At 33.0% G+C, this 144,179-nt stretch overlaps 12 protein-coding genes and 2 long non-coding RNA genes across 27 annotated transcripts in view; 9 read left to right on the top strand and 5 right to left on the bottom strand.

The window, feature by feature from the left end:
• Positions 1–35,690: 35,690 nt before the first annotated feature.
• Positions 35,691–37,990, top strand: LOC123670706. The gene is made up of 2 exons (XR_006745969.1): positions 35,691–36,130; positions 37,399–37,990. It is a non-coding gene; the product is annotated as an uncharacterized LOC123670706 (long non-coding RNA).
• Positions 37,652–43,714, bottom strand: LOC123670702 (dihydrolipoyllysine-residue succinyltransferase component of 2-oxoglutarate dehydrogenase complex, mitochondrial). The gene is made up of 8 exons (XM_045604234.1): positions 43,409–43,714; positions 43,210–43,289; positions 42,991–43,107; positions 42,678–42,937; positions 40,650–40,956; positions 40,220–40,512; positions 38,476–38,633; positions 37,652–38,384 (listed from the first exon to the last, which is right to left on the bottom strand). The coding sequence occupies exons 1-8, from the start codon at positions 43,490–43,492 to the stop codon at positions 38,250–38,252; spliced, it is 1,434 nt and encodes a 477-aa protein (XP_045460190.1). The 5' UTR covers positions 43,493–43,714; the 3' UTR covers positions 37,652–38,249.
• Positions 43,715–43,862: 148 nt separating this feature from the next.
• On the top strand, positions 43,863–44,241 carry LOC123670705. Its single transcript, XR_006745968.1, has 2 exons — positions 43,863–44,054; positions 44,101–44,241. It is a non-coding gene; the product is annotated as an uncharacterized LOC123670705 (long non-coding RNA).
• A 15-nt stretch (positions 44,242–44,256) lies between these two features.
• On the top strand, positions 44,257–55,690 carry LOC123670703 (probable methyltransferase-like protein 15 homolog). Of its 2 annotated transcripts, none has more exons than XM_045604235.1 (2): positions 44,257–45,470; positions 55,495–55,690. In XM_045604235.1, the coding sequence occupies exon 1, from the start codon at positions 44,394–44,396 to the stop codon at positions 45,462–45,464; it is 1,071 nt and encodes a 356-aa protein (XP_045460191.1). In that variant the 5' UTR covers positions 44,257–44,393; the 3' UTR covers positions 45,465–45,470; positions 55,495–55,690. The 2 variants fall into 2 exon arrangements, with proteins under 2 accessions (XP_045460191.1, XP_045460192.1); XM_045604236.1 differs by lacking the exon at positions 55,495–55,690 and adding an exon at positions 46,666–47,073.
• Positions 48,969–57,375, bottom strand: LOC123670701 (C-1-tetrahydrofolate synthase, cytoplasmic). 4 transcript variants are annotated; one of them, XM_045604229.1, is made up of 14 exons: positions 57,279–57,375; positions 55,949–56,009; positions 55,675–55,873; positions 55,476–55,612; positions 54,784–55,018; positions 53,892–54,003; positions 53,498–53,723; positions 51,389–51,562; positions 50,865–51,334; positions 50,372–50,800; positions 50,065–50,317; positions 49,383–49,668; positions 49,174–49,326; positions 48,969–49,120 (listed from the first exon to the last, which is right to left on the bottom strand). In XM_045604229.1, exons 1-14 carry the CDS (start codon positions 57,340–57,342, stop codon positions 49,031–49,033), a joined length of 2,889 nt encoding a protein of 962 aa, XP_045460185.1. In that variant the 5' UTR covers positions 57,343–57,375; the 3' UTR covers positions 48,969–49,030. The 4 variants fall into 4 exon arrangements, with proteins under 4 accessions (XP_045460185.1, XP_045460184.1, XP_045460188.1 ...); XM_045604228.1 differs by lacking the exon at positions 57,279–57,375 and adding an exon at positions 56,760–56,941; XM_045604232.1 differs by lacking the exon at positions 57,279–57,375 and adding an exon at positions 56,135–56,195.
• Positions 57,376–58,740: 1,365 nt separating this feature from the next.
• On the top strand, positions 58,741–59,470 carry LOC123670704. The gene is made up of 3 exons (XM_045604237.1): positions 58,741–58,882; positions 59,096–59,269; positions 59,329–59,470. The coding sequence occupies exons 2-3, from the start codon at positions 59,104–59,106 to the stop codon at positions 59,394–59,396; spliced, it is 234 nt and encodes a 77-aa protein (XP_045460193.1). The 5' UTR covers positions 58,741–58,882; positions 59,096–59,103; the 3' UTR covers positions 59,397–59,470.
• A 2,045-nt stretch (positions 59,471–61,515) lies between these two features.
• LOC123671189 lies at positions 61,516–96,409 on the top strand. The gene is made up of 6 exons (XM_045604907.1): positions 61,516–61,835; positions 76,036–76,179; positions 89,965–90,060; positions 90,115–90,374; positions 93,310–93,452; positions 94,827–96,409. The coding sequence occupies exons 1-6, from the start codon at positions 61,764–61,766 to the stop codon at positions 95,255–95,257; spliced, it is 1,146 nt and encodes a 381-aa protein (XP_045460863.1). The 5' UTR covers positions 61,516–61,763; the 3' UTR covers positions 95,258–96,409.
• Positions 96,410–97,829: 1,420 nt separating this feature from the next.
• On the bottom strand, positions 97,830–104,383 carry LOC123671188 (protein bunched, class 2/F/G isoform-like). Of its 3 annotated transcripts, XM_045604903.1 has the most exons (3): positions 104,231–104,383; positions 103,867–103,990; positions 97,830–102,802 (listed from the first exon to the last, which is right to left on the bottom strand). In XM_045604903.1, exons 2-3 carry the CDS (start codon positions 103,982–103,984, stop codon positions 101,115–101,117), a joined length of 1,806 nt encoding a protein of 601 aa, XP_045460859.1. In that variant the 5' UTR covers positions 103,985–103,990; positions 104,231–104,383; the 3' UTR covers positions 97,830–101,114. The 3 variants fall into 3 exon arrangements, with proteins under 3 accessions (XP_045460859.1, XP_045460862.1, XP_045460860.1); XM_045604906.1 differs by lacking the exon at positions 103,867–103,990 and having other exon boundaries at positions 104,231–104,359; XM_045604904.1 differs by lacking the exons at positions 103,867–103,990; positions 104,231–104,383 and adding an exon at positions 102,856–103,010.
• Positions 104,384–106,967: 2,584 nt separating this feature from the next.
• LOC123688748 lies at positions 106,968–108,857 on the top strand. Of its 2 annotated transcripts, XM_045627398.1 has the most exons (5): positions 107,059–107,372; positions 107,425–107,484; positions 107,538–107,843; positions 107,907–108,209; positions 108,432–108,857. In XM_045627398.1, the coding sequence occupies exons 1-5, from the start codon at positions 107,304–107,306 to the stop codon at positions 108,444–108,446; spliced, it is 753 nt and encodes a 250-aa protein (XP_045483354.1). In that variant the 5' UTR covers positions 107,059–107,303; the 3' UTR covers positions 108,447–108,857. The 2 variants fall into 2 exon arrangements, with proteins under 2 accessions (XP_045483353.1, XP_045483354.1); XM_045627397.1 differs by having other exon boundaries at positions 106,968–107,372; positions 107,907–108,857.
• Positions 108,858–114,894: 6,037 nt separating this feature from the next.
• On the top strand, positions 114,895–117,119 carry LOC123682434. The gene is made up of 3 exons (XM_045621072.1): positions 114,895–115,036; positions 116,746–116,913; positions 116,971–117,119. Exons 1-3 carry the CDS (start codon positions 115,009–115,011, stop codon positions 117,117–117,119), a joined length of 345 nt encoding a protein of 114 aa, XP_045477028.1. The 5' UTR covers positions 114,895–115,008.
• A 378-nt stretch (positions 117,120–117,497) lies between these two features.
• Positions 117,498–120,731, bottom strand: LOC123671015. Its single transcript, XM_045604649.1, has 2 exons — positions 120,617–120,731; positions 117,498–120,290 (listed from the first exon to the last, which is right to left on the bottom strand). The coding sequence occupies exon 2, from the start codon at positions 120,288–120,290 to the stop codon at positions 118,083–118,085; it is 2,208 nt and encodes a 735-aa protein (XP_045460605.1). The 5' UTR covers positions 120,617–120,731; the 3' UTR covers positions 117,498–118,082.
• On the top strand, positions 120,157–122,887 carry LOC123671018 (zinc finger protein 845-like). Of its 5 annotated transcripts, none has more exons than XM_045604659.1 (2): positions 120,157–121,709; positions 121,884–122,887. In XM_045604659.1, exons 1-2 carry the CDS (start codon positions 120,917–120,919, stop codon positions 122,573–122,575), a joined length of 1,485 nt encoding a protein of 494 aa, XP_045460615.1. In that variant the 5' UTR covers positions 120,157–120,916; the 3' UTR covers positions 122,576–122,887. The 5 variants fall into 5 exon arrangements, with proteins under 5 accessions (XP_045460615.1, XP_045460616.1, XP_045460614.1 ...); XM_045604660.1 differs by having other exon boundaries at positions 120,157–121,714; positions 121,889–122,887; XM_045604658.1 differs by having other exon boundaries at positions 120,157–121,730; positions 121,905–122,887.
• Positions 122,888–134,855: 11,968 nt separating this feature from the next.
• LOC123671016 (zinc finger Y-chromosomal protein 1-like) lies at positions 134,856–139,127 on the top strand. 3 transcript variants are annotated; one of them, XM_045604653.1, is made up of 4 exons: positions 134,856–135,019; positions 136,643–136,810; positions 136,868–137,827; positions 137,915–139,127. In XM_045604653.1, exons 1-4 carry the CDS (start codon positions 134,992–134,994, stop codon positions 138,592–138,594), a joined length of 1,836 nt encoding a protein of 611 aa, XP_045460609.1. In that variant the 5' UTR covers positions 134,856–134,991; the 3' UTR covers positions 138,595–139,127. The 3 variants fall into 3 exon arrangements, with proteins under 3 accessions (XP_045460609.1, XP_045460608.1, XP_045460610.1); XM_045604654.1 differs by having other exon boundaries at positions 134,869–135,019; positions 136,868–137,050; positions 137,594–139,127; XM_045604652.1 differs by having other exon boundaries at positions 134,857–135,019; positions 136,868–139,127.
• Positions 139,128–140,878: 1,751 nt separating this feature from the next.
• The window catches only part of LOC123682365, a 3,999-nt gene continuing 698 nt past the window's right edge, over positions 140,879–144,179 (bottom strand). The window contains exons 1-3 of the mRNA XM_045620986.1: positions 144,010–144,179; positions 143,542–143,845; positions 140,879–143,442 (exon numbers count right to left, since the gene is read on the bottom strand). The exon at positions 144,010–144,179 is cut by the window's right edge and continues 698 nt beyond it. Coding sequence (XP_045476942.1) covers positions 140,976–143,442; positions 143,542–143,845; positions 144,010–144,179 — 2,941 coding nt within the window. The 3' untranslated portion in view covers positions 140,879–140,975. The remainder of the gene's footprint in view (positions 143,443–143,541; positions 143,846–144,009) is intronic.

Here is a 144,179-nt window from a genome sequence, read left to right as displayed (position 1 = left end):
CCAATGCTCCACAATCGATGCAAGACCTAAAAATGGAATTCGTAAAGTTATCGATGACATCTAGAAGCAAATGTGCGAATTGGTCATGGAAAATTTCATGAAAAGAATATGATGCTGAAACGTAGCCGTGGCGGACATTTAGTAAATTTCGTTTCCCATCATTAATGGTATACATTCCTCTTTCCAATGAAATAAACATCTATTGATTTTTTTCAAATATACTCGCCTTTTTAATATCAAAGATCTCTTAGAGGAAACCCTTCAGTTACAATTTGACCAGAGCTGGAGGAATCACAACAAATTTATGCAGAAGATTATCGACATCGATTTTCATGATTCGGAGAATGAGAAAAATAGCTGGAACAGAAGTCGCAAAACTTGCGTATTATTCTTCCTTCCACAGTGCGGCCATATATGGTATCATCTCGTTGGGGCAAAATGCGGATGCTGAGCAAGTCTTACTGCAACAAAAGAAGGCAGTACGATCCATTTTCCACATGAAATCTACTGAGAGTTACAGAGAAGTCTTCAAGAGAGAGAAAATCTTGACCATCACGGCAGTTTTCGTACTCACCTGTCTCAACTTTCTCCATCAGCACAGGTTAAAATTTCAAAAAAAAAACTCAGATTTCCATGATTACAACATGCGTCGGAAAAATAGAATAGGGAGAAGCCAACAGGGCCCAAACCACACATGTATCAAACTGTATAATGAACTTCCAGAATCCTTCAAGAAATTGAGTCCCACCGTTTTTCACAAAAGAGTGAAAAAGTCACTTTTGGAGAAAACGATATAAAGGTTGAGTGATTTCAAATTAAATTAAATTTTGAACTGTGAGTTTGTTCGATTATGAGCTTTTTTCTGTGTATATTCTGATACATTTAAATGTTTTTTATATTTATTTTTTATATATTTGACTAGCTTAGCCTTTCTTTCTATATTTGATAAACCATGTAAATTTTTGATGGTGATTATTTATACAATGATATATATTATTATAAAAATATTATTTTATTAAATTATTACTTTTGACGTTTCAGGTGTAAAAGTTCTGTAGAATTTAATGTTCGACTCAAGCGTGAAAAATAGGCATTTTTAGCATGCACCGTCAGTCTCAGAAATAGACAGCTAGTGTGAACGTGGTTTATAATTTCGTACGGACAACTATGGCCGGCAACAACATCCTGCATGAACCAACAACACGTAATCCCACTGATATTATATCAATCACATTTCCACATTGAAATTTCTTCCAGGATTATTTATTAAATTACATCCGCAGATAATGACAGAGATTGTCAAGTGAACACGTACGTTGCGTGACGGATAGATAGGGGCTTTGATATAGGAGACTTCCCTTTCAAAACTATTTGGCATCAATTCATGTCATTAAAGCTCTTTCGAGTATAATAACACGGGTAACACGGAGCTCCAAAGGCTGAGGTATAATTTAAATTCCCCATTGAATATTCGGGGATACGTGCATCCTCTTTACATCAGCTATTTTGATGCCTTGAATGCTGCGTGATTGTGTGCGCAATCTGACTCGAAGTTCCGTGGAAAAGTTGAGGGGATTTCGGGCTGGGAAGCCGACGACGCTCTGACGATCATGATTGGAATTATTCATTAATAAGTTAGACGAGGGCAAAACTCAATTAATTTATTGGAAATGAATTCATTGCTGTCAAGAAAGGTGCTTTCGAATGCTGGAAATTCTATAAAATATTACAAGTTTGCTTCCGTCGTTTTGCAATAGATGGCTGTAGTGGAGAGTGGTAGTCGAAATAAATAGATCGTAGCTGTCATACAATAAACTATAGATATTTGTAAACATAACGTCATCGAAATAAAAGTCGATTTGTGTCTGCAACATAAAGTTATTCTAGATTGACCATGCCAGCTTACGAGCCAAATTCTCGTCATTTGCGGGAGGTTTTAATTGTCTGCTTTAATATAAAGAAATGTGCGGCTGGGGCTCATCGATTGCTCTCATGGTGGTTGCCTATAGTGAGGCCGCTATCAGTTTAAGAACGTGTAGCTAAAAAAATACCCGAAGGTTCTTAAATTGAAGATACAAACGAAAATGACAGATTCCTCGGATCATTTTGAGGAAACAAATGTTATAAACATGGACCTGTTAACGTTTTGCTCTCGAGAGATAGGCAAGGCTATAGAAATGGAGGGGGAATGAGGGGAATTCACCACCCCCCCTCAAGATTTCTCGCAAAAACTGAGAACGTAAATTTTTCCATGAAACGAACCGATAATCTTTCAACTTTTCTTTGAAATCGACATGGCAGTAAAAATATCTTTTACGGTTTATGAGTTTACTAGCTGACCCGGCAAACTTCGTACCGCCCAATAATGAAGAAATATCTGTTACCTTTTTATCTGAATTAAGTTAATTTCTATATTAAGTATGGCTGTTGGAATATTAATAAATAAAAATTATTCGAAAAACAAAGTGTTTATTACTCTTATGCTTTATGATGCACAATATTCTTTGTTTTATTTTCTGGCGCGTATATGAATAGTGTTGTTGGTATTCCGACACGGGAACCGGCGACATATAACTGGCCATGTGAAAAACATGAATTTTCAAGATTTCATTATGGAACTTAAATGCCTTGCAATATTGAAAAACAACGTTTATTGGTCCAATAGCAACGATATGCAGTGTACTGTAGTCAATTTCTTTGTTATCATGAAATGCAGCTCTATAGGGGTTGAACGCAACACTTCTATTTTGTTGGTTCCGGTTCCATCGATACATACAATGTTGCCAAACATTGCTACGTTAAAATGCATTTCAATAATACCCCAATGGACCACAATAGTCTATGGGAATCATTATAAAGTAATTAAGAGGTGATAGATGCAGCCAATGAGTGTAACCCAAAACACCCCCAAGTGGAACGGGGAATGTTCAGCCAATAAGAAGAATCAAATCGGCACATTCTTGTTTCCAAGACGATTTGCTAAATACAGGGGTTTATTTGAGAGTATTGTCAGCAATATTTTCATAAATTCCAAAGGAATTTCTTGAACAACCCTTGTATAATTGAAATATTCTGGCTTCCTCCAAGTGACTTTGGGTATACTTTACTTATCTACCCAATTTATAATGAAGATTAATAAAGATTCAATAAACTGCAATAATCATCACAAAAGAGTAGGAGTACGAGAAACACCCTGTATTTCTAAAACAAACATTTACGGGTCCAAGTTTCTAGGACTTCTTTTCATGAAATTATCCATGAATCTCATTTTTCTTTATACCTCCAATTAGGGAACAACCTGTAGAATAGAAAAGTATAGGTAGGATTAATAAGTTTGTCAGTGCCGTGGTGTAAGTGTTTTTATGGAAGAATAAAACTGGAATTAGTTTTCTTCGACAAATTTCGTCAGGAAAAATAACTAAATCCTTTCATAAAGTTTCCCAGTGCTGGTAATGATCTTTCCAACTGAAAATTACTCTTGGGAATTTCTCGGTTGAAATCCCTCACGTAGATGATAGTCCTTTTTTGCCATCACGCAACACCAACAACGTGCTCTGAACCATCCTAGTTATATCACCGGATTGTTGTCGAGGCTTTATTGATAATGCCGTCCTTCTAGAGCAGGCCCAGCGTATACAGGTTCTTCTGCGCAGTTTCGACTTCAAAAAAAGCTTGACATTTTGTTTAGTTCTCTTTAATATTATCGAGTAAAATAATCGGATTATGCGGATGAACTATTATTTCAAATTCGAATACTTCCACGCCCAATGCTAGTTAATTTGATATATAAGATAAAAAACATATTATGTATAATATGTATTTTACATTACATTATGTATAATATAATGTAATGTGGTATCTATGAAATAATAAAACTTATTATATTTCTTATGAAGAGTAAGCTGGAAATGGTGAAATGAAATCGTATATTTTGCATTCCATTCTGAGGAATCAACATTCTGATCGGAGAATTGAATAGAAAAATAATACAAAAGTCGCCTCAACTGGCAATAGAATTTGGCAAAGTTTAGCAAAGCGAACGCCGACAAGCCTGATTAGTACATGTGTTTTTTTAGCGTCAATAACTCGTTAACAGCATTATGAGGGGATTACACGACATCTGGAAATTTATCAGTATAATGCGACACCTTTAATGGTTTTTGATGTTAATTAAATTTGTCGGTATTCCTTCTTATTTTTGCTGACCGAATTAAATCTCATTCTGTACTTTGAATTTCTACACATGTGATTTTTGTTGATCAAGCTTGAAATGCGATCTCTTCGAGTCTTATCTGATTGGTCGTTCGCAAATTGTTAAATTGGGTACTAAAATATCTAAAGCTAAAAGTGTATCAAGTGTAGTCCCTCAGGGTTCGGTTCTTGGACCCCTGCTCTTCATTTTGTATACCAGTCAATTTGTGAAGTTCATTCATCACTGCAGGGTGCATATGTATGCCGACGACTTTCAGCTCTTCATTGATTTCTTCATTGATGAGCTAAATAATGCAACCATCCGAATCAATGAGGATTTACATTGGTTATGGGACATTGCTAGGAAACATGGCCTGTCTTTAAATGCAAAAAAATAATTTGTTCTTGCATTCGGCTCCAAAAACAATAGACAACTCGTTAAGGATACAAAATCGTGGTTGCGAATGATGTTGTTACTTTCGTTAATAGTGCACGTAATTTGGGGTTGATTATGGATGAGTCGCTGAGGAATACGGTTGGTAGAGCTTATGGAGCGTTAAGAATCTTATATCCGCATAGATCGTATTTACCTATCTATACTAAAAAACTTCTGTATTAGAGTCTGGTATTATCGAAGTTCAATTACTGCTCCCCTTCCAAGCTTCTGCTTGGACCAGGACTCTCTTGGTCGAATTCAACGGGTACAGAACAACTGTATAAGATTTATCTTCGGTATTAGAAAATTTGAACATGTATCTCATAAGCTGGTAGAGTTGGGTTGGCTTCCTATTAGACTTCGTTTCAACTATCATGCTCTCTGTACTTTTCATGAAATAGTTGTGAAGAGAAGACCACCTTATCTCTGCAATAAGTTGCAATACAGAGCTGATGTTCACAATGTTAATATCAGACATAGAAATTTGCTTACATGTCCTCATCATAGAACGTCAACTTTTCAAAGAAGTTTTAGATACAACAGATTGTACAATGTTATACCTTATGAATTGAAACAACTAAATGATCACAGATTCAGGAACAAAATCAGAGAATACCTGCTCAGTTCCTCCTAGCTCACCTTCTATCTCCGAGAGGGTAAAAAAGAAATTTTTTTTTTCAATTCTTTATGCTCTATTATTGTTTTTTTTTATCAATGTTATTGGATGGATTGAACACAATGTATGTATGTATTTTTTTTCTTTTATGTAGCAACGAGGGTTAAGTGGTAGAACACCTATGGGTGAACTTCCCCTTGAGATTTCTATAAAGAAATAAAGGCCTTATTAAATTAAATTAAATTAAAATGCCGCCTACCCTGCTTCCCCCCTAGCGACGGCCCTGTAGTCGTGATTGAGCGATGAGCCCTCAAAAAGAAGTAAGCCACACTAATTTCGGATTAGTTCCCAACGCGAAAATCGATAAGGCAACATCCAAAATCGCATTAGCGATCAGAAGCAGGAATCTGAACAAATACCACTGCTTCTGGTTCCTAGAAAGTTAAACAATATAGCAAACAATAGGGCGATGATTAATATTCCCTATACGCTCTCATGCCACTGCATAATACAATATTCCATCTCCTCGCTTCCCACCGAGAAACCAAACGAACTTCACAAAGTTGCGGTTATGAATAGACATGAAACACAAAGGTCATCTCTGTTCCAAAGATGCAACTTTCCTCTGGTGTGTAGGTACGCGTCGTTACTTTTCAAAGAACGAAACCCGAGACGACCTGCTGTTATTTTAATGAATCCGTTCTGAAAATATAAAAGGGTCAACTCTTACGCGTTTCAGGAATGTCTAATCCTTCCATAGTCTCCGCTCGGAAGTAATTCCATGGTACATAAACATGCGGGTTGCTTTCTACAATGTGCGTAATGATATGTCAACGGTTCACTTTGGCGAGGATCTGCAGAAATTAATTTCACGCTAGAGGAGAATTATCGGACACTTCTAAGGCTGAATTGAGCTGTAGAATAGGGTAAATGCACTGGTTAGTCGACCGGTCCTGGTTCTCGACCATTCCGTGATTTGAGATAAAATAATAACAAAAATATATCATGTAGTGCAAAATATTTTCGCGGTACGTGATCTCGACCATTCTACCCTTCCAAGATAGTTTGCATAGTAGTGGTATAGGTCAAAGTTTTCGCGCTAAAAATTAGTTTATAATCGTCTATCATAAAAAAGGGTTCTTTCTCGTCCTCTCTCAGAAAAGTGCTTTGTGATATATGACCAGAAAATAGTAATTATTTCTTATTTTGAATGAATTATGTGTGTATATTTTGTTCCATATCAACGATAAGATATATTTTTGAGTGTATTTCAATCAAGAAGCAAATAAATGTATATTTTTTTGTTCAATATTCGGCGGTCGCGAACTGGTATTGGAAAATTTGTATCTTTTATTTCTCGACCAAAGTGGCCGAGAACCAATATGTTACTTCAATAATTATTTATTTCAACCGATATATTTCTCTTGGATCAATTTCGTTTCTTTTCGATACCTTGATTCATTTATATATCTACTTTCTGAATATTAGTTTGCGACCACCGAATTAACGTTGAAACACTTATTTCTACCCTTTATTTATTCGCGGTCGAGAACCAATTTGATTGTACTTAATTCTCGACCACTGGTGGTCGGTGTTTTATATTTTATTTACTCATTAGTTTTTGAATAGATATTAAGAGCAAAATAACCAAATAAAGTTGTTCGAGTTGCTATTTTGAAATATTTGTAGAAAGTGGAAACTTATGCAAATAATTTTTTTTACGTTCCGAGTGTTTCTTACTTGATTACATCATCTGAAACCCATCAGAGTGATAGGTAGTGATGTCGATGGTACGGTACGAAAGTAAGTACTAATCACTCATCTCGCTCTAAAGTTTTTTATAAAATTTTTAAGTGGAGCGGCCACTATTATTAGTGGTCGAAAACTAACACAAAATGGTCGAGAACTCTGCGGCGTCGTCGAAAACCGAAGGTTATTGAGATTTTCTATATGTTTTCACATTTCAAAAGTTAAATGCGGAAAGAACGCTTCAAATTATATGACAAATCATTTAAAACTCGCCAAAGAATCGATGAACATCAAAACCATTAAAATTTGATGAGTTTATGTGAGAAAAAATCGTGCTCGAAATCGATGTTTCTGTTAACTGGTAGTAATAGAACGTTTTCTGAGATCTAATATAAAAAGCAAACTTTTCCACACCACCGTTGAGGTAGATTGCAAGGCGCGTTTTGTTTTACATGGTATCCCCATTAGGCCTAATCCATGGTTTTATCCATTTGTATCTTTTAGGATACATGGCTTATTTAAGTTTTTCGAATACTGGTGTTGACCAGTTCGAATGTTATCGTACGGTTAATACCAATGCAGACTATGCGGCTTGTGCATCAACATGTTAAGGTTCTGTAAGTCTCTACCACAGGTAGAGACTTTGCAGAATAGTTTTTTCAACCCAGTGGGAGTGCGATAGGTTCGAACCTACTCCTACAGGCACGAGTTGAGTTGAAAGAATGAATGTACCTCTCTAGGCCATCCTCGTGCCCATGAGGGTCGTGAATTTCTTTGATCTTGTATTCGTTCCTTTGTAAGTAAATATTTCAGAACGTGAAATAGAATTTGAAAATTAGAGCAGCAAGGTTTCTTGATCTCGATGAACATTTGAACATGGTTTGTTGATAAGGCTTGATAATGAGGATTATCGAAAATTTTTGCGATACACATGACATCAAAGATTTATACTAGAAGAAAGCCTTGAAGTACTTCATTTTCATGAAATACTCTGGAATAAAAACAAGAATACTGGCATTTTATTAATTTCCAATCGATAATTCTAGAGGCCGTGATTACATATTTAAAAAACTTGTAATATGTTCTGAGAAATTTGAAAAATTTCTATTGGCAACGATAACAAGAAGAGTTTTGTAAAAGCGATATGCGATGCATTCTCTCGTATTTAATTAAAATAACGAATTTTCACGTATGTATTTCGGAATCAATTTTTATATTAATGAACTTCACAATTGAAGTATTTCACTCTGAAAGGTACATATTTTATTTTCTGTACATCAACTTTTCTTTCTTGATGTTATGCTTTCTTGTCAATATCGAGTTATTGATATATTCCACCTCAGCAGAAATTATGAATTTTCAATTCATTTCCGATTGTAGAAGGAAGATACTTTTTAAATCTCAGATGTTTATCATATTTCAACCATATTTTATTCAATGGTGAGAAATTTCTGAGAAAATTATTGCTCAGAAACTATTAAAAATGGAATTCGAAATGTGAAATGATGATAATTATTCGAGAGATAATATCATATATCAGGTAGTAATAAAACTTTTTCTGAAATCTAATATAAAAAGCAATCTTTTCCACACCACCGTTGAGGTAGATTGCAAGGCGCGTTTTGTTTTACATGGTATCCCCATAAGGCCTAATCCATGGTTTTATTCATTTGTATCTTTTATGATAGATGACTTTTCGTAGTTTTGTGTTGAGCAGTTCAGTTAATGGCAATTAGCTTCCCCGCCTTAGTTAGAAGTAGTCGTAGTTAGGTAGAAACGATTATTAAACCACTATGGTCTATGGTAGTTACTTGAAGAAATTTTTTCAACCCAGTAGGAGTGCGATAGGTTCGAACCTACTCCTACAGGCACGAGTTGAGTTGAAAGAATGAATGTACATCTCTAGGCCATTCTCGTGCCCAGAAGAGTTGTGAATTTCTTTGATCTTGTATTCGTTCCTTTGTAAGTAAATATTTCAGAACGTGAAAGAGAATTTGAAAATTATAGCAGCAAGGTTTCTAGATCTCGATAGGCTTTGAACATGGTTTGTTTTATAAGGCTTGATAATGAAGGTTAATGGAAATCTTACTCGAAAATTTTTGCGATACACAATACATTAAAGATTTATACTAGAAAAAAGCATTAAAGTACTTCATTTTCATGAAATACTATCGAATAAAAATAAGAATACTGGTATTTTATTAATTTCCAATCGATAATTCTAGAGACCGTGATTACATATTTAAAACTCGAGAGTATGTTTTGAGAAATTTGAAAAATTTCATTGGCAACGATAACAAGAAGAGTTTTGTAATAGTGATATGCTATGCATTCTCTCGTATTTAATTAAATAAACGAATTTTTACGTATGTATTTCGGAATCAATTTTTATATTAATGAACTTCACAATTGAAGTATTTCACTCTGAAAGGTACATATTTTATTTTCTGTACATCAACTTTTCTTTCTTGATGTTATGTTTTCTTGTCAATATCGAGTTATTGATATATTGCACCTCAGCAGAAATTATGAATTTTCAATTCATTTCCGATTGTAGAAGGAAGATACTTTTTAAATCTCAGATGTTTATCATATTTCAACCATATTTTATTCAATGGTGAGAAATTACTTGAAAAGGTCTCAAAAACCTTTTCCATATAACTTTTGTTTTATTGAATCATTATTCTCTCTAAGCACATAAACAAATTTAATGCCAAAGTTTTTACATTTTCCGATAAAACCTTGCTGAATTTTTCTCTCGATTTATATTCATACATTTATAACTTTTTTTCATGTTTCATTATTGACAGGAGAAAAAATAAAAATTTGCGATTAACTGAGAAAATTATTGCTCAGAAACTATTAAAAATGGAATTCGAAATGTGAAATGATGATAATTATTCGAGAGATAATATCATATATCAGGTAGTAATAAAACTTTTTCTGAAATCTAATATAAAAAGCAATCTTTTCCACACCACCGTTGAGGTAGATTGCAAGGCGCGTTTTGTTTTACATGGTATCCCCATAAGGCCTAATCCATGGTTTTATTCATTTGTATCTTTTATGATAGATAACTTTTCGTAGTTTTGTGTTGAGCAGTTCAGTTAATGGCAATTAGCTTCCCCGCCTTAGTTAGAAGTAGTCGTAGTTAGGTAGAAACGATTATCAGAGCACTATGGTCGTTACTTGAAGAAATTTTTTCAACCCAGTAGGAGTGCGATAGGTTCGAACCTACTCCTACAGGCACGAGTTGAGTTGAAAGAATGAATGTACATCTCTAGGCCATTCTCGTGCCCAGAAGAGTTGTGAATTTCTTTGATCTTGTATTCGTTCCTTTGTAAGTAAATATTTCAGAACGTGAAAGAGAATTTGAAAATTATAGCAGCAAGGTTTCTAGATCTCGATAGGCTTTGAACATGGTTTGTTTTATAAGGCTTGATAATGAAGGTTAATGGAAATCTTGCTCGAAAATTTTTGCGATACACAATACATTAAAGATTTATACTAGAAAAAAGCATTAAAGTACCTCATTTTCATGAAATACTATCGAATAAAAATAAGGATACTGGCATTTCATTAATTTCCAATCGATAATTCTAGAGACCGTGATTACATATTTAAAACTCGAGAATATGTTTTGAGAAATTTGAAAAATTTCTATTGGCAACGATAACATGAAGATTTTTGTAATAGTGATATGCTATGCATTCTCTCGTATTTAATTAAATTAACGAATTTTCACGTATGTATTTCGGAATCAATTTTTATATTAATGAACTTCACAATTGAAGTATTTCACTCTGAAAGGTACATATTTTATTTTCTGTACATCAACTTTTCTCTCTTGATGTTATGCTTTCTTGTCAATATCGAGTTATTGATATATTGCACCTCGGCAGAAATTATGAATTTTCAATTCATTTCCGATTGTACAAGGAAGATACTTTTTAAATCTCAGATGTTTATCATATTTCAACCATATTTTATTCAATGGTGAGAAATTACTTGAAAAGGTCACAAAAACCTTTTCCATATAACTTTTGTTTTATTGAATCATTATTCTCTCCAAGCACATAAACAAATTTAATGCCAAAGTTTTTACATTTTCCGATAAAACCTTGCTGAATTTTTCTCTCGATTTATATAATCGTCAAGATGTCAGAGAGTGCGGACGTAGTTTACAGTGAAATGAATAAATTGCGTAAAAATGAACTTATAGACTTGTTAATAAATGGTTCATTGCCAGGCAATGTCACTAGTGAGGTGTTGATTTCTTTCGTCAACAAAATGAAGAATGAAACCACTTCAGATGAAAGTCCAGAAGTTGATAAGTCAGCTGGTATAAAGCGAGAAGAGAAGTCAAATAATATTTTGAAAATTGAAATCAAGTATATGAGTGAACTACTCATTCAAAAAGATCAAGTAATTGCCAATCAGGCCATAGCTATTGAAGCCTTACAAAATCAGATGAAATTAATGAATCATTCTCCTAAGAGTGACGATATCAATACTCCCAAGGATATAAACAGTCGACAGAAAGTAAAAAGTCAACAAAGAAATGGGAATTCCCATGTGAAGAATACCGATCACAGTCAGATTGATAAGATCGAAATCAATGAAGAGAGGAATTCCGTATCTGGAGTCACATATGCATCTAAGATAACAGATAAGAAGAATATAAATATAAATACAAATTCCCAGCTGATATCTGTGTCGAATGAATCAGGTCACTCGGCTAAAAAATCAGAAATTCTTGAGAAAAATGAATGGAAAAAAGTCACCTATAAAAAACCAAAAAGGCACTCAAATCGTACATTGGTCGTTGGTGAATTTTCAAGTGCTAATGTACAGGGTATAGAAAAGATGAAAACTCTGCATGTGACAAATCTTAGACCTGATGTTAAAACGGAGGATTTTCAATCTTTCTTGATACAAAAATTCTCTGCAAATGTCAAATGTGAACCATTGAATTCTCGTTTCCCCGAAGCTTATTCATCGTTCAAGGTCACAATTCCTATAAGTGATTATGACAAGGCCCTCATTCCATCTAACTGGCCAAATCACGCCAGTGTCCGAAATTTTTTTTTCGGTCAAAAAAAGCTGTGACCCGCCAGAGTTCGATAACTGTAACAGAACAGTAGATAAATTCAAAATATTACAGCTGAATATACAATGTATATCAAATAAAGTCAGTAATCTTATTGTTCTCTTAGAGGATGAAAAACCAGATATTCTTAGTGTTGTCGAACATTGGTGTGTGGAGGATAGTATAAAGTGTATGGCGCTCCCAGAATTCGTACTTGCTGCATATTTCTGCCGTGCAAAACACAAAAATGGAGGTACGGCGATATACGTACACGAAAAGTGGATTTCATCAGATCTTCATCTCTCACACCTTTCAGAGGAATTGGATTGTGAAGTGTGTGGTGTGAAAGTCATCATCAACAACATTAGGATAGGCATATTAAGTGTTTATAGGTCACCTGTAGGTAACTTTACTGCATTTCTTGAAAATCTTACATATATAACACAAAAATGTATAGAAAAAACGGATCTCACTTTCATATGTGGTGATCTAAATATTGATGTAAACAAAACTAATTCTAGGCTTAAAACCGACTTCAATGGTTATCTCGATTGTTTCAACTTAAACATAACATCTCTTGAACCAACCCGGATATTCACAGATCTTTTTGGCAATAACTCAATTTCTTTGCTGGACTATATTTTGACAGATGCTGATATTCAATCATGTAAAATTCGAACATTTGATGCAAATCTTGCTGATCATAGAATAGTCTCTCTAGAATATTTCTATAAATCCACGGTTTCAGGATCTAACCAAATTGAAAATAAAATGAGATACATAAGAAAAGCCTCTCAAGAAAACTTAAACACTATGAAAATTTTGATTCAAGAGAATACCTTCTCTGATATATATAGCTCTAATGACGTTAATTTTTGTTTTGAAACTTTCATCAACATAGTCAAGCATAATTTTGAGTTGAGCTGTCCCTTAAAATGTGTCAGAAATCCTGGAAATATCCAGAAGGGGTGGTTAACACCTGAAATAAGGCAAGCCAGTGAATACCTCAAAAATCTTCACTGGATTCACTCCAACATAAAGAGTGATACATCACTAAAAAATTACAAGACCGCGAAAAGGAACTATAATATCCTATTGGAAGATACTGAAAAATCTTATTTTGCTAAGCTAATAGACTGTTCAGCTCAAAAGAAAAAGACAACTTGGCACCTTGTTAATTTAGAGACTGGTAGAGTAAGTAAAGGTCATAATCGGATATCACTGGTCCTTGATGGAAATCTGGTTTGTGATCCAACTAGTATTGCCAACACTTTTCGTGACTATTTCTCCACAGCTACCTCCAGAATGCTGACAAAGTATTTTGGTGGATCAATGTCAGGGTTGTGCACTGCTTCACACATGCACGACACTACGTTTTTCTTCCATGCGGTGGAAAATGATGAGGTATATGCTACTATAAGGGCGCTGAGCAACAGGGGTAGCATTGGTAGAGACTGTATATCAGCGAGGATGCTCAAAATTATTAATGAAACCATAGCTGGTCACTTCGCTTACCTAATTAATATGTCGGTATGCTCTAGTACATTTCCAGATATTTTAAAAAGGGGCACAGTCATTCCTATTCTAAAAAAAGGTGATCCGTGTGATATTTTGAATTATCGCCCTATTTCAATGTTGAGCTGTTTCTCAAAAGTATTCGAAAAAATTGTTTTTAATAGAATGCTGCATTATTTGAGTAAATACAATCTCATAACAAGCTCCCAACATGGTTTTAGACCCGGACATTCCACAGAAACAGCAGCTTTCACCTTTATTCAGGGTGTTTATGAAAACTTGGATAAAGGAAAGTGCGTAGCTGCGTTGTTTTTCGATCTGTCAAAAGCGTTTGACACTTTAAATTTTTCTTTCATGCTTTGTAAATACTACAACCTAGGTTTCAGGGGTATATTTCTTGACTGGCTGAAAAGCTATATATCAAATCGTAATATGTCAGTCAAGATTGATAACACCTTCTCGGATGATTATGAAGCTGATCACGGTGTTCCACAAGGATCAGTACTCGGACCGCTTCTTTTTCTTCTGTTCATTAACGATCTACCGTTGCATGTCATAGCAGATATAATTGTTCTGTTTGCTGACGATTCGTCATTTTTAATTGTCGCACAAAATCTTAATGAATTAGAACGGACGACCACAGCAATTGTTGATATGTTTAACCGCTGGTGTGACATGAATGGGCTTATTGTCAATATTGAGAAAACAATCTCCATTCATTTCAGCCTGAAAAATGGATCAAAGGATGTTCTAGTTACTTCTTACAAGGGTGTTTCTATCGCTTCAAAAGCATCCACAAAGTTTTTGGGAGTATATATTGACGATGGTTTGCAGTGGAGAGATCATGTAGATGCGGTATGTAAACGGCTGAATTGCTTCTTTTTTGCCATCAATAAAATTAAGAACTTATTACCCCTAAAATCAATTATAGAAACCTACTACTGTTCATGCTATCCGCATATAGCATATAACATACTCATATGGGGCGGTACGTCTGAACTGAATAGAGTTCTCGTTTGTCAGAAGAAAATTATAAGACTGATATTTAATATCCATCCACGCACATCTTGTAGACCTTATTTTTGTTACAATGAAATATTAACAGTAGCGGGTATCTACTTGTTTAAATGTTTACTTCATACTAAAAAGAATGAAAAAAATCTCACTAAGTTATCAAGTTACCATTCTTACCCAACAAGGAGCGGTGATATCCTAGTAATTCCTGGGCACAGAACATCAAAATACGAACAATCTCCCAACTATCAGGGGATTGTTCTGTTCAATCATTTACCAGTCTCTATAAGAAGTAGAAATATGTACTACTTCAAAAAATTAGTTAAGAATCTGTTACTGAATAAATGTTACTACTCAGTAAGAGAATATTTAGAGGATAATGACTTAAAACTATACGAGTAACAGTCAATTGCAAATATTGTTTAGTTTAATCTTTTTGAATTTTCTTTCTTTTTCTCTATTATGACCTGTCCTATACTTGTTTGTCTTAAAGGATCAATAAATGTTATTATTATTATTATTATTATTATTATTATTATTCATACATTTATAACTTTTTTTCATGTTTCATTATTGACAGGAGAAAAAATAAAAATTTGCGATTAACTGAGAAAATTATTGCTCAGAAACTATTAAAAATGGAATTCGAAATGTGAAATGATGATAATTATTCGAGAGATAATATCATATATCAGGTAGTAATAAAACTTTTTCTGAAATCTAATATAAAAAGCAATCTTTTCCACACCACCGTTGAGGTAGATTGCAAGGCGCGTTTTGTTTTACATGGTATCCCCATAAGGCCTAATCCATGGTTTTATTCATTTGTATCTTTTATGATAGATGACTTTTCGTAGTTTTGTGTTGAGCAGGTTCAGTTAATGGCAATCAGCTTCCCCGCCTTAGTTAGAAGTAGTCGTAGTTAGGTAGAAACGATTATTAGACCACTATGGTCGTTACTTGAAGAAATTTTTTCAACCCAGTAGGAGTGCGATAGGTTCGAACCTACTCCTACAGGCACGAGTTGAGTTGAAAGAATGAATGTACATCTCTAGGCCATTCTCGTGCCCAGAAGAGTTGTGAATTTCTTTGATCTTGTATTCGTTCCTTTGTAAGTAAATATTTCAGAACGTGAAAGAGAATTTGAAAATTATAGCAGCAAGGTTTCTAGATCTCGATAGGCTTTGAACATGGTTTGTTTTATAAGGCTTGATAATGAAGGTTAATGGAAATCTTACTCGAAAATTTTTGCGATACACAATACATTAAAGATTTATACTAGAAAAAAGCATTAAAGTACTTCATTTTCATGAAATACTATCGAATAAAAATAAGAATACTGGTATTTTATTAATTTCCAATCGATAATTCTAGAGACCGTGATTACATATTTAAAACTCGAGAATATGTTTTGAGAAATTTGAAAAATTTCTATTGGCAACGATAACAAGAAGAGTTTTGTAATAGTGATATGCTATGCATTCTCTCGTATTTAATTAAATTAACGAATTTTCACGTATGTATTTCGGAATCAATTTTTATATTTATGAACTTCACAATTGAAGTATTTCACTCTGAAAGGTACATATTTTATTTTCTGTACATCAACTTTTCTCTCTTGATGTTATGCTTTCTTGTCAATATCGAGTTATTGATATATTGCACCTCAGCAGAAATTATGAATTTTCAATTCATTTCCGATTGTAGAAGGAAGATACTTTTTAAATCTCAGATGTTTATCATATTTCAACCATATTTTATTCAATGGTGAGAAATTACTTGAAAAGGTCTCAAAAACCTTTTCCATATAACTTTTGTTTTATTGAATCATTATTCTCTCCAAGCACATAAACAAATTTAATGCCAAAGTTTTTACATTTTCCGATAAAACCTTGCTGAATTTTTCTCTCGATTTATATTCATACATTTATAACTTTTTTTCATGTTTCATTATTGACAGGAGAAAAAATAAAAATTTGCGATTAACTGAGAAAATTATTGCACAGAAACTATTAAAAATGGAATTCGAAATGTGAAATGATGATAATTATTCGAGAGATAATATCATATATCAGGTAGTAATAAAACTTTTTCTGAAATCTAATATAAAAAGCAATCTTTTCCACACCACCGTTGAGGTAGATTGCAAGGCGCGTTTTGTTTTACATGGTATCCCCATAAGGCCTAATCCATGGTTTTATTCATTTGTATCTTTTATGATAGATGACTTTTCGTAGTTTTGTGTTGAGCAGTTCAGTTAATGGCAATTAGCTTCCCCGCCTTAGTTAGAAGTAGTCGTAGTTAGGTAGAAACGATTATTAGACCACTATGGTCGTTACTTGAAGAAATTTTTTCAACCCAGTAGGAGTGCGATAGATTCGAACCTACTCCTACAGGCACGAGTTGAGTTGAAAGAATGAATGTACATCTCTAGGCCATTCTCGTGCCCAGAAGAGTTGTGAATTTCTTTGATCTTGTATTCGTTCCTTTGTAAGTAAATATTTCAGAACGTGAAAGAGAATTTGAAAATTATAGCAGCAAGGTTTCTAGATCTCGATAGGCTTTGAACATGGTTTGTTTTATAAGGCTTGATAATGAAGGTTAATGGAAATCTTACTCGAAAATTTTTGCGATACACAATACATTAAAGATTTATACTAGAAAAAAGCATTAAAGTACTTCATTTTCATGAAATACTATCGAATAAAAATAAGAATACTGGTATTTTATTAATTTCCAATCGATAATTCTAGAGACCGTGATTACATATTTAAAACTCGAGAATATGTTTTGAGAAATTTGAAAAATTTCTATTGGCAACGATAACAAGAAGAGTTTTGTAATAGTGATATGCTATGCATTCTCTCGTATTTAATTAAATTAACGAATTTTCACGTATGTATTTCGGAATCAATTTTTATATTAATGAACTTCACAATTGAAGTATTTCACTCTGAAAGGTACATATTTTATTTTCTGTACATCAACTTTTCTCTCTTGATGTTATGCTTTCTTGTCAATATCGAGTTATTGATATATTGCACCTCAGCAGAAATTATGAATTTTCAATTCATTTCCGATTGTAGAAGGAAGATACTTTTCAAATCTCAGATGTTTATCACATTTCAACCATATTTTATTCAATGGTGAGAAATTACTTGAAAAGGTCTCAAAAACCTTTTCCATATAACTTTTGTTTTATTGAATCATTATTCTCTCCAAGCACATAAACAAATTTAATGCCAAAGTTTTTACATTTTCCGATAAAACCTTGCTAAATTTTTCTCTCGATTTATATTCATACATTTATAACTTTTTTTCATGTTTCATTATTGACAGGAGAAAAAATGAAAATTTGCGATTAACTGAGAAAATTGTTGCTCAGAAACTATTAAAAATGGAATTCGAAATGTGAAATGATGATAATTATTCGAGAGATAATATCATATATCAGGTAGTAATAAAACTTTTTCTGAAATCTAATATAAAAAGCAATCTTTTCCACACCACCGTTGAGGTAGATTGCAAGGCGCGTTTTGTTTTACATGGTATCCCCATAAGGCCTAATCCATGGTTTTATTCATTTGTATCTTTTATGATAGATGACTTTTCGTAGTTTTGTGTTGAGCAGTTCAGTTAATGGCAATTAGCTTCCCCGCCTTAGTTAGAAGTAGTCGTAGTTAGGTAGAAACGATTATTAGACCACTATGGTCGTTACTTGAAGAAATTTTTTCAACCCAGTAGGAGTGCGATAGGTTCGAACCTACTCCTACAGGCACGAGTTGAGTTGAAAGAATGAATGTACATCTCTAGGCCATTCTCGTGCCCAGAAGAGTTGTGAATTTCTTTGATCTTGTATTCGTTCCTTTGTAAGTAAATATTTCAGAACGTGAAAGAGAATTTGAAAATTATAGCAGCAAGGTTTCTAGATCTCGATGGGCTTTGAACATGGTTTGTTTTATAAGGCTTGATAATGAAGGTTAATGGAAATCTTACTCGAAAATTTTTGCGATACACAATACATTAAAGATTTATACTAGAAAAAAGCATTAAAGTACTTCATTTTCATGAAATACTATCGAATAAAAATAAGAATACTGGCATTTCATTAATTTCCAATCGATAATTCTAGAGACCGTGATTACATATTTAAAACTCGAGAATATGTTTTGAGAAATTTGAAAAATTTCTATTGGCAACGATAACATGAAGAGTTTTGTAATAGTGATATGCTATGCATTCTCTCGTATTTAATTAAATTAACGAATTTTCACGTATGTATTTCGGAATCAATTTTTATATTAATGAACTTCACAATTGAAGTATGTATTTCACTCTGAAGGGTACATATTTTATTTTCTGTACATCGACTTTTCTTTCTTGATGTTATGCTTTCTTGTCAATATCGAGTTATTGATATATTGCACCTCAGCAGAAATTATGAATTTTCAATTCATTTCCGATTGTAGAAGGAAGATACTTTTTAAATCTCAGATGTTTATCATATTTCAACCATATTTTATTCAATGGTGAGAAATTACTTGAAAAGGTCTCAAAAACCTTTTCCATATAACTTTTGTTTTATTGAATCATTATTCTCTCCAAGCACATAAACAAATTTAATGCCAAAGTTTTTACATTTTCCGATAAAACCTTGCTGAATTTTTCTCTCGATTTATATTCATACATTTATAACTTTTTTTCATGTTTCATTATTGACAGGAGAAAAAATAAAAATTTGCGATTAACTGAGAAAATTATTGCTCAGAAACTATTAAAAATGGAATTCGAAATGTGAAATGATGATAATTATTCGAGAGATAATATCATATATCAGGTAGTAATAAAACTTTTTCTGAAATCTAATATAAAAAGCAATCTTTTCCACACCACCGTTGAGGTAGATTGCAAGGCGCGTTTTGTTTTACATGGTATCCCCATAAGGCCTAATCCATGGTTTTATTCATTTGTATCTTTTATGATAGATGACTTTTCGTAGTTTTGTGTTGAGCAGTTCAGTTAATGGCAATTAGCTTCCCCGCCTTAGTTAGAAGTAGTCGTAGTTAGGTAGAAACGATTATTAGACCACTATGGTCGTTACTTGAAGAAATTTTTTCAACCCAGTAGGAGTGCGATAGATTCGAACCTACTCCTACAGGCACGAGTTGAGTTGAAAGAATGAATGTACATCTCTAGGCCATTCTCGTGCCCAGAAGAGTTGTGAATTTCTTTGATCTTGTATTCGTTCCTTTGTAAGTAAATATTTCAGAACGTGAAAGAGAATTTGAAAATTATAGCAGCAAGGTTTCTAGATCTCGATAGGCTTTGAACATGGTTTGTTTTATAAGGCTTGATAATGAAGGTTAATGGAAATCTTACTCGAAAATTTTTGCGATACACAATACATTAAAGATTTATACTAGAAAAAAGCATTGAAGTACTTCATTTTCATGAAATACTATCGAATAAAAATAAGGATACTGGCATTTCATTAATTTCCAATCGATAATTCTAGAGACCGTGATTACATATTTAAAACTCGAGAATATGTTTTGAGAAATTTGAAAAATTTCTATTGGCAACGATAACATGAAGAGTTTTGTAATAGTGATATGCTATGCATTCTCTCGTATTTAATTAAATTAACGAATTTTCACGTATGTATTTCGGAATCAATTTTTATATTAATGAACTTCACAATTGAAGTATGTATTTCACTCTGAAGGGTACATATTTTATTTTCTGTACATCGACTTTTCTTTCTTGATGTTATGCTTTCTTGTCAATATCGAGTTATTGATATATTGCACCCCAGCAGAAATTATGAATTTTCAATTCATTTCCGATTGTAGAAGGAAGATACTTTTTAAATCTCAGATGTTTATCATATTTCAACCATATTTTATTCAATGGTGAGAAATTACTTGAAAAGGTCTCAAAAACCTTTTCCATATAACTTTTGTTTTATTGAATCATTATTCTCTCCAAGCACATAAACAAATTTAATGCCAAAGTTTTTACATTTTCCGATAAAACCTTGATGAATTTTTCTCTCGATTTATATTCATACATTTATAACTTTTTTTCATGTTTCATTATTGACAGCCTGACAGGAGAAAAAATGAAAATTTGCGATTAACTGAGAAAATTATTGCTCAGAAACTCTTAAAAATGGAATTCGAAATGTGAAATGATGATAATTATTCGAGAGATAATATCATATATCAGGTAGTAATAAAATTTTTTCTGAAATCTAATATAAAAAGCAATCTTTTCCACACCACCGTTGAGGTAGATTGCAAGGCGCGTTTTGTTTTACTTGGTATCCCCATAAGGCCTAATCCATGGTTTTATTCATTTGTATCTTTTATGATAGATGACTTTTCGTAGTTTTGTGTTGAGCAGTTCAATTAATGGCAATTAGCTTCCCCGCCTTAGTTAGAAGTAGTCGTAGTTAGGTAGAAACGATTATTAGACCACTATGGTCGTTACTTGAAGAAATTTTTTCAACCCAGTAGGAGTGCGATAGGTTCGAACCTACTCCTACAGGCACGAGTTGAGTTGAAAGAATGAATGTACATCTCTAGGCCATTCTCGTGCCCAGAAGAGTGGTGAATTTCTTTGATCTTGTATTCGTTCCTTTGTAAGTAAATATTTCAGAACGTGAAAGAGAATTTGAAAATTATAGCAGCAAGGTTTCTAGATCTCGATAGGCTTTGAACATGGTTTGTTTTATAAGGCTTGATAATGAAGGTTAATGGAAATCTTACTCGAAAATTTTTGCGATACACAATACATTAAAGATTTATACTAGAAAAAAGCATTAAAGTACTTCATTTTCATGAAATACTATCGAATAAAAATAAGAATACTGGCATTTTATTAATTTCCAATCGATAATTCTAGAGACCGTGATTACATATTTAAAACTCGAGAATATGTTTTGAGAAATTTGAAAAATTTCTATTGGCAACGATAACAAGAAGAGTTTTGTAATAGTGATATGCTAAGCATTCTCTGGTATTTAATTAAATTAACGAATTTTCACGTATGTATTTCGGAATCAATTTTTATATTAATGAACTTCACAATTGAAGTATTTCACTCTGAATGGTACATATTTTATTTTCTGTACATCAACTTTTCTTTCCTGATGTTATGCTTTCTTGTCAATATCGAGTTATTGATATATTGCACCTCAGCAGAAATTATGAATTTTCAATTCATTTCCGATTGTAGAAGGAAGATACTTTTTAAATCTCAAATGTTTATCATATTTCAACCATATTTTATTCAATGGTGAGAAATTACTTGAAAAGGTCTCAAAAACCTTTTCCATATAACTTTTGTTTTATTTAATCATTATTCTCTACAAGCACATAAACAAATTTAATGCCAAAGTTTTTACATTTTCCGATAAAACCTTGCTGAATTTTTCTCTCGATTTATATTCATACATTTATAACTTTTTTTCATGTTTCATTATTGACAGGAGAAAAAATAAAAATTTGCGATTAACTGAGAAAATTATTGCTCAGAAACTATTAAAAATGGAATTCGAAATGTGAAATGATGATAATTATTCGAGAGATAATATCATATATCAGGTAGTAATAAAACTTTTTCTGAAATCTAATATTAAAAGCAATCTTTTCCACACCACCGTTGAGGTAGATTGCAAGGCGCGTTTTGTTTTACATGGTATCCCCATAAGGCCTAATCCATGGTTTTATTCATTTGTATCTTTTATGATAGATGACTTTTCGTAGTTTTGTGTTGAGCAGTTCAGTTAATGGCAATTAGCTTCCCCGCCTTAGTTAGAAGTAGTCGTAGTTAGGTAGAAACGATTATTAGACCACTATGGTCGTTACTTGAAGAAATTTTTTCAACCCTGTAGGAGTGCGATAGGTTCGAACCTACTCCTACAGGCACGAGTTGAGTTGAAAGAATGAATGTACATCTCTAGGCCATTCTCGTGCCCAGAAGAGTTGTGAATTTCTTTGATCTTGTATTCGTTCCTTTGTAAGTAAATATTTCAGAACGTGAAAGAGGATTTGAAAATTATAGCAGCAAGGTTTCTAGATCTCGATAGGCTTTGAACATGGTTTGTTTTATAAGGCTTGATAATGAAGGTTAATGGAAATCTTACTCGAAAATTTTTGCGATACACAATACATCCATATTTAAGATTTATACTAGAAAAAAGCATTAAAGTACTTCATTTTCATGAAATACTATCGAATAAAAATAAGAATACTGGCATTTTATTAATTTCCAATCGATAATTCTAGAGACCGTGATTACATATTTAAAACTCGAAAATATGTTTTGAGAAATTTGAAAACTTTCTATTGGCAACGATAACAAGAAGAGTTTTGTAATAGTGATATGCTAAGCATTCTCTCGTATTTAATTAAATTAACGAATTTTCACGTATGTATTTCGGAATCAATTTTTATATTAATGAACTTCACAATTGAAGTATTTCACTCTGAATGGTACATATTTTATTTTCTGTACATCAACTTTTCTTTCCTGATGTTATGCTTTCTTGTCAATATCGAGTTATTGATATATTGCACCCCAGCAGAAATTATGAATTTTCAATTCATTTCCGATTGTAGAAGGAAGATACTTTTCAAATCTCAGATGTTTATCACATTTCAACCATATTTTATTCAATGGTGAGAAATTACTTGAAAAGGTCTCAAAAACCTTTTCCATATAACTTTTGTTTTATTGAATCATTATTCTCTCCAAGCACATAAACAAATTTAATGCCAAAGTTTTTACATTTTCCGATAAAACCTTGCTAAATTTTTCTCTCGATTTATATTCATACATTTATAACTTTTTTTCATGTTTCATTATTGACAGGAGAAAAAATAAAAATTTGCGATTAACTGAGAAAATTGTTGCTCAGAAACTATTAAAAATGGAATTCGAAATGTGAAATGATGATAATTATTCGAGAGATAATATCATATATCAGGTAGTAATAAAACTTTTTCTGAAATCTAATATAAAAAGCAATCTTTTCCACACCACCGTTGAGGTAGATTGCAAGGCGCGTTTTGTTTTACATGGTATCCCCATAAGGCCTAATCCATGGTTTTATTCATTTGTATCTTTTATGATAGATGACTTTTCGTAGTTTTGTGTTGAGCAGTTCAGTTAATGGCAATTAGCTTCCCCGCCTTAGTTAGAAGTAGTCGTAGTTAGGTAGAAACGATTATTAGACCACTATGGTCGTTACTTGAAGAAATTTTTTCAACCCAGTAGGAGTGCGATAGATTCGAACCTACTCCTACAGGCACGAGTTGAGTTGAAAGAATGAATGTACATCTCTAGGCCATTCTCGTGCCCAGAAGAGTTGTGAATTTCTTTGATCTTGTATTCGTTCCTTTGTAAGTAAATATTTCAGAACGTGAAAGAGAATTTGAAAATTATAGCAGCAAGGTTTCTAGATCTCGATAGGCTTTGAACATGGTTTGTTTTATAAGGCTTGATAATGAAGGTTAATGGAAATCTTACTCGAAAATTTTTGCGATACACAATACATTAAAGATTTATACTAGAAAAAAGCATTGAAGTACTTCATTTTCATGAAATACTATCGAATAAAAATAAGAATACTGGCATTTTATTAATTTCCAATCGATAATTCTAGAGACCGTGATTACATATTTAAAACTCGAAAATATGTTTTGAGAAATTTGAAAACTTTCTATTGGCAACGATAACAAGAAGAGTTTTGTAATAGTGATATGCTAAGCATTCTCTCGTATTTAATTAAATTAACGAATTTTCACGTATGTATTTCGGAATCAATTTTTATATTAATGAACTTCACAATTGAAGTATTTCACTCTGAATGGTACATATTTTATTTTCTGTACATCAACTTTTCTTTCCTGATGTTATGCTTTCTTGTCAATATCGAGTTATTGATATATTGCACCCCAGCAGAAATTATGAATTTTCAATTCATTTCCGATTGTAGAAGGAAGATACTTTTCAAATCTCAGATGTTTATCACATTTCAACCATATTTTATTCAATGGTGAGAAATTACTTGAAAAGGTCTCAAAAACATTTTCATATAACTTTTGTTTTATTGAATCATTATTCTCTCCAAGCACATAAACAAATTCAATGCCAAAGTTTTTACATTTTCCGATAAAACCTTGCTGAATTTTTCTCTCGATTTATATTCATACATTTATAACTTTTTTTCATGTTTCATTATTGACAGGAGAAAAAATAAAAATTTGCGATTAACTGAGAAAATTATTGCTCAGAAACTCTTAAAAATGGAATTCGAAATGTGAAATGATGATAATTATTCGAGAGATAATATCATATATCAGGTAGTAATAAAATTTTTTCTGAAATCTAATATAAAAAGCAATCTTTTCCACACCACCGTTGAGGTAGATTGCAAGGCGCGTTTTGTTTTACATGGTATCCCCATAAGGCCTAATCCATGGTTTTATTCATTTGTATCTTTTATGATAGATGACTTTTCGTAGTTTTGTGTTGAGCAGTTCAGTTAATGGCAATTAGCTTCCCCGCCTTAGTTAGAAGTAGTCGTAGTTAGGTAGAAACGATTATTAGACCACTATGGTCGTTACTTGAAGAAATTTTTTCAACCCAGTAGGAGTGCGATAGGTTCGAACCTACTCCTACAGGCACGAGTTGAGTTGAAAGAATGAATGTACATCTCTAGGACATTCTCGTGCCCAGAAGAGTTGTGAATTTCTTTGATCTTGTATTCGTTCCTTTGTAAGTAAATATTTCAGAACGTGAAAGAGAATTTGAAAATTATAGCAGCAAGGTTTCTAGATCTCGATAGGCTTTGAACATGGTTTGTTTTATAAGGCTTGATAAAGAAGGTTAATGGAAATCTTACTCGAAAATTTTTGCGATACACAATACATCCATATTTAAGATTTATACTAGAAAAAAGCATTAAAGTACTTCATTTTCATGAAATACTATCGAATAAAAATAAGAATACTGGCATTTTATTAATTTCCAATCGATAATTCTAGAGACCGTGATAACATATTTAAAACTCGAGAATATGTTTTGAGAAATTTGAAAAATTTCTATTGGCAACGATAACAAGAAGAGTTTTGTAATAGTGATATGCTATGCATTCTCTCGTATTTAATTAAATTAACGAATTTTCACGTATGTATTTCGGGATCAATTTTTATATTAATGAACTTCACAATTGAAGTATTTCACTGTGAAGGGTACATATTTTATTTTCTGTACATCAACTTTTCTTTCTTGATGTTATGCTTTCTTGTCAATATCGAGTTATTGATATATTGCACCCCAGCAGAAATTATGAATTTTCAATTCATTTCCGATTGTAGAAGGAAGATACTTTTTAAATCTCAGATGTTTATCATATTTCAACCATATTTTATTCAATGGTGAGAAATTACTTGAAAAGGTCTCAAAAACCTTTTCCATATAACTTTTGTTTTATTGAATCATTATTCTCTCCAAGCACATAAACAAATTTAATGCCAAAGTTTTTACATTTTCCGATAAAACCTTGCTGAATTTTTCTCTCGATTTATATTCATACATTTATAACTTTTTTTCATGTTTCATTATTGACAGGAGAAAAAATAAAAATTTGCGATTAACTGAGAAAATTATTGCTCAGAAACTATTAAAAATGGAATTCGAAATGTGAAATGATGATAATTATTCGAGAGATAATATCATATATCAGGTAGTAATAAAACTTATTCTGAAATCTAATATAAAAAGCAATCTTTTCCACACCACCGTTGAGGTAGATTGCAAGGCGCGTTTTGTTTTACATGGTATCCCCATAAGGCCTAATCCATGGTTTTATTCATTTGTATCTTTTATGATAGATGACTTTTCGTAGTTTTGTTCGGTTAATGGCAATTAGCATCCCCGCTTTAGTTAGAAGTAGTCGTAGTTAGGTAGAAACGATTATTAAACCACTATGGTCTATGGTGGTTACTTGAAGAAATTTTTTCAACCCAGTAGGAGTGCGATAGGTTCGAACCTACTCCTACAGGCACGAGTTGAGTTGAAAGATTGAATGTACATCTCTAATCTCTAGGCCATTCTCGTGCCCAGAAGAGTTGTGAATTTTTTTGATCTTGTATTCGTTCCTCTGTAAGTAAATATTTCAGAACGTGAAAGAGAATTTGAAAATTATAGCAGCAAGGTTTCTAGATCTCGATAGGCTTTGAACATGGTTTGTTGATAAGGCTTGATAATGAAGATTAATGGAAATCTCACTCGACAATTTTTGCGATACTCATAACATTAAAGATTTATACTAGAAAAAAGCCTTGAAGTACTTCATTTTCGTGAAATACTCTCGAATAAAAACAAGAATTCTGGCATTTTATTAATTTTCAATCGATTATTCTAGAGACCGTGATTACATATTCAAAAAACTTGAGAATATGTTTTGGGAAATTTGAAAATTTTCTATTGGCAACGACAACAAGAAGAGTTTTGTAATAGTGATATGCTATGCATTCTCTCGTATTTAATTAAATTAACGAATTTTTGCGTATGTATTCCGGAATCATTTTCAAATTGATGAACTTTACAATTGAAGTATTTCACTATGAAGTGGATACCTATTTTATTTGCTGTACCTGGCGTGAGCATATCTTTAGTCATGAAATCAAAAAGCCGTTTGGATTCTCTAAGTCTATGGCAGTTGTCGTTATCAAAATATTTACGATTATTACTCTTGTTATCGGTTATAGGGTACAGTCATCAAAGTTCAGTTTATACAGTTCGAGTCCTATTTTTCAACATGTAGAGAGCAAAACGGCTCTGTTATCTAAGTTATTAATGACACCAGACTACATGTTGGCGTTTTTCGAATAATGAACCTTGCTTCTGCACGACACATTAATTATAAATAATGCACTTGATATCCAAAATTCCACATATCTTGGAATTGACTCGAAGAAATCTTTCAAATAAGTGGTAAAACAGAGATTGCTAGGGAATTGAATGAAACTCCATCATTGTTTTATATGGAAACGGTATTCATCCATATACAGGGTGTTCTGATTTGTTTCCGACAAACTGAAATGGGTGATAGATCACATCATTTTAAGCAAAAAGGTTCCTATGAACATGGGTCCGGAAATGCTTCGTTTCCGAGATACAGGGTGTTACAGTTGAAAAAATAATTCGCGTTTTCTTTAATATGTTTTGACTGCTTCGAAATCCTTTCATGAAATTGTTCCTATTCAAATATTAAATTTAAATTCATTTTGAAAATTTCCAAAGCGAAATGCATGCGGATTTTAAGTAGAAGTGGTATGCTATGTAATTGTTGTTTTTAAGTGTTCTGAATATTCTGTTTCCTGAAATATTGCGTTGTTGGGATGCTTTACGAATACTGACTTTTTATTTTCTTCGAAGGTCTGTAAAATCCTATTTCTCTGTAGATGATTTCTTCTTTGTATGCTTCGTTCGGGCCTTTGGTAACCAATACCATTTTCCTGTATTTGTTGATAAGCTATTAACTTAGTTAACTATAATTATAATTAATGACATCTGAACCTAACACACTTTAAATCTGTCATTGTGTATAGCCATTTTAAATCTATTACCGCAACAATTGTTGAATGTAAAACAATCAATCATTCGAAGATGTCATTTGTGCATTCAACAGAACGGTGGACATTTCGAACACCTTCTTTAAAAATTATTATGTTATTTTGTTTTGTTCTAAATTGTTACTTCTAAAAAATATTTAATTTAAAATTATTACAAATTTGTTTCTACATGTTTTAGAGATTACAAAAATATGGATTTGGCTTTAAATGCGTTTTTCTCTGAAACGGTTGCCCCTAGCAACTTGAATGAGTTATACCTTTTTTAACTAGAAAAGTCAGGGAAATCGATTTTTTTAGTCCAGAATGACGTACAGGGTAGCACAGAAAAGTTGCTACGGTTTAAAGGGGACGAAATGATTGCCAGTGGCGCCCTCTAGAAAATACAACCAAATCGACCACAAATTTGAATTTCTCACCTCAAAAAACCCTATGTACCAACTTTCATGCAATTATTTGGGATCAGTCGAAAGATATTTAAGAAAACGCGAATTATTTCTTCAACGTTAACACCCTGTATCTCGGAAACGAAGCATTTCCGGACCCATGTTCATAGGAACTTTTTTGCTTAAAATGATGTGATCTATCACCCGTTTCAGTTTGTCGGAAACAAATCAGAACACCCTGTATGTTTATATACGTTACTTATCTACAATGAAATGTTAACAAACTGTATAGTGAAATTTTTAACACTTCGTACTAGAAATAGTAGAATCCACGTGAGTCATCTGATTCAAAGTAAAAGAAAACCACTGAGGGAGCTTTTGGGCTCTCCATAATTTGCGCCAATAACGTTCACCTAATCTCATTTCTATTGGTTCGGTTGTCTCTAAAATATTGGAAACCCTCTTGTCGGATTTTGCATGTTGAAGAACTCAATTCAAGATCCGATCCCATCCTGAAAATTATTATTATATTAGTTCGTAACTTTTTCATCCGGTAGATATCGTGTTTACGACTGGACGGACATACTACAAATTGGGGAATTGATGTAAGGGGGTACCGTACCCAGAATCAAAATTGGGAGGGGGGGATCAAACTAAGGTCGTTCAGGTTGTAAAATTTGATGAAATAACGATAAATTACCCTAATTTCATAATTTTCAATAGTGTGAGTTTTTTTTTAATATTTAACGGATTAATCATCAATGAGTCGAAACTTATACAGGGTGTTTCATTGGGAAACGGAAATACTTCACGGGTGCATAGGTGGCACCAAGGCGGTTCTGGAGATACCTTATTTATTGGGTCTTACTGTCTTCGTAGCCGAGATACAGGGTGTTTTATGAATTTTGCCCGTTTCTTTCTTAGGCCATATCAAACGAACCACCTTGTATATTTTCTTCATATCTGGCAAATATGTTCCTAATTGAGAGCCCAATCGTATCATGCAATAACCGCCTTGAAAATCCAGGTCCGGGTTAACAAAAATTATGCATCGTTTGAATCCTTGAAACAACACCCTGTACATCGGAATTTTAAAAATCTGTTTTAATATTCGGAAACACCACTAAAAACTAAACTGAGACGTGTACTTCAAATTTTCGCGCAGACAGTTTTACTGCACAAATTTTCCATGTAAAAGTGAAGTTTTTAAGAACTTGGATACCTGAAAGTGGTTTGAAGTGACTTTTAACAATGAATTATCAAAAATAATGAATCCATAATTATTTCAACATTACTTTGTAATTCATTTTTATATTGGTTTTCCTTTTTATAGCTGTATACTGTATGATACATGGCTTGTCGTAGTTTTGTGTTGACCAGTTCGAATGATTAATTAATTAATTAATGGCAATAGAGACAGTGCTGCTTTATGTCGCAGTAATTAGCTTCCACGTCTTAGTTAGAAAGTAGTCATAGTTAGCTAGGTGGAAACGATTATTAGACCACTATGAATGGTAGTTACTTGGCAGATTTTTTTTTCAACCCAGTAGGCGTGCGATAGGTTCGAACTTACTACAGGCACGAGTTGAGTTGAAAGAATGAATCTACGTCCCTAGACTATTCTCGTGCCCATGAGTTTTTGTGAATTTCTTGGATCTTGTATCCGCTCCTTTGTCGGTAAATATTTCATAAAGTGAACACATGGCATTAAAGATTTATAGTATAATAAAGCCTTAAGAAGGCCCTACACTATCAAGCGGCTTGATCAAATGCTTGAGCAAATTGATTGTATCAAGCGTGATTGACAGTGTAGAAGCACATTTGACGCTTGAAGCAAGCGTTGACGGTGATTGATAGAAAATTTGAATGACTCAAGCGGTTGATCAAGCGGGTTGATAGTATAGGGCAATTTTCGTCAAGCATTGAGTCAGTCACTCTTTGGAAACCATGGCGTCAACATCCTGTAGTCCTCTGGTTCCGAATCACACAGGAAATTTGGGAGATGTTCATGAGTGAAGCGGTTTCTCATTTTGTACCACTCCTTAGACCAACTTCTTTTCCTTCTTTTTCTCCTTCACTGCAACCAATGTTGTGATTAGGAAGGCCAAATCTGAATTCGACACCATTGTAACGCAGAAAAGCGAAAGCACGATGGCAAAACTCACTGTTCCACTTCTCTGCTACGACTGACAAGAGAGTTTTGATCAAAATATTGAAGTGTTGATTGAAGCACGCTTGAAGTTCCCATCAATCGGAGGTTCAAGCATTTGATCAAGCCGCTTGATAGTGTAGGGCCTCCTTTAGAGTACTTCATTTTCATGAATTGAAACGGGTATTTTATTAATTTCCAATCGATAATTCTAGAGATCGTGATTACATATTCAGAAAACTTGAGAATATGATGTTTTAGAAAATTTGAGAATTATTATTGGCAACGATGCCAAGAAAAGTTTTATAATGGTGATATGCTAAGCACTCTCTCGTATTTAATTGAATTAACGTATTAACCTTATTTGTTAAAAATGAATCAGTCTATCCAAAATCAATTTTTTTCTTGTATAAAATATGAATATGCAAGAAGCTTCTAGAGAAACAAGTTTTAGGGGTTGGTTTTGCTATCCTTTATATTCATAGCGACACATCACCAAAAAATTTTTTTATGCTATCTCGTCTGCATAAAATGTCTGCTTAATTTTTTTCTCATCAGTTTTTTGATTTTTAAGAAAAAAATAAAAACTGCTTTCCAGACGCAATCTTCAGGAGACTCTTAGTCTTCTAAAGTCTCAGTTGGTGGTCAAAAAAAAGTTTTTATGAAAGACCCACCCTATTTTTTGAGGAGAAATCACCCCCTAAATTTTTTCGCAACTATTCATATACAACTTGAATCATAGAGATATTAAGAAATGAATCAATACATCAACATCTTTGTGATTCACAAATGCGTTATTATTGAAAATAATAAACCAATAATGAGCTCGCTCATCGCTTCAGAGCTCATACAACTTTTTTGACAAATTGATAGGTATTAAAAAACTTCTTCGTGAGTGAATGAAAGAAGGATAATAATCCTCCTCCGAATTTCTGCGGGTTCTCCGTCCATTTCCCCTGTTTTTCAACCTGGAAAAAGGTCGTCTTGAAACAAGGGAAACAAACTGACTCTATCATTCGTAACATAATAAACGAAGCTCGAAAACTGAAAACCCAGCGCTCATAACTTATTCAATTCCGTTTGCACAGAACCGAGTCTGAGGCAAACAATATAAACTGGAAAATGGGGAGCAGTAAATAAGCTACATTGTCAGTAAATTTCAAAAGAATCGGAAAGAAAACTTTATCCGTCCCACATTTTATTGGAAATGCCCGTTCGAGCCAGTCGACACGGGTACCATTATCGTGCGAGTATTGAACTTTTAGAATATTATTTACCATTCATTGTGCCTTATCATGAAAACCCAGGGAATAAATAATGACTATAGATAGTCCGATCGTGGGAAGTCCGTAACAGATGGAGCAATAAAATAAAAATGGATCTAGCCTTTATTCTAATCATCCGGCTGGATTGTTTCATTACCGCTTCATCAGGGGCGGATCCAGAGGGGAGAGGGTGCATAGGATAAAAATCTTCTTCTTCTTCTTCAGCCCTCTTTCATCCAGTGTCGGACATAGGCTTCTTCCAGATTTTTCCATGTGTTTTTTGGTTGAATCGATCAACTGTAATTCTATTAAATTGGGATAATGAAACACCGGATTTCTTAACTAATATATGATTCCAAAGGATGGAATCAAGAACTTAGTGCTGACCACCTGAATAATTACTTCTCTACTGTTCATGAGAAAATTACCAAAGATACCGCCAAAAACAAGGATGAGGCCATCAGAATACTGAAACAGACCAGCCCAGGAAATAGCAAGTTGACTGAGTTTCAACATATCAGTGAGTTTGAAATGATAACCACAATCAAAGGCTTCAAGAGCAAAGACACTACAGATATAAATGGAATGAACTCCAAATTTATCAAAGCGTTATGCAATGAAATAGCTCAACCACTCACAATGATTTTCAATAAATGTCTGGCTAAAGGTGTCTTTCCGTATGAACTAAAAAAAGCAAAAATCATACCAATACATAAGAGAGGAGAAGAATGTGACCCATCAAACTATCGACCTATATCCATTTTACCTGTCATATCAAAAATTTTCGAAGAGATTATAAAAACGAGACTTCTTAAACACTTTGAAAGCAATGAAATTTTGAGCAACCAACAGCATGGATTCAGAAATGCCAAATCGACTTCCACAATGCTCCTTGAGCTGATGCACCTAATTATCGAAGCTATGGATGAAAAATCGATCTCACAAATACTTTCCAAAGACCTAACAAAAGCTTTTGATACGGTAAATCATGGCATTCTGATCAGTAAGATGCGGTACTATGGTATAGATGGTACAGCTTTGAAGTTGATTTGCTCTTTCCTATCAAACAGAAAACAGCAAGTACAATGGAATGATCTTCTCTCGGAGGTAAAGAGCATATCAGCGGGGGTTCCTCAGGGATCAATTCTTGGACCTCTGCTCTTTATTATTTACATGAATGATCTCAACCTAAGTATGGAAACTTCCAAAAGAACATTAAGAACCCTTCTCTTTGCAGACGACACCTCCTTTTTTATGAGGGATACTAGTGTTGAGCAGCTACAGCTGTTGGAGAGATATGTGCTCTCGACTTCAGACGAATGGTTCCACTCCAACTGTCTATCCATCAACGAATCCAAGACTCAACAATTACAGATAAGAAGTAAGAAGGAGAAAACTATCAAACTCCTCGGAATAACTGTGGACGGAGTTTTGTCATGGGAGCCACATATTGAGGAAATGGAGAAGAAGCTGTCCGTATCTATATATTCAATATCAACAGTGAATAAAATATCTTCCAGGCAAGCAGCTCTGATAACATATTTTGCCAACTTCCATTCTGTGGCAACATATGGAATACTCCTATGGGGTACCTCACCACTAGTCCATGACCTCCTGATTCTCCAAAAAAAAGCTATAAGGATAATCATGAATCTCAAACAGACAGACAGCTGCAGGGCTCCTTTCCAAAAGTTGGGGATTCTAACCATACCAGCAGTATATATTCTTGAATGCGCTACATATGTTTATAAAAATCTGGACCATTTTCCATCCAATGGCCTATATCATCTTTTCAATACTAGAGGAAGAGATAAGCTCAGCATTCCATACCACAGACGGAAATTTTCCCAACAGGGTGTTGACTTCTGGGGTCCAAAAATCTACAATAAGCTGCCTGAATCAATAAAGCAATTATCAGAGAAGAAGTTTAAGAATAATCTGAAGCAGATCCTCTTAGAGAATACAGTATATTCATTGGAAGAATTCTTCAAAAACTGAAATGTGTTTTTTCTTTTTTGACATGGCATGTAATTCTTTGATGCTGTTGTTTATTATATTATATTATATTATATATTATTGAATTTGGCTGTACAAGTTATGTGTTTACAAGGTAACAGCTACGAGCGTACTAAATATGGTACCCCAATTTCCTGGGGATGTCAAGTGTCGCTTTGGATTTGCATACCAAAGCGCAATCCAAGTCCCTGATTGGTCCATGTCTTCATTCCTTGCCCTAAGATGTGACTTCAGGATGACCATATGTAGCGCCAATGTGGCGCCAAGGATGCTCTTGTTCTATTTTTACCCCTCGCTGTACCTGCTGGGGTTGGTTTTTCGACCTAAATGCGTCTTTCTGAATATTCAACTGCCCGTAAAGTTTGCTTGCTGGCTACATCGACTATGTCGTCTATCTATCTTTTTTTCGGTCTTCCTATGCTTCTTTTTGTCTCTCGAGGTCTCCAAAACATTACTTTGTGTGACCATCTCTCCACACCCTGTCTTGTAACATGTGCCACCCACTGCCACTTAAGTTTCGCTATTCTACTCATGATGTCAGTTACCCTGGTATTTTTTCGTATTTCGGTGTTCGGAATTCTATCCCTCTAGCTTATACCCAGCATTATCCTTTCCATGGCCTTTGAGTTACTCTCAGTTGTTCTGCCACTTTTTTCGTTATTGCCATAGTTGCCATAGTTTCTAGACCATAAGTTACCACTGGTAATATACAGCTGTCGTAGGTTTTGCGTTTTAAGTGTAGAGTAATATTTTTGTCCCTAAAAATATATCCTGAATTACCGAAAAATACGTGAGGATACTCAGAAGGCTGAAAGATTGGATAAGATAACATCAAGTGAAAACGGTCGTGGTCGAAACGCGCTGTGTGTTTGGTGGGATTGGCAGGGAATTATCTATTATGAGATGCTCCCCTACGACACAACTGTTAACTCGGAACTGTACTGTCAACAATTGGACCGTCTGAAGGAAGTAATCGCTCAGAAGCGGACAGCTTCGGCCAATAGGGCAGTAATTGTGTTCCATCAGAATAACGCCAGGCCACACACATCAATATTGTCTCGCCAGAAGCTCCAGGAGCTTGGTTGGGAAGTTCTTATGCATCAATCCGGACCTGACACCAAGTGATTATCATCTGTTCCTGCCCATGACGAACAATTCTGCTGGTGAAAAATTCGCGTCAACAGTGGCTTGTGAAAATCGAATGTCTCAATTTTTGCCAATAGGGATGAGGGCTTCTATGAGAGAGGTATATATTGATATTATCTTCAAAATGGCAACAAGTTATCGAACAAAACGGCGCATATTTGACATAAATCGCATCATTCTAACTATGGTAATTAAAACCTTGTTTATCATGCAAAAATAAAGGATTTCTTTCTACTACACCTTATAGTTCAATCTGCCTGAGGTTTCTTATGAAATAAATCTACATATAGGTATTTATAAAATATGTCAAATTGTTTGAACTTATTTTTAAACTACAGACATTTTGGAAACTGAATATGATATGATTTACTAAAATCCATCTTTCTATAAAAAAAACACTTGACTCAGTAGGTACCAACCATCGATATAGAATAGATCTGTTATATCTCGATGGTACCAACAAAACATTCCGCTATTTTACTAACCTACCTATATGATTCTATGGTCCCCCCTCAAACATCGCCTGGATCCGCCTCTGCGCTTCATGCGCCAATTCAACAATGAAAACGTCATTTTCATTCGTTTTAAATTGCGACCATTGTTCTTTCATCCACGTCAGAATTACATACATTGAATGGGAAGCGACAGAGGTATTGAGGCAACACATGCAAATCGATTGTATATGTTTACGGGCTGACAAACCCACTTCATTTTAATCTTTCATAGAACTATTTGATTTTTCACATCGGTTAAACATCTCTCTGAAATTGGAAATATGAATTTGGAATTCTGAATGCAATTATACTGTCTGGCAAAACAAGATGAACACCCGTAAATGCTCATCTGATTTTAAAAATACCATTTATACCATAATAGACATTGAAAGATCGGGTCTAGGATATCAATCGTATGGTAAACCCAAAATATTATATGTATATTATTAGGTATAGTAAAAAGAAATTCTTATTTTTCTAATAGATGGTTTTAGCCTTGTATAAGTCGGATCGGATACCACTATATAGGTGACTTTAAAAAGATAAGATTTCGTACTACAAAAACTTCTGACAGTTTTGTGATTAGTTGACGCTATATTTCACAGTTTGAAATGTCGAACATTGTCGAGTCCGACCGTCATGTAAGCACTGTTTCGATTGCCAAGAGCTAAAGATTGCACAAAAAACCATTTGAAACCATTTGCATAAGACTGGTATCAAGAAGAAGCACGATGTATAAGTATTACACAAACGCTGAAACGGTATAGACCCCTCTTAACGCAAAAAAAATCTCATGGACCGAATTTCCATCTGCGAATCGCTGCTGAATCGCAACAAAATCGACCCATTTTTGGATTGGTTGGTTACTGGTGTTAAAAAGTGGATCACTTACGACAACATCAAGCGAAAACGGTTGTGGTCGAAAGACGGTGAGCCGGCGGAAACGGTGGCCAAGCTAGGATTGACGGGCCAGGAAGGTTTTGCTGTGTGTTTAGTGAGATTGGCAGGAAATTATCTGCTATTAGCTGCTCCCCTTCACGGCACAACTCGGAGCTGCACCATCAGCAATTGGACATTGGACCGTATGAACAAAGCAATCGCCCAGAAGCGGTCAGCTTTGACCAATAGAAGAGGAATTGTTTTTCATTAGGACCACAGGCCACAGACATCATGACTCTCCAGAAGCTCCGGGAGCAATTGACCATATTCACCATATTCAATTATTAGTATTCTGTGCTGAGAACAACCTGGTTCTACAATAGCAGGATATACACTGAACGATAAGCAATATATCAAATATATAGTATCAAATAGAGATGACATCCTAAGATTTATAAGAGGAAGAAGGTGGGAATGGAACCAGCACATTGACAGAATGAGTCCAGACAGGATGGCTAAGATTGCAACTTGCAAGACATAACATATACCCTACGGAAGAAAACCCTTTGGACTCACATCGAAACGATTGCAAGACAACTGGTACATCTCTTAGAGGTGCAATTGAAGGTGTATTTGACAGAAATCACTGAATGCCACAGTGATGATTCCATCCAAATTACGTTATAGAAAAAAATAAGCCATGAAAATTATAAAGATTCTTTATGACGACTCCAATTTGTCCAATGCATCTTGATTTATTTCTTTTGTGCATGTTCTTCTTATCAGTGACGTAATTTTTTTTTGCAGAATGCACCAACAGATGTCTACAGAAAAATCGACAGAATGTTGGCGTCCAGAATACGAAAAAGATTGCAGCAGGGGCAGTACTTTCTTGATTCTTGAAAGATGAAGAGTGCAATAGTACTTTCTTGTTTCCATTAATTCTTCCTAATATTTTAATTTTGTTTTATGAATGTACCAATATTTATTAACACTGAATTTGAGTGTTATAAACCCTTTTACACTGTTTCTAGAAGGATTATTGAAATGAAACACCAAATAATTTGGTAAAATAATATTCAATAAACAATATACATGCCATAGTTAGGGAAAATGTACATTCAGGGTCCTCCAAGGAATAAAAACCAAAATTATTTTTAAAATTGGAAAAAATACAATAGAACCACTTAACTCTTGTAGGAAGCAGATGACCTACATGTGTAGAAATCGAAAATTAAGAGTATTATTTCAATGACTCAGTTATTATTGTAAAATGTACAAAGCGAGATAACAAAAAGCACGAAATAACAATTGTGGTAACAATATAATCGCTCTAATCATGAAATGGTAATTTCAAAAAATTATGAATAAATACAGTTCCCCCCACACAATCCAAAATTGTATCAACAAAAATTTTCCCATTAGTCTTAACTAAGTTGATGTTATCATCAGGCAGTCAAAAATACATAATATAATCTTAATTAATGGTTGAGTGGAGCATTGAAATAAACATGACCAATAAATTTCGAAAAGTATAAATAAAATTTTATCCGAGAGCTCCTATGAGGTCCTGGAACTGGAAGAGATTCTTCCCTAGGTCGATGAATGAGTGCATTTTTTTTTCAGTGTGCTCCTCAACATTTACTCATCTTTTTCCTTTAGAGACCAGCTAAAATAATACGGGGATCTTCCACTGCATCCTTGATCTTACGAAGGAAAAGTACAGCTTCACGACCATCAATAAGTCGATGATCGTAAGTTAATGCTACATACATCATTGGTCTAACCACTATCTGTAAACAAAGAAGAAATATTGTGTAATATTTTATATGAAATCTATTTCAAAATAAAAGTACAATACGAAATTGCAACAAAATCTCTTACCTGTCCTTTCACTACAACTGGTCTTTCTTGCGTTTTGTGCATTCCTAAGATAGCCGACTGTGGAGGATTGATGATTGGTGTACCCATCAAAGAACCAAAAACTCCACCATTGCTAACAGTGAAGGTTCCTCCATCCATGTCTTCAACAGCCAAATTACCTATCAAAATGAACAAGAAATTTAATTTTTAAGCTAGGTCACAAGGAGTCATTGGGACAAATTTTTGGTTTATTCCCAACAAAAAACTGTTTTAGATGTATAGTGTGATCATTTATTATTATTGAATTGGGATTGAAACCCTTTCTTTTTATTTGAGAAAAAAATTTCAGCCTACCTAAAATTTTCATAGTTTACATTTTGGAATTAAATTGAATGAAATTTTCTCCTTCAAAAATTATGAATAATGTATAGGAACCGATTTAAGTGCCAAGTTTAATTGAATGAGCTCCCATAGATTTCAAGAAAAGCTCTAGCCGGCAGACAGTTTTTTTTTTATTTGATTCTTAGATTTTACACCTCCCAAAACGAAAGCTGCCTAAGTTTCGGAGGGAGTTAAAAAATGGTTTCCTGTAAAGGGCTCCAGAGCTTTCTTTGAGAGCTTTTGCATGAAATTTGGTATTCAAAAATTCTGTCCTGTATCCCATTGATCCTCCTAGCTCGCGAACATGATCCACAAATTTAAATGAGCAAAAATCAAAAATTCATTCCTTGTAAACTTATCAACAAGTTATCATGTATACCAAATAAAAATTTTTTTACCGCATCCATAGTTTCTGATTTATGAATTTTTGAAATTTTTATTTACATCTTAAAAGAATAACTCCAGATTGTAGTGCTGCCACTAGGGGTATGGTCCGTATATCGCGAGAATTTCAGAAAGGGTACTATAGGTTATCAATATTTCAGGCATATACGGATCACTTGACACTTGTTATTGGTCAACAAAATTCTTCTTTGACAGAAATTTGAAGGTTATAAATGGTTAATTTCTTTTAATTTGTAAACAACTGAAAGTTCTTAATGGCTCTGAAGGGTATCTGTTTCATAAGTAAAATAATAAAGTATTTGTATGTTAGATGTCATGGAAAATGTTCATAAACAATAATCTGAACATTAAAATGACCACTGCCAAAACGAGTGGGCTTGGTTTTTCGAACCTAACCAGAATAAAAGTACACTTGCTCTGGTAACAGATAACTCACTGAAATTGGAGGATATAGTCACCGCTTTTTGAAGAATTTTATATATGACCACCAACTTACTAACCATAGTAACCAAGGTGATACACGCACCATACCCTGAATATTCTTTTAAATATTTTTACATTGATGTTTTGTAGCATTTTTTACACATTTTGAAATATTCCTCACTGGAAAAAGAAACAATAATAACCATCAGGTTATATTTTCAGTGTTTCTCAACAGGAATTCCTGTCCACTAATTAAATTATTTCTCACCTTTTCACAAAATCTTGACCCAAAGAGCACAAGAGTTGAATTTAATTCAACATAAACACACATTATTTGAAAACATTCTAATTTCATATTCTGGATATTATATTTGATATATTCCTTCTAAAATACACCACAGACATACTTATCCAAATATTTCACAGGTGTATCTCTTTAAAGAGAATTTGGAAAGATATCAAATGAAAGAAAACCTCTTTTTTACCTCAAAATTTCACTGTTAAAATATATGTGGATGTCAGATGAACATCCTGAATATCATAATTCAAAGATTACCTTTTCTAGCCTTTTCACCAAGTGCGTTCAAATTCAATTCGATATCAGCATATGACATTCTTTCGACGTTTCTTATAATTGGAACCACCAAGCCTTTAGGAGTAGCCACAGCGACAGATATATCTACGTAATCCCTGTATATGATATCAGTTCCATCGATAACAGCATTAACAACAGGTTGATCTTGTAGAGCATAGGCTGATGCTTTAAGGAAGAAGGACATAAAGCCCAATTTGATGCCATACTTCTTTTGGAAAGCTTCTTTGTTGGTATTACGGAAATCGATGATATTACTGGAAAAAAAAACTGAAATTATCCTAGAACGTCAAAGATTATAACAACCATATAATGAAAACCATTTTGAGAATTTCCCATTTTCGAATTTAATCACGGTAAATAAGATTTTAATAATAGAATACCACAAACTTACGACATGTCAATCTCATTTATGGTAGTCAACATGGCATTTGTGTTTTGTGCTTGTTTCAATCTTTCTGCAATCTTCAACCTCATTCTAGTCATCTTGATTCTTTGTTCTGTTCTTGTGCCAGTGATCTCTTTGGTAGGGTCCTGTGGTGGTAACTTAACGGTAGCTGCTTCAATCGCTTGAGCGTGCCGGATGGCAGCTACTGGAATGGAGGTCATAGGGGCAGCTGGTTTAGGGGCAGCAGCAGGTGGAGGTCTAGGTACGGCTGCAGCAGGAGCAGCTGGTGGAGGAGGTGGTGGAGCCTTGGGACCTGAAGGTATATAAATTAATTATCAAGATGGAAGTCTTTGATACTTTGTTTCCCGATTTTTGAGCCGGGGATGGTTTGAAATGATAAGGTTCGACTTTTCTGGGTGTTGGTAGTCGTAAATCAGCCAGAAAGAAATGGAAAAACCTATGTATTTCTAAAAATAGCGTATTTGCAAACAAATGATAAACAGTATATCAATGTTAACAAAAACAGAAATATTATATACTGACTCTGTCTTCACTAAATATTCCTTAAAAACAGAATATAGTTTCTCCTGAGTCAAAGATAGGATAAAAATTGTTTTAGAGTGGACCTGTAGGTTCACCCTCAGTGCAAGCCTCCTTATAGAGTAATCTCTGAACTGAAACTACACTCTTATGAGCTTCCTGATCTACTCAGTAAGAAAGAGAAAGGCCTTAGTGTGAAAAGTTGTTCAGCATTATTCTTATCGAAGAATTAAGGAGTTCAAATATGGATAATAATAAGATCAAATATTTTCATGCTTTTGATCGCCATCCTCCTTGCTTCTGGGAATCCCATCACGAACAGGAAGGTCATATGCATTAGAAGAACTAGTTATGTTCTCTGTAAGCTTTCTTACTGCATTCCATCTTAGGTTTAGCATTGTTAATTGTTTACCCAATAAAAACTATTGATGGTCTCCCGAAACTCGAAATGTTTTGATTACATTCATTGGATATTCGATTGAAATATAATATGTTGATTAATGTACCTGCGAAAAAGTTCATACCTCCAAGACCAGGAATGATGTTCAAAATTTTACTGAGTTTCCCTTTTTCTTCAGTATCATCAGCTGCATGCGTAAGGAAATAAATAAATGAAAATTGTTTTGTGATAATTATAAAAATATCTTGAAACAATTCGTTTGACTTCTGACAAATATAATGTACAACTCTAAGAGGGAGTAACTACTTAAAACCTTAAATTAAATGGATAGGAGGTAAAGAGGGTTTGAAAAAAATCAAATTTTTATCTGAAATAACCCATTTCTGAATAACTTGGCCATTTCCAAGATTATTTGAAGAAGGCAAAATAATTTTTGTGACTAGGGAAAATTTTAAGTTTAGTTAGTGCTTTCGCACATTATAAATTAACCACTAAATTCAGGTTTCAGTTGAGAAATTGCATCTTTTTACATATTATTTGAACGTTAAAGTACTGAATAACCATACCTGTATGCATTTTTTTTTAGCAGGAGGGATCTATTTGATGGTGTAGGACAGTATCTACAAGATTGGATATTGATAAAAGTACTTTTGATAGATATGCAACAAAACCTAGTTTCCCTATCTGAAATCTCATGATTGATGAATTTATTTCTTAAAAGACAAAAATAGGTACTCTAATTTTTCAAAAAAAAATTATAAAATATGTCAAAATAATGAATTAGTGAGTAAAATTTGCATAATTCTTTCTATAATGGTTTCTTGAATTGAAAATTGCAAATGAATGCAACGAATGCAATATAATCTTAATTCAATAATTATCCAGTGTCAACAAATGTTGTGTCTCCTATCCAATTGGATAAAAAGTAATTAAATAACATTCTAATTGTCAAAATAATAAAGCGCAGCTATTATTACTCCATATAATTCGATGGAATTGTAAATTCATTTTAACGTATATGCTGCATCCCAAGTAAAAAATAACTTATGGTCAAGGCATGAATCTTTCTTATGAGCATTTGAACTTGAATTTACCTGTAGGTGCTGGTGGAGGTGCTGCAGCTGCTGGTGGTGGAGTGGCAGCTGCTGGTTGAGGAGCAGCTTTGGAAGGAGCCTGACCAGTAATGTCAATACTGAAGAGTTCTTGACCTGCCTTAACAGTGGCACCATTTTCAACAAAAGTGTCAACAATTGTTCCACTACCAGGGGCAGGTACAGGTACTGATGTTTTATCAGTTTCAATTTCTAAAACTACTTCATCTTCTGCAACTTGGTCACCTTTCTTTTTTTCCCACCTATTTAAATAATGTTTTTTTAAATGTTCAAATTCATAATATTAACTAATCACCTCACATCACCTTCGGAAACAGAATCAGCAAATGGAGGTACTTTAACAACCTTCACATCCAGAAGGGTAGCAGAAGCTCTAAAATACCTTTCAGTACAAGAACAGATGCTTTTAGACCTAAAAATGCATATGTTTAAAACAATTACTCCCAAATTACCAAATCTCGATAAGTACGACTGTAATAGGCTATATCAAAAAATCAGTTGAACTTTTACTAACTTAATATTTAAAGCAGAGCTCTTATTGGATAAAGTGGACGCATTCCTAGAAATTACAGCTCCTGCATGTTTGAGGTGGGTCTGTAAAGAGAAAAAAACGTTACATAACAACTTCTATAGCCCTCAACTAACTTATTGTTGCATAATAATTACGCCTGTCCTCTAACATAAGAGAAAAATTGAATAATGCAGACACTTACTTCAGTTGCACCCACTTCTAAATGTTTCAAAATTCTTATACATTGAGGTATTCGCCGAGAATAAATTTTAAGAATACCAGACATCCTTAATAACCTCGAATTTCTAATACTAACTGAAATATTATCTGTTCTATCTAATAACCAACTTCCACCAGAAAATTTGTTGAATTTCCAAAACCAATTGCAGTCCACAAGACCCAAAAGGCACAGGCAGGCTCATCAAGCAAAAACAACTAGAGCAAATTTGCCAAAATTTCCTATCAGATCATAGAAATGTATTGAAATTTCAAAGTTGACAATTCGTGATGTAACTCATTTCAAATGTATTTTTATGTTTTATTTCAATTCTTTTGGTTGAAAAAGTTATTAATATTGTACAACCCCAATTCTTTGTCGACTTTTCCATTAGTAGTACCTCAAAAATAATTATATCCCAGCTAGATAACAAAAAGGAAAATGGGTTTTTTAATTTTTAATTAATTCACACAAAATAATTAAACTCTATGATGAAAACGTCAAGCTTAACCTTAAATTCACTTCTGATTTTCTAGTATTTTTCGACTTTTCCGATAGTATGGCGGCAGCTACTGGATGTTTTAAAAGAATTCTTCAAGTATTAGAAAAATGGCCTGTTGACGAGACTAAAGTAGGAAGGTATATAATTTAATTCAATATTAAATAAAAAGTAATAGTGAATGATGTTTAAGGGATCTAGGACAGTATTTGAGGGAAAAAGTCAACAAGGCTTATAAAACGAATCAGTTTGAAGCAGATATTAAGTACTGGGATCAACAATACCTATCATTAGAAAAATTGGTGAATAACGAGTATAGTAAAAAGTTTCCAAGACTTTTAAATTCTTCCGCAACAGGTTTAACAAGAGAGCAGTGCCAAATTGCACTGTCCAATGAGTTTTTAGAAGAAAACAGCAAAGAGAATCAAAGTATTTTTAAGCGTTTATTTCCATCAATATCATAAATATAAGATGAACCGATTTAATCCCAAACTCTTCAATTGTTCCTTTGTTAGAAGACTTTGTAATGTTAGTGTAGAAACTAAAGATCCCCATATTCCTGTTATGTTGAGAGAAACTGTTGATTATTTAAAACCATGTCAAAAACAAACTATTTTAGATATGACATTTGGTGCTGGAGGTCATAGCCGAAAACTGCTTGAATTTGCACCAAATATTAAACTCTTAGCTTTGGACAGAGATCCTGTTGCTCATAATTATGCTGTTGATTTAGCTAATGAATATCCTGATCAAGTAATACCATTGCTGGGAAAATTTTCTGATTTGCCAAAGCTTTTAAGTGTACATAAATTTAAAAGAAATTCAATAGATGGTATTTTAATGGATTGCGGTTGTTCTTCTATGCAATTTGATACTGGAGAGAGAGGATTTTCCATTTCTAAAAATGGGCCTCTTGACATGAGAATGGACTCAAATAGGTGTGAAAATGTACCAACAGCTGCTGATGTTTTGGCAAAAGCAAGTGAAGGTGACATTTATAAAATTTTAAAATATTATGGTGAAGAAAAACAAGCAAAAAAAATTGCAAGAGCTATAATTGAAGCAAGATACCTCTTTAAAAAACTTCAAACAACTGAAGAATTGGCCGACTTAGTTGATTCCTGTTTTATTTCTGAATATAAATTGGATAAACTACAAAGGCGTAGCCATAATGCTACAAAAACTTTTCAAGCTTTGAGAATTTTTGTTAACAATGAATTGAATGAAATAAATTATGGTATGATATTAGCTCATCATTATTTGAAACTCGGTGGCAGACTCGTTACTATAACTTTCCACTCCTTAGAGGATACTATAGTTAAAAGACATTTAATGGGAAATTTGATAGAAAATACAGCCAATCCTATTCCTCTAAAATTCTCAAGTCATATGATGAGTACAGAAGAAGGAATGATGATGGAAATAATGGAAAAAAATTGGAAAATGCTACATAAACATGTAATAACACCTACTATGGAAGAAGTTGAAAACAATCCTAGAAGTCGTTCAGCAAAGCTTCGAGCGGCTGCTAAAATCAAATAACTTCATGTAAGTTGAGCTATAATTGTTTATTTACTTTGAATACATATATAAATAATGGATAGCTAAAGCAGGAATTAAATCAGATTTCACAGTTTTAAAAAAACCGATGTTTTTTATAACAAAAAACTTGCTTTGAATGTTTCTTCGTTTTTTCAATTGCATAGTAGGTATTTTGGTTGCAATTCATACTTGACAAAATGTTGATGTTTTTGTTAAAAATTGAAAAATACCAAGTATGTGCTATCGTTATATTCCAAATAGAATAATAATAATAATAATTTATTAGTCCAATTGATCATTCACATGATATAAGACAAGTCAAAATTACATTATATACAAATATAATATATCACATATAAAAATAAAAAACTCAATATTATAATAAATATAGAACGTCAACATCAATTCATCAAGCTATACTAACAACAGAAATTATCAGTAAATTAGTCCATTATTCCCTCACTGTATAATAGGCCTTCTCACATAAAAGATTTTTTAATTTGTTTTTGAAGCTTCTGTGACCGCACTCGTTTTTTATAGATACAGGCAGAGAGTTGAAGATTCTTATCCCAGCAAATATAGGACAATTTTCATAAAGTTTTGTTCTATGTTTTGGTGTCCTAAATAATGCACCATGTCTCGTTTACTATGAATGAGAATCAGATATTTTTGGCACTTACGTTTTTTTTAAAGAACATTATACACGTATATATATAAACACAGGGTAGCGTTAGAACTCGGTACCTTATAAAATACGGCCTGCATGAATCTCGCGATCCCACATTGAAAATAAGACGCATTACTCGTTTCTGAGCAATGAAAATGCGAGATGCAAAGGTGGAGTTACCCCACAAAGTTATATTATAAGACAAATGTGTGTAAAACAAGGCATAATACACCGAAAGCAGCTGTTTAATATCCAGTACCTGTTTCAATTGCATCACTGCATAGAAACTCCCATTCAGTTTTGCAGAAATGTGATCAATATTATCTTCCCAACTCAGATTACCATTGATATATATCCCCAGAAACTTCGTGTCGGTACTCATCTTGACAATATACCGTCTATGTCCAGGTTAATTGCTTTGAACGATTTATTTTTTGGATAAAATTGCATGAAAACTGTTTTGTTGATGTTTACTATCAACGAATTACATCTGCACCATAACAGGAAACTGTTAGCAATATTATTCAATTTAAGTTCTAGTTCCTCCTGAGTTGAAGCGCTAACAGCAATCGACGAGTCATCCGCATACAAAACCGTGCACTCAGAGTCATCAATATGGGCAACCACGTCATTGATAAAAAGGATGAAAATTAACGGCCCAAGAATCGACCCTTGCGGGACTCCATAGTCTACGTTATAAATCTCGGATTTCGCTTTTTCATATTCAGTGATCATTTTTCTCCCCTTAAGAAAAAAAGCAAGCCACTCATGAAAGTTCCCTCTAAAGCCGGAGGCCCACAATTTATCCAGTGCCCGATCGATGCCCACCACATCAAGCGCCAACGATTGATAAAAAAAAAGTGCTCCCACATATGATACACAATTTCCATTGACAATATACAGGGGGTGCAATTAAAAAATGAAAAGTGAGGGATAGCTACCACAGGCATGGGCGCCCGCAGAAATTTTTCTCAGGGGGGGCAAAATGAAAATAATTGAAAAACAATAAGGCATCCATGATTGTCGTAGGCGACATCAGCATTCCGTTTCTTTCTATTTCTGTATTTATATTTATCACCAGCGTCTACTCTGAATTTCAAAAGATCACTAAAAGTGGTACAGGGTGGACAAAAATACAATAGTTTCATGTGTGCTCATACAATAACGCATAATATTCTTTATTAGTTAAATTAACAATATTATCAAAAATACTTACTGTCTAGCGCTAATTGGTTTGAATGTAACACCCTGTAGTTTGTTACATTTTTAGATTAATAAAAATGAGCTGTTTCCAAACATGTTTGGTACTTTTGGTCTAGCAGACAGAATATGAAAGAAATTATTTCTTATTTTTATACATTTTTATCAATCTAAAAATGTAACAAACTACAGGGTGTTATATTCAAACCAATTGCCGTATTTTTGATAATATTGTTAATTTAACTAATAAAGAATGTTACGCGTCACTTTATGAGCACACACAAAACTATTGTATTTTTGTCCACCATGTACCAATTGGAATCAACATGTGATACATTTTTGGAATCTGTTCAGCCAGAGTAATCGGAAAATTGAGTCAAAATGGGGGTATTCCATTAAAAAAAAAAATGACGCTGACGTCATTACTCGAAAGTAATTCACCCTGTATATTAGATTATTATTTTAAAATACGGTAAATTAAAATAAAGAATCGACATGTTTCAGGATTATTTCCTAAAATGGTCTGTTTAGCTGAAAATGAATTTTGTTCCATACTTAACGGTTACGGCAGTGTATAAAATGAATTTATAAACAAATTGACACGCATGGAGTGCTTTCGGTTCCATGATTTTTCTTCACCCAAGAAGTGCTCAACGCGCCTAAAAAAGTTTTTAATTCAAAAAATACCTCTGCCGATTATGGATTATATGTATAGTATGTAATTCCATTGAAAACCGGAAAATAGTTGTGAATCTATTACTTTCCTTTTTTCCTTGCCCTTTGGATTGAGAAAGTAATATTGAGGGTGTTGTGCTGAAAAATGAGGCATCCAAAATCTCAGGGGGGGCCATGGCCCCCCCTGGCCCCCCCCTGCGGGCGCCCATGACCACAGGGCTGTTAAATGTAGGAACGATTTTTATACATCATTGGGTTGTACTTATACAAAGCAATTTTTTTATTATCTTGTCAAATAAGCTAAATATTGCCTGTATACGATAACTTGGGACACCCGGTATATAGTTACTGTTAATGGATTTGTTTTTTATAAAGTACTGAATCTTACCTAGATGATGATGAACATTGTAATCAACTAACTTATCCTACTGATAGTCTGGTAGTCTTTCTCTTCTTCTTAAGGTGCCATCTCCTTACGGAGGTTAGCTCTCATCATGGAAGTTTTTATTTTGGATAGTCTTTCAAATAATGCTAATAAGAATTCACAAATTGAAAATTAATCCTGCTTGAGTTTTATTATTTACAATTCAATAAATAATTTTCTGAGGATATTCACAATAAATTTCAACAATTAGTTTTTTATAAAGGAAAAGATATGGATTATTTTTATCTGATAAATAGTTTCTACACCACACAAAATTATTTTGAAAATTTCAAATAGATCTAGATTTTTTTAAAGATTTTAAAATGATAAAACAGAGTTCACTGAAGATGATATAATTAGTTCAAGATTTTTATTTCATCATTTTTTGTTATTATTAGACAGACACTAAGAAAAAGCTGTCTTTAAAAAATGGATGTACCTACTTAAATTTTTACCTATTAGTAGTTTTGGCCCTTTATCATTGGAATTCAATTTATTACAGAATGAATAATGAATTATGAGAATAATAAAAATTGAAAATAATTGAGAATTTATTTTGTTATCATTTTGGTTCATTGTTTGGGGATAATTTATAACAATTTAAAATAGTCCTTCAACAACTCCAGTCTCAGTATCCAGATCTATGTCATAAATAGAAGGTCTTGTCGACAGCCCAGGCATAGTAGAAATCTGAAAATTCACAATAAGCACAAATCATAGTATTTTTAATAAATGATTCTCACCTCTCCAGAAATCGGAATTATAAATCCTGCACCTACAGATACAGTGATATCTTGTATGTCTAAAGTGAAACCAGTGGGTGCTCCCTTAATATTAGGATTACCAGTGAGAGAATTGGATGTCTTAGCCATACATATGGGCAAAGTACCAAAGCCCTGAAATTTGAACCGTTTCAAAATCATCTCATTTCTTAATAAAAATCGATAATAACCTGTTTTTCATAATTCACAATTTTCTGTGACACACTTTCAGAATAGGAAACATTTCCAGCTCCATACATTTCTGTGGCAATTTTAGATATTTTACTCTTGATTGGCATATCTAGGGCATATAAAAATTCAAATTTGCTCTGTTCTTTGGAAGCTTTAACAACAGCATCTGCAAGTTTTGAACAACCAGATCCACCATCTGACCAATGAGTTGAAATAACAGCATCAAAAGCACCATTTTCCAAAGCTGTTTTACGAACTAGTTCTAACTCTAATTCTGTATCTGTTCTGAAAAGTAATTTAAACTAAGTGTTCAGGAAATAGGGCATTCTATAACAGAATTTATTGACACTTTTCATTCTGATATGGAGAACATCTAGATTCTTATGAATTATTCGAATAAATCATAAGACTGGGGCGTTTTTCTTTTTTTTATTCTTTGAATTATTTCAAATTTTGATCTCATCTAATGCCCGCCACTCACGAAGCGTTTCTTCCAGCGTTTGGTAGCTAGCGTCGAAGAGATTCCAGTCAGACAGCTCGGGACAAGGCCGTACGACTGTAAATCAGAGTATGAACTTGAATGCCCGACTGGAATCTCTTCGACGCTAGCTACCAAACGCTGGAAGAAACGCTTCGTGAGTGGTGGGCATAATGCCTTTCATGTACTATATTATCACTTACTCATGTCTATTGATTGATACAACTACTGGAACACCGAATTTTCTTCCATTGCTGATATGTTTGATTAAATTGCATAAGCCTTTTTGGACCAATTCCAAGTTTTCTTGATAATATTCTGGTTTCAATGTAGCTCCAGGGGTGACAGCTGGTCCACCTCCGTGCATCTTCAAAGCTCTAACAGTACAAACCAAGACAACTACATTTGGAACTTCTCCAGATGCTCTGCATTTAATATCAAAGAATTTTTCCATCCCTTTGATAAAATTTTAATTAGGTGGAAGTGTGAGTCATTTTCAAAAGTTTTTACCTATGTCAGAACCAAAACCTGCTTCCGTAACAACAAATCCTTCTTCTCCCACTAATTTAAGACCAATTTTGTCTGCAATTATTGATGATGCTCCATGTGCAATATTTGCAAAAGGTCCTGCATGGACTAAAACAGGACTTCCTTCTAAGGTTTGCATCAAGGTGGGTTCTATACTTTCTTTCAATAACACTAATAATGCTCCAGTAACACCTAGATCATCAGCGGTGACAGGATTTCCATTTTTATCAAAAGCAACAACCATGTTTGACAAACGCTGCTTAAAATCTGTCATATCTTTGGCTAAGGCTAGTATAGCCATTATTTCACTCGCTACACTAATTGAAAAACTCGTTTCTCTCGTATACCCTTTTTCAGTGGGTGATTGACCAACAGTTATTCTACGTAAATATCTATCATTTATATCCACAACTATGAAAAAACATAAACAGTTATAGTATTGATGAAAAATGAAATATTAAAATTTTGGATTTACCTCTTTTCCAAATAACATTGTTTGGGTCAATGTTGAGTCTTGCAAATTTTTCTTCTTCTTCAGGTGTTAAAGTGTTGGGGTCCGTTTTGTTGATCCCAAGTTTTTGAAGTCTTCTCAATTGAATATTACTGAATTTTCTTGTGCCCCTTTTGGTTGGTACAAGTCTATTATAAAGTGCTTTGGTATCTTGAGTAGCCTCATGGAACATTCTAGCATCTAGCTGTGCTGCTAGAAGGTTATTGGCAGCTGAAACAGCATGAATATCTCCTGTCAGATGCAAATTGAAGTCCTCCATAGGTATCACTTGCGAGTAACCTCCGCCAGCAGCGCCACCTTTAATTCCAAATGTGGGACCTTGAGAAGGTTGTCTCAAGGTAGCAAAGGCATTGAGATTTTTATGAGCTGTCAAGGCTTGCACTAGACCAACAAGTGTGGTACTTTTTCCTTCGCCCAAAGGTGTGGGGGTAATTCTAAAAATGTATACTATTCAAAATAAAGAAAATCATGACTGGAGAGCTACATACCCTACAACAACCACATATTTGCCATTTTTTCTTGATTGCAATCTGTTCAAGACAGACAGAGATATTTTTGCTTTTTTTGTTCCATACTGGGAAACTTCATTTGGACATAAACCAATTTCTTGGGCTAATTGAGTTATGTTCTTTGGTTCTTGAGCTCTGGCTATTTCGATGTCACTGAAATAATGTTCAATGACATAATAATCACAATTCTAGATTGTTTTGTTATTTACTTGACAGAGGTACATCTTATAATATTCTATTTCTGCTAAAATATCAGAAGTAGCATATTGTTCTTATTCATAATCAACAATCTAAATGTTTAGCAATAATATCAAATTTCAAATCAACACAAACCCATTCATTGTATAAAACTGAAAGAAAAAATGTATTGTGCATTATAACATACAGTGATAGTAATAGTTACTCTCTGTGAGGAGTGAAGTTCATATCAAACAAACATTAATAATTTTTTTTTATTGAGAAAATTGAGAAGTTTTTCGCAACATGAAGACATGCAGTATGAGATAGATGTGTTGCTATAATGATTATAAAGGACAAGTTGTAAAGTTAAATTTCGTCCTTTGATAAACATACAGTAGAACCTCGATCATCCGGCCTAATGGAGGAGAAACGGTTCCCGGATAATCGAAAAACACGGACAATCGAAATTCCTCAAAATACGCAAAACAACTATGAAAATTAGAGAAATGTATGGGGTACAATTATTTATTAAGCAACAAAATGAATAGAATCATAATATATAAAAATATACAAATGAAAAACAAATCATTGCATTGGTACCTATAATATATCGAATGTATATATTTTAGTTGAAAACGTATGTAATTTTTGTCTGTCTTTTTTTATTATTCATCTTGAGACAAATGTGAGCCCGAATTTTCCTCAAGTGGAGGACATCAATATAATCCGTATCATTTTCCTGCTCTAAATAGTGCATCAGACCATTTGCAAATCTCAACGCGTCTTCGGCAGAAACAGTGTTTCTCTAATTCTGTGGTTATTCCATTCATTCTTCCACATCTTGTAGAAGAAAATCGTGCGGGAATATATCTGAAACGCACAGTTTTCATGGTTATATTTTATTATTATATGTTGGTACTCCGAACTTTCCGCCACGGCTTTATCTATCGATTCATCAATTTGCCTTAAAGAAATCAGTTCACCCAACCAACATTTTTCAATGTAAAAATCACTAAAATATATTTATGGAAATATTTCATTAATTTCAATAAAAATGCAATGAATTAGAGAAAATAATGTATAATACTCGTACAGAAGGCTCATTCTACCACTCGTCCATTCAAAAACTCGCCACTTCGTGGCTCGTTTTTGAATTTTCAACTTGTGCAAGAATATCAATGCCTTCTGCACTTGTATTATGAATAACTATTTCCTGCGTGGAAAATTCTTCAACACTTTAATCGTCTGTATCCATACAGTGGTTAGGTTGGGAAAATTTTGATGCGATTTCTGAATCATCCAGTATCTGATAACCGGGTTCATTTAAATCCGAATTTAGCCATTCCTCAACATCATCGACTAAAACATTTTCGAATTATACCAAATTTCTACTATGGCGCATGCGTAATGAATTGAATCCTGGATAATCGAGTGGATGTCTGCTCGTGGGAACGGATGAGTGAAAATGTCGACGAGCACGGATTACAGAGTAAAACGGATAATAGGAGAACGGATAATCGAGGTTTTACTGTAATAACAGGATATAAATCTCCAAAAGAAAAAAATGGTCTATGACCTATGAAGTATCACAACATGAATAGGAATGAAAACAAAATTAATAGAATGAATCTATTAATACTGGGTATTGTAGAAATAAAACAAAGTAATTTCCACTAATTTTTCAATGTTTGTGACAATTGTTTTTCGCCAAACATGGATTCATGAATTGAAACAAACATCATGAGATTAGTGGAAATTACTTTGTTTTATTTTATCTATAATGAATTTCCATCAAGTAAGGAACGATTTCATTAAATACTGGATTTTCTTTTCCTTGTATCGTAGTATTACAAGAAGAATCCAAAAAGCGAATTTATCAATATTAATAAAATATTACTTCAATTTTACCTTGGTACAGGTCTTTTGATATCTAAAGGAAGAGATCTCAAGTTCCATGATGTTTTCAACAAATTAGCGGCAGCTTTTTGAGCACTCTGGACGGTATTTTTCATCAACATAGCAACTGTCATTGGCCCTACGCCTCCAGGTACTGGTGTAATGTAAGATGCGTTTTTTGCTGCCGCTTCGTATTGAACGTCACCAACCAACCTCTGCCCTGATTTTTTTGATGGATCTAAATTTCAACAATTGCAATTAGTAATAGTCAAGGTGACAATTAGCAGAAAATCATTATGCCTATTGTTTTATCTTTCTATTCTTGAGTGCAGAAATAAAACTCGCAACTATTATTCATAAATCCATTGTTCCAAAAACTTATCAAATGTTTAATAATAAATCATACCTGGAATTGCATTTATTCCGCAATCGATAACAACAGCTCCTGGTTTAATCCAATCACCTTTCACAAGTTCTGGTTGGCCAATTGCTACAACCAATATATCTGCTTTTTGACACTGAAAGCAAAGAATATGTTTGATTAATCAAGAGAGAATATTCTTTCAAGAAAGAGCAACACAATAAAATTGTTAGCTTCAAACAATGAAGCATTGTTGATAAATCTGAGTATTAGCAGAGGAAATGTGAATAGAGAATACTGTTCTATTCAACGTATGATATAAGAGCACAGGCAAAAACCTTGTCTCCCCATATAGGTGTAGTGATTGGTTTGTGTATTTGTTTACAAAACAAGTCGACATATTTATATTGAAGGGCTTCTTTATCTAAACAAAATCCTTTCATCCTGTCTTTTCAATCAACAAAACTGGAAGCTCAGATTGGGGACTTTAAATTTTTTCCCAAAATGATTTTAAAGGATCATTTTAAAAAATATTGTATGTTGGGCATTTTTTGACAGAAGTCAGATAATTATTACTTATTTCGGTTTAATATCTACTTATCTTCAAAAAATATTTGGAATGATCAGTGATATTGAAGTAAAAACTTGCGGGGCACCACCATAGTAGGTAAATGTTGGTAAATGCTGCTAAATATTGACATCCTAGGACGTACAAAATGACTCTCGGGGAACGAAAACATTCCAGGAAAGTGCATTTCAATAGATCAGATGACTGGATTAGCGTATTTAGTGATCTGAATTTGCTTGTAGAAAGTATGCATTCATGAACAATTACAGAAAAATGTTATTCTAAAGTATACCTGATCACTATTAAATTCAATATTAAATTTTCCAATTATTAATCTCGAGTATATAATTTTTATTTACAGAATCTTACTTTTTCTTTCAAATCTTTCGTTTTTGAGTGACAAACTGTAACTGTAGAGTGGTTCCATTTCAATAATTCTGATACTGGGGTTCCTACTATTTTACTTCTTCCCAGAACTACTGCCTCTGCACCAGCTAGTTTGATCCCTGATCGCTTTGCCAATTCTATAACTCCATTTGGAGTACATGGAATGAAAGCTGATAGGTCCCCAACTGCTACTTTCCCTTCATTGATGGTGTTCAAGCTAATTTATAGAAAATATTTTGTTAAAAGTTATTTTACTTGGGATGATGGTGATATATGCTGTAGATCAGTGATAATAATAATAGTATATTCTGAAAAATCAGTTATAAACATAATATTTATTATATAAAATAATAAAGATAAAATCTGCTGTATCATTTCAGTACTTCTTTAATAAGAGAAAATTCAATTTCCATCAACAAGACAAATTAGATAAACTAGTATCACTAATGATATTGAATTATCTTTCATTTATGTATATTATTACTCTTGTACTATGCAGGTAGTTAAAGTGAATTTGTTAGGTCAATTGGATAATTTGACCAATTGAAATTATTTTCACTCATTTGTACTTCAAGTCAAGAAATTGAAAATTCAATTCATTCTTTTAATTTTTTTTCTTCTTTTCATATACTTAATTATCAAAAAAATAAATGGTTTTTTGTTTTTGTACTCACCCATCTACATCTTTTTCAGGTGAAACAGAATCTGTTATAAGATGAGAATTAATTTCATTTTCTGAATCCAATGGCATCTGTACAATGATACCATGAATGTTGGGATCATTATTCAACTGTTCTAGTTTTGAAAGTAACTGAAAAAATATATATTTTAAAAAACAGAACTGTTTAAAATATAAAAACTATTAAAATATACTTGATTTTCTGTTGTATTTCTTGGTAATTTCACATGTTCTGAATGAATTCCTATCTCACTTGCAGCCTTTATTTTCATTCGAATATATACATTAGAATCCTCTCTTCCTCCTACTTGAACAATAGCCAAACCTGGCTTAAAGTCTGGGAGCAAACACTTTAATTTTTCCACATCTTTTTTCAAATTTTCACGAATTTCCCTGTAAATTGAAAGTTCATTGTAAGTTTTTAATCTTTTAAGTAATGCAACTGTTCTAATTTATTTATTTATTTACCGTGCAATATCTGTTCCTGAAAGGATTTGCCCCCTGGTTGTTGACATGGTGAACGCAAGACCTGAAGTAATGAAATAATTCATTCCATTATGAGATAAATTAGAAGGGTCAGAAGTTATCATGCAATTCCAGATAAAAACATGTCTAAGACTGTTATTCAGTAATGATCATAACAAGTTAATATACCTTCAATTATTTCCAAGGCTCGGATATTCCTTACATACATATCCATACCAATTCAGTAAATATATTTTGAAATACTTTCATTATTATCAATTTTAGAGGTCAAAACCGGAAAAAAATATTATGCAAATTTTTTATATGAAAAATAAGATGATCCATCATTGAAATATTTTTGCTGAATCACTTTCAATTACATTGTTAACTGGTTATGGGGACAAAAACCATTAAATAATGAGAAAAAACAAAAAGTTTTTTAATGAAGTAGTGAGAATAAGCACTATATATTCATTGTTATACAAAATATAAAAATTGTATATTGATACTAACATAATTAATCTCGTTTACAGAATTCTTATTTGTTTCTTAATATTTCGTATGAAAGAAAATATATATTTTCAGATACTTATTAGTAAAACCTATAATAAATTTGGAGACTTCCATTTATTTTGATGTGGTTAGTGATTGAAATTGATGATTTTGTATCCAAAATATGAAATTCAATTAATAAGATAGGAGGCAAATATTGTAATAGTTGATACGAATTATGAAAGGGTAGGAAAAGGCATTCATTGTTAATATCCATACATTTGAATTGACTTTGTATTCATAAAAAAAATTATCAAGTTACCCTGATCCGAACATTTTAAAGGATTTAACGGAATCAATTTTTTCAAATATATCTTCAAATTATTCACTAAATTTTTAAAAAAGAAAAATATAAATAAACTCTTAATCCCACTATACATTTTGAATAATAAACTATGAAATTAACTAAAAAACAAAAGGCAAATAAGTTTTGAACATGTTATTCAAAAAGTAGGTTATTAGTTTTCGCGGGAAAGAATATAGATAATCATGTTGTTTAGAATAGCATTCGATGGTCTTCGCGGAAACCTATTAACTAGATTGTTTGACGTCAATTAATAATTTTTTAGATTTTGAGAAATATATCATAATGTTTATTGACGAAAAGGTTAATGGTGCAATAAATGTTTTGAAACAATCAAATTTGTATTATCAAAAAAAAATTTATCAATGTGTAATAGCAGTTCTGAAAGAAACATATTTTTGGCTAATAATGAATATTTTTTTTATATCAAAATGATTATTAAACTATATTATCCTGAAATATTAATGAATAACTTACGGCTAATTAATACTGATTCTGTTGAACTGAATATTCGACTAAACTTTTTGACGATTGTAAACATTATTGTTTTTATTTTCACGAATCAAATATAGTGAAATAAGTAATAGAATTGATTTTCTAATCATAGTTAGAATGAATGAAAAAATCGTAAGCTCTTCTAGGGGCCTATTGCAATCGTTGTTGACCATTATAAGGTTATCAATGAAGAAAACAATGTTGAAATCTTCTTGCGTTCTTGCCTCTAAAAGATGATTGTCTCATAATAAATGAAGATCCCATGGTTGCGAAACGAAAAGTAATTTTTTTCATATCTGACAAGAAGTAAACACATATTTTTCTCTCAGTCGCATCAGTTAACTTCAAACCATACAAACATAATGAATTAGGCCATTAGAGCGAAAAACTTCGCTTTTAATACATAATAAATTCTGTCAGTAGTTACAGTAGTCTGTATAGGTTTACCCAGAGATAACGCAATTTTTATCATTTTACCATGTCTAGTCGAAGCCTGTGATTTTGAAAAATCCTGGATGATTAGAGAAGTATTTTATTACACCTAAATGATACACGGGATATTGGTAATTCATAACCGAAATTTCAGCTTTCTAGGATTCGTAGAAATGTTTAATTGAAGTTAGGTATATTTCACACACAAAAAAGGAGTATGTAAATCAAAATATATCGAAATAACTGTCATTATAGAGATTCATAAATCAATAAACCTCAAATCCGAAATATTTATTGTTAATTCTTCAGAAAGAAAATGTTGTCTCCACATTTATTGAAATTTGTACAGAGCGCCCCCCTGATCGTTTCCTCCTGGAGAGGCTGATCCAAGGGCGGATATAGCTCTTTTTCATGGAGGGGGTAGTAACGATTCGAAATCAATAATTTGCAATATTTGGGAAATTACCGGTTTGAAATTATTGCATGAAATATTTTATGTGCACCACGTTGGGTATTATAACTTTTTTTCAGGGTTTCGATATTCATGGAGGGGGGGTGTAATTGCCCCCATTAAAGTGCCCCCCCCCGTAAATCCGCCCTTGGGCTGATTCAATCGCCCAACTCGTTTTTAAAATGGATTTTTTTTATGATCAAACTGAACTGATTACGAACGTTTAATTTAACAATGAAACGCTGATGTTTAATGGTCTTACTGGGTCCCTTCTCTTCTTTTCTAGGTTTATGTGGAAACTCTTAGCCCATTTGAAAGCTAGTTGTAGTTAGAAAATAGGATTGTGTTTTCCGAAGCATTCGGAACAGTGCCTTTAACTCATCTCAAGCCTATTACTGTTGATTGTCCAGTTGAGAGCTAATAGCATACCATAGTTTGGGGACGAGGCAAACTATAAAAGTAAATAAATATTGTTGAAGCCTCCATCAAATTATTCAGGCCGAGAACTGATCAGATCTGATTACAAGCAGACTTCAAAGTTAACGGAACGTACCTCCAGTCTTTACACACCCATCACTATTTATTTCTATGATCTGATATATCTGTCAAAAATACAGAAAATTCAATTGTAACCAGAGACAAGACAACTTGGGCTGTCTATAACAATTATATAATAAGAAGTGTAGATTATTTGGGCGAAAAGGTAATTCGTACATTTAATCAACTTTCATAAATTCCATTATGAATGGATATGGTGATATTATTTACTTTTTTAATTTGATATGAAATTCCTATTTAGAATAAGTTTCTCCTCTATATAACCTATTATCGCAAGAACTTTGACATCTTTTTTTTGGGAAATTGATAACTGGTTCAATTTACCCTGCTTGAACTAAAATTCTTATTTCATTCACAGTTGCAGAAATGGCTGACAAACCTCTGGGTAGACCAATGAAATTCCCTTATACAACAGCCGCACAGATTGCCCAATTTCCATTCAAATTCCATTTCCAAAATCAAGCGTACTGGAAGTTCTACGTTATTTCACTTGTTGTCTGTTTACCAGTATTTTACAAACTTAAGAAACTAAGTGAGTCATCATTTTTCTTTTCCTCTTTTCATCTATTATTTTCGACTTCATTTTTTCAGCAAACTCTCCTGGAAATGTAGCTAAATGGGAAGAAGCAAGGAAGAAGGAAGCAGCTGAACATCACTAGGTACTCAAATGTATAGCATATTGAATTCACTTAGCTGCAGTTCATGTTCAAATTAAATAAAATATTGTAGACTAGATTTGTCTTATTGAATGTTGCCGATATATTAATATTGAGTTATAATTCTTATTTAAATCATTATTTTACCCAATAATATTTTCCATCAAGAATGAGTGTGGAGTGGGGATGGAAAAGGAACAGAAAACTATTGATTAAATTTTATATTTCATTTGGCACGTATTCCATTCTTGTGACGCCTCACGCTTTACACAGATAGTCCATTTCGAGTACTTCAACTCTTCTTCTGGTATCCTTTGAGGACTGCCAACACTCACCCTCATATATTCATGATAAATTGTTTTTATATTTTCTGACACTATTGAAAGGTATCGATATACATATGTAAGAGTAAAAATATGGATATATATTGTTATAATTTTTTGGTGTGGGGAAATTCTGTTGAATTCACTTACATTTTCGATATGTAGAAATTCGAAACTGAAAATACTACTTATGTATGTAAATATGGGGTAGGTACAAGGGATCTTGGGAATTCCAGCAATAAATAGTTGAGGTTTAGAAAGATATTTGAAAGCGTCTAGTTGTTAAATTGGCCGTTGATTAATATTGCAATTTCATTGTGTCTATTTATTTCAAGAGTTTTTTTTTCATTTTCGATATGTAGAATTTAAAAGCTGAAAATATCAGTTGAACAAGACGTTCCTAAATTAGAGGTACAAAAGGAAATGAGATATTCCATGGGTAATTTTTAGAAAAAAAGGTCCTATGAACATGTTTTCGAGATACATGGTGATCATATTTGATTTTTTCAAGTTTTTTTTCCCATAGTATCTGCAAAAACAAGATATTTAACTGAAACTTGGCATAGTTATTCCAATTAAGATAAGCCAATTTCGATTGGAAATCTAAAAGGTGATATATTTTTTGGGGCTGTGCCCACTTTTATTTTCCTCCACAATTTTTTTTTTTGATGAGCCACTGATATTTATAATAAATGTAAAAACTGAACTTTTTGGTTTCTTGTTATTTGTCTTACCTCTACTACCGATTTCGAGAAAAAAATTCAAAAAATTGTCCCGAAATCGTCGGGAAAATCAGGCTGTGATGAATGAATTAATTTTTATTTTGGTGCTTTTTTTTTCCCCGATATATAGCATAGATTCATAAATATTTGATAAACTAGAATAATCATCACAAAAATGTAGGACTACAAGAATCTCGAAAACGAATCGTTTGCGGGTCCATGTTAATAATAAATGAATGTTTATAGGACTTTCTATTTTTAAAGTTAACCAAGGAATCTATCATTTTCATTTTTACCTCTTATTAATCAATTTGTGAATCGGTTTTCCGAATATAGTGTAGCAATCCATTTTGTACCAAATTTGATTGACTAGGACTTGAGATATTTTATGAGAAGAATAAACAATTGATCGTTTTTTTTAAATAAGATGCATTTTTAGATTGTCAACTGGTCCAAACGTGTAATCACCAAAAGTTCAGGAGCTCTAAAAATTTATAATGGCTAATCATTTCATCATACTTAATCAAAAATGGTGTGATGTCATTTTAGGTTGCAGCTTATCATTTTGTATAAGTATTCATTGAGTCTTGGAATTTTTTTTATTAACGCAAGTAATAAAACACTATAAAATATATCGCATAATATATTGACATTGATACCTAGCTATATGATAAAGAAATATGAATATAATCATTCAGGTGTGTTCTTTCCATTTTAACAACGGTGCAAACCTTAGAACATTAATAATATCTTAGAACATTAATAATATCTATATTCTAAGGTGCAAACTGCAGGAAGGTTATTCAATAGGTTATCTTTGGTTGCCTACCTACATTCAAGGTTTGCTGCTCTTGAGGAAACTGAGGATTTCAAAAATTAATATTTACTATTACTTTCATTCTACTTGGATAAATCGTAAATAATATTATGATCGAAGTAATAAGTTCCAGTTTTAAAATCAATCCATTATTTTTCTGCGTATTTCATAAACTCCTTCCCACTCAAGAAAACCGTCATATACCGAGGAGAAAGTAGGAAAACGCGCACGTGAAGAAAATATTCAAATTGCAACAAATACACTTTGTATTACTCATTCACAGTTGCCTCACCTTTGCCATGAAACGCTAACAGGCAGACGGTCACTTAAATTACAGGTGGTAGGACTACCTATGTAGAAGCAATGACGTAAACCTAAGATTCGCGAAAAGGCTACGTTTGATTCTTAAGAACTTTTCATCATAGGGCGCGAAATTTCCAAGTGATTTTTTTACGGTGGTGACAAAAGGGAGTATTCAAATCATCAAGATGTAGATGTCAAAATAACCATGGCTTTAGTGAATTCTTGTTTTTGTTGTGGTGTGCCTATAGCAGCTGGATTTTTTACTGTTTACCTTTTGGTGAGTTGAATTTATCATTTCGTTCCTGGGAATTCAAAATATTCCAAAATTGTCTTTCTGGTTTTATATGGAAATTCTGGTTTATCATTTCACTTAATAAGTATAAGAGTATTGGTATTTAAAAAATCTAATAATTGCATACAGAAAATCAATTATTTGCTATTATTTTTCTTATATCAAGTAATATCAAAGAATTTTAAAATAGGCATTTACGGGATTCAAACCCAGTACATATTATTCTAAAATCTGAATCCAAATAATCTTAGTGTTCTGGGATATTAACGATATTGTAGGTACCTATTCATTTTTTTAAGCAATCGATGTACAATTTACCGTATGGATTAGTTTTCGATGTTTTTTTTTAAAACTGATTATTGATAAAAAACAGTGGATTATCAAGCTTTGAGGATCAGTGTAGTAACCGATTTTTGCAGATATCTTATTTCATTCAAATAACTTTCATATTACCTGAAAATAGCTCTAGTGAAAATTAAAAAAATTGACATTTCCTTTTTCTCCTTGTAAATTAATTTTAGAAAATTTTCAACCAAGAATCTTTCAAATCACCAAGAAATGTTTGTTTCTTCCTTGAAACTGAAAGTTCTATTTGCATGAAATACAGTGAAAAAAAAGATGGCTTTCTTTACCCTATTGATCATTTATCTGATCCAAGATTTTTAAAGGCTCACATCGAGGATTCAAGAAATAAAAACAATTTGATTCTCGAAGACTGTGTTACCTGAAACCATGGAATTGAAGACTTCAATACTTCATATAATTTTTTTAATAGCATATTCCTAGCGTCATTATTATTTTAAAAATATAGAACTATTCAATTGAAATTTTAATTTCATTAGGAATTCATTACGAACATTTTCATGTTGAAATCTTGCACTATATTTTGAATCGATATATTTTGTGTGATAAAAAATAGATTTAACTGCATAAAATTCGATGAATATATATATAATATACTGATAATGGAAGAAAAGTAGCAATGGTACTTACTAAACTTACAAACCTACCTTTGTGTAAAAAGAAAATTTTTTATTTTTTTTAGAAGAAAATTTACAATAAATTGAAAAGCATATCTACATCTAGGCAATCATTAATATAATATTTATTAGGCGCAGTAAAAAGAAATGCATTAATTCTCCAATAGATGGTTTTCGCTATTTGTATCTCGCGTTGTTTGAGTCCGATCGGGTTCCACTAGATAGCGTTAGAAAAATGAGATTTCGTACTACAAAAACATTTGTGACAGTTTTGCGATAAGTTGACTCAGTAAAGTTTGAGGGCGCGTCAAAGGTGGATACTTACAAAGAAAAAATAGATACGTTATATTTTACAGTTTTTCTCCGTTAAAGGTGAAAATGCAAGCCAGGTGCTGAAAATGTAAATAGTGTTTTTCGGCAACCGTCCGGGAAGTGCTCACTTCCAGGACGCTTTTTCTCTGAGAAAGTAGCATTTCCCGGCCTAGTCCGGAAAGTACGTACTTCCCGGACTAGGCCGGAAAAGAATCACGTTGTTTGTGTCGTTGTGAATATGAAAATCTTGATAGGTATATTTTTAATAAATGTAGTTGATCATTACCATAGCAACCTAGAAAACGGGTGACACTTCATATGAAATTAGTTGTCAACAATTTGCATGTTTTTTGATCGCAATCGCAATAAAATATGGAAAGCAGCAGCGATAGTGTTATTCTACACGGTTGCCGAAAAAATATTGTACGCAACACGCCCGAAAATGTTTTTTTTTGACTCACAGACTTCCAGGACTCGCTCGTCTGTTCGTCCAAAAAAATCCTATTTTCCGGACTTGTTACGTAAATTACTATTATGGTTACTCATACAGTAACAGGTAACAGCCAATCACGCGTAATTTTGGTTTCGTCGATTCCGTTTCGGTAATTTCGATGTCGAAGCACTGGAATGCCAATTGTCGGAAATTTCGAACATTGTCGAGTCCGACCGTCATGTGAGCACTGTTCTAATTGCCCAAGAGCTAAAAACTGTTTGAAACCATTTGCATAAGGCTGATCTCAAGAAGAAGCTCGATGTATGGGTACCACACGAATACACGCAAAATAAACCTCATGGACCGAATTTTCATTTGGGAATCGCTACTGAATCGCAACAAAATTGACCCATTTTTGAAGCGATGGTGACTGGTGATGAAAAGTGGGTCACTTACAACAACGTCAAGCGAAAACGGTCGTGGTCGAAACGTGGTGATCGGAAACGGTGGTCAAGCTAGATTTTGCTGTGTGTTTGGTGGGATTGGCAGGGAATATTCTACCCTGCTCTCCTATACGGCACAACTGTTGAGTGGGAACTGTACTGTTCACAATTGGAACGTCTGAAGGAAGCAATTGCACATCATAAGCGGCCAGCTTTGGGTGATAGGAGAGGAATCGAGCAGGACAATGCCAGGACACACAAAACGATAGTGACTCAAGCTCCGGGAGCTTGGTTTGGAGGTTCTTATGCATCCACCTCATAGTCCAGACCTGGCACCAAGTGATTACCATTTGTTCCTGTCTATGACGAACAATTTTGCTGTTGAAAAATTTGCTCCAACAGCGGCTTGTGAAAATCGAGTGTCTCAATTTTTTGCCACTAGGGAAGAGGGCTTTTATGAGAGAGGCATAATTATATTACTTCAAAGTGGCAACAAGTTATCGAACGAATCAGCGCATATTTGACCTAAATCGATGGTAATTAAAGTCTTGTTTTTCATGCTAAAATAATGGATTAGTTTTTACTACACCTCATATAAAATACATACCAAGTGAAGTATTAACTTGTGTTACATTGGTTAGAAAGGATTTTTTTATTATAAGGGATAATACCTTGAAAGCTTTTTCGTTCAATTTATAATCAATCTCCTCAGGTTCATTTTGTCTGAATATATCTATTCAAATAAATAATAACTTTTTCGGAATCCCTTGATGGAATGAATTTTCTGAATTTCAGATTTAAGGTATTTTTTCAAAGTAATTAATTCTTCATACAACTGTTTATGAATATCGTGTGCGGATTGAAATAAAAATACATAAAAACACGTTGTCATTCCCTTAAACGGGGGAATCCCGCAATTGGCGTGTCCAAATTCCAAATAACTTGACACCCTCAGGTTAATAAATATATTTCCTGACGAAACAAGTATCTAAAAGAAGTAAACACTCGTTTGCAACTCAAGAACCAGTTAAACAGGAGAAAAAATCCTTTTCTGTTTTTCATCATTTTCTTACATGATCTGAATTATCAATTCGGTTTAAAGTGTTGTTTGAATTGAATTGTTGACCCAGCTGTTATTCTCAAAAATGTTATTAATCCTTGAAAGATGTCGGATGATATTTTTTGGATTTTTTGCTTACATAATTTCGGGGTACCTGTAGTGGGGGGTACCATATCATTGATACGCCGATAGCTTCGTCCCTGTCCACTGAACTCTCTCCCCCTTTGAATATTTTGAATTCAAAGCAAGATTAAATTCCCAGAATATAAAATTACAAATTTTTAAATAGGCAGAGGTAACAACTTCTCGAAATAAAATGACTCAACTGAATAATACTAACCTATTCGCTGGCCTAATATGATATCAAAAGAATTGCGACAAACTGGATGAATGCTACAAGAGATTGTCAAAGATAGCAGATACTGAAGAAGCCCTATATATCCATCAGCAGTGGGTGCAAGTTGCTCTGATGTGGTGCTCAGATTGATCTGAGATGAGATCATGATGATGCCTACAAAATTCAATGAAATTTAAGATTAAGTCTCTGATTAGTTCGGATCCGGTTCAAAATTGGATCTAAACCATTTAATAACGCTGTGATAAATAAAATAGCTCAAATATACTCTTTCAAATGTTAAATTAGTTGCAGCGGTTCCGACTGATTACAACTTAATGCACTTCGCGCTTTTAAGTGTTGGGTTGCTCGCCATTATTTTTACCTAGTAATTAACATTGATTCTTCTTGAAGTATGTTAAGAATGCGGAAAACTATGAAGGTACATCCTGAACGAAATATAACTTGATTTTCACTCAAAGGTTCATCTCAAAGTAACTTTATTCAGACTATATTTATTTAATAACAATGATAACATAAATAAAGTAGATTTGAAAATTACAATAAACCTTTAAGTGATCATTTTGAAATTCTGGATTCAATATTTCACAATCAGAAACTTGTTAATATAGGTATGTACCTACTATTTTTTTTTCAGAATCGAAATTAAAATATAGAGATGTGACTAGGAGAAAATCTATTGATACTTCTTGAATTCAAAATTATAAAATAAGATTCATGGATAATCTGTTTAAATAATGTCAGGTAATTCATTTCCTGAGATCATAATGTTAAATGTTTAAATAATAATCATTCATATGTTAATTTCTTATTATAAATTCAAAATTAGAAATATATTACATCAAAGTTGAAATTTTTGTAATGTAATTAAGAATTAAGTTTTGAAAGTAAAAATTTGATTGAGTATGACTCATAAAAAAGATTTGATTGATGAAAATTCCAAAATTTGAGTGACAGCAGTTCCATAGATAAGCCATAGAAAGTAGAATTGGCGCCCAACGTGGGGCACAATCGATATGATTTCTCTAGAATATGAAATCTATCTTTTGAATAATAAAATTTATATTGTGTGACTAGAACCTAGCTCAAAATTAAAACAAAAATTCACACAAAAATTAGATTATTATTCAGAAGATAGATTTCATATTCTAGAGAAATCATATCAGTACTTACCTAATTTCACACATAGGTGACCTAATTAAGCCTGCTAGGTTTCAGATTCGATTTATTTTCAAAAACCTATTTATCAATCAAGAGGATGAAACGAGAGATGTATGTATAAAAGTATTTAAAACTATATGGTTGAAATCAGAGGTTATTCATTTCGGAATCCGAAAAGAATTTCAAAAAATTCCAAAATTTGCATTGCTCAGACTTGATGGAAAAAGGTAGGTACTTATGTCTTCATCGTAGCAATATAAGAATCATTCAAAAACTTCGTTGGAGTTATTTTAGTCATTGATTGGCATAAGCGTTTTCTATTCGGATTTCGGGTATCTATAATCTGTTATTATGTATATAGTTTATTTATAGCGTTCTGCGATCCTTACAATGGATGAGAATCACTGCAAATTTTGAACTATGGTTTATTATTTCACTTTTTATTTAATATTTTATATACATTATACAAAAAGCGGAAAATTAATCAGTTGAAAAAAAAATGTTTTGCATGAATTTACTAATGCTTCTGCAAAATAATGGCTTTTAAATAAGTTTTTATTTCTAATATACTAGTGAAATAAATTAAAAGATCAAAATAAAATTAGAAATTTTTAGGGGCTTTTCAAATGGTACAGCCATTTAATTTCGATAACATTGGTCGTATCTCAATTTGAAAAAAAACTTTTTGAAGCTTGAAGTTTATAGTATAGAGATCTCATGATGAAAACATTTTTCAAGCAACGTGTACCTCTCAATCCTTATGAATACAGTATCTAAAATTTCTGCGAAATTTTTCAGGTTTCTTTTTTGGCATACAGACTTAGAATTTTTTTTTTCAACTTAACCACTATATGGATGAGATAACTTGTTCATTCAGCTTCAATATCCTCTTTTCAAGATTTCGATGCGAGCACTTCTGGCGGAAATATCGAACTTAGAATTGAAAAGGACCTTTTTGTCTTAATCCATCAATATCTCACCAATCAATGATTGCACAGCAAATTTAAAGCATGTTTTGAAATCTTGAATGAATTCTGTACAAGAAGTCGCTATTAGATTTACGGATTTACGTTTTCTACATTAATTTGAAAAAATGATAAAAAAAGGCTTTTGGAGGCTTTTTGGATAATCAAGCGCTGAATTGGAAATATCGAAATAACCATCAATGTTGAGTATGCGTTTTACAGTCCAATACCACCACAAAAATCCCAGAGAATTTCGATTCAATCCATGGATCGGTTGTTTTGTTTCATTCGATTGAATTTTCAAAAAATTGTGTATATTGAGCATACTAGGATTTAATTCATTAAGCGATAAAGAAGTTCTATTTGATGGATGATCTGATGTGGTTTGGGGAGGTGTGTACTTAGGGGTACAGAGTTGGTTTTTATAAATGGATTTTTAACAGCTGTAAGGTACATAGAGGAAATTCTCATGGATCATGTTGTACTTTATATACCATTTCTGGGAGAGCAGGGAATTTTTATGCATGACAATGCAAGCCCTACTACTACTCGAATAGTGACAGTGTATACGCGAATGAGGTTGGAAATTCAAGGATCAAGTGGCCAGCACGAAGTCCTGACTTGAATCCCATCGTACATCTAGAGGACCAACTGGGAAGGCTAGTCAGAACTATGGTTCCATCGCACAATAATTTACAAGAGCTCCGTGAAGCCCTTTGTCAAGAATGGGAGAATATTCCACAAGAGAATATTCGAAGGCTCATTACGAGAATGCGTTTACGTTTGGAATCTGTAACCAGAGCTAGGGGAAGTCACACATCATACTGATACTGATATTTACACAGTTAGGTACGATAATCTTTTCAATTTCGAAGTTTTTGATTTTTTCAAAAAAAGCTCTTTATTTTTATACAGATCGAATAAATTTTTTTTTTCTTTTCGGCAATTCTCTTTTCCTTACCATTTCAGAAATTTCATGAATCTATTAAAAATTGTTGTTTTTTATTCTTTGAAATTCACGAATTTGATTCTCAAGCTAGGGGGATGCTTAAATAAAATCCACTTCCATACTCGCTTCCCTATTATACCTATAATTTTGCCGCTTTACAGCCATTTGTGCAAAACAAGCATTTGATTATCAGATAGCAATTGAAACGATGGTGTCGTATTGCTTTCCCGTCAATTTGAAAAGATTCAAATATTTCTTTGTGTTCAAATTGCTTTGAACGAATGATAGACAATGACATTTTTTCAGAAACTTTCACTCGGGTTACGAGATATAGTTTGAGTAATAATTCATAAATTATATTATTGTTGATACAAGGATGGGGAACTTGAATAGGTGTAAATTGTTGAACCACGTCCATTGTTTGCAGGGATTCCTACCTAAGTGCCATTTTCTGTTCATTCCAAGATTGAAAATCTTGGGAATTTGTTCAATTGGTGTGAGAATCGTGGAAAATATGAGGCAATTATGATGTAATTGCATTTCTATTCTACAGTATTTGTTTTGAAATATGCTGTGTATTATGATTAGTAAAATATACAATTCATGCTGGCTTAATTGACTCTCTATATTTAGGTTAATGTTCAAAAAATGTTGAAAATTTTTTTCTGAATTCTTCTGATTTTCTGTTTCCACAGTGTAGAATATGAAGGAAAACATGTCTGACCTAAAACTTTCAGTTCAACATAAATAAAAAATGACGAATCTAACGTGAATTATTTGCGACCTTTTTGAAATTCGTGTTTACGTAATTTTTTCCAAGAATGTTGAATTTGCTTCAATAATCACTCTAATGTACACAAATCTGAATAAGAAACGTCATAATGTAAACAGAATATCGAAAAAACCAAGGGCGGCCCTAGCCTTAAATTTTGATAGAGGGTCGCCGCAGTTATGGGCTTCAATTTTTTTTTATGGGACTATTCCGTACCTTGTCTGCTTGAAACGAATAATGAGTGGTAGGTGGTTCCATTTTGGGGAGTCATGACCCCCTTGACCCCCTCCTGGGAACGCGATTGAAAAAAAAACCAAATATGTCAGTGGCAACAGATCAGACCTCGTGTGAATTTTGTGTCAAGATATACAGGGTGAGTCAATAGTGATCGATCGGTCGATAACTCTTGGAAATTTTGGGCTAGGAGAATGATTCAAATTTTGACGGAATCGACAGTACTTACTCGGCGCATAAGCTTAAATCATTTTTGATTCTACAGGCTGGTCCGAAAGTGGTAAACCACGATACCACCCTGTTTTCTTAATGCCTAATGTTTATATCCTACCCATAATCTCCATGAAATTCTGATTTAGAAATACCCCACTTGTCATGATTTAACAGTAGTAGGTACTTTTTGACGTAGCCCACTTTTTTCAACAAATTTTATGGTTGTAATGGTTAAAACTAGAGACCACAACTTGAAAACTGATCAAGATAATTTGATGATATTTTTTTATTGAATACCCGAAAAATTTTCAAATCTTCTACAAATTTACGTATCTCCCTACAGGTCGTTCAAACGACACTATAATTTTTTGAGATGACCTTTAAAATATGCCAATAAGTCCATTTATTCAAATAGCATACCCTGATTCTTTTCCTGTCGGAGTGCCTAGTGAGTGTCTTAATTTTTTGTTGAGACATGTTGTGCCTTAAATGACTAGTTTTCAAAATGTTAGCATTTCATGTTTTGTACGGGATCTGGCAGTATACTTTCCAATTTCCACGCATACAGTTTCAAAAAGGATGGCATTACTCAACTCTACTTAATACCTACTAATAATATCAATTAAAGATAAGACGAATGAAATCAATCATCAAAATATTTGGAAACATTCATTTTGACAAAAAGCTGACAAAGTCTCATCAATATTATCGCTCCTATAATCTGCTCAGATGACTGAAAACTGTTTTCAAATCGAACTGCACTCATTTTAATAATTTCAACATGATTGAAATGAGGCCCAGTTCGATTTGAAAACAGTTTTCAGTCATCTGAGCAGATCATTGAGCGACAAATATTGATGAGACTTTTTCAGCTGAAAATATGTAGTCATTTCAAACTCCTTAAGAGTATTTTTCAAGTGGTTTCTATTTCATTTCGTCAAAGTGAATGTTACCAAATATTTTGATGATTTCTTTGAATTGAATTGAATCTTTAATTGATATTATTAGTAGGTATTGAGTAGAGTTGAGTAATTTTATCCCTTTGAAGCTTATGCGCTGAGTACCTATACTGTCGGAAGGAACTCCAACTTCATCTACGATCTACAAATTGGCATTTGTTTGTAAAATGGCAATTTCAATCTTCTTGAAAATATTTCAAATTGATGGCATAACCAAAACCATAGCAAATTCAAGAAGAATATCGAAAAAATTATTCAAAATATCCGTGACTACAAAATCGACGAAGTTGAGATTTTGGGTGTTCATATGAAATAGCAAATTGAAGCTACGTGCAAAATTTCAACCTGATTACATTGCCAGGACAATAGTTAATAGAGTATAGAAAATTCAAGCCTAAAATTACAGTGACGACAGATCCGACCGAGTTGAAATTTTGAAAAGTAATAATTTTAAGCTTTAAAAAAAAAACTCTAGCTGATCATAAAAATTCAAGAAAAATTGCCTACCACTTACAATTTCCAGCCCAAAATGCATTTCAGATCATCATGAATAACTTTGGTTTCCTGTCTGTCTGTCTGTCGGTTTGTGTGCACGCACATCCTTGTAACAGCCTCAACTTCTACAATTCATGTCCACCATTGATAAAATTTGGTTTGGATATTCAGTTACGGTCGTAGATGGTCCTATACAAAATTCAGCTATTTCAGATGAAGGTTGCTTGTTGAGCATTTACAAACATGGAATTGCCGGTAATTCCATTTGTTATGAAAATTGATGTGGATATTCAGATCGGGTAGTAAGAATATAACTCCTTGTGAAGGACTTTTTTAGGGTAGAAGGATGAGGAATCATAGTGTATCACCCATTTGCAGAGAATTATTGTATGAAATTTTAAACATCTTCTTTTCGGAAACTATGTGTGATACTGATATAATGAACTAATAATATTAGTTTTCAGTTTAATATTTGAATGCTGATCAATAAATGAATCAACTATATTTGAGTCTTGTGGTTTGACCTTGGTTTTCTCAACGGAAAGCAGGTTTCATACCAAGTGATTGCTCATGTTGAATCATAACGTTATTGTTACCATATAAATATCTTAATTGACATTCATGGCTAATGGCTTATTTTTCCCTATTATAGAAGGTTAGTTGAATACCTACTTGCTCATTCTCAGTTATAGTACACTTGAACAAAAAACAGTGCACATTTTTCACAATAGGCAGTAAATACAATTATATTCTTCTTTTTCAAATCATTAAAAACTAATATCATTATTGTTCCGAAATCCGATTTCAATATTGAAAATTTCATAAATCAACATATACTGAACACGATTTTTTTCAATAGGTAACATCGTATCATGTTTTCAATATCATGTTTTATAGTTCCAAGTGTCTCATTTTTCTTGAATTAATCAGTAAAAAAAATTATTCGATTTATGAAAAAATGTTTCCACAAAAATTCTTAGGGAACCGAGTTCATTTAGAAAATGAGATTCAATATGGCAGCCGAAAAAAGTTTCGAACGTTGAAGGTTTTCCGCCATTTTGAATTTTTTTTTGAGTTCTTCACCTTTTCTTATTGAGCACTCAAAAATACTCGGATATGACCAAAAATCCTAACTTCAAAGGTTATACATAACTGACCACACTCAATAGAATATTGCTCAGAAATTACGTTGTCCAGTTTATTATAAAACACTCTGTATAGGTTATGGAAATGGGTTGATTATAATTTGGTTGAGGTCCATGCCTTCTTAAAGAATTTTTCACATATTATACTTACGATATCTTATTTGTTATAAAAAGAGTAGATATTTTCAATGAAAATTTTCTCTTTTCCTTTGCCAATTTCATTGAGCATATGTCGTAAAAATGACTTTCTATATAACATATGATATGCTCAGAAAATAATTATTGAATCAATGTCTTGTTGAAAATGATCTTCTCACAGCAAATCGACATTTTGCTCATTATATTGGCGTTCAATAATAAAAACCAGGTTAACAATTAAAACTCCGCATATGTTATTAAGGTAGCATGATGGTCTGAGGACCTACTTCAGTGTAATAATACCAGTAAAACGGTGCTATCAATGGAACAATGCGATAACGTTAATTGAGAAAGCTAATTGGTTTGCATTGTTTCATGTATAGGTATAATCAGTATTTTATGCCAACGGAAAATGTTCTTCGATTTTGCTTGAATAATCACAATAACAACAATATGGTAGATATGATTATCGTGCATAAAATTTTTCATTAGCTTCTCATGTATTTCACAATAATTTTCAAATGGTTTCTATTCTGCTGCTTCGATCTTAAGCTATTCTGAGGAAAAAATATAATTTGCTCAATATTTCATATGACTCTCTATGTTCTACCCCTAATGGCCCTATTTGGTTTTAAGTTTAAATTTTTAATATACAAGAGTTAGTCAATAATTGCGATAAAGTTCAGGCAGTGATTCTGCTTGAAAAATAATAGCAGTTTGATAATGTTGCAGTTTGATGTGAGTGTTAAAGTTCATTCATTTATCTCAATTTTAAAAAAAAAAATTGTACGCCACTGAGAAATTTCAAATCATAAATCATTTCTAAATTGAATTCAATTTGTGACAAAAATTCTATTATCCTTTTTTTAGTATGGGGCGCCATACCTGTTTATGCATTAAAATAAAAAAAATAACTTTAATACATTATCAATAACTATCTTATAGAAGATAATTTATTAAAAAAATGAAATATACTGGTGAAGGCTTTTTATTTTTTTGCATAAAAATGGCATGAGAGAATTTTTGTCACAAATTGAACAAGAAATTCAGAAAAGATTTTCAGCTTGAAATTTCTCGGCATATAGCAAACCATTCCTCATTTCAAAATAAGATCATGCTGTGCGTCAATGATGAACATAAAATTATTAATTGCTTGTTAATAAAAGCCCAATAACTTCCATTGAAACACCAAATTTCATTTGAATTCTCGACAGGTTTCTGAGCAATAACTGAAAAATCAGTTTTTAAGAAAAACTTCAACACTTCATATCTCGAAATACGAAGAATTTGCGTACAAAGTTATATAGGTAAATATAGCAAACTGTCTTTTTTTCATTTCATCTTGTTCAACAATAACGTCAATTGGTCAATAACATGAAATGTGAGTGTAAAAACTTGGGACATTCGATACACCTTACTCGAAGCAATTAATATTCATTAGAAAATAGTTGATAGGTATTTCCTTCAAACTTATGAAGCAATGTCTTGATCAAAATCCGTTATACCGTCCGCATACTGCTTAAATTATTACTATTTGATAGTCCGTGCATATATTTTTTAACTTTCTTCGATTAGTGCCATAGAATAGTAATTATTTTTCACGATAGGTATATGAATCCGCCAAAAATCAACTTAGGGTGATGAAAATATTTCAAACGGATGATCACAAATATTGATTTGAATTATGATTTATAAATTGAAATTCTACAGAGTAGGTAATTTTGTTTTGTGACCTTTCCCAGGATTTATTGGTGAAATTTAGGTTTTAGATACGAGAATTTATGGACGGCACAACATGCGTCTTATAGTGAATCATTGGATAGTTTCATTTTAGGAACAAAAAAGATTTTTGATTCAATTAAAAATTAATTAATTAACGCGATTGTGGAGCATTGGCATATACCTATCATTGGCGTGATCCTAAAGAAAAAAGACTAAAGGCGTGAAATCACTAGATCTCGGTGGTCAATTAAGATCACTTCTTCGAGAAATAACACGATCAGAAAACTTTTCTAGCAAAATTGTAATTGACTCGGCTCTTGTATGGCATGTAACGCCATCTTGTTGAAAATAAATGTCGCGTCGTAGTCTGAATCCATTCAGTTGCACCACCCTCATTTCAGAATATGTAAATGTAAGGCCCAATCACACCACCAGCCCAAAAACCGCACCAAACAATGACACGTTGAGGATGGAGAGGCTAGTCAACAATCATTCTTAGATTTCTGAGCCCCAAATGCGACAATTTTACTCAATAACGTAGCCTGCCGAGGTGGAAATGTGTCTAATCACTTAAGATGATTCTTCAATGGAAATTCGGATCATTTTGATTGTTTCAAAACACAATAATCGAAGATACGACGTTGCTGGTGATGACCGACTAGAGTTATTGTATTAACTGAATTTTAAGAGCCTTTAAGACCTAAATCTGCAATGGTGTAATGTGGTATGTAGAATGCCTAATTCCGAAGATCCACGAGGAATCGACAAACCTGGGTTTTCGTCAACACTACGTGCTACAGCAGCAATATTCTCAGTTGTTCTTACACGGTCTCGGTTCTTCAGAAGTCACCATTTTCATTATTGCTTGCCGAGAGAGAGGTATTTCATGACGACCCAACAGTGCTTTAGTTTAAACCATTTTTGTAGAGAATCTCAACAATTTCAGTATGTTGTTAAAGTGTTTACCGTTCGATTTCTAGTAATGACGTATTTTTACCCGCCAAATGTCTAAAGAGGATAGCTTCAAAAGTGACAGCTGCCCAGATAGCGGGCTATTCAAAATGAAACCTATCATTAGAAAACCTTTTAAAAGGATTTGAGGACACATAGGCCGATAGACTAACAGATAGACCGACAGACACACGAAACAAAAATTGTTCAGATCAGTCTTAATTGTGAGCGAAAATCCGAAAGTGAGCACGACGGACAATTTCCGTCGACCGCCGCGTTTCGACGACTTTATCTAATCAATCGCAATTCTAGCAATCGCTTAGCTGGGCGGAGCTACGAGATTGCTAGAATTGTCAGAATTGCGATTGGCGCAGATGAGGTCGTCGAAACGCGGAGGTCGACGGAAACTGTCCGGGAAAAACGCATCTTTAAGTAGACACGGAAGCAAAATCATCGTTCATTCCTTCCCTTTTGGTACTATTATAGTATTATATTGTGCTTCTGCAGCCTGATTAAAGTCATCGTAGTTGAATCACATGGATTATGGATTTAAAAAAAAAATTGCAGTTTGAAATATTGGGCTGAACTGGGTATATTATGAGAATCCAGTGATATTGACATTATTTTATGAGTCATGTATTTAGTGCGCCTTAGTAATGATGTGGAAAGCTCGAATTCTAATCAGATGGATGAATTATGTCGTAACTAAATAATTGTGAGAAAATATTCATAACAAGGTTCCGCCTATGATTTATAGTCCCCATCATATCAAAATAATCGTTGGAGTCCGATCAATTAATAAAAATGTTGGATTGAACTTCCGATATCGACCATTATTGAGTGTTACTTTCTCTTTCGTATGCGGAATTTATAATCTGTGATATTTTTTCTTTCGCAGATCGCCTACTTGATAGCGTTCGCTTTCGAGTTGCTATGGATTCTGGAATCCAGCTCGAACCTTCCTGTTGCGGCAGTCCTGCTCTGCGCTGGGTATTTCACAATGGCTTTGTTCGCAGCTTTGTTGGTTCATGGTTTGGCTACGGTAAGTACCAAACGTAAGATTACTTAAAAAATTCTAGTAAAGGAAAATTTCAACATAATAGGCGTACAACTATGCTTCTGCCGTTTTTTTTCAGAAATTCTAGACTTTATTGTGAAAAACTGGTTGTACATTTATGATTCTAAGGGCCAGTTGCACCATTTGCCTAATCGTTGATTAAAAATTTAAACATTGATTACTTTCTGATTTCTCTTGCACCATCTGTCAAATGACGTTTAATGTGGCCTAATTAAGATGCATGGCCTAATCACCGATTACACTAAACAGGAAAATTTGGACGTTTATTTTCCCGATTAGTTTTAAACAGGGTTCTGGCCATAGACCTAATATCAATTTGATATAATGTCTATGGTTCTGCGCAACTCAAAACGTCAAAACATATGACTTATTACATAACCATAAACATTATGTCTTTATGGACATAATCTGATGGTGTCACATTATATGTTTCTGTGGTTTTGTGAGGAATTTCAAAATTGAAATATGGATTCTGATTCACATCGTGATTTATCATTCAATGGCAATTTATAATGATAATTTGTGATTTATTTTACCTTTGTCACCACAAGAACAGAGAACATTATACTAGAAAATTGAAATTCCTGATTTTTCTATGATCACCGTCGATATTTTGAAATGTTGCCAAATATATCTCATGTTTAGCTAAACATCGATTATTATCAAACGGTGCAATCGGTAGAAATTATAATCATCGATTAGTAGATACTAAACATTGATTAGGTAAACAGCGTTTATTTTTTGAATGGTGCAATTGGCCCTTAGTATTGTCCATCGCTGGCTACTACTGTCTCCCATCTTTCGGGCAGCTTACGAATTCCGCGTTCAAAAAACTGGTCATCTTTTGAAGAGAACCACGAATCGATCCAATTTTTTACTTCTTCATAAGACCGAAAGTGCTGGTCAGCCAGGCCGTGTGCCATTGATCGAAACAAGTTATAGTCCGAGGAAGCAACGTCTTGAGAATATAGCGGGTGGATAGAACTTCTAATTTCAATGTTTCCAAGTATGTCTTGACCACTTTTGCAACATGGGGTCGGGCATTGTCATGGTGTGAAATCAATTTATCATGTATCTCGTTGTATTGCGGCCGTTTGTCTTTCAATGCTGGCCTCAACCGCATTAATTACGTTCGATAACGATCGCCTGTGATTGTTTCAGTCGGTTTTAACAACTCATAATACACTACGTCGATCTGGTCCCATCAAATACTGATGACCTTGGAACCGTGAATATTCGGTTTGGCCGTTGACTTGGTAGCATGGCTGGGATATCCCCATGATTTTATGCGCTTGGGATTATCGTAATGAATCCATTTTTCGTCTCCAGTCACAATGCGATGCAGAAATCTCTTCCGTCTTTGCAATGAAAGCAGCTGTTCACTAGCAAACAAACGCCGTTCAATATATCTGGGCTTCAACTCGTACCCAATATCCTTATTTTTGAATCATTCCCATGACTTTCAGGTGTTTGGAAGTGGCTTGTTGCGTCAGTCCCAATGATCCTGCCAATTCTTGTTGTGTTTGACACGAGTCTTGATCAAGTAATGCCTCTAATACTGCATCTTCGAAAACCTTTCCTCTTCCACCGCCATGCTGGTCTTCGAAAGTCAAAATCGCCGTTCTTCAAGCGTCGAACCCTCTCTTGGCACGTTCTTCCACTAATAGCGGCCTCACCATAGATATATGAGAGCATTTGATGAGCTTCAGCCGCAGATGAGGAGAATTTGGTTCGTAAGCTGACATGTTTAATCGAGAATAATTTCATGATGCAGACACAAATCGACAAATATTTCGATGACGTTATATTTACTAATACCTAAACTCATTGTATGACATCAACGAAGTATTTTTTTTCGACTACCACTTACCGCTTCAGCCATCTATTGCAAAACGGAGAAAGCAAAGTTGTACACCTAATAAGGAAACGATAAACTTATTTAATAGTATTATAAAGGGTTCACATAAGAGATTCCATTTTGACATTCAAGAAAACGAGTATATTTCAAGAGAAATCAATGGATCTTTATTTCATTGTGAAGAAGAAGATATGCCATAAATGATGAAAAACGATACAGTTGCGCACCATATCCTTTTCATGAAATTTTCCATGACCAATTCGCACATTTGCAGCTGTATGTCCTCGATAACTTCAATTTTTAATATCTTGAATTCAGTCGAGACCTTATTTTTTACGTGGTCCGAAAAAAAAGTCTAAAACTGTTGAACCACAAGATCCGGTGACCACTTGTGATCTCTCTTCAAGAAATAACATGACAAGGAAACTTTTCTTTTTCTTTTAGCGCCGTCTAGTTGAAAATAAACTCCATTCACATCAATATCTTCCAATTACGGTGGAATGTCAAACTCCCAAGATCGAAAAACCTGGGTTTTCGACAACACAATTGGCTACAGCAGCAATATTCTCAGTTATTCTTGAGTGAAGCAGATGACTTGGAATCTTTACATCACTAATTGTCCCAACAGCTCAAATTTTTCCAGCAGTTTTAATATTGCTGGTTAAGGAACTTCACGATGACACAAAAGTGATTTTGTTCTCCAAACTGTAAATTTTTACCATTTTTGTAGTGAACTTAGATAAGTTCAAGCTGCCTAGATAGCGAGCTGTTCTAAATGAAAGCTATTATTGGAAAACCCTTTATTTATTATAACATTAATTTTTTTTATGTTTTGCCACCGGTGTGTAAGCACACTTCTTGTACGGCCCGACTCTGTCCATACAAATAAATCTAATAAAGCAGTATAATCGGATGAAAGTGAAAGAAGTTATCGTCGTTAAAAATTGTCTCTTACGTGAATGAAGTCATAGGGAAAATCCAATTCACATAATATAGCCTCCGAGTCTATAGCGAATATAGAAAGATACTTTATGAATCACTCTTGAAACATGGTATCCGCTTTCGGCCATCTCCCATACGGATTTCAGCTCTTTATAGAATAAGGATCTCGAGTATCTACATTTATTTTAGCAAAGGCATGACCTTACGGATGGAGAATCCGAGATGCCAACTGAAAATGCACACAAAACCGGGCCTTTTCTAATATTGAATTGTCAACTCTTTGCTATGTTGCTGATGCAGGTATTTAGTTCGAAAGGAGAATTGGTTTTAATTGTTTTTGATTTAATTTTCATCAGCTAGTAAAAGGTGGAATGGGAAAATTCAATAATCAAACCAATCCTGTTGACAAAAGGTGACCAACTAGCTCTAAGGGGTAGGATCTTCACCCTTATTGTCCAGAGGAGAACTAACAGAAAAAGAGGGCGCAAGGTAAATTGATTGTCATCTATACCAAATATAAGGTGTATGATTGTTTGATTTAGGTTGAATATGCGCCCTTTTGTTTGGTAACTTGTAATTTTGAAGATAATATCATTATGCCTTCCTCATTGTCCCTATTGGCATAACATTGAGACAGTTGATTTTCACAAGCCTGCATTGAAGCGAATTTTAAACCAGCAAAATTGTTCGCCATGGACAAGAACAGATGGAAATCACTTGGTGCCAGGTCCGGACTGTAAAGTGGATGCATAAGAACCTCCCAACCAAGATCCCGGAGCTTTTAGCGAGTCACTATCGATGTATGTGACCTGGTGTTGTCCTGATGGAACACAATGCCTCTTCTGTTGGTCAAAGCTAACCGCTTCTGGGAGATTGCTTCTTCCAAACGGTCCAATTGTTGACTTTACAGTTCGGAGTTAACTGTGCCGTAGAGGAGCCGTTCATGGTAGATAATCCCCTGTCAATCTCATCAAACCAACAGAAAAACCATCCTGGCCATCAATCCTAGCTTCGCCACCGTTTCCGCGATTCGACCACAACTGTTTTCGCTTGACGTTGTCGTAAGTGATAAATTTTTCATCACCAGTCGTCAATCGCTTCAAGAATGGGTCGATTTTTATGCGATTCAGCAGCGATTCGCAGATCCAAATTAGGCCCATGAGCCAATCCGTAGCCTTGTTTCAGAATGAAATACGAAAAATTCTGCTTAATAATCAAAAATTTTAAACTTTGTTATTCCCTTGCATTATTGGTTCAATTTTTTTCTTCTTGCTTAACTTGTAAATTTTATGTAATTGAGATCAGATCATATGTGGGATTAAGTTGAGTAGCTCTTCTAGACTTCGCCCTCTGGTGATCTAATAACAACTGCATAATAAAGACCATATTATTATTTTTATTTTCTGCCTTAACTAGTATGGTATATACATATACATCGAGCTTCTTCCTGAGACCAGCCTTATGCGAATTGTTCCGAACAATTTTTGAGCAATCATTAGTTCTTGGGCAATCGAAACAGTGCTTATCTACATGTCGATCGGACACGACAATGTCCATGATTTTATCGACATTTTCGACAATTGGCATTCCAGTGCGTGGTGCATCTTTAACATCGAAATTAACGGAACGTAATCGACGAAACCAAAATTGCGCGTTACAGTATCAGGCAGGGCCCCCGCAAGGGCCATCAACGCCCGCGTGCCGAAAATATTTTGGCGCCCCTTAAAGGGGGGAAGCGGAGAAAAACGTCGCAGGATAATCGGCAAAAAATGTTTCAGTTTTTGTTAGGAATTTATTTGTAGAAGGGTTAAAAAAAACTATCAGCAACCTTTATTGGATGCTTTAAGAACTTTATGCTGTCAGTTGTTGCATAATACATTTTTTAAATTTTTCATTATTTTATTCAAGCATTCGATCAAAACCGCATTTTATTTTAATTTTGTAATGGAACTGCAGAGTTTTCAAAACCTGAGCTTTATTCTTCTTTAATCCATTCATAAATATATAAACCAAACAATAAACAAATAACAAATAAAATATTCACTTAAAGGATAAAATTGAATGGATGTTTTTCTAGATTTGCCTGCTGCGAATTCTTTTATTATATCATCAAAATCAATTTTATCGAGTATCTCTTGCTCTATAGCTAAGATGACCAAACCAGATAATCTTTCTTGTGACAATCGTCAAAAGTGTCGCTTGTAGTCGTAGTTGTTAGGATGGCCGACTCTACAGAGGCTAGATTTTCAATACTTGTTAATGTCGATGGTTCACATGTTGCAGAAGATGGCGATGGCGCCGCTTTAGAAACTGTAATTTCTTCTCCCTCTATCGTTTAGTATTAGAACATACTCCCAGCCATCTTCTCCCTTTGTTGAAGTCAAGCTTTTTTTTGCTGTCGAAATTTTGCACCAGAAGGTCGTTTTCTCTTGTATGGCTCCTAGAATTTAAGAAAAACTTGATCCAAAATTGGTAAGGACATTCACCCATGATTTACTTTGCGCCATCTCTTTGAGAATAACCCGTATGTTTTCATTTTTATGAATTTAAACCTTAAATCCGAGCCTTTAAACCTAAACGGAGTTAATATTAATAATAATAATAAGTTAAGACCGATCTGAAGCACATACCCTGTTCCTGTTATAATAATTAATTTTTGGCAAAGGTGAAATATAATTTTTTTAGAATGTCAAACGGCTACGAACATCAAATAAATAATACAGATCCAGGGTGTATATTGAAAAAAAAAATTGAGTATAATATGATGGTGGCCCCAGGTAAGGTAACAAATTCAAAATATCAAAGTCGATTCAATTTTTTCACGATAACAAACAATACTTCCCTATTTGAATCAAATAAAAATAATATTATAGTATATAGGTATGGGCTAATTTAGGATGTGCACCATTTCAAACAGAAAAAAAAATATCGAATTTTATAGACTAATAGAAATGCTAATACTGTATGTGGATAGGTACTTACCATTTCATAAAATTTAATTGAATCACAACAAGAAACAGTAAAACAAACCACAATTACACCAAATACAAATCTTTTTAATTATCTGAGTATTTTAATTTTTTGCGTCTTGACCTCAACCCCTAAACGTTTCGAAACAAAATGACTATTCTTTGGATAGGTTTCTGCTGTTATAGCATAGCAAGCAGATTTTGGTAGTTTCAGAAATTCTCTGTAACCTGTAGTATTTTTCCTACAGATGGTGGCGAAAGTTTCAGTAATTCCCCTGGCTAAAAGCTATTGCTTGGGTATTTATGATTGTTTATGTGTACCATATGCGTTTTAGTGAAGATCGAAGAAATGATGCCCGCCGTCCGGTGCAGGTGGTCCATAAAAAAATCCCGTACCGACAAAGGGATGATTGTTTATGATTTGTTTACTCGAAAAGAATCGTATAATTGCAATCTGTGGCCGAGGTTATTTTATGGGGATTGCGACGTTCGGGTTCGGGAACTTGTTTGGATGTGTAAAAGATGTCTTTGCACGTTGAAAATTGTTGAAAAAATAAAAAAAAAACTTTTTCAAAAACCTTTGGTCTTTCGGTTTTTCATGCGGTCTATAAGAGATTTTGGCGCCCCTTCAGAGTGGCGCCCGCGTGCGGTGCACGCGTTGAACGCGCGGTTGCGGGGGCCCTGGTATCAGGACTATAAACACTTTTTACAGTTTCAGCCGCCTGGTTCGCATTTTACCTTTATCGATGATAAACTGTGAAATATAGCTTATTTTCTCTTTGCTAGTGTTCATCTTTGACGCGATGCCCAAACTAAACTGAGTCAACTAATCACAAAACTGTCAGAAAATGTTTTGTAGTACGAAATCTCATCTTTCTAACGCCATCCAGTGGAACCCGATCGGATTCATACAAGGCAAGATACAGATAACGAAAACCATCTATTGGAAAAATAATGGATTTCTCTTTACTACACCTGATATAAAATATTATATTGGAAGAGTTTTCCAGAATCCAGACAATATTTATTTGCAGATTAATGTGAATCCCCTATGGTTATTGGTTAGCAACAATGCTGCAATAATATGAATAATGATTCATTCAGAAATGAAAATAAAGAACATGGAAAAGAGAACTGACAAAAAATTCCTACATAATATTAAATGCGCTCGAACTCTGACGCATATTTAGAATCATCGCGAAATGAGCTGTTACATTCTATATTCAGGTTTATCAGCACATTGGTTTCATAAGAATTTGTATGAATCATGATTATTCTTCCAGTATAACTATATAATGAAACGTTCGGAATAGAATCTTAAAATTTGTTTTGTAAGCATTAAAAGTATTGTTTTGACAGTTTGTCAACGATATTTTTCATCGATCCCTGACGTCATGCTATTGCTAAAATAAATGGACTATGACCAAGATTTGCATTCATACACAATCGTGAAATTCTGGAGTTCTATTGGTCTGATTTCAATGAAATTTGATATGGGCATTTGGATTGGATCGTGAGTCAGAAGGTACACTGGGGAGTGAAGAATAAAATAAACCATTCAGTTAAATTCACACTGTCTTCGTCATAATACTGTTGAAACTAAACTGTGACGCCTTCATCCATTTGCATGAATCTCATTGTCCTGTTTCCATTGAAACCTCATGATGAAATTGAATTGAAAAAATGAGAGCCCGCGTTACAACACTGACCTGCACCAAATTAATTACAACACAGTCATTAACTTCAGGAGTTTCCACATTATTCATACGGTCATTTCGTTAATAGAACTTATCGGTCGTAAAAACAATTTGCTTTCTTGTCAGCTTAGATTTATTAACCAAATCCGCCCCTGCAATCGGCAATGCACATTTATTACTGCTTGTAATTATACGTGAATACCTACGTGATTATTCACTCGGGTAATTATGAAGACTTCTTCTTCATTTGTTGAGCAGAATCCGTGAATTCATGCATTGATTTATTCAGCCCATATGTTTCAAGGGTAACTAGTGTACCTATTTGTAATGAATCATTCAGTTCATTGTTCTTTTCTTCCTACATTTTGAAATTGTCGTAGGCTATAAGAATGAGAGTTGATGTTCTGTGGACATTATTGATGATTCGTTAATCATTCACCCAAACTTAAAGGGGAAATGCGGACAAAACGACTTATGCGGACAAAATGACCTTTTAGATTTTTTCAAAAGTGTTCAAAAGTATAGATCGGGGTTTCATAGTTTTTCAGTTTCTGCTAGTGATGATGGCAATCCAGCGAAGAAATCGACATCCTACTGTCTGTTTCACTGGTGCAATAGCTACAAATGTATTTAGGTCGGTTGAATTTTTTTTGTTCACTTGGTTTCTGAATTGCTTCTGGAAAGTGTCATTACAATATTCGTTATTTTTTTGATGTATTCTTGTTGGTACTGTTATAACGTAATAATATGTATAAGTTTTAAGATGGATATTAGTTTTGTTTTGAAATTATGCATCAATATCATAAAAAGTATGTACCGCATAAAATGACATACTATCCTCATCCTGATGGACAAAACGACATAGTAGTAGTCATTTTGTCCGATACATGTCAAGAAAAAATGTTTTTGGAAATAATATGGAATTTTGTTGATTGATTTTCTCGTGAAACTAATGAGCGCATTTTCTTGTGGTTTTGTACTCATTTTGCACGGACCATACGCGATATAACGTGAAATTATCGTATGTTTTTTGTACGTATGGTATGTATAAAATACGATATCCTTTGCAATTGAAATTCTTTCACCACTTCCTCAGTGACAAAGCATAAGAAAGCCAAAAGCTTGCGAATGCACGTTAACGCCTTATTTGGACAAAACCAAGGCTGAATCTGCTGCGACCAATCCACCCAAGAAGAAGAAACAAGAAATTACTGAAACATTATTCAATAATAGAAAAAACCCTGTGGTAAAAAAAACAAGGCCGTTGAAAAATAAAAAAGTCGTTGACGATGAAGAATTCGACACTGAACCATTTTAAATTAATAATAAAAATGAAGATGTAGATGACTGCCCCTGCATTTGTTGCAATGACGTTTTTTTTCGTTTCATACCTGGTGAACAGTGGCTGCGTTGCATGCGGTGTTTTCACTGGGCTTATACATCGTATGCTACTGTCTCGAGAACCAAAACCTTCATATTTTCGAACTTTGCATTCAAATATTAAGTTTTTCATTATGTCTATTACTAGTATGTCATTTTGCCCTTAGTATACGGACAAAATGGATTTTGTTAGAAGTCAAAATAATTTGTTATATCTTTTATTTTTGTAGTTTAATTCAATTTTCAGCTTATAATACTTAAAAACAATTAATCAAAGTTAGTATTTAGCACCAAAATGGGAGTATTATTGCAATAACTAAAAATATATGATTGAAAAACAAAACAGTATGTCATTTTGTCCGCATTTTCCCTATCGGCACTTTGGGAATGGAAATCTGAAATATAATGCTTGTTACAATAGAAACGCAAGTTGGGGACCGAACGTGATCTATTCAAACTTATAGAGATCCGTAAAACATCTTATTTGGGCCTCATTTTGAGAAACGACAAATACCGATACGCTCAACTCATTATAAGGGGAAAAATCGAGGGATTGTAGTAAAATCATAGAAATAAAACGATTGTGCATATCTTATAAATTGAATTGATTATTCTTTCATTTTTATTACCATGTTCCTATACATATAATAGCAGATTTGCAATTTCTTTCAATCTATTCCATTTCTTTTATGCTTGTAGGGAATCTATCGATTCCCTCGAAAATATTTCAAGTCCGAAAACGAAAATCCTATAAACGGAAGAATTCAGTGTAAAAACTTAGAATTAGTGAAGCCACACCCCTAAAGGTTCTGTAGAAGGGCTTTGCTAATGGTCGAATCTAAAACGGCCTGAATGCCCATAAAACTCGGCATTTCAGGGCGAATAATTCAATTGAGTTCAGACCAGTCTACAACTACAACATATGTTCAAAACTTGCACTGACAACGAGAAGATTAAAGATTTTCATTTTCATTGTATTTTTCAAATGGAAATGCCTACACCTATTGATTATTCTGAAAAGAATTGGAAATGGCTTTCAATGGATGCAGCATGTTTTTATCAAAATTCAAAAAATATAGTGGGTATAGCTAACATGTTCATTACTAATTTTTGAAATAAATTGCCACCCCTAAAGGTTCTGTAGAAGGGCTTTGCTAATGGTCGAATCTTAAACGGCCTGAATGCCCATAAAACTCGGCATTTCAGGGCGAATAATTCAATTGAGTTCAGACCAGTCTACAACTACAACATATGTTCAAAACTTGCATTGACAACGAGAAGATTAAAGATTTTCACATCTGTTCCCGAGACCGTCGAAAAAGTACCTGCAACGACCCAAGTGACCAGCGACCCTAAGAATCGATTAGACAAATTATCATCTTCTTCGAACTCTTTTAGTGGGTTGAAAATGAATTGAATAAGTATTTTTACCCTGTTCTTTTATTTCCTTAAATTGTCCTTGGTCGTGAACTACTCTAGTCACAGTATAAGGATCACAACTCACATGCTGTATGAACCTAGTCATTTTGATGAAAATAGTCCATTTCGAAGTGCAAAAATAAGTAAAGTGAAGAGACAAGAGAATGAATAAGGACTTTTACATTCTATTCATATCACCATCAATATATTTTGTGAATATCCATATTAATTAACGGTGAAAAAAAAGCTCCAAAATGGCGAAAGCGCCTGGGGTCCGCATTTTCATATCCTCCGTGAACCCAAGCGGTCAACGGTAAAGGTATAGTATATCGTATATCCAAAGTTACTTGAACTAGACCATAAAAAATCTTTGCCATAGATGTCTCTTTGAAGTGGATACCGCGATCCGCTGAATACTGGAGTTTATTTGAAAGTATTGCTAGGCAATAAATTCACTGGTACCAAAGGAATTTCTGGAAACTTGGACAACCCTTGTATAATCGAAGTATTCAGCTTCCTCCAAGGGACTTTGGATATACTATACTATGCTCCGCTATGGAGATGAAAGGTGTATATGACAGGGACCGTAATCTTCCAAGAGAGGACGGACCATTCCTAAAAATTAACAGTCAAGTGGCATTGGGAGTTGGGACACAGTAACAAAGTCTATCAAAACAAGCTCTAAACATCTGAAAGATCACACAGAGGCCAAGGAAAGTCGGGATAGAAAACGTTGAAATAGACTCGGAATCGAAATTGATGATGCTTAATATACGATCCCGGAAAATGTGTTTAATTATTTATTATATTTTCTTTATACTCTTTATCTATAACGCAGACGTAAAATTTGACACAGGTACCTAAGATGATAGTGTAGAATTAGAATGCAGATTGCATTAAAATTTCATTATTAACAGTAAATTATGAAGATATCAGGAAGTTTTAATTAATCGATTCAATTCAGTTTAGAAAGTGAGACTTACATATATATACCTACATACGAATATTTCACCGAAACCATACACAAATTTGATTAGATTGAGGTGAATTGAGTACATACCTACCGAAGTATCTACAATTGTGTAAGAAATTTTTATCTAATGTTGATTTGTATTGTTATTCAATTATTTGAAGACGTGGATTTGGGGGCATTGAGTAAAAGTAACAGCAACCAAGGATACCAACACAATGACCATTGCTCACCGAGGTTAAAAAAATATGTAGGATGGTTGGAAGTTTATGGTAACCTGAAAAAGGGATTTTCTGGAAATTCATCAGATAAGAGATGATATACTACCGATCTAAAATAAAATCGAAGAAGCGACAGTGCCACTTCTTACAAATATTGGTATCACCACTGATCTCTTTTTTTTCTTTTTGGATTTAGCACTCAACTGTCGTTTTCTAAATATTTTCGTAAGTAATATCATTTGGCCAATTAATTTTTCCAATAAACACGATGAGATATTTATTTCTTATCTAAGAAAAAACTTGAGAATATAGGTGAGGAAATCATGCAAAAGGTTTGAACACTCTATGACATTCCTTTCAAAAGTTATGAGCCTTGCAAATACGGGATTTCATTGTGAACCGCCCTGTATATAGTTTTGATATTAGTTCAGACAGGTCCAATACATTAATACTCTTATTATTTCCGCTGATTGCAAATATACCGAAAATTGTATTTTTCAAATGGAAATGTCTATACCTAGGTATTGATTATTCTGAAAAGAATTGGAAATGGCTTTCAATGGATGCAGCATGTTTTTATCAAAATTCAAACAATATAGTGGGTATAGCTTACATGTTCATTACTAATTTTTGAAATAAATTGCCATCAACATTTTGAAATTTCAATATCCTGTAATGAACTGCATGCATCCGTCGCTTCTTTTATCTCATTGGAATCTATTTCGCGTTGCCACAATTCTTACTCTACATAGGTGTTGTATACTTTCTTTCAAATTACCCCAAAAATGAAAATCAAGTGAAGTAAGATCATGTTATTTTGAAGGCCAAGCCAATGGTCTCCAATAATAATCATTAAATTTGATAACCATCCCAATATCTCGTCGTTTTCGATATACTCCATGAAGGGACTTTACAAGAAGAAAAATTAATTATTAAATACCAATATTTAAAGTCATGGAATCTATCAAGGCTTGAAACTTATTTTTATTTTCTGCAATCTATTCAGATCTCCCCCAATTGAGAAGTATTTCATTTTAAAGTTTAATAATTCAGAATGGAACAGATTTTATAGCTTTTTGGCAACGCGGGACCACTGATGGAATCCTCGGTATGGCAACTGAGTAGTTCCTGCGATATACACCTTCGTCTCCATATAGAGGAGCGTAGTGACTTTGACGTAGAACGGATGGGCTTGCATACAGTGTATACACTGTATATACTAGTAGTATATACAGTCACTGTATGCACTGTATTCCACTGTATATACTACTAGTATATACAGTCACTGGTAGGCTTTCACAGCCTTCGACGCCATCTCTTAGCTAGCGAAAGCCAATACAGCTTTTCTTATCTCGGTATCGAGAAAATAAATTATGATTCTTAAGATATAGGTAAACTGTGATGAGGAATGAAGTTCTAAATTTCAGGGGCGAATTGAAATGACACTGCAAAATTCACATTATGATTTATTATTTCCTCTTATCTCATTGAATATCCATATCGTTCAAAAAGCGTCACAGTCTTGAGTGCTCAAACCGCACGCATTATCGTGTAGGTCGTAGGGGTACGAAAGAATGTTTGTAAGACGAGCAGGCACTCTAGTGCACATGCTAGTTTTCTAAACTGCAGATTTTCCAGTCACTAAGCTTTCTCCGTTTTTAAAGAATGTGTAGGGAATCTATCGATTCCTTCGAAAATATTTTAAGTCCGAGAACTGAAGAATTCGGTGTACAAACCTAGTATTATCAAAGTCACAAGTCTAAGGGATCCGTAGAAAGGCTAACGGTCGAATGAAAAACAGCCTGAATGCCCATAAAACTCAGCATTTCAGGGCGAATAATTCAATTGAGTCTAGACCAGTCTACAACTACAACATATGTTCAACACAAGCACCGACAACGACGAGAAGAGTAAAGATTTTCACATCTGTTCCCGAGACCGACGAAAAAGTACCTGCAACAACCCAAGTGACCAGCGACCCAAAAAATCGATTAGACAAATTATCATCTTCTTCACACATTTTTTGTGGGTTGGAAATAAATTGAAAATATGTGTTTATCCCGTTCTTTTATTTCCCTAATTTGTCCTTGGCCGTGAACTACTTTACTCACAGTATAAGGACTACAACCCACAAATGCTTCCAAAAAAAGACCTGTAATCACTGCATGATGACTACTGAAAACACTATTAATTCATCGACCTAACGACACCTGCTCCTCCTTTTTCGACTATGTATCTCATTATTTTCGGCTGAGCTGAACAACAATGCTTTAATAAAGATATTTCTTTTCAGAAAAATACTTTATGTCTCATAGCATGGATGTTTGCAGTAACAATACTCACCTTTCCAGAAGCTGGCTTGGTTTTCTACATGAGTGTACAGTATTGGGTAAGAATGAAAATTTTAATTTGTATATTTAAAACACGAATTAATATTTTTCAGAAAGTACAAAGTCTCTACGGACTGACAGAATTAATATGCTGGTTTGTGAGAATCGTGGTGAACGTTGTCCAACTGGTGCTAGTCCAATCTTTATTTACAATGTGGAAAGATGAGGAACTAGTCGATAAAAGGTTGAGGGAACTCAACGTCCAAGGCGTGCCTGTACAAATGGAAGGATCAGCTACTTTGAATAGTCAATATTACCAAAATAACGCGTATGCTCAATCGGTGGAAAGTCTGAACTCCATAGGAATAAAGAGGTTAGTACCATCTTAACAAAATCATATCCATATTGTATCTGTTGTCGATCGAATTAAATCACTAATTATGTACTACGAAGTTCAATAAAAAATAATATTGGAAGTGGATATAGGGTAAATGCACTGGTTCTCGACCAGTTAACAGAATCATCGATTTCGAGCACGATTTTTTCACACATAAACTTATCAAATTTTAATGGTGTTGGTGTTCATCGATTCTTTGGCGAGTTTTAAATGATTTGTCATATAATTTTTAGCGTTCTTTCCGCATTTAACCTTTGAAATGTGAAAACATATAGAAAATCTCAATAACCTTCGGTTCTCGACCACGCCGCAGAGTTCTCGACCATTTTTGTGTTAGTTTTCGACCACTAATAATAGTGGCCGCTCCACTTAAAAATTTTATAAAAAACTTTAGAGCGAGATGACTGATTATAAGTACTTACTTTCGTACCGTACCATCGACATCATTACCTATCACTCAGATGGGTTTCAGATGAGGTTATCAAGTAAGAAACACTCGGAACGAAACAAAAATTATTTTGCAAAAGTTTCCACTTTCTATAAATATTTCAAAATAGCAACTCATACAGCATTATTTGGTTATTTTGCTCTTAATATCTATTTAGAAACTAATGAGTAAATAAAATATAAAACACCGACCACCAGTGGTCGAGAATTAAGAACAATCAAATTGGTTCTCGACCGCGAATAAATAAAGGGTAGAAATAAGTGTTTCAACGTTAATTCGGTGGTCGCAAACTAATGGCTCGTTGACACGGTGCGAGCTCGAACGCGTGAAACCACGTGCGTGAAGAGCATTCGTGACTCGCATCTCGAAAGAACATTCGTGAAATTGGTTGACACGATTCGAGCTTTCAGTTGCAAGAATGAATTCGGTACTACAAGGTGTGTGTGTTGTTAGTGAAATTTTGGCTGTAATAATAGCCAATAATGTGAACGTATATTTTTTATTTTATTTTTACAATCGTTCACTGTAAAATTCGGGATTTTCATCTCTTCCACGATATTCTCTAAAGCCTGCTGACGTTTGTCGCGATTTTTGTACTCCGGAGAGTTTGTTTGCCACAAACAAGAATGAGTTTCATATAAATGAATAAAGTTTGACATTTGTTGTTCACTCCACTTTGCCATAATTTAAAAAAAAACACTGTTTAATTTAGCAATCAACAACGTTCTACCACGAATCTCGAACGCCAACTAATAAACCTGCATAATACCCGTTCGAGCACGCACGTGGTGACACTGACCACGCGCGTGGTTGGTATACACGGTTCGAGCTCGAATGCGAATACGATTCGAGGCCTTCACGCACGTGGTTTCTCGCACCGTGTCAACGAGCCATAATATTCAGAAAGTAGATATATAAATGAATCACGGTATCGAAAAAAAACGAAAATGATCCAACAGAAATATATCGGTTGAAATAAACAATTATTGAAGTAACAAATATTGGTTCTCGACCACTTTGGTCGAGAAATAAAAGATAAAAATTTTCCAATACCAGTTCGCGACCGCCGAATATATTGAACAAAAAAATATACATTTATTTGCTTTTTGATTGATATACACTCGAAAATATATCTTATAGTCGATATGGAACGCAATATACACACATAATTCATTTAAAATAAGAAATAATTACTATTTTCTGGTCATATATCACGAAGCACTTTTCTAAGAGAGGACGAGAAAGAACCCTTTTCTATGATAGACGATTATATAAACTAATTTTTAGCGCGAAAACTTCGACCTATACCACTACTATGCAAACTATCTATATTTTTATTATTATTTTATCTCAAATCACGGAATGGTCGAGAACCAGTGCCGGTCGGCTAACCAGTGCATTTACCCTATACTTCCAATTACGATAGCAATAAAGCTGTACTGACAAGAATCTGATCTTCATTTCTACAACTGTTCCTTATAAAAGAAGGAATACTTTTCGTTCACATCAAGATACTACGATCAGTTTTAGTGCTGATAAGATCAGGTTTTTTGGGTAAAAGGGATGTGAATCTTTTTTAACCCAGGGCTTTTTTACGGATAAAAAATTGTCTTAGATATCACATAACGGGTTTAAGCCCTTTGTTTCATCTATAAATATTTTATACCTATATCTTCTTAAGAATTATGAAACTCTTCAAGTACTTACCCAATAGCTCACCGAAATTCATTTTCTTCTTTAGTTTCCTCATAATCACCTCAGCAGTAAAGTAAATATTTCGTAGAAGTAAAAGGTTATTTTTTCTCTTATACTGAATTCTAAAACTTGTGTTTCACTATAATCGTTAGTTAGAGTTGAACATTATGTAGGTATCATAAGTACCTATTCGGTTAAAGTTGTTAGTGTACACTTTTGTTTTTTTTATAGAGCTGTTTAAAGTAAAATTAATGAAGCTCCATGCTTATTCAAAAGAGAAGAACATTCTGCTCCAGATTATTTTTCGTATGCTTTTGAAAGCAATTGTTTTTCACCTAGAAGGGTCGAAAGACGCATATCTGTAATATGGCCAGAAAGGTCACAGGTCACTAGATTTAAGTCAAATAGATCACCTTTACCGAATACTCATCAATACTTCATTAAGTAGAGCATTCGGAAGTTATATAGAATAGATTCTAGGTATAACAGTTGGTACCTTCGAATATTCTTAAGACCTCGTACCTATTTAAGTAGGTACAACATTGTTTGTAAATAGGTTGTGTAACATCATATGTAGCCTCTGTTGCCAGAAGTTTTTCTAATTATTTGTGCATATTCATTTATATTTTCAGCACCCTATGAGGTGCAGATTTTCGTAATAAAAATGTAGCCTCTCATATATGGTGCCGACTACCCTTTGATAGCAGAAGTAGAACAAAAAAAAAGAACGTAGAATTTGGAAAGTTAATACGTACATTATGTTCACAGGACATTACCCTCTTCGCACATTTGGAATGGTGCAAACATGCCAAATAACATCAATGTTCCTCTAGAGAATTACTATTTCACAACACAGAGCGAATTCAATGCCAGTGTTTTTGTGCCAAATCAAGCAGATCCCGATGATTCTGGTGAGTTTTTCAGCAATAATTTTTTCGAATTATGAGCTAGAATTGGACTCAAATCATATTAGATTCTGTCCGTCCGTCTGGTCATGGGCGTCCGAAATTTTGTTTTCCTATTAGTTTTAACATTGCAGATTCGGTCGAGATGAAAATTCGCATTTGGCTAAAAAATGACAATTTCAAGCTCCGTGCAGAATTTCACGTTGATCGCATAACTACAACCATAGAAAATTCAAGAAGAATATCAAAAAAATATTGATTACAAACACCGAACAAATAAAAATTCTTCGGATATATGTAGAATAACAATTCCAAGGTTTCTGCTAAAATTCGTGTGAATATTGGAGTCAGAACTACAGAAAGTTCAAACAGAATATCAAAAAAATGAGAAAACCATTGATCTGAAGTCGAGAGCTTTTGAGCGCTTGTCATGCAACCGTCAATTATGTCTTTGTAGACCACATAAATGGTATCCAAATACGCAATTGACGCATGAATGACGATCGCTCAAAAGCTTCTGACTTCACGTCAGTGCTTTCCTCACTTCTTCTGTGTGTAAGTTTTTATGACTTGCACAGACAGAGAACTATATAGCCCATTAATCAATTCATATCTATTCCATTTTTTGTTCTTTGCTTCAATTTTTCAGAATCTTTAATATTAGTGGAATCGCTGGGCTCAAGTATACATCAAATGAGTGCTACTTGTAATACTTTCAACTATTTACACAGAATAGAGAGGTATTACAGAAGCGACACTCTCCCTTTTTCATGGTCCCCAACCGCCATATTGTCAGTAGTTATGTTTACATATTTCCACGTGTTTCGGTGTTCGAGTCCATTGCCCGTTTGACACAAGTACGATATAAATATAAAATTACTATTTATTATTATTAATGTATTCTATAAAAGCGATTTTATTGTATTTCAGGAAATTCAAGTAAGATAATAAAAGTCGGAAACTTACCATTAATTCAAATTCTGAAATGAAATACAAATTTAGGCTGAAAAATATTTTGAAATAGAATTACTACTTCCATTCAATACGCAGTCATGTCCCAAATATCATACAGTAATCATACAAATGTAATTTAAATGGACCGCCATGTCATAGAATTGAGAAGTTTTAATATAAATATTTACTATTCTGTGGTCATGTAGAACTACCAGCCTTCTGAGAGTTCTTCAAGGTCACCAAAATTGGTTACATCGAGAACAAAGGAAATGTCAAAGAGTGTCGCTTCTGTAATACCTCTCTATTCTGTGCTATTTATCTAAAACCTTCGAAGATTACAAATTTTTGGCTTGGTATTCAATACCGACTCTGTAATGTTGAAAAGTGCATTAAAACGAATAAATCAGCAAGTTTCATCTGTTGTAGTTCCTATGTCCAAAAAATCTCAATCCATGATGGACCTTAGAGCTTTAGATGATAACACCTCTTTATCGAGATACAGACTTAGTAGATGGACCCAATATCCACCGCCAATGAGAGAAAAAAGTTCGGTGGTGCAATCTAATTATAACCTAAGCTTGAGGAGCAACATCAATCGTCAACAGAGGACAAAACTACCCAGGTTTGCTTCTATGGATGCCTTAGATAGCAGCGACAAAAACAGCCATATCATAAGAAACCGTACAGGATTTTATGCTCAACCTATAGAAAACTATGGTGTTCCAATTTACTACGGACCACTTGATGGACCAGACTTTCTAATTTATAAAAAACAAATGGATAAGTTGACCAGTAGGAATTCTTTGAGCAACGCTTCCGTTGACGATGTGCAGAAATACAGAGATGTTGCATTATAAATATATGTAAAAACATACTACAAAGAGTGCAAGAAGTTTTGAGAGACTAAAATGAAAAATATGTATTCCAAAAGATTTGAGTTAAACTCTCATTTGTAAACTAAATTATCTTTTGAATTCAATTGCAACAGTACTTAATTCTTGGAGAACATATTACCATCAGTACATACGCTTGTTCTTACCAAAATACCACAGGATTTTTTTAAAAGAATCTAGGCGAGTTAGTACACCTAGAAGTACATCTAATGGGGCAATGACATGTTTTTATACTTTATGAAACGTGAATGGTACGCTATTAATTCAATTACAGCAAATATTTCTACAGCCATTTGTACCTGTAACTATGACATTAAAATCCACTACTTGTAAATCAAACATGCTTTACTAATTACCAAACATAATCTTTGTCTTGACCAGTTCTTAAAAATGTAATAGCAAGAATCAATTCAATCATAGGATCAAATGAAAGTTGAACTTCGACTAAAAATAACATATTTTAAAATATGCAAACTCTAACCAAAAACGTATATTTTTCAACTAAAGATGGAATAAAAAAAGTCATTAATATTTGACAGAGGGTTCGCAGACTACTTTGTTATACTTCATGAAATTTTTTACATTGGAGAAATTTCATTGAAATATTTTCTGTCTGTAGAATAACTGAAAATAATTTATATGTGAAATTATACCAATAATTAACCACTCTCAGTGCCACTGATGGTGTGAGTTTGTCTTACTACTGTATATAGGCCAAAGTCCAATTTATTCTTGTACTTATCAAGTATGAATTTTAATTGATAATTCAATGGAATTGCAAATATTTTCATGAAGATAAATGAGGTGCTAGCAAGGAAGAAAAATTAACAATGAAGGTTTCCTTATTTGTAAATAATGGTTCAGTTTACCAATAGCGGAACAGTGTTATTTTGTTAAGTTTCGCTAGTGAAGTAAATAATCTGTGATAATTTTATTGTACCCTTTCAATCTAAAAATAATACTTAGAATAGGGTGAAGTAGCTTTTTGCAGATATATTTTACTAATCAGTTAGTCATCTGGAATTTGTAGGATTATTTTTGTGTGCTACTAAAGTGCCATTTTATATAACTTATAAATACAATAAATGTGAGAAAATAAACAATTGAGAAGTCTTAGTTTTCGTTTTTTCAAACCTTGAAGTTTTGTTGTAAATAAAAAATTATATATATATATTAAGTAGAATAGAAAGAATAACACTGTATAAATAAGTAAATTATACTAATTTTATATTTTTCATAGGAATGGAATTAAATCCAAGTAATGTACTTCGCACCATCTCACAACCATATAAGATTTGTGAAATATATGTATTATTTGTTAGTTTTTCAATAAGAGATTAGTTCCTTATTTCATTTTAATTGAATTTATGGTGTTTATTATCTATAAACCAAATATTATAATAATTTGTTTTCCAAAATTTCTTCAGTTCATGATTGAAACCCAAGGCGGTGTCATTGGTTGTGGGTTCTGTAGATAAGACATTACTATAGCAGAAATTGACAACATAAAGGAACTGAGGACCTGTAAAGGAAATTAAAATTGAATTATAATTCCTTGATCATGAAAATTGCTGTAACCTTTTGAATTGTTAAATTATTGACTATCAAATCAACAAATTAAACATGGAAAATTATTAATTATCAGTTTTTCAATTATATAATCTTTATATATTAAAAGCTGAAGGATCTGGAGTTTCATTGGAGAAAAAATATGCGAAAATAGATTTTTACAAAAAAATTTGAAAATTGAAATTTATAGTTCTGGGAATTTATTAGTTTAATCAAATAAAGTAAATTTCACAATATGGTGTACTGTTTTAGTATTTTTTGGTGTAGCAACCAGTGCAAATAGCTTTCATAATTTCTGGGAAAAAATAGTTTTTTTGATTAATTCAATTATTGGATTCTACATATTCAAAAACTAAAAATTTAAGAGGAACAGAGCCGCAGCCAGTCAGTCAGTTAATAAAACAGGACATACTTTTTGACACAAATTTTTTTTTCAAATTTTATTAATATCGAATAGACGAATCAGGGAAAGGAGGGCGGCGAAATTTTATTTTGCCGGATTGCCAAAATGTCTGCCGGCGGCTATAAAGACGAAATAATTTTTTGTCTCCAAACATAATTGAAAGGCTAAACTAAAACATTACGTTTTTTCTAATAAGTTTGTGAAAGCTTTCGATCAATTTGTAATGGCAAATATTTATAAATGATTTCAATTTCAATTATATTCACTTACTTGTTTGGTGTCATCAGCTAATCGAGTATTGGCAAAACTGATGCAGGAACAGTACAAAGCTACCCAAGCACACCATTTCAATCTCATCATCAAAGCGCACATACTAAAAATCATACCTGAGGTGAAAGAAAAAATTCACTTTAAATATAATTTCAATAGATATGGACTATGTGTGATACAGAGCATCCAACAATGTACCTTCCATAAACTGATGAACTTTGAGGAAAATATTTGGCTATAGTAGTTTTCCAGAAAAAGAACCAATAGTTACAGATAAAAAAATATGGCACACAATTTAAACAGCATCAATTATAATATTACATACATTGAAAAATAAACCACATTTTTATCACTATTGTATTTATTCTGTATATTTGTAATAGCGTAATAAAATATAGTATACCATATGTGATTTGAATAAAAATGTATTCAATAGAAAAACAATACAACACATATATTTTTTTTATAGTTTATATATAATTCATAGAGGAGGAAATGAAATATTAATACACATATCTTCATACCTTGTGATGGCAATAAACGAGAAAATCTGAAATATTCAGTATTTAGTCAGATCAAAAACAATAATATTCAAATAATTGAACTGAATTAATAATGAAATAACTGCATAGATATAGTCTTCACTATAACTGCACTCCAATACAAAATATGAACTTATATTATAAAATATGAACAATAACAAAATATGAATATGCTTCAATAAACATCGGCCAGTCTTTCTAACTCAAAAGCTTGGGAATATTATTCTGAGCGTATCACATAAATCTTTCCATAAAAAATTTTCTGAAAAGAAAACTAAAAGATCAGGACTAGCACTTCATAAAATTTAATGGCTTATTCGGAGAACAATTCCAAATTGATGTGAAATTGTTCAAATTAATATTTCCAAAGAAAAAGAGCATTAATCATTACAAATTCACAATATAAAATTACTCATACAAATTCAATTTTTCTATCAGTCTCTTCACTCCAAAAATATATTTATTGCAATCACAAAACAAAAATTTTACAGCAATAAATCAATAGGAGAAATTCAAACTCTACAATTCACCTCATGCATATTTATTTAACATACTATTCCCTACACTTCTTTTATAATTAAACAAAAACAATTTCATATTGTAACACAGCCATAATCTACTTTTTTTTTTCATAGATGTTGAAAATACTCTACCTATTTATTTAAGAGTGCCTCAGCAATGAAAGTGGAGTATATAACGATTATATACAATTTCCAAGTGACATGATGTTTTCATCATGAATATCATTTATACTAAGAGAATTCAATCCATTTCCCGGCCTTTCTACCAAAATAATATATCAGTTTTAAGATGAAGTACCACTGAAAATAAGCAGTGTGAATAAATCACTCGTTAAATTCAATAATGTTCAATGCTGTGAATTTTTAAGTATAGAGAATTTTCAAAAACCATCACAAAGCATTGCAAAGAATGCTTATTTCCAATTATACAGAGGACCAATTATCTTTCAGCTGTCACCTTAGATTTAGAGAAAGATCGATTTATTCAACAGTTCAACACTCAGAAATTATATTGAACAAATATGCATAAAAAATTGCCCTACTATTAATGTCATAAATCTGTACACTGATAGACAATTATTACATTTATTACTTACACATTTGCTATGATAGCGTACAGAGATTTTATTTTTAACATGTATATTATATAACTGATATAATTTCATTCAGAGAAATTAATTTTTACAAAAATAGTATAGTAATTTATTTTGAAATTAATCAACAAAATAAATAATAATAATCACAGTTCCAGTAGCACCAAATTAAAAATTTGGTTTCATGCTATATCCAATTCAATTTTTTGTTCACTTTTTCTTCAATTTACATAATTTACACATTGTACAAAATTTACAACAATTTGAATTAAATCGGCCAATCAAAAATGTCAAATATAACATAAACCTCCACACAACATTTTTGTGATATTTTAGTTGGAATCAAATGGCAGTATAGTTTTGAATGAATTAGAAATATTAAGTTTGAATCGATCAAAAAAAGTTATATGAAAAACTTCCACAAATCTCATTTCAGAAGGATATCACTAATAATTTTTATCTGACAATCAAATTACCAGTATTTTCTGAATGAATTCTTCAGAGGAAGTTAACATAATTGAAATCAGAGAATAAAGCGGCATAGTTAATGAATAATTTAAAATCCAAAAGTCATTAGAATTACAACCTTTTCAGACATGTACCTTTTCAATAAAATCAAATGAATAGTTAAATATTTTTTGCATCCTTTCTACCATTTGTCCATATTTTTATCAATGAAGAATTTAAATAAACAAATTTTAAGAGGAAAGATTGCATTTAAAAGACTGGAGAAAATTAAATTAAAAATAAATATGAATGCAAATTGACTAGAAAGTCACCTAGCTTTTTTTTTTTTTTGAAAAAACTGTTGTGGTGCCAAATTGTTTGATGAAAATATAGAAAAAATATATCTCATTAATACTGTAAAACATACTTCCTACTTGAATTTGAAATGAAAAACTATGGATTAATTTTGGACACCACACTATCAGGTCATATTATGAATATATAAATATTTTAGGTGAAGAGCTTTGATCTAGGAAAATAATCGTTCACTTCAATATGAAATCTAACATTGCTTAGAATAAAAATGGCATCAATCAGGGAATTACCAGAATTTTTGCCTGCTTTTGTATTTGAAGATTCAAAAACCCTCAATTCAAAATTGTATGTTGAGCATACATGCTGTCTCCACAACAAGAACCTGGATCAAAAATTTTAGATGGTAAAACTGAATACTAGACAGGACAATTTTAGTTTCTAGGACATTCTATGGATCATTTGAATCATTACCACAAAGAAAATAATTAAGGGACTTCATAACTGACCGGGAAAAGTTTTTCATAATATCTAAACACTGAAGTGAATTATTGAAAAATCATTTTCATTTTGAAAACAGACCTGTTTGATATTTCAGAGTTACAAATTTTTGTTCGTCCCTGGATAAAACCATCTTTAGAAAATTTGAAGCTTTTTCAATGAGTTGCAGATCAACATCCTCTATCTACAGAAAAAATAAAATTGTAGCCGAGGTAAAAATTGGCAGTGATTCGACTGGGTAAAAAATATCTCCATCAACTAAAATTGACTTATCAATTTTTTTATCTTCAGTATTATCATCTGAAAACTCAGTTGTTTTGAATGAGCCATCTTGTTCATAACTATGGTGTTCTTGAGGTATTGCAAAAATATCCGAAGAAATGATTGAAATTGACTTCAATCTAATTGTTTTTTCGTTATTTATTGCTTTCTCATGAAAACATTTTCTCTGAATAGTTGAATTATTCAAATATATTCGGGTTCAATTATCATAGGAGAGATTAAGCAGGGCAGGAATTTCCTGTAAAATCTGAAGATGTAATATAGCATGTGCAACTTCTACTAATTTGAAATTGCTCGAAAATATAGGGTAAATACAATATGTTACGAAACCAGATTTTCAACTGGCCGAAACAAAAGGTAAAGAAAAATTAACAGCAAAATCTATTGCTGGACTTCAGTCGTGTTATTATTTTGGTTAGATGTGTTAGTACTTTGACTTGCAGTGACTAATGGAACTGTGTTTTGAGACGTAGTGGTGCTAGAAGAAGCAACAGGCGTGTTGGTGCTAGATGTTGGCAAACTGAGCACATGATTTTTAGGTATCTGGGAACGAAGGTAGTTATTTTCAGTCTCCAACTGTTGTATTCTCTCCATTAATTCAGCAATTTTTTCCTTAAGCACCTCCACTTCTTCTCTAACTGTATACATCAAGTGACTCTTCACTAAGTCCATTGCTTGCTCGATCTTATTATCTATTGCATTAACAACAGGATTTGTTTTAGCAGGATCATCCGGATTGTCCCCACTTGTTTCTGTTGCACTAATGTTCTCATTTATGTTCTCCGAAGAATTCTCCACATTCTCTAATATTGTTAAACTGTTCACACTTGTTGCAAACTGAGGATTAGTATACACATTACTGGCTATGCTTTGGTCAAAATTTTGTGATGAAATTGCCACAACTTGTTGAACTGGCTGCATACTCGTTTGCTGCACTGACATGATTGGATGATTCTGAGTTTGATGTTGCTGGAACTGTTGACTCTGAACAACAGAAACAGGCTGAGAGTTAGTTTGAATGGGCATTTGACTCTGCATATTTTGCGGAGTCATTTGAGACTGAGTCGCCACAGCTGGCTGTTGAACTGTTGAGTTCATAATTACATTTTTGGCTGTTTGCGTCGGTAAACTATTCGCATTTTGTTCATTTTGTTGGGGAAAGGCATGACCATTCACTATAGGCTGTGAGATGTTAGCCTGTCCCATATTAGGTTGCCCAGCAAATGTCTGACTTTGCTGGAAATTCATAGGTAACTGAATGCTCTGTGAAGTAGGTACAAAAGCACTGTTCTGGCTTTGTATCATGTTGGCTGGTACATACTGAATATTCTGATAATTTTGAGGTATCGTGAAAGTAGTGGAATTTGGAACCATGTGTGGCTGAAAATATTGTTGGGAAGAATTGATGAACTGGGTAGGCATACTGCTTGGCACTCCTGCTGAATTCACAATCTGCTGTTGAATGTTTTGTTGAGGTATACTAGTTCCAGGAGGATAAAAATATTGAGTTTGAGGTAACATTTGTGTTGGAACGTTTTGAAAAAATTGGGTGCCATTGGTGTAACCTCCTTGCATCAAGATTTGCTGGATTTGCTGAGGGGGCAAGCTTTGAGTTTGCATATAAATCCCACCCACTTGGAGATTTCCGGCTGACTGAGTTAATTTTGAAGGTTGGCTAGTCTGTGGTGGTACTTCATCCACATAATCCATGCATTTCCACCTACCTCTTTTGAAAGGTTCTAAACTAGCAATTTTCACTACTTTAAACCTATCATTCCTACTGGGAGTTGACTGAGGATCCTTGATTTCATCTAACGGTTTAGAGAGGGTGTCTGGAGCTAATTCCGTTGATGGCATGGTATTTTCTGAAGAAATTTCTGTTGATGTTATACCAGTATTGGAAATAATCGCAACACCATATTGAGGGCTTGTGGGTATCACGTTAGTAGCATTAGTAGTGGTTATTGGTACACACTCATGACTGTCTTCATGGGGCTCCTCCATTTGGGGTTCACCACCAGCATTTATTTCATGGGACTCCACTGCATTTGCCGTGGTCGCCTGGTGACCTACGGAATGCAAAAATTAATCACTCTAAACACACTAAGTGTACCCAACTCACACTCAATATGGCTGCTCTTTATTACATATCGTACATAATACATAGTTAAATTTTGAAAAAGCCTCTAAGGTCTTTTTCAAAATTAAAGTATTTCTCTTTTGACAAGAGAATATTTGACAATTTAAACTCAAACTACAAAACTAGGGAAACCTAAGTAAACTAGCAACCATAAAAAATGGTACCAAATGGCATAGATTATAGTTTCTTCATTGATTCCAAGATATGTATCTCACATTTCTTTGATTAAAAATTAAATGTGGTTGAAAAGTGCTCTCAAAAAAAAATACCCAAAGACAAAGACAAATAAGTATAATTAAGTAGTATACATTACAAGTTTGACTAGATAATTATACCTATATGGTTAGATATTATAATTTCAAATAAATAATAACTAATTATAAATAAGAACGAGAGCTAGAAATTATATTCTTATTGAAATCAGTATATTTGAGTTGATATTAGGCTTTCCTAAATTTTGTATTTTGCAACCAGATTAAAATTTATCAAATATAAAAAGAAACAAACATGAAGACACTAGTGGAATATTAGAGTAAATCTTTTACCTTCAAGTAATTTGTACACACCTATATTGAATAGACAATATTCAAATTACAATTCCTTACATGTTTACCTAATCAAGATAATTATCACTAGCTTAAAATACCTACAGATCAGAAATTGCTAACATCAATACCATGCTTAAAAACTTTTAGGACTTCAACAACTACATTATGAAATTTGAAAGTAATGCAAGAGGAATACAAATAAAATTGCTCTCATTAGATATAGATGTAAATGAAGAGGAATTTTCCTCATAGTTCAATTGCCCAATATTAGATAAAAAATTATAAATCCGGAAAAATTAAGAGGTATACCTATATCACTAGATTTTGTGATTTCAAAAAGTATATTTAAGTAACTATGTACTGAACAGAAGTGATCTGGCAGTAAATTCGAAACTAATAGAATGAATATACGAAAGATACCAGAGTCAAGTTGGGTCAAACTTACCCAAAATATTCATATAGTCGGGGGTGAGATCTTCGCCTTGACCATTCGAACTAACTGGGCTAGGTTTATATCTTTGCACTTTGTCGGGTCTTCTTGGATCAACATTCCCAGGTAGCATTGTGAACTGAATTGAAATAGACAAATATGTGAAATTCTTCAGAAGATAGCGTTTCCAGAAATGAAAAAGGGTAATAGAAGATAAAATTCCTTCTGTCAAAAATGGTATTGAATTAATCAACAAACAGAATGATTTGATTACGACATGAAAAAGCACTTTCCTATTATCAACTCAACACATTTCTTCAATAAACCGGAAAAATACTTATCGCGAATATTATTAGGCGGAAAAATAGCTTCAACTTACAATATCTTCAAATGATAATTGAGACTTTTCACAAATGGCGACTACACTTGACCAAGAAATAATGACATCTGTGACATAAACTAGTGTTATACTAACAAATTCTTCTTTTTTAAATTACTTGATTCCTATTCATGCCAGGTACTTAGATCATAGAATATATTATATTCTAAGCACTGTTACCAATACAGTGAAAAATCCGAATTCTATGTCAAAAAATCCGAAAGAATCCGAAAGAATAGAAGAATAACGAAAATATATGCCCAATATTATATTTAACAATATCTGCAATATGGTTTCGCTGATGCTGTCATCTAGCATTAATATTTAACGAAATAATTACTGTTATACATATAGGTGGATTGTGATTTAGAGGATTTTGAATCTAGAATATCAATGCGAAGGCGCAATATTCGAAAAGAAAATGAAATATTGGAATTCTTGTCGTGAACTCTGATCCAGGCAAAAAAATTAGAAGACATATAATTCTAACAGTTTAAGGGAATCAACATGAGCGCTACGCCACCTGGTGACAATCAGAGTAACTAAAAATGTTGATATGGTTCTTGCCTCAAATCATAGACCTAATATCCATATAAGGATATTAGGTTTATGCCTCAAATATAGTCAGTCCTTTTCATTCCTCTGAGGTTCTTGCAGTTTGATTTGTTTTTGTGTGGTATTCTACAAATATTTATATTTTTTTAAAATCATTTCAATAGTTATGAGTCGTTCGAATCGCTATTGTTCAGTTCCTCAGTGCTCTTCCTGGGAAAGAAAAAAGTTCAAATAACAAGTTCCATGCTTTCCCTCAAACAGGTAATAAATATCGTGTTTGGGGGGAAGGGAAATTGGTGAATAAAGTGCTGATGGATCGAGAAAAAGCTTGGCAACTGAAATTCAAAATCGATAAACCAGTGACAAGAAATATGAAAGTATGTTCCCTGCATTTTATCGAGGTAAGCACTGATAGCACATGAAATTTTAGATTATATTTATGGGGATAATAATAATAATCGTTTACAGATTCCAGTTCTATACAGAAAAAATGTTTGAAAAAGACTGCTGTGCCTTCCAGAAATCTTCCTGTTGGATCTACTATCACAAAGGAAGATCCTGAATGTTCTAGTAGTAGATCTGAAATATTGAAACAAAGAAAAACTTGTTGCTGAAGAATGCTCTTGTAAAAAAATCGAACCTGCTCTACAATCTACTTCCCAAGATGAAATCGAAGGTGCTCAAGGTCTATTACAGCTTCTTCAGGGTCAGACTAATTATAATGGGCCTAAAACTTTCAAGGATTTCGAAGTGCAAGTGGATACTCCTAAAGTCTCTTCTTTGTGTGACCTGATAATAGTAGAAGCAGTACAATCTATTTACAGTGATCAAAGATCACATCTTTTAACAATCAAGCAGCGTATTATTATTATCTTTCATATGTGAAATTATCTGTTTTATTTGGCATTTCACAAGAATTGTGCCAAAGATGCATTGTCTTCAAATCTAAGGTACCTTTACACAATATTGGAAAAATTCCTCAGAAATATTTGGGCATGTACTCTGAAGTTCTATATATTTTTTTTCAGGGCACACTGATTATACTTCTCTATCACATTTTAATTATTTTAGGATAGTCGTATAATATGCTGAATATATTTTCAAAATAAATACATTTCATAAGTGAAATATTTTCAATTGAATTCTCATTATTTTCGATGATTCATTAGTCAAGCAATAATATAATTCAATAAATAGGTATCCATGTGAGTAGTTTTAAGTAACCTAGTTAAATAAATTTATTTTTAGAAACATTTTATGTAAATTGAGTTATCTCTAATAAATAAATAAAAATGAATATGCGATTTTCTGTAGTATTCCTAAAAATATTCAATACATTAGCATTTGTAATATTTTGTTGAGACTGTATAATTGAAGGGTAACGTGAAATGATCAATTCGGATAAGTAGAAAAATTTTTCAACTAAAGTTTATTAGTCATGCATATAACATGTAACATTTTTATTATGTGACCAGCATTTAAAACTTCTTTACCTTCATAAACACTTCTAGAAGTGTTTGTGCCTTTAAGATACCCCAAGTATTCTACTAAACTCAGTCTTGCCATTTGGACCTAAAAAAGGTTCTATTAGAATCATGTAGTATAATAATGTTGATTGAACCGTTCACATATTATATGCACACGATTGTTATTCGTCATTTTTTGAAGTCTTCCATCCTTGCATAACTTTCAATATCACTAGACTGAACTGAAACAAATGATGATACCTACCGCCTTTACCTAAAATGAAAATATTATATACACAGTAACCCACTCGTTCCCTATAGAAGTCTGAAAAGTTTTTATATCTATTGTAAAATCAAATTTTAATAACGCAAATACACACACAACTAATACAACATAACACTCCAATGTCAACATTTATAGTTCTTCGTCTGCTCACCTTGGCGCTGCATTCTTATTTTCAGATGATGGTTTAGTTTAGATAGACTTTAAACGGATTCTGTTAATTTTTTGAATTTGAGTAGATAAAAATATAAGTATACAAGCATCATACTCGTTTATTGAACAAAATCTACATTATATCACCCATAGAATTAATAAAACCAAGTTCAATGATATCACCCCATACAAGAGATCACAGACTAACTAGTATAAAATCTGTACAAGAGATGACGCAGAAATAATTTTTCAGCCATAGACAAAATAATATTATTATATATCTATGGTTTCGGCTCGTAGTCAGGGACTTTTCTATCTGTATGTTTGAATTTATCTATAAAGCTAAGCAAATTAACAATTTTCAGCTCTATTTGAATTGCTACTATTGGGGAAGATTTTCACCCAGATTTTTGCTTAAGTTTGTTTAATATCTCTGGTAGTGCTTTTTTTTGACTTTGACAATAAATGACATTGACAATTATATAATCACTATTGTTTTGAATGTGTTCATTTGTTCATTGATACTTTCATAATATTCATAGCAAGAGACCCCAATAGACATTTCTGATCGAATAAATAGCATATAAGAAACTCTGATTGGCAATAAATATTAGCTATGGATACTGTGAAAGAAGCTTTAAATCGATACGAAAATATAATGGATCAAGAAATTGTTGGAGTCCAAGTTAGTAAAACTCATATTCAAACATTAATAATCTAATAATTATTCATTTTAGCTCGGCTGCTATTCTGTAGCATTGATAGGTCTTAGTATTGCAATTCGTAAAGTAAGACCTGTAAGTTGTCCTCATTAAAAATATATAATTATCTAATATTTTGAATAATTCAGTTTAGCAGATTCAAAAGTCCACAAGATATACCTAATATATTTATCAAAGATAAGAGAGAACTTACTGGTTTAGTAAAAAGAATAGATCCAAATGGAGCACTTCTAATGGTTGAACATAAACCATTAATCTCTCTTCCTATCATTCCTAAAGGGGAATTGCCAGTGAAAATATTAGGAGTTGAAGTCAATGGTTTAGGAATTAGTTGGTTGCAAACAATTGTGGTAAATTCAGAAGTAATATTTGTTCCTGTTAAAAAGGAACAGGATCTTGTTCATTGCAAAGTCTTACTTCCCAACATAAACCAAGTAAGAGTTATTTTTTAAATGAATGATGTGATTTTATTGATTACCATTTTCTTCATTTTTCAGATGGTTAGGGAATCAGATGTGAAGAAAAAAGACAGTCAAATTCTGAAATTATTAGTATCTAAAAAACAAAGTCCTTTTTTGAATGTTGGAGAAAATTTAGTGAAAATAGGTTTTGCACAAGTAGCACCTATTGAAAGATCTATATTATTAGAAACAAAAGATTATTGTGATTCACTTCATTCTGCCTCATTATATGCTTTGAAGAAGAAACTTGGTCTGAAGTACTACTGGATACCAATTATGAATATGTTTAATGCTTTACTCTTGAGATTCACTAGTTATGGAAAGGAACTTACAACCAAGGTTGTTTCCCATGTTCAAACTGTGCCAGCCAAATTGACACCTGCATAGCAATTATTTTTGTATCAGATATTTGTTATTTGTCTTCAATTTATAGCGGCATTTAGAATCGGTCGCTATTTTTATACTTTGGAATTTAAGAAGGATTTTAATTTGGAGAATAAGACCCACCAATCCCACCATACATTATTTGATATTGACTAAATTTTTTTTTTTGATTTTTAGCACTGGTCAAGATGAACAAAAATGGAACAGCTATTTTTGAAATTATTTAAGAGAGCAAGATTGGAGACAAAAATTTAAATTTCTATCATATCACACTAAATTTGTTTTGTTTATTTTTTTAAGAATCCATATTAATTACTTGCTTTTTTTTGCAAGACAAAATAACAGATTTGGCACTAGTTGAAGATGATGCTATAATTATTCCTGCCATATTGCATCATGTGTTATTGTGCCAAGTTGCGCTTTGAAAATGACTGACATTGTCGTACTTAGTCTATTCCAATAATTCTGTTATGTAATTTGATGTATAGAAATGTTGAAACAATCTTTTGATTTATCATTGTTGAAAAAAATTGAATCTGTTAGTAAATATGAGATCATTTAGAAATGTTAAAGTATATTTTTTCAATAAAAATGTTACTTGAATATTTCAGGTTTTATTTTAATCTCGCTCAAAAAGGACAAAAGATTATGATTTATATTAGTGATTTAGCTATAAATATAAAGAAAGATAATTGATTCAAATAAATATAATTTAAAACAAAAAAATTTTAATTTTATAAGAAATATTTCTTTCACTATTCTAAAACATTGAACATTTTATTCATTCCTGAGAAAATTTGAATTTTAACATCGTTCATATTTTTTATTTATACAGAGTCAAAACATCAGTTAAGAGTCCAGACTACATCGTCCAGACTGAAACATCCTACGAAAGTGATGGTCTCGTCAATGATAAGTGGAAAAGGCACACAGGACATGTTTACATGGTAAAAAAGGAAATAAGGCAAGACCAGTACAAAAAAGTCTTGCAAAATCGTTTGCTGCCACCAGTCAGACTCTTAGTGGAGCAAGATAGGGCACCATACTACACAGCCTGGTCTATAAAAACATATTTACGTTAATAACATATTCCTCTTTGTTGGATTGGCCGGTACATTGCCCCTACATGAACCCCATCGCAAATGTGTGGGAGCTAATGAAGAGAGAAATGGCTAAAGATGTGATCATATCCAGTATACATCTCTCAGAAAAAATAATCCATTTATGGAATTATCATCAGGGCCCGCTCAAGCGTTTCTGCCGCCCCGGAAAAAATACAAGTCGGCACCCTTGCAGGTTCGGGGTGAGGATGATTATGTATTCAGAGATTTTTTTACAAAATTAAAGTTTTAGGGAAGAAGAATGTTATTAAGTGTAATTATTTTTTATGGATTCAAATTTAATTAGAATAGGTTATTGATTAATAAACGACTAAAGAAATTAATAAGAATTGTGTTGGTCATAAAAGATTAAAATTCCATTTCTTGAATATATTTAGTTTTTTCCATGAATTATTTGTAGAACCGTATTAGGTCTCAAAAATCTACCCTTAATTTCAGCAGCTAGTATTGAGTAAACAGAACCGATCTTCGACAAAGGGATTTGAGGCAATAAAGTGATGAAACTGTGAATAGAAACCAATTATTGCTAGTTATGGAAAGAGGCAAGGAGGATTTCTTAAAAGGGCACGTCCCGGTCCGTAATATTTTCGAGATGTTAAAAATGTGGCAATGAAATCTATTGCAAATTTGCAAATGCTAGAAAGATATAGGTTCCCCAAATGCCCGCCACTCACGAGGCGTTTTCTCGAGACTTTGGAAGCCAGGCACCCAAAAGATTCCAGTCGGGCAGTCAAGTTCATTCTCTGATTCACAGTCGTGCGGCCGTGTCCCGAGCTGCCCGACTGTAAAATGATCCAAACGCTCGAACATGGGTGCCTCGTGAGTGGCCGCCTCATTAGAGCTAGTGGCCCGAATAATGTCGTATAGGTTGTGATCTTACCATGAATTCCAAAATGGTAAATAGACCTGGAAGACCAGAAAATGTAAATAGAGCACTTGTTATTGAGCTATACAAAGAAAATGAAAAACTCATATATGAATATGAGAATAATAAAGTCATCTCGAAAGTTCATCCAATTTGGCAGGAGTTGGTTGGGCGGTTAAATTTGAAATTATCACCGAGATCACTGAAATCTCTGGCATGTGCCGAAAAATTTAAAGTTTGGGAGAATTATATATCGATCGAGAATAATATTGAACTATAAATTATGCCATAAATTTTTTTTCCATATTCATATGAGATTTGCATTTTTCACGTACCTACTGCCGGTATGGGATGAAAGTAGTAGTTGAACACATGAGTTCTCGGTGATCTGTGGAGCAAAAAATTCCGTAATAGGGTAATAAATAAGTTTGAATATAGCCTAAAATTATTATGTTATTCGGTGTAATTAGATTTTCCATAAGATATCGATTAGCTTAGTGGTTCAGCTAGCTTAACGTTGAGCTAGCAGAACCTGCGATTTCTCCGACAATTCAGGATCAAAAAATTTTTGAATAGGGTAATAAATTAGCCTAAAATTATGGCCTAAAAAAATTAGAAAATTCCAAGCTAGCTTAACGGTGGTAAGAGACCCACTCATCATTAATATGCTCATTCTGCCGCCCTAGGCTTCAACCTACTGGTAAATCCGCCACTGTGTATATGAAACTAATCAAAATATCGGCAAATTAAATTGCACATCATAGTTTTAAAATTTCCCCGAAATTGTATAGCTAACATTAAAAATTATTGAAATCCATATCATTCTTCAGAGAAAAAATTTTTTAATCACCGCCCATTAGAATTGATAAATAAGTATTTAATGGACTTTCTATATGAAGACCTTTTGTGAAAAGGTATATTAACAATTTGAAATTCAGCAATGACTTCAGTTAGTTCAGTTACTTCTATCAAGTGAATTGTGCATTGATTATTTGGAAAAATAATTTTATAGTTTTTTGAAATTGAAGAATTTGCGAAAAAAAAATAGATAAAAAGGCGATCTTGAAAACCGGATTGGCGAAACTGAATAATTGTATGATTATTCATTTCTCCAACAATATGAGAAGAACATTGCATATCAAGAAAATTGTTGGCAATATAACCAAACATCAAGCTGAAGAATTAAATGAAATGGTAAATATCAAAAAAGATAAAACAACTCTACAGATGAGAAAATAGTTTCACAGAAAATAACGATAATACGCAACTGAAGAATAAGTTGGGTAATTTGAGTGTCAATTTGAGCCTTGAGGATGAAGATCAAATAAGAAAAGGCGAGGAATTGACTAAAGAGCATTTGATTTTATGCTTGCAAAGGGCATCTTTGTTCGAAAAAATGATTGAATTTCCGGTATATCAAATGAAAAATGATTTTCCGGTAAAGAAATTCAATCAGTATGATGTGTCCTTGAAACAAGGAGATCACAGATTACGGATAACCGTAATCGTGTTATCCGTAATCTTTGAAGGAGATGTGATTCTTCCCAGAAAACATTATTTCTGCCACACATTGCCATATCGTGCAATAAAATACGATGATGAAACGATAAAATCCATTGCATATCGGTTGAATACAAATAATTCTTCTTTAAATTACAACCCAGATATAAGTGAGTGGTATAAAAATTTCACTTAACGAAAATATGTAGAATTTCTAAATTAATTTTATGTTGTGTTTATAATTATTACGTATAAATTTGCATGATGTTTTTTACTGCATATAGTTTTTCGTAGGAAATTATCAATAAATTCTTTCATTTAATTCAATTTTTATAATTTTTATTTTGATAATTTTATTTAATTTTTTGATAGTCTATTCAATCTTATTACACAATTTAGGAATTAATGTTTTTATCCTTAATACAAACATCAGTGCAATTTCTAAGATAGACATTTTTAATGGACATAATTAAAATATCAATCCTGCCTAGATATAATTACTTTATGATTAAATTTAATGACTAGGGGAAATGTGTCTGAGACAGGCGCGGATCCACGGGGGGGAACTGGGGGAACGCCCCCCCCCAAAAAACCCAGGCACCTCTTAAATTTTGCCGTCCCTCCTAGAATTTGACATACAATAATTCAACATCAAATAATTACAATATCAGCAAAAATTTCACCTTCAATACATTTTGGGAAGATCCATATCTATGAACGGCAAAAAAAATGACGTCCCAAAATGGCGAAAGTGTCTGGGGTCCACATTTTCAGTATTTTGAGTATCTAAAAGTTCCCCCCCCCAAAAGTGGGGCCTGGATCCGCGCCTGGTCTGAGACGGCATAGCTGGCGAGATGGCATACAACGTGTTTCTCGGTTGACATTCAGAATTTGGCGCCAGTTCAATGCGCATACTCTAGAATAAGACGTGGTTAAACGTCTGCGTGAGTTCTAGCACAGATTACTAGAGTAGTCTGTGGTTCTAGTAAATTCTGCAGTAGTATTTGGTCAGCGCATGCGAGAAAAGTTTATCGAGTCGGCTGAAAATTTACAACAGCGAGAACTTTCTGTGAATATTTGAAACAAACAGGTATATCGGTAAGTGCAAATGTTTTCTATTATTTTTGTATACACTTTAGTTTCAGAATAATATAATTTTTTCATCTTAGTATCCACCATTGTTGTTAAGAAAGAAAAAAGTGCTGGTGTTTGCTTCTGGGTGAGTTGGTATACGTGATATGCTGATGAGATGGCGTAGGTATGCCATCTCACCCAGGCATTTCGTTAAGTTTCCTTTTCGAGTAGAAAATTCAATTATGATTTTTCAAGGAATGGGGCTTTATCAACGAACATCAACAAGACATTCCTGGAGCGAAGAGAATATGTAGGAAGCGATAAAGGCAATCCAGGAGAAAAAAATGGGCTGGTTGTTAGCCTCAAAAACGTTCAATGTGCATCACATTAAGGCGACGTGCTATTAGAAGTGAAGGGTGGAGGAAAAATTACATGGGGGTCATAAAGTTACTTTCGATGAAACCTTAGAAAGGGAAATTGTTGAGCATTTAAAAAATTTTTTGGTTTTACAACAACCAACGTCAGATAGCTTGCTTATGAAGTGGCGGAACCAAACTTCAACTTAAATCGACACGTATTGTGACTGAATGTGATGATACAACAGAAGATCATTTCAATGGGAATGGTGATGAAAATGACGACGTTGCATGTATATATTGCAATGACATGTTTTCTCGATCTCGTTCCAGAGAAATATGACTCAAATGCAATGGATGTGGCCAGTGTTGTCATGCAGAATGTGCAGGAGTTGACAAAAAGAGAAAAAATTTTATTTGCGAAATATGTACCTAAGGTCATAATTTATCATGTACCTATGCCATCTCATCCACAGTGTTGAAGGTGAGATGGCATATGAAGACCTTGTTTGATTGTTATTTTACACTTTCATATTGTTGTTATATTCAATTTTGAATGAACCATTGAATAGATTATACATTGCACTATAATTTCGTCTGGTCCTAACCTTTTTAAGATATTTATATTGATAGATATAAACCCAGTTCAAAAAGTATGCCATCTCAGACACATTTCCCCTACATTATTTTATTGAATGTTGCTGCACAAGCATTTTTTTTTTATAATTTTCGCTCCGTTAGTTAAGGAATCGCTATTTGCTATATACTACATATATATTTGCTATATACTTCATGCAATAGCATATTTGATGTGAAAATGACCGATTCAATAATAATAATACAAATTTATATCCATAATCAGAGTACATTCCAAATAAAAAACAAGTCAAAGCATAAAACGACCTTAAGGAAAAAAAAATTATGAAAACATTTCGTATTATGTATACAGGGTGAGTCTTTGACTTGTACATAGAACCGAAGATTTCTGAGGTCTAAGGAAATATTTTTTTCCTTTACCATCTATTCCGATTTGGCGCTGGAAAAAACACAGGCTGTTGAAAATCGATAGAAAAAGTAATGTGTAGAAAAAACACGTTGCTCAATAATATTTTAGCAAGAAACATAAATGCTGCTGATAACAGAAATCCGAGTCGAAGACAAAGTTTTTTACACCTGCACAAATGCTTTCTGATTGAAAAATTTCAATACAAAATCTTAAACAGTTTTATCCATTGCGGATAACTGCTATCTTTCTCTTTATTATATCGCTCAGAAACTTAATCACTCGTAAAAGCAGATAATGAGTGGCTCGATGAGTGGTCATTACCACTATTCACCTTGCTTTCACTTTAAAGGATGATTTTTTTTCCAAATTTCAACACCCTCTGTTTCTCTAAAGGAAAGCTTCTTAGGTTATATGATTTATGAAACCAGTAGTTCTATCCGGCGCCAAAATAATGGTACTAAATTCTGGATCAACCTGAATTTTCATACTCGCGGGGGAGAAAGATTTTACTGTCTGCCAGGTTGAAGGAACCGACGTACTGGTCTGCCTTCAGAAGTTTGAACATCTGAAACTTCAAAGAATAATATATATGAATTTTTCGTTTCGTTTTTGAATAACTGTAAGGGTGTATTTTGACATATTAAATCGGGAACTTTCTTAAAATACTGTTTTAGTTGAACTACTTCAAATACCTGATTAATTTTTCGATTTGGCAACATAGCTGCCAATTTCATGTAGCAGATTTCAGAGTCTATTCTTTATGTGTACCCAGAAAAATATATGAATATTCACAACAGAAGAGTTAAGATCGAATTGGAAGAAATGGGACGAGATGATGATAGGATATCATTTGACTACGAGTGAGTATTTATCTCTGGTTTGTAAAACAAACGTTTAAAATATTTTAAGAGTGAGGAATTTGAATGAACACGACATTTTCCCTTTATGTAATATATGTATAACCATAGTTTAGTTCTTTATAGTATTATACAACATTGGCAAAATAAGGAGAACAGAAAAAACGTATAAACGAAAAAAGAAGTCAACGAAGCTTGTAGTTCATTTTCTCTTGAACCCTTCTGTCGATTTTAGCAATTATTTGATTCCTCAGGAATATAATTGTTTGCCATCCTTAGCTACTTGTTTGTTATTATATAGAGAGGTGAACAAAAAAATGTAGAGTGCATTGTTGACAGACGGGAGTATTGACGAATATTTTTCTCTTTTTATTTATTGCAAAATCTTAATTTTGAAAGAAATTGAAGCACTTTATGTGGTTTCAGTACACTGAAAAAAATGTATTAATTTTATTGAAGAATGGCAATAATCAAATTGATTTCATTGATACCATGTTCTTTTTCATCAATATACCTAATGAAATTCCATTCTTCAACATATTATACCCTTATTCATTGATATGAATTACTTTGAAATTGATGTTGACTGTTCGTTGTTTCGAAGAAATATTAATTGGTTAGAAGAACTTTGTTCTTTAGATGTATAAAGTCGTACATTAACTACTTCGCACAACTACGATGAACAGTAATACATTATTGATACAAAGTACAATGGATCGCATAATGAACCTAACATTGTAATAAAGAAACATTTCATTGGTTTAATGGAAATTGTTCCTTGATTCAATGAGAACAATTCATCAATATGATGAATTACTTTTCATTGTATAAATGTTTCTGGTCTTAGGTTTTCTTAATTTTTTTGAAACATTCATTTCAGAACTCGAAACAGTGATATGTGAATTCATCAATACAATAAACTTCTTCATGGAATTTAAGTAAACTTTTTGTTCGGTGTCTCAATTGAAATCAAGAAAGGTACCATATGAAGTGTTGTAATTTCTCTCATAATTAAGATATCGCAAAAATAAATGAAAAGAAAAAAAATTCAGAAAAGATGAGCCAACATTTGAGTTTACGTAAATTTTTTCGTCTGTAAACGAATCACTTCGAATAAAACCTTATTTTTAATTTTTTTTGTTGATGACATCTGAATAGTTATGTTCTTAAAGAATCAAGCTACAATTCAAGAAAATAATTGCTAAAATCAGCCGAAGGATTCAAGGGAAAATGAACTACAAACTTCGTTGAGATTTTGTCTTTTCCCCCAATTTTGTCAATATGTGGGTACCTACTTAGATATATACATTTTTAAAAGATATCATTTTTGAATAGTGATTCATTATTTTTTTATCTCACGATTTATCCCAACTCATTCAAAATATTCAAGAAATACAGATATTCGTATCGTATCAAAAAAATCCATGCTTCGGACAATACAAAGTAGGTCAAAATTAATTTGAAATCAATAAGGGTTCACATCTTGATTTGGCACGATATTTATACTATTTTCTTGAATGGAACGATGGCAAAAATAATCCTTTTGAAATATTTCGGTCTCTTCAGATGCTATGTCACCCAAACATCAAATGTGATAATTTGCAGGTTACAGATTATATGAATCTGTCTTTCAATTAGAAAAAATGTTGAAATTGTGTTCTCTTCTAACATCCTAAAAATTTCATTGTTCGTGTTAACTCCTTCGATTCTAGTGACCAGTGACGTGCAGTATACTGACAATATAAATACTGAAGATATAAAAACTGAAGATATGAAAACTGAAGACATAAAGACTGAAGACGTTAAGGCTGAAAACATAGATGTTGTTGACCAGTTAATTGATGAGAATGGAATAAGACCGTCCAATGGATATGAATCAGGTGAAATGAAAGGAGATTATACTTTCAATGAGATTAATACTTTTGAATATGTTGCAGAAATTGAAGCCTTGAGCAGTGAACATAACTCATCTAATAAATATCAAATTAGGAATTATATCGCTCATTTAAAACTACAACGTGGCACAACGAAAAACTGGAATTTTGAGAAAATGACTTTGAAACTTTTATATTCTTATAACTTTTAAAGTAAGATAGCAACAAAAAAGATTTTTATTCCCATTTCAAATTTCACTAATGAACTATCAATGTCAGCGAAAATTTCATTGATTTATGCATATATTTTTTATGAAACTATAGTTTAAACAAAAAAGTCCCTTCATGTCACGTTCTTCCTATGAAAATAATGAACATACTGACTGACATAGGGGTATATCACGTTGTAGGTAATAAAATAAAGATATTTCAGAATGTGGTACAGAATAATAACACTGTGTTGAAATTATAATAAGAGTATTTATTGAAAAAAAAAACATTATTTTTGAAGTGGAACTTACAAGTTTTATAATCAGTCTTAAGCAAACAGATATAACAAAAATAAGTAAATAGCGTTTTTTGTACCTGAATTGAAACCTTAATTATCAGTCTAGACAATCTTACTTCTAATAATTATAATTTGAACTGGTATTATGAATTAAAGAAATATAGATAATATCGTATACAACAAAATTTGTAACAAAACAAAGGTTTCAATCGAAATGTACTGCTAAAGTATCACAAGTTGCTTGACTTAGGGTAACGTTAACTATTTTTATAACACTTACTTAATTATAAAACATGTTTATAAAGGCAGCTTCGGTACATAGTTTATACTTATAATTAGGTAGGTACTTCTTTTACAACAACCATAATAACTTAGGTATATTTACTATTTAAGAATTTATAACAGATCTAGGAAAAAGAAATATCACAATCAACCTTTTTTGAGGAACAGAACTAGGCACTAATATTAATCTCACTTCTCTTTATCACAGTATCAGTGTCAAAATTAACTTTAGAAGTAGGTAGGTAATCTTATTTTGAAAATATGCATGATGTTGTCTTGCATCAATTCCTATTTTATTAAGTACTTAGCATAAAGATTAGATATCTAAATCTCAAATTTTCAAACTCCCAAAAATAATAACAAAATTAAAATTTCTATAAACGAATTAAAGTGCTTCGAAAAATGTCCTATAATACGACGGTATCATTTTCTTGTTAACCAAATCTAAAAGGTCTCTTTTTTTGCTGTCAGTCAATCCCGGCTTATTAGTATAAGCCCTTTTAACCTCTACGTCTATATCCTTCTTCCTTCTTATCACAACCGCTTTCTGAAATTCTGTTTCTTCATACGATGTTTTGAAATAAATAGCTCGTGGTTCAGACTTTTGAACCATGATAACTTTAAGACCTGCCAATTTAACAGACTTGTTGTTCTCATCTTTGTTGATAGCCAAACTCATTTGACTACAGACATCCTTCCAATCATAAATATCTGAATAACATATTTCTGTAACGTGAATAGGAGAGCTTTTCTTTCTAGAAGCTTTTATTGCACCTATAAAGGCATCTGGAGTGTACATGGGTCCACTTCTCAATTGTCTTTTCACCTGCCTTTCAATTTGTGAATGTGCAGAATCACCTTCATTCTGTGTGTGCCCTTTAATGAGAAACTTATGTGTGATAGATTTTAAGTTTGGAAATTTTTGTACCGCAAATAAGTACATAGCGACCATGAATTTATTTTTTTGCTGGCCAGGGCAATTATCTGAATAAAAAATGATGTCTAAATCCTTACCAGCTCCGCAAACCTTTTGTAGATAGTTAAAGACACAAGTTCCTATTTCATTCACTCCTCTATTCGCATTGGATTCGTCCCAAACAAAGCTTTCAACCAGGTTTTGCTGTATGTCATAGATTGTTAGGTTCAGAACATTTAATTTAGATTTATAATAAAATACGGATATTTCTCCTTTCGGGCATTGAAATACGGCCTGCAGATCATAAACAGCAACCACTGTATCAGTTTTCTTCTTGTCATTTTCCTTTTCGATTCGGGAAAGTTGTTTCTCTCGAATGTGTGTATCATAGGATTCCTTCATAAGTATTTTTTCTTCATCGGAGCTATTTTTGTAAGCTTCGCAAGTATCACAAAGGTCCTTTTTGGGCGTAAAGAACGATATATTAAAGTCCTGATTGAAAATGCGATAGAAAATGGCATAACTCGTGTAAGGAGCATTATTAGATTTACATAGTTCAACGTAATCTCTATGCAGATCAGCTACCGATTTGCTACCATCAATGTACTGTTTGGTCGTATTAGCTCGGGTGTAATGCGATTCTATTTTAGGTATAGCGTTAATAAAGGATAATACGCCAGCCTTCAAATCCTCATTAATTTTTGGTTGCTTTCCATGGGATCCACGCTTATCCTTCATTGTAGCAATATTTGTGTTGTTATTTTTTTTCTTCAGGGCTGTCTCTATAGGACGGTTGTTGATGGCCAATGTATTTTTAAAAAATAACTTACACACTCTAATTTTTTTACCTGATGACATAAAAAAGTATGCATTGACATGTTCACGCTTGGATGGAATCTGGTTACCCTCAGAGTCTATTTTCACACATCGAACTTTGGGAACGATAACTTCGGTAGAGTTGGCAAGAAACGTCCATTGTTTTTCAATACTACCCAAATTCCAGTAATCTTCATTTAATTGTTTTCGCTGTTCTATGGTAAAGTTGATTTGACATTTAAATGAACAGTTATCTTTGCAAGGCTCCTTCATTTGACGTTCTGGCACAACTTTCTCAGTCCTGATGGAAGTGTAGGATTTACCGGTGTTTCTTAGTTCTTTCGCGATATTTTTCTTCCACTTTTCTTCTCGTCTTTGTTTCTTCTTCCCCTTCTTTGTCGGAGTAATTTCATTTGTTTTAATTTCAATATTCTTGGCCACGGCGTCTTCACGAGCGTCATCCTGTGGTGTGTTTTTATTTTCTTCCTGATCGCATATTAAATCCGCAATAATAGGATCCTCAGATGTACCTATGAGTTGGTCTATATAACTGGAAACACAATTTTCTATGCCTGCACTATCTATTAAGTCTTGTGATAATTCGTTTAGAGGTACTGTAGTCAGAGTTGTCAAGGTGTAAGCTTCTTCATCATCTGAACTTTCTTCTATTACTTTGTTGACAGTGAAATTCGGGTCTCTAACGGAATCGTCGCTATATTCGATGAAAGATTCCTCACCTGAGCTTCTAGGTGAGCTGGAGCTGCTAGAAGAATTACTACGCCGACGCTTTGCTAGAGTTTCCTCATCTTGATGATAATTTTCGTTCGCCATTTCTAATATTCTTCTTGATCGTGACCCCATCTTGAAAGAAAAAAAAAGCTTTATTAGTAAAATATTATTATAAACAATGTGACAAGATGATGAATTTCTTCATTCAATAACAACATTTCAAAGATGTACCGCGACATCCTGTTATAAACGCTGTGTGAATTTAAATAAGTATAAAAGTTAATTACATACAACGTGACATGCTAACACTAACCAATTTTATTTTCGTCATTTTCAAAGTAACAACGTGTTATTAAAGTGATGAACAAGTACGATCAATTATTCTATTAATGCTAAAATGCGACATAAAAAGTGTAACACATTATAGAATAAAATAAATAAGTAATAAAATAACTTACCTTTACTACAAAAAGGTGTCATGCAGGTCGTGACACGTTGTTGTCTTAAATCTCGAGCAACTGCTCATGTGCACTGCACTGTCGCACTGAGGTGGCGCGGTGTGGAAATAAGCTTAGCTGCCGAACGAGACAGCGCTACAACGTGACATGCCCTCTCTTTTCCTCACACTTTTGTCAGTATTGGCTTAAATTATACCACGTTTTTGCACTAAATAGATTCGAGTACGGTGAATAAAATGGTGGTAATAACTCAAAACCGAGTTATGCCATTGTGACACGTTGTAGTTTTAAACGAGCGATATGGATGCTGCTCCTTCGAATAAACAAGAACAAGAATGTCTAGTATGCGATTATACAAAAAATAACAAGACAAATTTAAAACGGCATTTTGATGAGGTTCATTTGAATGAACGAGAACATAAATGTGAGTTTTGTGAGTATGCAGCAAACCTAAAGGAAAAACTTGAAAATCACTTAAATGATGTTAATTTGAATAAACGAGAACATAAATGTGAGTTTTGTGAGTTTGCAGCTAACCAGAAGGGAAGTCTTGAAAATCATATAAAGGCTGTTCATTTGGATGACCGAGAATATAGATGTCACCTATGCAACTTTACTTCAGCTCATAAAGGGAGCATCAAACAGCATATAGATGCAGTTCATTTCAAGAAACGAGAACATAATTGTGAATTTTGTGAGTATGCAGCTAACAAGAAGAAAAATCTTGAAATTCATATGAAGGCTGTTCATTTGGATAAACGAGAACATAGATGTCACATGTGCAACTTTGCTTCAGCTTATAAACAGAGCATCAAAAAGCATATAGATGCAGTTCATTTGAATAAACGAGAATATAAATGTGAGTTTTGTGAGTTTGCAGCTAACCAGAAGGGAAGCCTTGAAAATCATATAAAGGCTGTTCATTTGGATAAACGAGAACATGTATGTCACCTATGCAACTTTACTTCAGCTCATAAAAAGAACATCAAACAGCATATACTTGCAGTTCATTTGAAAAAACGAGAACATAAATGTGAGTTTTGTGAGTATGCAGCTAACCAGAAGGTAAATCTTAAAAATCATATGAAGGCTGTTCATTTGAAAAAACGAGAACATAGATGTCACCTATGCAACTTTACTTCAGCTCATAAAAAGAACATCAAACAGCATATAGATGCAGTTCATTTGAAAAAACGAGAACATAGATGTCACCTATGCAACTTTACTTCAGCTCATAAAAAGAACATCAAACAGCATATAGATGCAGTTCATTTGAAAAAACGAGAACATAAATGTGAATTTTGTGAGTATGCAGCTAACCAGAAAAAAAATCTTGAAAATCATATGAAGGCTGTTCATTTGGATAAACAAGAACATAGATGTCACATATGCAACTTTACTTCAGCTCATAAAATGAACATCAAAAGGCATATAGATGCAGTTCATTTGAATAAACGAGAATATAAATGTGAGTTTTGTGACTTTGCAGCTAACCAGAAGGGAAGCCTTGAAAATCATATAAAAGCTATTCATTTGGATAAACAAGAACATAGATGTCACATATGCAACTTTACTTCAGCTCATAAAATGAACATCAAAAGGCATATAGATGCAGTTCATTTGAATAAACGAGAATATAAATGTGAGTTTTGTGACTTTGCAGCTAACCAGAAGGGAAGCCTTGAAAATCATATAAAAGCTGTTCATTTGGATAAACAAGAACATAGATGTCACATATGCAACTTTACTTCAGCTCATAAAAAGAACATCAAAAGGCATATAGATGCAGTTCATTTGAATAAACGAGAATATAAATGTGAGTTTTGTGACTTTGCAGCTAACCAGAAGGGAAACCTTGAAAATCATATAAAGGCTGTTCATTTGGATAAACGAAAACATAGATGTCACATAAGCAACTTTACTTCAGCTCATGAAAAAAACATGAAAGAAGAGATGTAGTTCATTTGAAGAATGCAATTGAAAGGGAAGAGTCGATAAAGATATGAATGTTATTCGCTTCAATAAACGAGAAAATATGTGTTAACATTTTCAACTACTCATACTCATAATCATACTCATACTTGCTTACGAGTATGCTTCAGTTAAAAAAGAAACCTAAAAAAGCATATAAAAGCACTATTCATTCGAATGTAAAAAAACTTGAATATCACCTATACAAGTTCACTGTAGTTGGTAACAAAATTGTCATGTGGAAAATGAGGAACTACCTCCAGTACCTGATGATATTGACGATTCAGAATTGAATAATTTGATCGTGACGAAAAATGTACCTGATGTACCTCTTAACAATCCGAGTGTGAATATCAACGCTAGCAGAACAGAATTAATTAATAGTTATTTTATCAAATTAATTCATAATTCATATTCTTAAATAAACGATCTATTTTAAAAATTGTCTTTTATTTTAATTAAGTTGATCAGGTGCCATCTCTGCCCCACCCAGTTTTACAGTCACAAAGACAAATCCAGGGTGGGACATCTTGGATTTGCCTCTGTGACTGCAAAACTGTTTGCACTGCTCCACTTTTATTTGAATTTTCTGTGCATTAATCATTACTTTCGCTTCTTTTTTTTTTGTAGGAAGAATTCCTTTATTATTTTTCTTCCTGTTTTTTATGAGATTGAGGAACTACCTCTAGTACCTGATGACATTGACGATTCAGAATTGAAGAATTTGATTGTGACGGCAAATGTACTTGATGTATCTCTCAACAATCAGAGTGTTAATATCAACACTTGTAGAACATATTGAATTAATAGTTACATTTTCAAATTAATTCATAAACAGTAATGTTCTCGAATAAACGACCAATTTTAAATATTGATTTTTATTTTAATCAAGTTGAGAACAACAATTTTTAATCATTTCTTAATTTTGAACAGTCACTCTTTGAGAGGGATAAGGTCCAGAATAATTTGTTCGTGACGGCAAATGAACCTGATGTATACCTCTCAACAATCAGAGTGTGAATATCAATACGCACAGAAGAGAATTAATTAATAGTTACTTTTTCAAATCAATTCATAAGCAAAATTCAAAAGAAATAATAAATAATTAACATAAAAAAATATATTTCAGATTAATCGAAACCATGTCAGTGCTTGTTAGTATTCTGTGTTAAGTATTCTATGTATAATCTGAATATTTGTCTGTCGGGGTAATATGTCAGTTAATTGAATTTTGAATGCAATACAGTAATAAAACAGCAGTAAATTGGGTTATTTTTCAAGGCAGTTTGTTTTATGATAGTGGGTGATAATTCTGGACTGAACCCTAAGGGTGACCTGGAAAAATAGTAGAAATGAAGCAAAATTTGAGAAAAGAGAATATAATCAGGTTGTATTATAGGGAGACAGTGATATATCCATTTGGTCCTCATAAAATGTGCATGAGTTGTTACATTTTGGACCAATAATTTCCCTAGAAAAATGCGGTGTTGAAATTAAATATATATTTTTGGCAATCTGTCATACAGTTGAATATATTATTCTTATTGAATATAAGGTAAAAGTGTAAGAGTAGCTATAGCTAAACTTTCGCCTGATAAAGAAGGTTATTATTATTATTATATTCTTAGACCATCTAATATCTGCTGGAACCGGTTACAGAGCGCACATAGTTTTCGATTTACTCCGTTCGTGTTGTTAGTATGTGAATTCATCGCGACCGACAATTGACACTTCAAAACAAAATAAATATTAATTCTATAGGTTTTTCGTAAGATGTCTAAAAACCAGGTGTATGAACTGATTAGCTTTTATTTTGCCAGTTTTGAGAATATTAGTTTAAGCTTCTGATTGGTTAGGATCGGGTTTTAATTGATGTATCCTGTCAAAATCAAAGGAAAAAAGATCGAAATGAAAGGAATGACATTGCGGCGCCGCCACGAAATAAAACTAATATTTTCAATTTGGTCGAATGTCATTCCATTCAAAAATTGACGAGTGCACACACCATGTTTTTAGACATCTTAGTTTTTCGTATATATGGATGTTGGAAAATGTGTGAAATATCAATGATAGTGAATATTAGTCGAATATCTATAATAAAACAAAAATCAACGGTGTTTGAGTGGAATAAATGGAGTGACCTTGGCGAAAAATTATTTAAACAATTTTTTTTTTTTGAGAAACTGGATGCGACAGAATTTGTTGAGTACGAATTCGCATTCTACACCCCAAAATTCTCTGGAAAATTTAACCTTACATAGATACTCTTCATAATTACCAACTGATGTGACTTCTAATAATATTTCTTTATTGTCAGAAAAAGGAAAACATGTAGAATAGGTAAAACACCTAAACACCTTGAGACCCTTGATTGACGTACAATTTTCTACGTCAAATTGGCACAGGGCCTTCGCTGGCCAAACTGCCGCCCTAGGCAGAGATCCATTTTGCCGCCCTAACAGAAGCTGACTCTGCTGCAGAATGCTAAAACTTAATACTGGATAATCGAGGTCTAGCGCCTGCTCAAGCGTTTAACCGCCCCGGCAAAAATACAAATCGAAATCCTTTCAGGTTTGGGATTTTGTACTAAGCAAAGAGCGGGGGGGAGGGGGGAAGGAGGAGTATTTTAGCAAGAAAAAAATGTATTTTAAGTGTAATTATTTTTCATGTATTCAAATTATAATTTAGAGTAAGTGAAATGCAATAAACAATAAACGTGCTCAACTGAATTCTAATGAATTAATGATAAAATATATGAATTGATTTCAGGTTTACATCCTTGGATCCTTTTGCCGAGTTTTGACTACATATAACGCTCGAACATTTCGTTTTTCTTTCCTTTGATATGATTGAATTAAACAACCGGATGATGCGAATGAACGACTATTTAAATTCGAATAGATGTTACAGATATTCACAATGCAAAGATGTTCAAGATTAGTAAATTTGATAAGAAAAATCATTTGTGAAATTTGTTTGAATAAAAAAAAAATTATTTAATTCGTTCTTTCCAGTAATCCAGATTTCCCAGAAAAAGTAGGTAATGCCGTCCTCCTTTATTTGGCGCCCCTCTTGAGAGGGCCCTGCAGTTTCAGGTTCCTAGCTCAGTTTCGACTTTAGAAAAAGCTTGAAAATGTGTTTTTTTTTTAGGATTATCGAATAAAACAATCGGATGATGCGGAGGAACCATTATTTAATTCGAATGCGTCCACGCCCAACACTAGATAATTTGATATGAAAAATGAAGAATATTATAAAATAATGGAATGTGGTATGAAATAATGAAACATCTTATATTTCTTAAGAAGGATCAGTTGGAAGTGATGTAACGGAATTGTTTTCTTATATTTTGCATTCCATTCTGAGGAATCAACATTCTGATTAGAGAATTGAAAAGAAAATATTCCAGAACCCAAAGTGGCAATAAAATTTGGCAACGTGAAGCGAACGTCGACAAGCCTGATGAGTGCATCTGTTTTTTTCTTAGCGTCAATAACTCATAAACAGCACTATGAGGGGATTACGCCACATCTAGATATTTTTGAGTAAAATGTACTGAATTAAATCTCTTCCGGTCTGTTGAATTTCTACACATGTAATTTTTGTAGATCAAACTTGAATTTTGCCGCTCTAGGCCTACCCCCTAGCGACGGCCCCGAATCGGCAACTATCTTGGCAGATTGAAGAAAGCTTTTGATGATATAGAAAAGTATTTTATTGGGAACTATTACTACGACCGCAGTGATATGTTAGCGATATCTGAAACTTAGCAAATTAGTATGTACTTTACATTAAACATATGGAAGAAATGAAAGTGGATACATCAATAAGATTTTTGCATTGACTATAATTAAGTCTTTTTTCATAGCCTCATCCACCATAGGGGAGGTCTGATGGCCATATTGAACTGATCAAAATTTCTTTTCACATTACAGGAAAAATAATTCACTTCGGTCCAATTGCTAATGATGACCGTGAAAAGTCTGTCATTACTACCCTTCAGTTCGGAGCTGTGAGTTTTCAAATTAACTACTTGAAAAGAAAAATTTATTTCAGAAAATTGATTTGAATATTTCAATCGCTCAGTTCAAAGAGCTCACGAAGAAGAACTGAATAAAAAAAAAACCTTCACTTGTGCTAACAATCGATCTATCTCATTTAAAAAAAGATCCATAATAACATTTTATTTCAGAAAATTATCATATATATTATATATATATATTTTGAGCTGAAAATTTGTATATTGGGTTCTGAGACAATGATCTTTCTCCCTAAAATATTTTCGGATCTCTACAACTTCCGGTTAAACCGAAAACAGACTACTACTTCCTTATTTCAAATGGCACACCCAGTATATTATTGCATCATTAGATAGCTTTTTTGATGACAATTTTGGCAATACTCCATATCTTAGGTAGAAACTCAACGGTTCATCAATTTATGGGATTTTTATGAAAAAAATGGCGGCGATGATGACTCACATTTTTTCGAAGTTTTCGGAAAAAAATTTTTAGATTCATAGTTGGCATAATATAAATTTTTTTTTTACATTTTCATTTATATATTTGTTTACCACTCTGAAGGCAAAGATCATCCTATTAAATTTTCTTAACAGATCATTAATATGTGTATTCCACTTCAGAAATTCGTGATTTATTATTCCTAAGAATTTAGTTTTCTCAACAGTGTTATTGACTCGGTTGTTAAGACTTACTTCTGCAGGTTTTTCTTTTGAATTGCTCGCTCTGAATACAATGACATTAGTTTTACTTGTGTTTATAACCAGACCATTTTTTGAAAACCAATACACAACTATGTAATGAATTACACCTTTCACTCAAGCTTTCAGTGTTCTGTCCCGCCACCAGAATATTAGTGTCTGCAAAATTTATAATTTCTGAATCTTCTACTTCATTTGTTACATCACTCAGCTCATTTATGTATATTAAGAAAAGTATCACCCCTAAGATGCTACCCTGGAAACCTCCAAATTCATTACTTAGCCATTCAGAAAAGTGAGTTTCATTACATTTTGTTCTTTTAACGCACTGCCATCTGTTGGACAGATAGGAGGCAAACCAGCTCAGGGCACTTCCCACTATTCCATATTGTTCTGATTTTTTAACCATATAGTCTCTATTAATGCAATCGAATGCCTTTGAGAGATCTATAAATAGACCGGCAACAAGTTTATTTTCATCCAAAATTTCAAAATTATGGCTGTTAACTGAAAAGTCGCAGTTTGAGCTGATTTGTTGTTGCCTGATTCAATGAGAACAATTCATCAATATGATGAATGACTTTTCATTTCATTGATATCCCAGTTCATATGTTTTCTTTTATTTTTTTCAAATCATTAATATCAGACCTCAAAACAGTTTCAAAATGATGATTTTGAAGAGCTTTGCCATTCAAAACATGAATTTCTTGTTCAACAAAGATACCATATGAAGTGTTGTAGTTTCTCTCATATTTAATATATCGCAATAAAAAATAAAAAGAGAAAATGTTCAGAAAAAATGGGCCAACATTTGAGTTTACTTCGAATAAAACCTCATTTTTACTTTTTTTTTGTTCACCCCTGCATTTAATAAAAACGGATAAAATGGAGATGTCATCTGAAAAGTTTATGTTCCTGAGGCAGTGGCGTACGCAAAGGGGGGATAAGGAGGATATATCCATTGTAAGTCACAAAGCTTCATAATTTAATTGTTTGGCAATTTAATGAACGAATTAATCAACCAGCTGCTATATCAAAAGGCTTGATCTGATCTGACTTTCGTCGGCATGATCATTATTTATTTACGAGCTAAAAATTCTAAATTATTGATAAAAATAAACAATCCGATAAAAATTAATGAGATTTCAAATTGAATGCTCCGAGTTTCTCTCATTGAAAAATCAATATCAGAAAGTGTCTGTAAATTCAAAGCACATCGGAAACGAATTTTTTTTCTTTAAAAAATAATCCTTTGAAAATATGGGTCTCTTCAGATGCTATGTCACCCAAACATAAAATGTGAAAGTTTGCAGGTTACATGAAACTGAAACAAAAAATTTTGAAATTGTGTTCTCTTTTAACATCCTAAAAATTTCCTATTAACTCTTTGATTCTAGTGTCCAGCATACAATTGACGGGCAGTATACTGAAGATATAAAGACCAAAGACGTAAAGACTGAAGATATAGATATTGTTGACCATAACCGTAACAACCATTTTGGAAATGTGGTCTCCTTCTTGATAATGGTGTATCCCCTGAAAAAAATGAATGATATTGATAAACAATTGATACTTTGAAATAGGTTTTGTTACCATAAATTTTTTTTTTTTACTTGATTTCCATGTGGCGGAGGAGTCTCTTTCTCTAAAATTAATTCAGTCTGTGCAAGCTCCGACACTTTCAAAGGCTGAGATACAGGTGTCAGCAACTCTGATGACACATATTTTTGAGAAGTTTCATTGTTCTGAAAGAAAATATATTAGTGGTCTTAGTTAACTCAAATATTAAGAAAAGTAAATTGTTTTGATCATGAACTTACAACAGTATTCACTTCTTAATAATAATATAAAATTTTCTTCTTGGTGTTCCACAGCTCCTCCTACCTTACATTGAAGGCCTTATTGTTCATCAGAGATAAGAAAATGTCATTGCATTAATATTTTTTTGATATCAGTGCCGAGCCAGAAACTGGTTTTTGAATTTTTCTCCTTTTTTTGGCCGCAACTTTTCTCCCATCCCTCCTTATTTCTTAAAATCGTATTAACATTTCTTTGGACTTTGGATTCCTTTTGGTGAGACGTTCTCGATCGAAATTCACTTAGGTGCGCCCTCACCCTAAGGATTATACGTGTTTCATCCCGAGATCGCTTTTGGACTCTTCATTTAGGCAATCCAGCGATCTCTGCCTAAGACACCCTCCCACACCATCGTGGAGAGTTGACTCTGCTCCAACGCAGTGACCCTCATGAACCCGCCGGGGCCGTAGTAGAGTGACTCAACGCCCATAACGCCATCTCTCGGGAAGACAGAGTCACAACAGGATTATATTTCGTCCGACTTTTCATTTTGCTGAACATTTAGAATAGATATAATACGTTGAGACCTTCGAATGTCGTACAATTTCCTACGTTAAATTGGCAGGTACAATGCAAGATTGGAAATAGATATTTGTTTTACTAGGCAGTAAAGTAGTAGATTGACTGCCTATATAGCCGCGGCAGTCAATCTACTTTGCTGCCGAGTTGAATATATAATTTTTTCTCCGATTGTTTTCAATGATATATTTTGGATATTGTATTTGCGAATCATTACAATTCCCAGAATCATTTTATTTTTCCTGTAGTGATAAATTATAAGGAAATTTGATATAAATCGCAATCGTGGGGATTGTTGGTTGATATCAATCAATCAATCAATGTTATTTATTTTACCAAATTTAGTACAATAATTTTCATAAAATACTGTCAATTAAACCAATGGTTTGTGCCTGACAGTAACAATCTTTATATCTAAACAGTTTCAAAATCAACAAATATACATGAACCCATTTTAGTATTTTCATTTCACTAGCTTATAATTATATACACATATTCTCTCATTTATTATTTCCTTTTTTTAAATTATTTTCTCCCCATTTTATTGATTTTCCCCCCTATTTATCGACAGAGATGAATGCAGCACAGTACAACTCAAGAATTAAGAATTGTGCTTCTTATTTTTCTGACAAAATGTCTGAGGTCACCTACACGCTTTATCTCCTGAGGTAAGGCGTTGTATAATCGTATACCCACGTGTGAGGCATGTTTTTGAGAAATTGTTTTCTGTATTTTTGGTGTTTTCATTTGATTTTGGGATTGACTTCTTGTGCCATAAGTATGCTCATACCTTACTTAATCTACACGGTGTTTATATATCATCAACAAAGCATTTTTGTGGAATAGTTGTCCAATTGTGTACACTTTAGCTTCATTGAATAGAGAGTGAGAGGAGTATAAACGATCTTTTTTCATTATTATCCTCAGAATGAATTTCTGAGTGGTTTCCAAACTTTCGAGATGAGTTCTATAAGCTACACCCCAACCAACTATACCATATTCCAAAATTGACTGCGCTAACGCAAAATAAATTGTAGATATTGTTCGTTGTGATAATATATTTATTTATTTATTTAAGACGAATAGGAATACAAACAGGTAAAACCCAATACAGCATTCCCAGTTTGACAATTAATATATCATACAAGATATTCAAATAATGAAAACAAAATTCAAGCTATGCTATGAACTATAAACTAAAAATTAAACATAACATTATCTGAAAATGATCAGCATACTGAAAAAACAAAGGGCAACTTTAATTTCAAAATTCTCTTCAATTCATGGAGTTGAACATTGAAAATATCAACATCACATGAAAAAGAATTAAATGTTGACAGCATTCTACACAGTGGCGAATTTTGGGTCGAGCTGCCCGACTGTAAAATGATCCGAACGCTCGAACATGGGTGCCTCGTGAGTGGCCGCCTTATTAGAGCTAGTGGTCCGAATCTTAGAATATAGATATTTATTATTAATGTTCTAAGGCCCGAATAGTGTCGTATAGGTTGTGATCTTACCATGAATTCCAAAATTGTAAATAGACCTGGAAGACCAGAATATGTAAATAGAGCACTTGTTATTGAGCTATTCAAAGAAAATGAAAAACTCATATATGAGAATAATAAAGTCATCTCGAAAGTTCATCCAATTTGGCAGAAGTTGGCTGAGAGGTTAAATTTGAAATTATCACCGAGATCACTGAAATCTCTGGCATGTGCCAAAAATTTAAAGTTTGGGAGCATTATATATCGATCGAGAATAATATTGAACTATAAATTATGCCATAAATTTTTTTTCTCTATTTCAGTATCGTAATAAGTTCATTACAGTTCTAAAAACAGTGCTGTAATGAACTCATTACAGCATCGTTTTCAGTTATATTTTTCGGTTTGTGGTTGTCTATATTGACTTAATTCGGATATAGTGAAATGATTTGAAACATTAATCGCAATTTCTCTTAATTCTGGTAGTGTTAAATCGATTTCGTCAGACATAACTAACGAATTTAATGAGTAATTGTAAATTATTTCAAAATTCTAAACGTACGATTCATATCCAAATTCCGTAATCTGTCAATGTTCGTAACAGTCACACCAACTGCGATGATACAATACAAATGTCACTAGGATATTCAATCTAAATTTTTCATTTAATTTCGACAATAATTCACAAAACTTGACTGAAATAGAGAAAATATCGTCTAATACTCGTTGCAGGAGGCAATTCCAACACTCATGCGTTCGAAAACTCGCTCCTTCGTCGCTCGTTTTCGAATTTCGCATTCGTGTTAGAATAGAAGCCCATTCTGCAACTTGTTCTAGAATATACTATTCCATAACAAGTTGCAGAATGGGCTTCTATTCTGCAACTTGTTTTAGAATATACTATTCCATATTCATATGAGATTTGCATTTTTCACGTACCTACTGCCAGTATGGGATGAATGTAGTAGTTGAACACATGAGTTCTCGGTGATCTGAGGAGCAAAAAATTCCGTAATAGGGTAATAAATAAGTTTGAATATAGCCTAAAATTATTATGTTATTCGAATTATTACGGTGTAATTAGATTTTCCATAAGATATCGATTAGCTTGGTGGTTCAGCTAGCTTAACGTTAATCTAGCAGAACCTGCGATTTCTCCGACAATTCAGGATCAAAAATTTTTTTTGAATAGGGTAATAAATGAGCCTAAAATTATGGCCTAAAAAAATTAGAAAATTCCAAGCTAGCTTAACGGTGGTAAGAGACCCACTCATCATTAATATGCTCATTCTGCCGCCCTAGGCTTCAACCTACTGGTAAATCCGCCACTGTGTATATGAAACTCATCAAAATATCGGAAAATTAAATTGCACATCATAGTTTTAAAATTATCCCGAAATTGTATAGCTAACATTAAAAATTATTAAAATCCATATCATTCTTCAGAGAAAAAATTTTTTAATCACCGCCCATTAGAATTGATAAATAAGTATTTAATGGACTTTCTATGAAGACCTTTTGTGAAAAGGTATGTTAACAAATTGAAATTCAGCAATGACTTCAGTTACTTCTATCATTTAAATTGTGCATTGACTATTTGGAAAAATAATTTTATAGTTTTTTGAAATTGAAGAATTTGCGAAAAGAACAAAATAGATAAAAAGGCGATCTTGAAAACCGGATTGGCGAAACTGAATAATCGTATGATTATTCAGTTCTCCAACAATATGAGAAGAACATTGCATATCAAGAAAATTGTTGGCAACTAACAAAACTTCAAGCTGAAGAATTAAATGAAATGGTAAATATCAAAAAAGATAAAACAACTCTACAGATGAGAAAATAGTTCCACAGAAAATAACGATAATACGCAACTGAAGAATAAGTTGGGTAATTTGAGTGTCAATTTGAGCCTTGAGAATGAAGATCAAATAAGAAAAGGCGAGGAATTGACTAAAGAGCATTTGATTTTATGCTTGCAAAGGGCATCCTTGTTCGAAAAAATTATTGACTTTCCGGTATATCAAATGAAAAATGATTATCCGGTAAAGAAATTCAATCAGTATGATGTGTCCTTGAAACAAGGAGGTGTGATTCTTCCCAGAAAACATTATTTCTGCCACACATTGCCATATCTTGCAATAAAATACGATAATGAAACGATAAAATCGATTGCATATCGGTTGAATCCAAATAATTTTTCTTTAAATTACAACCAGATGTAAGTGAGTGGAATAAAAATTTCACTTAACGAAAACATGTACAATTTCTAAATTAATTTTATGTTGTGTTTATAATTATTACGTATATATTTGCATGATGTTTTTTACTGCATATAGTTTTTCGTAGGAAGTTATCAATAAATTCTTTCATTTAATTCAATTTTTATAATTTTTATTTTGATAATTTTATTTAATTTTTTGATTGTCTATTCAATCTTATTCCACAATTTAGGAATTAATGTTTTTATCCTTAATACAAACATCAGTGCAATTTCTAAGATATTTTTAATGGACATAATTAAAATATCAATCCTGCCTAGATATAATTACTTTATGATTAAATTTAATGACTATATTATTTTATTGACTGTTGCTGCACAAGCATATTTTTTTTATAATTTTCGCTCCGTTAGTTGAGGAATCGCTATTTGCTATATACTACATATATATTCGCTATATGCTTCATGTAATAGCATATTTGATGTGAAAATGACCGATTCAATAATAATAATACAAATTTATATCCATAATCAGAGTACATTCCAAATAAAAAACAAGTCAAAGCATAAAACGACCTTAAGGGAAAAAAAATTATGAAAACATTTCGTACTATGTATACAGGGTGAGTCTTTGACTTGTACATAGAACCGAAGATTTCTGAGGTCTAAGGAAATATTTTTTTCCTTTACCATCTATTCCGATTTGGCGCTGGAAAAAACACAGGCTGTTGAAAATCCATAGAAAAAGTAATGTGTAGAATAAACACGTTGCTCAATAATATTTTAGCAAGAAACATAAATGCTGCTGATAACAGAAATCCGAGTCGAAGACAAAGTTTTTTACACCTACACAAATGCTTTCTGATTGAGAAAAACCAATACAAAATCTTAAACAGTTTTATCCATTGCGGATAACTGCTATCTTTCTCTTTATTATATCGCTCAGAAACTTAATCACTCGTAAAAGCAGATAATGAGTGGTCATTACCACTATATTCACCTTACTTTCACTTTAGAGGATGATTTTTTTCCAAATTTCAACACCCTCTGTTTCTCTAAAGGGAAGCTTCTTAGGTTATATGTTTATATGAACGTTTTTTCATCAAAACAGTAGTTCTATCCGGCGCCAATATAATGGTACTAAATTCTGGATCAACCTGAATTTTCATACTCGAGGGAGAGAAAGATTTTACTGTCTGCCAGGTTGAAGGAACCGACGTACCGGTCTGCCTTCAGAAGTTTGAACATCTGAAACTTCAAAGAATAATATATATGAATTTCAAGTTTCTTCAAATAATTTTGAAAATTTTTTTTTTTATTTTGAAAATTTCCGCCACCACTTTACCATCACCGCGATAATCGTCTGCCGTTTCGTTTTTGAATAACTGTAAGGGTGTATTTTGACATATTAAATCGGCAACTTTCTTAAAATACTGTTTTAGTTGAACTACTTCAAATACCTGATTAATTTTTCGATTTGGCAACATAGCTGCCAATTTCATGTAGCAGATTTGAGGGTCTATTCTTTATGTGTACCCAGAAAAATATATGAATATTCACAACAGAAGAGTTAAGATCGAATTAGAAGAAATGGGACGAGATGATGATAGGATATCATTTGACTACGAGTGAGTATTTATCTCTGGTTTGTAAAACAAACGTTTAAAATATTTTAAGAGTGAGGAATTTGAATGAACACGACATTTTCCCTTTATGTAATATATGTATAACCATAGTTTAGTTCTTTATACAACATTGGCAAAATTAGGAGAACGGAAAAAACGGAAAAACGAAAAAAAAGTCAACACAGTTTGTAGTTCATTTTCTCTTGAACCCTTCAGTCGATTCTAGCAATTATTTGATTCCTCAGGAATATAATTGTTTGCCATCCTTAGCTACTTGTTTGTTATTATATAGAGAGGTGAACAAAAAAATGTAGAGTGCATTGTTGACAGACGGAAGTATTTACGAATATTTTTCTGTTTTTATTTATTGCAAAATCTTAATTTTGAAAGAAATTGAAGCACTTTATGTGGTTTCAGTACACTGAAAAAAATGTATTAATTTTATTGAAGAATGGCAATAATCAAATTGATTTCATTGATACCATGTTCTTTTTCATCAATATACCTAATGAAATTCCATTCTTCAACATATTATACCCTTATTCATTGATACGAATTACTTTGAAATTGACGTTGACTGTTCGTTGTTTCGAAGAAATATTAATTGGTTAGAAGAACTTTGTTCTTTAGATGTATAAAGTCGTACATTAACTACTTTGCACAACTACGATGAACAGTAATACATCATTGATACAAAGTACAACGGATCGCATAATGAACCTAACATTGTAATAAAGAAATATTTCATTGGTTTAATGGAAATTGTTCCTTGATTCAATGAGAACAATTCATCAATATGATGAATTATTTTTCATTGTATTAATGTTTCTGGTCTTAGGTTTTCTTAATTTTTTTTTGAAACATTCATTTCAGAACTCAAAACAGTGATATGTGAATTCATCAATACAATAAACTTTTTCATGGAATTTAAGTAAACTTTTTGTTCGGTGTCTCAATTGAAATCAAGAAAGGTACCATATGAAGTGTTGTAATTTCTCTCATAATTAAGATATCGCAAAAATAAATAAAAAGAAAAAAAATTCAGAAAAGATGAGCCAACATTTGAGTTTACGTAAATTTTTTCGTCTGTAAACGAATCACTTCGAATGAAACCTTATTTTTAATTTTTTTTGTTGATGACATCTGAATAGTTACGTTCTTAAAGAATCAAGCTACAATAATTCAAGAAAATAATTGCTAAAATCAGCCGAAGGATTCAAGGGAAAATGAACTACAAACTTCGTTGAGATTTTGTCTTTTCCCCCAATTTTGTCAATATGTGGGTACCTACTTATATACATTTTTAAAAGATATCATTTTTGAATAGTGATTCATTATTTTTTTATCTATATACAAAGTAGGTCAAAATTAATTTGAAATCAATAAGGGTTCACATCTTGATTTGGCACGATATTTATACTATTTTCTTGAATGGAACGATGGCAAAAATAATCCTTTTGAAATATTTCGGTCTCTTCAGATGCTATGTCACCCAAACATCAAATGTGATAATTTGCAGGTTACAGATTATATGAATCTGTCTTTCAATTAGAAAAAATGTTGAAATTGTGTTCTCTTCTAACATCCTAAAAATTTTATTGTTCGTGTTAACTCCTTCGATTCTAGTGACCAGTGACGTGCAGTATACTGACAATATAAATACTGAAGATATAAAAACTGAAGATATGAAAACTGAAGACATAAAGACTGAAGACGTTAAGGCTGAAAACATAGATGTTGTTGACCAGTTAATTGATGAGAATGGAATAAGACCGTCCAATGGATATGAATCAGGTGAAATGAAAGGAGATTATACTTTCAATGAGATTAATACTTTTGAATATGTTGCAGAAATTGAAGCCTTGAGCAGTGAACATAACTCATCTAATAAATATCAAATTAGGAATTATATGGATGCTGCTCCTTCGAATAAACAAGAACAAGAATGTCTAGTATGCGATTATACAAAAAATAACAAGACAAATTTAAAACGGCATTTTGATGAGGTTCATTTGAATGAACGAGAACATAAATGTGAGTTTTGTGAGTTTGCAGCTAACCAGAAGGGAAGCCTTGAAAATCATATAAAGGCTGTTCATTTGGATGACCGAGAACATAAATGTCACCTGTGCAACTATGCTTCAGCTTATAAACGGAGCATCAAAAGGCATATAGATGCAGTTCATTTCAAAAAACGAGAACATAAATGTGAGTTTTGTGAGTTTGCAGCTTACCAGAAGGGAAGCCTTGAAAATCATATAAAGGCTGTTCATTTGGATAAACGAGAACATATATGTCACCTATGCAACTTTACTTCAGCTCATAAAAAGAACATCAAACAGCATATAGATGCAGTTCATTTGAAAAAACGAGAACATGAATGTGAGTTTTGTGAGTATGCAGCTAACAAGAAGAAAAATCTTGAAATTCATATGAAGGCTGTTCATTTGGATAAACGAGAACATAGATGTCACATGTGCAACTTTGCTTCAGCTTATAAACAGAGCATCAAAAAGCATATAGATGCAGTTCATTTGAATAAACAAGAATATAAATGTGAGTTTTGTGAGTTTGCAGCTAACCAGAAGGGAAGCCTTGAAAATCATATAAAGGCTGTTCATTTGGATAAACGAGAACATGTATGTCACCTATGCAACTTTACTTCAGCTCATAAAAAGAACATCAAACAGCATATACTTGCAGTTCATTTGAAAAAACGAGAACATAAATGTGAGTTTTGTGAGTATGCAGCTAACCAGAAGGTAAATCTTAAAAATCATATGAAGGCTGTTCATTTGAAAAAACGAGAACATAGATGTCACCTATGCAACTTTACTTCAGCTCATAAAAAGAACATCAAACAGCATATAGATGCAGTTCATTTGAAAAAACGAGAACATAAATGTGAATTTTGTGAGTATGCAGCTAACCAGAAAAAAAATCTTGAAAATCATATGAAGGCTGTTCATTTGGATAAACAAGAACATAGATGTCACATATGTAACTTTACTTCAGCTCATAAAATGAACATCAAAAGGCATATAGATGCAGTTCATTTGAATAAACGAGAATATAAATGTGAGTTTTGTGACTTTGCAGCTAACCAGAAGGGAAGCCTTGAAAATCATATAAAAGCTGTTCATTTGGATAAACAAGAACATAGATGTCACATATGCAACTTTACTTCAGCTCATAAAATGAACATCAAAAGGCATATAGATGCAGTTCATTTGAATAAACGAGAATATAAATGTGAGTTTTGTGACTTTGCAGCTAACCAGAAGGGAAGCCTTGAAAATCATATAAAAGCTGTTCATTTGGATAAACAAGAACATAGATGTCACATATGCAACTTTACTTCAGCTCATAAAAAGAACATCAAAAGGCATATAGATGCAGTTCATTTGAATAAACGAGAATATAAATGTGAGTTTTGTGACTTTGCAGCTAACCAGAAGGGAAACCTTGAAAATCATATAAAGGCTGTTCATTTGGATAAACGAAAACATAGATGTCACATAAGCAACTTTACTTCAGCTCATGGAAAAAACATGAAAGAAGAGATGCAGTTCATTTGAAGAATGCAATTGAAAGGGAAGAGTCGATAAAGATATGAATGTTATTCGCTTCAATAAACGAGAAAATATGTGTTAACATTTTCAACTACTCATACTCATAATCATACTCATACTTGCTTACGAGTATGCTTCAGTTAAAAAAGAAACCTAAAAAAGCATATAAAAGCACTATTCATTCGAATGTAAAAAAACTTGAATATCACCTATACAAGTTCACTGTAGTTGGTAACAAAATTGTCATGTGGAAAATGAGGAACTACCTCCAGTACCTGATGATATTGACGATTCAGAATTGAATAATTTGATCGTGACGAAAAATGTACCTGATGTACCTCTTAACAATCCGAGTGTGAATATCAACGCTAGCAGAACAGAATTAATTAATAGTTATTTTATCAAATTAATTCATAATTCATATTCTTAAATGAACCTATTTTAAATATTGATTTTTATTTTAATTAAGTTGTGAACAACAATTTCTTCATAATTAATTCATAAGCAGTAATGTTCTTAAATAAACGATCTATTTTAAATATTGTCTTTTATTTTAATTAAGTTGATCAGGTGCCATCTCTGCCCCACCCAGTTTTACAGTCACAAAGACAAATCCAGGGTGGGACATCTTGGATTTGCTTCTGAGACTGCAAAACTGTTTGCACTGCTCCACTTTTATTTGAATTTTCTGTGCATTAATCATAACTTTCGCTTCTTTTTTTTTTGTAGAAAGAATTCCTTTATTATTTTTCTTCCTGTTTTTTATGAGATTGAGGAACTACCTCTAGTACCTGATGACATTGACGATTCAGAATTGAATAATTTGATTGTGACGGCAAATGTACTTGATGTATCTCTCAGCAATCAGAGTGTTAATATCAACACTTGTAGAACATATTGAATTAATAGTTACATTTTCAAATTAATTCATAAACAGTTATATTCTCGAATAAACGACCAATTTTAAATATTGATTTTTATTTTAATCAAGTTGAGAACAACTATTTTTGATCATTCCTTAATTTTGAACAGTCACTCTTTGAGAGGGATAAGGTCCAGAATAATTTGTTCGTGACGGCAAATGAACCTGATGTATACCTCTCAACAATCAGAGTGTGAATATCAATACGCACAGAACAGAATTAATTAATAGTTACTTTTTCAAATCAATTCATAAGCAAAATTCAAAAGAAATAATAAATAATTAACATAAAAAAATAGATTTCATATTAATCGAAACCATGTCAGTGCTTGTTAGTATTCTGTGTTAAGTATTCTATGAATAATCTGAATATTTGTCTGTCGGGGTAATATGTCAGTTAATTGAATTTTGAATGCAATACCGTAATAAAACAGCAGTAAATTGGGTTATTTTTCAAGGCAGTTTGTTTTATGATAGTGGGTGATAATTCTGGACTGAACCCTAAGGGTGACCTGGAAAAATAGTAGAAATGAAGCAAAATTTTAGAAAAGAGAATATAATCAGGTTGCATTATAGGGAGACAGTGGATGTATCCATTTGGTCCTCATAAAATGTGCATGAGTTGTTACATTTTGTACCAATAATTTCCCTAGAAAAATGCGGTGTTGAAATTAAATATATATTTTTGGCAATCTGTCATACAGTTGAATATATTATTCTTATTGAATATTAGGTAAAAGTGTAAGAGTAGCTATAGCTAAACTTTCGCCTGATAAAGAAGGTTATTATTATTATTATATTCTTAAGTAGGCCCTACACTATCAAGCGGCTTGATAAAATGCTTGAACCGATTGATGGGAGCTTCAAGCGTGCTTCAATCAACACTTCAATCTTTTGATCAAAACTCTCTTGTCAGTCGAAGCAGAGAAGTGGAACAGTGAGTTTTGCGATCGTGCTTTCGCTTTTTCGCGTTACAATGGTGTAGAATTCAGATTTGGCCTTCCTAATCACAACATTGGTTGCCGTGAAGCAGAAAAAGAAGGAAAAGAAGGCGGTCTGAGGAGTGGTACAAAATGAGAAACCGCTTCACTCATGAACATCTCCTAAATACATGTCATTGTAATACCAAAGCGAAGGTTCAGGGATGTCATCTGTAGATGTCCCTGACACTTTTTTAGCCTCGATGGCTTTATACTCCCGGTTAAAGTTAGTTCTGAGAATATTAATTTTTTGTTTCAATTGTTTCACGCTGAAATCCGGTTTTAACTTTCTCAATGGTCCCACGATTTTTTCAAATGCCACACTTTTTTATTTCTATTGAAATAATCTTTACTTTTTACTTTCCACAACTCCGGACAATAATAATAATAATAATAATAATAATGTTTATTTATTCCATAAAATTACACATAAAGAAGTAAAGATGGAACAAGTCAAAATACAAAAAACGTAACTATCTAATCAACTAAATTTTACAAAACTGTTTGAATTCATCAATATTGTAAGGCTCACAACTTAAAATTAAGACATATAAAGCTTTCCTGAATTTTATGTGACAAGAGAGATTTCTTATTTGTGAGGGCAATATGTTGAATAAGTTTACTGCCATACATTCAACACTTTTTTCCCTTAGCGTGGTCTTATGAACTGGTACATAGAAAGGGAACATTCTTCTTGTATTATTTAAATTTTTAAACGATTCAAAATAATGATTTTGTTTACTGAAAAAAATCAACAATCTATAAATGTACAAACCAGAGATGGTAAGTATATTATTGCTTCTGAAAAAACCCCTACAAGACTGTCTATAGCCTAAATTTAATATAGTTCTCAATGCCCGTTTTTGAATCACAAACAAATCACAAACATGAGAAGCATTACCCCAAAAGATTATCCCATATGATAGAATTGACTGGAAATTAGAAAAGTATACAAGTTTCAACAAATCAAAATCAACCTGATTTCTCAACATAAAAAGCATGTAACATACAGAATTTAGTCTTCCTCTAAGTTGTTCAATGTGAGGTCCCCACTTCAAGTGTTTATCTATTACAATTCCCAAAAAAACAATACTATCCTTGACCATGAGATTATTACCTGAAATATTTATAGACAATGGATGGTGCAGCTTAGATCTTTCACTATAAAAGAACATACATTGTGTCTTGTCGATGTTCAAGATGAGATTGTGGTTACGAAACCAGTCTCCCACCGACTTCAGTACATTATTGGAGTCTTCAATAGCTGTTGAAATAGTAGAGGATTTTAGCCTATAGTTGGTATCATCTGCAAACATCCCCATTGAGTGCCTTGCTGAAACTTTGGCCTTTGGTAGCCGATTGATGTAAACAATAAACAGGATCGGTCCAGGAATACTTCCCTGCGGTACGCCCATAGTAACCTCTCTCTCCTCCGACGTCAATACTTCACCATCCACCTCCATAGCAACCATTTGCTTCCTGGATGACAAGTAGCTCTCCATTAGTTTTAATTGATTATCTCTTATTCCACAATCTTCAAGAATTTCCAGCAATCTTCCGTGCTCCACACAATCGAATGCCTTGGAGAGATCTAAAAATAATCCCATAGGTACCTCACCTTGCTCCATGGTAACTAAAACTTCATTAATTAATTCATATATGGCAGTTTCAATATTTCTGTTCTTCACGAAACCATGCTGATGAATCGAAATGACATTAAATTTGTGGAAAAAATTCAGCAATCTGTTAGACAAAATTTTTTCGAAGATTTTAGAGAACGAAGACAAAATGCTAATAGGTCTATAGCTGTTTGGATCCTCAACAGGACCTTTCTTATATAAGGGTTTCACAATGGCAATTTTCAGCAGGTCAGGAAAAATGCCCTCTCTGAAAGAACGGTTGATAATAAAACATAGAGGGGAAAGAATAACCTCTACTGACAGTTTGAGAACTTTCATTGGTATCTCATCATAACCACATGATTGTTTACTTTTCAAAGATTTTACGGTTTTCAGAACTTCCTCGTGTGAAACGTCAAACATGTAAAAAGAATTACCAAGCCTATCCCGCTCCTCACTGGGAGATTTACTCAAGCCTTCGGTGAGTATAGATGGATAATCAATGAAAAAATTATTGAAATCATCTGGCATCAAATAAGAATTGTCATGACCACCAGATACTGCCGAAGACATCTTGCCTGTTGTGAGACTATTTATGACCCTCCAGGAAGCCTTTGACTTATTATCCGAGTTCCTTATGAAGCTGTTGAAGTAATCTTTCTTAGTTCTGGATAATAGAAGATCATATTGTTTCTTGGTGGATTTATATGTGGCATTGAATTCAGGTCTAGAAAAAGAAATTATGTAGAGCAAATCCAGCTGTTTCTTAATATTAATCAATTCAGGTGTTAGTTTGAAGTTTCTCCTTGCTGATGATACATTGATATTGACTTTAGGAAAACACTGTTCGAAAGTCCGAGAAAATCTTTCATGAAATATATTCCAAAGTTGACCGGGATCTACCTGATTAGTGAAAATATCATCCCATTTCAACAAAGACAATTCTTCCAGGAAAAGCTTGGTGGACTCATCATTAATAATTCTTCTCTTGACTGTTCTGTCTTTTTGTTTATGATTAAATGCAGTGGTGAACTTCAGTGCTGAGTGATCGGAAATATGGTACTCGATCACACTCGTTTGTCCTGCAAGGGGAGTAATAATATTGTCCAAACAGGTGCCTGAAACAGGGCGTGTCGGCTGAAAATTTTTAAATTTCAGGTTGAAACTTTCCAGGAGAGATATAAATTCTTGGACGTCAGGGGAGCTCGAGAGGATGTCTAAATTAAAATCTCCAACTAAAATTAGTTCAGCCTTTTCCAGAGTACATCTTTCTAAAATTGTTCTCAGTTTTTCCAAAAATTGATCCACATTAGCTAAGGGCTGAGAATTAGGCCTATAAATACATACAATCAATATTTTGTGATTTTCCAGGGAAATTTGAGCAGCAGAACACTCAATGACATTTGATATACTAAGCAAATTATAGTCCAACCTTTCAGTACAGTTTAGCTCTTCTCTACTGTAGATTGCAGACCCTCCATGACTCCCTTTCGAGCGGCAATAACTTGAAACCAGTTTATAGCTGACCATTTTACACATCTGAAGTTCATCTCTACACTTCCAGTGTTCTGTGATAGCAATTATATCAGCATTTTCTTCTTGAGCCATCAACTGTAGTGAATTCAAAGCTGTACCTAGGGACCGGACATTCTGGAGGATAAGGTTAAAGTTTTTTGTTGACTCAGATTTCTTGAATTTACGGATAGGAATTACGTTTTCTGGGTTACTCTGTTCTTCTGGAAAAAATTTCTGTCGAAAGAAAACTCTCTCAAAATTACACCTCGAGGCCAAAATGTCTCACAAAATACTCTTTTGTATGCCTCATCACTGGGTAAACCAATACTAAACGCAGAGTTTTGTCCAAGAGTATTAAGTTTTTTTACTGTAATAAGTTCATTACCTTCGATGTTTTTCAAGAAAGAATGTACATCCTGTTCAGAAATGTTTTTTCCTGCGATTTTTCCAACATACATCCATCGTCTACGGATTGCTCCTTTTATTGCATTATCTGTGCTATCCATATTCGTTCCATAACAAACTTTCTTATTAGTTCTTGATTGGCGATTCCCT

Source organism: Harmonia axyridis, chromosome 1 (assembly GCF_914767665.1).
Source record: "Harmonia axyridis chromosome 1, icHarAxyr1.1, whole genome shotgun sequence".
NCBI lineage: Eukaryota > Metazoa > Arthropoda > Insecta > Coleoptera > Coccinellidae > Harmonia > Harmonia axyridis.
Note: the sequence above shows the minus strand (reverse complement) of the source record. Positions and strands in the feature narration are given on the sequence as shown.

Bases quoted from the DNA above. Each gene is read 5' to 3' on its own strand.
- LOC123671188 (XM_045604903.1), bottom strand. From the start codon at position 103,984: ATGCTACCTGGGAATGTTGATCCAAGAAGACCCGACAAAGTGCAAAGA. The intron at 102,803-103,866 runs GTAAGTTTGACC...TGCATTCCGTAG, and splicing joins CGACTATATGAATATTTTGG to GTCACCAGGCGACCACGGCA.
- LOC123670701 (XM_045604228.1), bottom strand. From the start codon at position 56,877: ATGTATAGTGGGATTAAGAGTTTATTTATATTTTTCTTTTTTAAAAAT. The intron at 53,724-53,891 runs GTATGATTTATT...GTTGAAATTTAG, and splicing joins CGGAATAAATGCAATTCCAG to ATCCATCAAAAAAATCAGGG. The intron at 49,669-50,064 runs GTAAGTGATAAT...ATTACTTTTCAG, and splicing joins GTATCAATCAATAGACATGA to AACAGATACAGAATTAGAGT.
- LOC123670702 (XM_045604234.1), bottom strand. From the start codon at position 43,492: ATGTCTGGTATTCTTAAAATTTATTCTCGGCGAATACCTCAATGTATA. The intron at 43,108-43,209 runs GTTAGTAAAAGT...ATGCATTTTTAG, and splicing joins AGCTCTGCTTTAAATATTAA to GTCTAAAAGCATCTGTTCTT. The intron at 42,938-42,990 runs GTGATTAGTTAA...TTATTTAAATAG, and splicing joins GTTTCCGAAGGTGATGTGAG to GTGGGAAAAAAAGAAAGGTG.
- LOC123671189 (XM_045604907.1), top strand. From the start codon at position 61,764: ATGGCTTTAGTGAATTCTTGTTTTTGTTGTGGTGTGCCTATAGCAGCT. The intron at 76,180-89,964 runs GTAAGTACCAAA...ATTTCTTTTCAG, and splicing joins TGGTTCATGGTTTGGCTACG to AAAAATACTTTATGTCTCAT. The intron at 93,453-94,826 runs GTGAGTTTTTCA...CATCTGTTGTAG, and splicing joins AGCAGATCCCGATGATTCTG to TTCCTATGTCCAAAAAATCT.
- LOC123682434 (XM_045621072.1), top strand. From the start codon at position 115,009: ATGATGATAGGATATCATTTGACTACGA. The intron at 115,037-116,745 runs GTGAGTATTTAT...CTTCGATTCTAG, and splicing joins AGGATATCATTTGACTACGA to TGACCAGTGACGTGCAGTAT. The intron at 116,914-116,970 runs GTGAAATGAAAG...AATATGTTGCAG, and splicing joins GTCCAATGGATATGAATCAG to AAATTGAAGCCTTGAGCAGT.
- LOC123670704 (XM_045604237.1), top strand. From the start codon at position 59,104: ATGGCTGACAAACCTCTGGGTAGACCAATGAAATTCCCTTATACAACA. The intron at 59,270-59,328 runs GTGAGTCATCAT...TCATTTTTTCAG, and splicing joins TTACAAACTTAAGAAACTAA to CAAACTCTCCTGGAAATGTA.
- LOC123688748 (XM_045627397.1), top strand. From the start codon at position 107,304: ATGGATACTGTGAAAGAAGCTTTAAATCGATACGAAAATATAATGGAT. The intron at 107,373-107,424 runs GTTAGTAAAACT...TATTCATTTTAG, and splicing joins AAGAAATTGTTGGAGTCCAA to CTCGGCTGCTATTCTGTAGC. The intron at 107,844-107,906 runs GTAAGAGTTATT...TTCATTTTTCAG, and splicing joins TACTTCCCAACATAAACCAA to ATGGTTAGGGAATCAGATGT.
- LOC123671016 (XM_045604652.1), top strand. From the start codon at position 134,992: ATGATGATAGGATATCATTTGACTACGA. The intron at 135,020-136,642 runs GTGAGTATTTAT...CTTCGATTCTAG, and splicing joins AGGATATCATTTGACTACGA to TGACCAGTGACGTGCAGTAT. The intron at 136,811-136,867 runs GTGAAATGAAAG...AATATGTTGCAG, and splicing joins GTCCAATGGATATGAATCAG to AAATTGAAGCCTTGAGCAGT.
- LOC123671015 (XM_045604649.1), bottom strand. From the start codon at position 120,290: ATGGGGTCACGATCAAGAAGAATATTAGAAATGGCGAACGAAAATTAT.
- LOC123670703 (XM_045604235.1), top strand. From the start codon at position 44,394: ATGAACCGATTTAATCCCAAACTCTTCAATTGTTCCTTTGTTAGAAGA.
- LOC123671018 (XM_045604656.1), top strand. From the start codon at position 120,917: ATGGATGCTGCTCCTTCGAATAAACAAGAACAAGAATGTCTAGTATGC.